The 144,179-nt window shown below is 38.7% G+C and overlaps 1 protein-coding gene across 1 annotated transcript; it reads left to right on the plus strand.

The window, feature by feature from the left end:
* Nucleotides 1-238: 238 nt before the first annotated feature.
* LOC134512863 (protein kinase C epsilon type-like) lies at nt 239-106,434 on the plus strand. The gene is made up of 3 exons (XM_063328679.1): nt 239-586; nt 102,092-102,155; nt 106,430-106,434. Exons 1-3 carry the CDS (start codon nt 239-241, stop codon nt 106,432-106,434), a joined length of 417 nt encoding a protein of 138 aa, XP_063184749.1.
* The last annotated feature ends 37,745 nt before the right edge of the window (nt 106,435-144,179 follow it).

Raw genomic sequence — 144,179 nt, forward strand, 5'->3', positions numbered from 1 at the left:
TTTTCCGTTAGAAACACGGGCAAGAAAATAAATGTATTCACTGGGTGTCGCAAGAGCAAAGGCTAAATAATCAAAGGTAACAGCGGCAGCAGCAGCAAGGCGAAGAGACCCGCACGGTATCCTGCTCCCCCGCTCCCAGACCTGCCCTCCTATTTATTGGCGAGACCTTCCTCCCTCCCTCCCGGTGCGAGTGCGTTGTGCGAGTGTTTAATCCCGGGAAAAGTGCAGCCATCCAGCCATGGTGGTTTTTAATGGCTTGCTGAAAATCAAGATCTGCGAGGCGGTGAATCTGAAACCTACGGCGTGGTCTCTGAGGCATGCGGTGGGTCCCAGGCCACAGACCTTTTTGCTGGACCCGTACATAGCCCTCAATGTGGACGACTCCAGGATCGGGCAGACCTCAACCAAGCAAAAGACCAACAGTCCTGCTTGGAACGATGAATTTGTCACCGACGTTTGTAATGGCAGGAAGATAGAGATGGCTGTTTTCCATGATGCCCCCATCGGGTACGACGATTTTGTAGCTAACTGCACTATACAGTTTGAGGACTTGCTGCAGAACGGGAGCCGCCACTTCGAGGACTGGGTAAGTGTTCGCGCTGTAGATACATACACGTACATATGATTTTCAGTGGCATGGCTCTGCATGCAACATCTGTCTTGCAGAGCTAGGTTGCCAAGGGCATGTAATGGCTCTGGAGGCTTTTCATTATTTCTACGCTTTGTTATACTGAGATAGTCATGGTTACTGTATATCTAATGCATGTGGTCTACAGGCACGGGAGGAAAGAAAAATATGCTGAATCTAAGTAAGAGATGCATAATTACCACGTCAGTTTCTGAAATTACGTTACATAAATACAAGTCTGCTTATCTTATTGTGTTTGAAAAACCCTAACCAAATGCATCCAAACAGAACATTACCGCAAAACCCAGATCCAGCATTTAGACCGAGTTCATAATTTCAGTGTGAACGCTGTTGGTCAGCCTGGCAATGACAAGCCTTAAAAATGCAGACCTGACCTCTGATACGAGCCACTTCAGGGTCTTCGTATCACTTGAAAGCTCACTGCATCAACACTGATGCTCCTCCTTCCTTCCCCCAGATGATCTACACCTTTATGCATAGAGCTAATACAATTCTTCTTGAATACCTGAAACTGATAAAAGGGTCCTGGGATTTTGGCCCCAACTAGACAAATTCTATTGCCTATATGAACAATGTATCTAACAGCTACAACATCTTAAAAGACCCAGAGGCTAACATGCCTCAGTGGGAGTACAAAAAAAGCTGGAAAATCCTTGATCTGACATCCTCAGGTACTGTGATTTAACACGGAAATATCAAACAAACAAACAAACAAAAAAACCCACAGGAAACATGAATGTGCACATTTCACATTTCTGCAGGTAAACAGTTAAAAGTTATATATTTTAAATACGATATATAATAAAACGAAAGTAGCTGTCTTCTCATTTTAAATGTGCCCTGCTTGACCAGCCATCTGAAATGTGTATGCTCATATTTTTATGTATTTATTTGTTATGGTCAAGGATAGTAGTCAGGGCAGTATTTCTTTGGCAAAGAGACAAAGAACCCAGGACCAAAGTAAAAATAGCGAGAGTTAATAGCTCTGAGTTTCATGTATTCTTTGGGTCTTCTTTACTTAATGCAGTGGTATAAAGAGATGTCAGAATGATGGAAAGGCGTGAAAGAATTAGGCTGTATTTATGCTGAATAACTTTACTGTTAAACTTTTATGTTTACAACTTTAAAATATTTTTTACCTCTGATACATATGTTACATTGTGATAATTAGGATCTAGATTATTCTGATGCTCTAAAAAGCTACACATTAGTAAGCTCGGATGGTAAAACTGGGTGATAGGGAGAGGAAAAATAGCCAACTCATGAAAAGACAAATGCAGCACTATTGCAGATGTCTTTTACCTGGATTGAATGATAATCCAGTTGTGGTTCTCCTGAAATCAAGGGGGGTTTCATTTTTGAGACCAGTGGGATGAGAACGTCATCACAGGTTTTTAGTGAGAGAGTAATAATTTCATATGTTCTTTTTGTGTATGGTACACGTTGCGAGTTTGTCGCCAAATCTGGAAGGACCTTGCAGGTTGCAGATGCCAAGTTTGAATTTTGGTGGGGCTGGTGTGCTGGGGTATGTCCTGGCTCTGATTTTTAAGGTGAAGTCCAACATGCAAACACGTTCCCTAGATAAATAGTGGAATTTAACAGATTGAGGCCCATTGTAAACACGATCTGGGAGGAACTACATAGCTGAATCAGATAAATGCTGTGTTTTATTGCACCAGGATTCATTGCTGTCCAGCGTTCACTGGGTGGGAGGAGACGGAGGAGTGACTATGCTTGTTGTCTGTTGATGTGACAGGTTTGAGGACATGGCAGCGGATCATAACTGGTCAGCTCAATATAATGCAGCTTCTGAAGCATCGCTCACCTCGGTTTTGTGCAGTAAATCCTCACAGTGTGGATTGTGTTTGTGTGGTACATATAATACACAGTGTACACCACCCTCCCTGTATCAGAGTTAGAATTGGTGAGGAGGCAAGTGTTTACAGGATTGTGCTTTACCCTTTCCAAAATTTTCCCATTTACTGAATGTGTCACTATAATTGTGATGTGTTTATTGGATTGTTAATAGATAGGGACCTTCAGAGAACAAGCTCTTACAAAGTCACGCTGGTTTTTTGTCTGATTTCACTGAGTTAAAATAAGGCCTGTGGCCATGACATCTCTATAGAGTCCATAGTGAAGTAAATAGATTTATTGGTATCTTAATCAGTGTCTGGAGTCTATATTAAAATCTGAAAAAGAGAAGTCGCCTATGAAATGAATGGGTTTCACAGTACACAGAAGGTGCACGTGGCCTAAACCAACATTAGGCTAAGATCTGCTGGTATGATACAGTCAATTTCTTGTGTTTAATGAGAGGACTAATTCCTTCAATTCACTCTTGGCATTAAAGACAGATACTTTTGTAGTGCTCTTTCCCAACTTAAAATAAGCAAATGAAAAGCAGCAGTCACAGGAACCCATTCCTCCTTACTGCCTGCAATATCAAATAAATGCCACCTAAGAAACACTCTGTGAGACCATAAATCTTCTTATGCCATTCTGAGGGTTTCCCTTTAAGCAATCCTGAAAGTTTGAACTGGGTACCACACAGTTGTTCAGTGTGTTTGGTGTAATTGCACTGCTGCCCCTCTTTACCTTCAGAATGATGCAACAGTTCTTGCAGGACTGGACTGTCACTATTTAAATAGGTTTGAGAAAATGCTCGTGTGCTGAGAACAGCTCTTGTCAATATATTAATAGCTTTAATGCTTTCCATCTCATATAATACAGTATGTATTTTTATAAGGAAATTTCAATATTTGTTTTATAATATCTGCACTAGGGTCAAGGTTATGTTACTTATCCTGTAATATATTTCTAGGTTCTCGTCAGAAGTCCAAAATGCAAAAAAGACTTGCAAAGAAATAATGGTTTGTTTCTTTTCCCCAAAAAAGAAACTGTTTCTCTTTTTAGCCAGCTCACCTACTTTGATTGGGTTTTGCCGTTGTGCAAATCCTTGTATTTTTTCTAAGAGATGAGTTTTTTAGGAAAATACTGGGTATTTTTCTCACTGTTAAGCCTGTGCTATATACTGATGCCATGGTTACAGTGGAAACACTAATGATAAACAAGTACAAAGCTCGAAATCATGATAGCGTCTATTGTATTAGGACAAGTCAGATAAATATGCAAAATCCTGGTTCCTTTTATCTACAGAGTATCCAGCAGTTGCAAAAATTATTTTTAAGCTTATTATATGGATTGTCCCTGAATATATATATTTAAAAAAAAAAAAAAAATCAAAGTTGTGGCCTAAAATAGTGGTTCAGATTTTATTGTATGGAAGCTGTTAACAAAATAGATACTTTTTTTTTTGTTTTAAAGATCAACATTAAAGTATTTGTTTGGGTTTCTAAAAAAGGTATAGTGACAATTTAAAAGATGGCTGCTTTTCCAGTGGTGCATCAATACTGACGTAGCACTGTAAAAGTGTCAGTTTTGCAGATTCTTTTAGTCGTGGCTACACTGCAGTTTTAAAGAGAGCTTTGGATTTATGACATTACAGGCTTTTCTCTAAGCACATAAAATGTTATACAGAATGGCACGGAGTATTCAAGAGGATGTTGGTGAACTTACACTTTGAAAAATACGAAATACAGAACAATAAACAACCTGCAAGTTCTGACTGAAAAACAAACTATTAACATGAAAGCCGTGGTTATATTTTTTTGAGTTAGATAATTCAGGTAATAATGAAGTATGTTGTTAGCTTTCTTACATGTGGCACATGTAAACGTTGCGCTTCAGTTGGTAATGGGGCTACGTTTTAATCAGTAGAATTGAGATTGGGAAGGAAAATTCTGTTGATATTTAGCCTTGTGGTAACACTCCTGTGAATTAGCAGGATCAATGTTTGTGTGTTTGGATGATTGGTAGTATGGGTTCTGAGTTCAAGTCCACTTTCCAGAGTTGATGATAGATGAAATCAGTGTGATTGGACCTGTGCCAAAGACTCCATCTGAGGGTCTTAGTCATTAGGCCGGCTCTACATGAGAAAACTTACTGAGTCGTCCTAAGAAATCCTTTTGTGGGCTAAGTAGCAGAACTCACTAAATCAGTCAGGACATCACAACGTTTAGCAAGAAAAGCCTGTACTTCCACTGAAAATATTTTACAGCTAGATTTAGGTTAATGAAACAAGTTTAATATTCTGCTGTCTTAAAAAAATCCCTGACACTGTCAGGAAAAAAACCTCATGGATTTAAGTGAGCTTTTCTTTGCTAGTCCTAAATATCTTTCATATCTATTTTTTTTTTCTCTTCAGTGTTGCTTCTTAAGATCTAAATTTAAAACATCATACTTTTTTTAAAAGCATCCTTTCATATTTCTATTTTATGTATGTGAAGTTAGTCATGCAACTGGGCCACCACTGCATAAAGCAAGTTTGTTATGGATGAGTATAATATCTCAATAACAAGTTGATGATGAGTTATGGGAAATGGTGTGGAGAAGAGGTACACTGTTTTACATATTTGTTGAACTGTTGGTTTATGTATTTTTACATCATGCTTACAGTGTACTATTGAAGACGTTTTCCTATTGGAAAGGCTAGGTCTTTTAAGTTGCAGCTCATAAAGTTAGACACCTAGGTTAATGGCACTGTGAATGTCATGATGCCCACCTCTCATAAGAGAAATAACAGTAACAAGTATGTCATATGTTAGAAAATCAGAAAGCGCTTTAGAGAAAGGTCGATATTCCTTCTTCTCTTTGAGGAATTGAGAAGTAGGTGCCTACGTTCACCCAGGAAGGCAATAGCAGGGGAGGGATTAAAAGTCTTCCGAGTCCTTGGACCAGTGAACTGTCCATGGATGTGAGAAGTAGAACTGTCTCCTTCCCATGCCTGTGATCGGAATTAACTGGAAAGACTGCATAGGTGCTTGTCAGAGTTTTTCTGTTTGTTTGGGGTTTTTTTTGTTTTTTTTTTTTAAATGCCATTTCTGTTGCTGAAGTGGGAACTCCTTTCAGTCAGCAGGTGAACTGTTGTAGCTGGCAGTCAGAGTGGAACTGTGGTCATTTTAGTGCAGGTCACCCTGCAGGTTAACCTCTGCTTGTGCCATATGCTGCTGAAGAGTGGCATTGGGCTAGCAGAGTGTGGTTGTAGCATGTTTTCATTTTTATTTTCATCTACTGGCTAAACTTAGATATCTGTGCTGATGGTGTTGAAAGGCCTAGGATTTTGCTTGTAAAAGCTTTACATCTCATCTAAACTGTGGTTCATGGGCTGCTGAAAACCATTGTTGTCAGAAGAGTATTTGTTGAAATAAAAGGGAAATTGCTGTCCTGTTTGGTAGGCTTTTGCACGACAAGGCTGTCATTGAGCAAGGTCTGTCAGATTTGGGGGGTGAAGGTGAGTGAGCTGCCGGGGATCAGCAGAGTTTCACAGGGACTGGGCGTAATCGTGAGGGTAGGTACTTGTCAGGAGGAGATGGAAGATTTTGGAGAGCACTTTGTACAGGTAGGGGTCTTCCTTGCCTTCTCCCCCAGCCTGTCTCCCTCCTGTGCCTCCTCTTTTCCCTCTCTGCTGGGGATGTGGTACAGTCACCACGCAGCTCACCCACTATCTCAGTATCAATCCCTTTCTACAGCTGCATAAATCTACTCCTACTCCCTGCTAGAAATGTTCTCTCCTAACAGCTCCTGCTTACCTGAAGTGCTTCCCAGCCTGCTGAGAAGACACAGAGGGGGAAAAAGCTGCCTCTGCGGTTGCTACTGCAGGGAGAGGTAAAGGGCAAAGTGGGGAAAGAAGAGATGAGGCATGGAGAGAAACCTGGAGGAGGGTAATGAATAGTTGCTGCTGCCCCACATACTCCAGCTGCCTTTTTGGCAACAGCAGAAAGCTGCTCATGTAGGAGACAGGGATGATCTGGCATAGGCAAATTGACTAGCTGAAGGCCGTATGTTGCTCACTGACCTGATTTTTTGAGGGTTTTTTGGCCTGCTTTGTTCAGTGTATAGCTTTTGAAGTCTCACTTCAGATGTGAAAAAATTGCTCAGGGCATGAAAAGTGTGTAGTAAAGCATGCATTTCACTTAGCACTGAATTATGATACGTGTAGGTCAGGAGTTGATCCCACGACTGATCAGAATCTCATCCTACTGTTGCTAATACCAATACCTATACTGCTGTGAAGTTCCAAGTAGTGAAATCAATTCTACTGAACTCTGCAGAAAGGATTTTTTATAACAAAGTTACCGGTAACAGAGTCCAGTTCATAGTTACTAGTTCAAACCTGGAGTTAAGAAACATCCAAGTGGGGTGAAAAGGATTCCTACATGTCCTTCTTGCGTCAGTTTTTAGGCAGTGAGTATCATTATTCCAGCTCAGGCGGTTCCATAGACACTGTGCAGAACTTCATGGTTGTGAGTAAACCACTGATCTCACTGGGTTCGCTGGGTTCACTGCATTTCATGCAGGCATGTGTTTAAATTCTTTCCTCAACTGGGGCCTGTGTTCCAAATGAAAACTGAGAATAAATAACATTTAACAACATCCTTTACTTTCATTTTATTCTTACTGATTTATTATTCTTCTCCAAATCTTGCACATGGAAGCCTGGTTTCTGCTTTCCTCGGACATCAAAACTAAATCTCTGCCCTCCCTATCCAGAATTCTTTAAATACTGCCGAAATGAGGATTTGATTTAAGTTGTAATTGTAGGACTTGGCATCTAAGTGCGATTAGTTTCCACTCCCTAACTAAACTTCCCTTAAAATGAACTTTTGAGGCATTTTCAGATTTTGAAGGGAGGCTGTGAATACAATTTATAAAAAAAAATTAGAGGTGAGAGTCTTTCTGCCTGTAATTGGCTGGTTGGATTCAGTTTTGCTTTACCCAGTACGGGCTTAAGCCCCTTTCCCTCACCACAGTTATTAGACTATAAGAGGAAGACATCTACAGTTCATGGTAAGAGAGATTTTGGAAACGATGGGTTATGCAAGTAATGGGAAATCTGTGGTCAGAGAGGACTGAGAAGAGACTTTCCCTCCATCCATGTGGAAAGGTAGGGCTGGGACTATCTGGATGTGGAATAAAATCAGAAGTCCAAAGACAGCTTGGAAAGCTGCCAGTTGAGGGGGGACACACACTAAACAAACCCTTTTGTCTCTCGCAGAAGCTAGACAGAGCAAGATGTGAAGAATGGGGATATTTTGCATGCCCTTGTGAGTCATGCAAATTGTGGCAGTTACAGGAGTTTCTACCATTTGTGAGTAAAGCGGTCATTGCTGAAGGCTGACAAGAAGTTTTAACCTTGCATCTGTAAGCGACTGCTTTCCTATTTGGCAGGCAGTCACTAGAAGATTTGAAACATATATTCGGCAATATTAATATGAAACTTCAACTGTAAAGCTAATAAATAATTCTGGAGATTGGGTAACTTTAAGGGCAGTTATGTACTTTGCACTATATTTTAGTAAAGCAAAATGCAAATTAATATGATGTAAGAACATCTGCAGAATTATTATCTACTCTGATCATTATTCATAGTCAGTAGCTTGAATTGCTAGTAAAGTTGATTTCTGAGTGTCCTCTAACTTACATTGCTCTAAGAGTGAAAAAATCTTAAATTATCATTTCTGTGATTTAACAGAAGTTACAGAAGCCAAGATTTCTCATATTTCTGAATATCACAGCTAAAAAACCTAGTGATATTGGCACATTCCCATTAAATCTAATAGGAATTTTAACGTTTATTTTATTGGAAGCAGTGTTAGAGAAATGCTACACAGTTCTAAGAGTTTTTCCACTACTGAACTCTGTAGCACTTGAATTGTTGAAGAACAGAAGTGAAGAAAGACCATTGCTTTTAGAATTAAAAAAGGCAAAGCTTGATTCCATCGGAGGCTTGCAGGCAGCCATTTCTGCCTTATATTGGCTAACTTGAGCTGATTTAATTGTTCTAGACAATAGAATCATTTTGGTTGTTTCTGGTGTCCTGCTGGGCAATTTCATCACAGGCCGGAACAAAAAAGTGTGAATAATGGCTAGATGTTACCAAATAAATTTCACGTCTGCATTGTTTGAACAGTTAGCCCCCATTTTATATCTGTATCTAAAATGAAGAGTAGGCAAACTCAGTGTTTCCAACTTACTATCTTTCAGTACTTTACCATATAAATACATATCAAGCCTCTTAGCATGGGGGACCAGGGTTTCTTAGGCATTTTAGAGCTCTTAATTCTTTGGTACCTTGGCCTTTTTTAATGTCATTACAAAATATGTGGCTTTGTCAATGTTAATATTTGTAAGTATCTTTAGATAGTGACATGGTAGCCATGAAGCAGATGTAATGGTGATGAACACATGAAGGGAAGAGTGATACATAGTCTGCATAGGTGTTGAGGAAATGGTTGCAATTTGCTTTGTTTAACAGATTAGAAGTCAGCAAAATGGTAGTGTTTTCTCCTTCTTTGTTTTCTTTCAGTTTCCTCTTCATCATCTGTTCTGTCTTCATGCTGCCAATTCTCCATCTTTCTTTATCTGTTCTGGCTTCGAGATGGTCAAGGAATGATAGGGTGACCTTTACAGGATTACATAAGATTTCGATGTTGGCAATGCTGTCAGGCTACATGAATGAAATGTCCTGCTATAGATCTCTACAGAGGCCTATTGCAAGTACAGTTTTCTTGCTGGGACCATATCTACTCATTGAGTAAGTCTTTGCAGCATCTGTCAACTTCCCTTTATTTCAAGGTGAGATTGATCCACGGTCTTTGAAAACAAAGTCTAAGAATGTGTTGGAAAAGGAAAGGCTAAAGGTCACTCATGCTATGTCCACTTTGTTCTCATTCTTACATGGCTCTAGTTGGATTTGTTGAGGAATATTTTTTTTTTCTTTCCCTCTGAGTTTCCTTGCCTTTTCCTTCCTTATAACCGGATAGTGCCTTGACACCTCTTGAACATTTGACCTCGTGGCCCACTTCTTTTCTTCTTAATCCACTACTGTCACCCTGTCCTCAAGTCCTGGCTGTCTGTTTTAAGTTTTTGTTCATTTTTCTTGTTATTACTTCCCACGTATCCATATTGCTGTTATTCCCACCACTCCATCTCCTTCCCTCTTTTTGTTACTATTACTCTGGTGGACCAGTGAGCTGCTCATGTCAATAGGACTCAGAAGCATCTTCAGTACACGATGCTCTATGGGGTTTGCCCAGCTGCTCTCATCCAGAGCATGTCACTACTGTGCTTCTCAGCAAGTAGCAGGGAACTAAGTGATCAGACTAGTGGCCATCGGAGCAGTTATTGTTGATCAGAAGTGAAGCACTGAGTTTCCAGTTAGGTATACTACAGAAGTGGTTGAAGGAGGAAGCGTAATACGGTAGCTTTGAACTTCAAGCAAAATTGTCTGATTTTAACAGAGTCAGTGGGGTGTTGAAGGAACATGATCTGTCCCTGAAAACTAGATTCTTCCAAGCAATGGAAACACTGTTGTAAAATTTTACGTGGTGCTGACTGTTGTGATTTTCAGGGACTCCTAATCACAGAAAATACCTAGTATTGTTTGGGGAGGGGTGTGTGTGTCTGTGGTTTGTTTGGTTGTTTTTTTTTAATATAAAGCAAAATTATGGTTTCTGTCTTCAAAAAATTACAGTTCAAGCACAAGTCAAAACAGGCAGATTGGGGAAGCCAAAAGAAATAATAGGAAAATGCTTACCAGTGTGAAAGGCTCTAGCAGTGGCTTAGTAGCTGCCTATCAGTTCAGCTTTGCTTGGTGTCTCTGACTCAAATCTCAAGGGGAGAGGCAACAGTGCAAATTTTGCTGGAGATATTTGGTGATCCTGATACTTTGCATGATGTGGTGTTTCTCCTCAAGGAGTTGACAGGTTTAGAGGTACAGCCCTTATGATCTAGTCCATGGTTATTTCTAAGTATCCCATATAGCTTTAAGAATATCTGAGATCCCCCAGTTTTAGGGAACTATAGGATTTTTCTGTGTAATTCCATGAAAGCTGGTATTAACTATATTATTACATTTGAGCTTTTTTCTTTATCAGTAGCTGTGTTAGAGCACTACCAGTGCAATAATCAAATACAGACATGATATATAGGGTTAATCTTATCTACTAATGTCACTGTGCTGAGATAAGCTTTGTTAAGTTTTATTCCACACCTTTACTCTTTGTGCCAGCAAGTTCTCAGATCAGTGTCAAGGTTCTGAGAGGGGGAAAGAGGAAAGAAGAGTTTTATTAACCTCTCGCAATGATTTTGCAGAAACGTAAGCCATTGATTGCATCAGAAGCAAGTGACAGTACTTTTCACCTAAAGAGCAAAACCTTGTAGCTCTTTCTGGTGACCTTTGTGCAACACCTTCATTTATTTATATATATACACACATATAGTAAAGCCCATTACTTGAAAAAGAATATTGGTTTAGTGGTCATATTTAGCAGGTAGATTTGCATGTGCATTTTTTATAAGGCCATGTAAAAGGTTTTAAAATACAAATTCAGCTAAACTGATTTCTAACAATTCCATGGTGCATTAGCAGCCCAGACACCATGACGTAGACAAGTTCCTATGATCTCTTTAGGTACTCCATTCTTGCCAGTTCATGCTCATTCTTGGTGTTTGCTTTGCTGTTTGTTGCAGGATGCCTTGGGCAGGGGATATCATATTACCTTCTTGTATATATCATCTAGTATGGCTGTGGGGTCCTGTCCTGGTTTCAGCTGGGGTAGTTCACTTTCTTCCTATTAGCTGCTGTGTTTTGGATTTAGTGTGAGAATAACGTTGATAATACATACTGTTTTAGTTGTCGCTAGGTAATGCTTATATTAGGTCAAGGACTTCTTCAGCTTCCCATGGAGGCTGGGAGGGAGCATAGACAGGACAAGATGGCCAAAGGAATATTCCATACCATAGACGTCATGCTCAGTATATAAAGGGGGGTTGGTCGGGGGGCAGGAATCCACGATCGCTGCTCAGGATGGGCTGGGCAGTCCATCATTGTGTGGTGAGAGCAATTGTATTGCATCACTCATTTTGTGTATTCTTTTACCATTTTTCCCCTTCTGTTACAGTTCTATTAAACTGTCTTTATCTCAACACACAAGGCTTTTTTTTCCTCCTTTTTCTCCCTCTTCTCCCTACCGTACGCGGGGGGAGAGTGAGTGAACGGCTGTGTGGTCCTAGTTACTGTCCAGGGTTAAACCACAACAGGTCCTGATCCCTTTTTGAAAGGTGTTCACTGTACAGCAGTAGTATGATATAGAAAAATAGATCGGGTATGGTTGACCTCCGTATGTCATAGCCCAGTGCAGTGCAAAAAGCAAAAAATTTTCTGTGTTGGTTTTGTTGATAAGTAAGTGTGCGAGTAAGCAAAACCCAATATACCTTAAAGAAACACAAAAGAAGTTTAAGTCTGTAGCATTTGCCATACACTAATGACGGAGGGCATAAGTTGTCTTGCACACCTACTCAAAGCTGATGTTCCTATATTGATTTTAATGGGAATTTCTTTGAGGGGTTGAAACTGTTGCTGAAACTGTTGATAGTACATGTATCAGTTAGTTGCATACATAGTGATTCCTCTGTGCTACTGGCTGAGTTAGGGAGGCAGGTAGTTACATACCATCAATTGAATTCCTTCTGTGTTTAATATTGCGCTTCATGTATTTTTCAGAATATGTGGAAGTCACATGAAAAATTTAGGCTTCTGATTCAGCAGTCTTTTGAAAGTGTTACACAGCTGCCTTTTCATCAGTGGTTATTTCAGTGTCTTGTCTGTTTCTGAATGAGTTTGTGAATGCATTGTGAACTGCTTGTAAATGCGTTGGTCAGAACGGTTAGTTCTGACTACTGAGCCTTCTTTTTGGTTTGTTACATACGTGCTTTCTTACAAGTGGAATTGTTCAGAGCATTTTTAAAGTAAAAAAAAAAACCACAAACCCAAAACCTTAACTTTTTTTTTTTTCTGACTGATACTTCATTAATAAACCAACAGTAAATCATTGGATATTTGAACAAATAAAATGCAACTGATCTTTAGCCTTGTTTGAATGTACTCTGGACATCAAACTGACAGCCTCTAACATGTTCCAACTGTTCTATTTTGTTTAAAATGTGTGTTCTCTCCAGCCAAGCACTGTTTTGCTATATCAGTGTTATTAATACCATACAGCTTTCAAAATCCTTAGCGTAATCCAAAGTTTACAGTTTTTTTAAATCAGATTTAAAATCAGATGTGAAGTGTGAGAATGTCATTTTGTCTTTTTTGCCGTTTCTGGAAGATCGAGGTCAAAATAACATCCGACTGAAATGCAAGGAAGGCAGAGTGAGAAATGGGGGCAGGTCTGGTGAAGCGTCTTCTCCTAAAGCAGTCTCCCACTGGACTGTATGGGCTTCTTCAGTTTGGGACCTGGGCGTAATTGTGGCAGTGATCAGTAAGACAAATTACAGGCTGAATGTTTTGCAGAGCAGCCAAAAAGTTTGCAGCTCTTCCAGCAGCTGTGAATCAGCCCTGCACCCTGTTTGCAGGCTAGCAAGTGAAAGCTGCTTCCCAGCAGCCATGTGCCGGTCTGCAGAACCCCTGTATATAAGCTTTATGCACCATTAATCAACTTTACAATGCAAATAATGTGAAGTCTTGGAGACGTTTTATGCACCTATGAAAATGTACTTGATGCTAGTGATATCCTCAGTAAGACAGGAGTGAAGTGCTGAAACCTTCTCAGAACGTGGATGCATACATTCTGGCAGGGTGACAGTTTTGACTGTAGGAATTATTACTTTCTCTTTGACAATGCTCACTATGTGTTAGGTAGTGCGGAAACAAAAAATTCATAGTTTCTTCCTGGAGGAGCTTGTGCTGTAAAATTGTAAAACTTATTGCCTCAGTTTTGGATAATAAGGTCATAAACTGCACCATAAGATCTATGAATGTTTTGTACCTGTGTATCAAGATAGAATTGATATGCAAAAGCCATAGAACATGCATAACAGTATACAAATCTATACTTTTCAGAACAGAATTATGCAAAAGCAATAAATGTTGTGTTACTGCAAATTTAAAAAATTTAGTTAGTGGCCCTTGGGGAAGCAGTGGTTGTCTAACTGAGTAGTTAAGGGAGAGTGTTTTTATTCACATGAGTAAGCAGAGACAGAGGCCGAAGCTTAGGTTGTGTGCCAAACCAAGAAACATGTAATAAGATGAATGGTCAACAAAGTGAAGCCACTTTGTCATAGACCAGATTATACAAATAAGGAAGATCATATTTGCAGCAGGCTTTATTTAAATAAAAGTTTCAAAATGTCATAACAGGTCACAACATAAAAATGGCTGTCATCAGTATTGCTTGGTTTTCCTTAGTGTTTGTGGTAACAGGTGAAGTTGGTGAATTAATTTTCACAGTGCACAAAGTGTTCCTGATTCTGATTGCTTTATGGTCTGAAGTTTTCATGAGCCATGAGATAATGTGTAATAACTTCATCATAATCTTGCATGCTGTGAACTGGTCAGACAAGTTTTTACATACTTAGTTGTCCTGCATCTACTTGTGATATAACACGTTATCTCCTCTTTCCTCTGTATTTTTTGCCTTTATTTCCATTCACATAATTCCTTCAAACAAATGAGGATGGCAGTAATGGGAAATGAGGGGGTTGGCATTCACTCATAATTCAGGTGTAAAGTCTTCTCATAAAATGAATAACCCAGCTTTTTATATCAGTGGTTCCAGAAGAGGCCTTTGTCTGCTTTAGACTTACATGTAGTGATACATAGATCTTATCTGTCTCGGGTAGTAATGAAATTCATTAGCAAAATATCTGAGTCTGGAGAATCTTGAGCATAGTCATCGTCGCAACATTCCTAAAAGGAAGTGTCATGGATGGAGAAACTGTATCCCTCCATGTCACCCAGAAGTATGTCAGAAACGTTACGGTTTTAATCTCAAAATTTTGCAACGGGGGTATCGGTATCCTCATATTTATAGAGGGGAGACTGGGGCTGAGACCTAGGCTTTGTTTCTGTCTTGCAGCTTCTTCCTCATCTGTCAATCACTCTTTTTACTCTCCTTTTCTAAAATAAGGATTCTGACGATAACCATTTCTATTTCCTTCTTGTAGCATAGCTTTTGCAGGCTAGTGGATTTATGTTTGGGTTTTTTTTAAATTTATTTATTTATGCTGTTTTAATTCTGCAACATCTTTATTGTGGGGATGCAGCAAACAAACAGAAGTGCAGGGCCTCTGTCTTGCTGTGCTCTTGACATTGGAGCTTTCTCTGTAGAGCTATGGATCTATAAAACCAGGCTTCCAAACTGTCAAAGTAGAGTCAGGAGCGTGAAGGTGGGCTGCCTCTGTGGATGAGTAGTTGGGGGCAGCACCAGCTTTACTGTTACAGTGAAAAAGGTACCATCTAGAGGCATGTTGCATGCATGTACTTGGAGCGCCTCTGGTATTTAGCCTACCTGTATATGGATATACATAGGCTGTCAAAGGAGCCGAAGAGTTGGATGTGCAGATCCCTTTGAAATGTAGAACGATTAGTTTTGAGCACTTTTGAAAGCTGTCATCCTAACTCATAATTCTGTATATCATTTATAATCCCATACCTGTAGTTAATATGGTAGCAGGCGAGAGCAGGCAAAGTGTAAAAGTTGAAGTATTTGTTGTTAGATTGTTTATGCACTAAATTTAGAGGAAAGGGAACTTGTGTGATCATGTGGTGATGATTTGGATCACTCATTTGAAGAAACAGAATGTTTGATTTTCCATTTTTAGGGCCCTGTCTTTATTACCAGCAGTAGATGGGATAGTTTTTTATAGAAAGGCTTAAGATCCTACAGCTGGAGTTGTGTGAAGAGGGAGTAGTGCAGCTGGTGTGTGCTGTGGAACAGCTGTGCAGTGCAGCAGAGCCTGATAGTCCAACACCTGAGCATGTTTATAAAACAGATACAGTGAGATTATATTGGTGTTGGCTGCTTGGCAAACTACTAGCCGGTGTTTTACACAAGGCTGTCCCTGGTTTTTCAAAAGCCACAGAATCGCTATACCGGATACGCTAACATGGCTTGGGGTTAACATGTTATGCTTCAGGATTGATCCTGGGTGGGATAAATTTGGTGCAGGCAAACAGCAGCAACTGAGGCTTTATGAATTTGGGGAAGAGAGGTTCTGGAGAAACTAAAAGGAGGTGTCAGTTTAGCTACTCAGAGTTGCTTTGCCGAAATTATTCATTATTTATTGTATTTGGAGCTCAAATGAAGTGGAGGAAGGACACAACGTACCCGCTGCCACCCGTTCACAGTGAAGAAGCTGCATTCTGTTGGGTCTTTTGATATTATTTACATTTTTGAGCTTCCTGATGAGTGTAAATTTAACAGCTGGACTTGTAAGTGTAGTAAAGCTGTTCACTTACAGTTCTTTCATCCAAAAGGTATTGTGCAGACATGACAGGAAACATGTCAAAATGTGGATTGTTAAGTTCCGTCATACTAAAAGTAGTCAGTGACGGGAATATCAGTTTCATGATATTATGCCAAGCTGAAGGCATTGGAGTGGAAAAGTGATGAACTTACGGCTTCAGTTACTTCGAGTTTTCATCTGTTCATGAGAATTGACTTTAAACTCACAACTTACATATTTCTGTATGGCTATCCAAAATTTGATACTGACTTCGCAATACACTGATCAGTGATCTACAGCAAGTAACCAGCACCCTTAGAATATGGTCTTACGAATTTGCTTGATTTCAAATGCATGTGGCTCGTGAAATTCAATTAGAATAGCAGCTTAAGGGAGTATGTTAACAGCTTGATTTCTTACTGTAGGCTTATAATAGTGTGACAGTGACACCTTTGACTGCAGAGAAGCTAAAATTTTTTTTGCATTAGGCAAGTATCAGAAGACATGGTGCCCAGATGTCACCAATTCTCCTCTAATTCTCCTGGTGTCACAGGTTTACTTTCCTGGAAGAGTAACACTGAGTAAGGATGAGCTTTGTTAAGACAGAATGCTTTGAATGTGTACTAGAATTGAATGAATACTAGATGAATACAGATTTGCTTATTAATATTGTTGGCAGGTCCACTGTACAATGTGAGACCATATCAGTCATCATCACTTCAGCGTGAAGTTAACATTTATGTCCTCATTTCTTAAAATATGAATGTAGTATGTTAGATGTTCATCTCAAGGCTGACATATTTCAACAGCAAAAAAGAGAGTGTTTGGGAGGGGTACCCAGCAGTCCTGAAAGTATGTCTGCTCACAAACCAGGTTCCTGGTAAAGAGCCATAACCAAAGATGTTGGGTAGGTAACTCCGTTGTGCCTCAAAATGCCATCTGCCGCGAAGCTCAGATCCCACTTTCCAGGACTTAACATCTTCAAACCCATGGGCTCAATGCTACTTTCCTTCAACCCTGCTATCCTAAGGGATACAGCTTTTCCAGTACGATTTCCCTCTTGTACTTTACTCTCCCAGTGATACTTGTAATCAGTGTTTTATTGGTTGCTGTTTGCATATGAGGATTTGAGAAGTACCTTTCTTCTGCTCATGGCAGAATTTAAAAATTGTGGTGACAGGCTTTATTTATCAAAACTCTTATGAGGGATCCGGGTTCAGAAACAGAGTATATAGCCACAGAAGACCCATGCATGTGCTAGCCTGATTTTAAAAAAACAAAAAATTGGTTTTGGCTCAGAATAACTGGCATATTTGAGGGTGAGAAGGGTTGAAATAATTTATCTTTATTTATTTGAGTATGTATGTCCAACTCAGTCCCTATTTTCTTTCCTGTTAGGAATCTAGGAAAGGAGATGCCATTCTCCACCACCTCCGTGTTCTTTTCTTCCCTGGAGAAAGAGAGACTGGTAGCAGCTTTAGTTACAGTTAACATATTTAATCACTAGAAAGCTTAATTTGAAGCCCTACTTTGTTATGTTTCCCAGTGGCTCCATCCAAATGTGAGATAGGTAGAATGGATAAAACACATTAAGGTTGTAAATATGTATCAAAGTTATGTTGACTGGAAGGGGCGATGTAGGGCAGCCTCCCTTTTAGGGCTGTCTGAATGATAACTGCATGAAAGCAGATACAGAAGGAAAATGTGTTACTGAGAGAGAACAAAAGCAAGTTCAGTCAGGTATTTCAAGGCCAAGGCGACTCAGTTGAGTTATTACTGGCTCTTATTAGCATGCCCGAAAAACGTAATGTTCTTTGCTTCAGCTGGGTGGCCCTCGGAAAGGGGAGAGATTCTTTCCTGCCTTTTGACATCATCAAAGAATATGAGAGTAACCATTTCCAAAGTTATCTCTATGTCGGAAAGCCTTGCTGTTCAGGATAAGCCAGGGTAAACAAAGGACAAATAGGAAGTGACTTTTAAAAAGTATGGATTTGAACCTGCGAGGTGCTGAGTGTCTCCAGTGAAATGCTGAGCTTGCTTGATTTCCAGTAAGTTTATGGCTCTTGGTTCCTGACAGGACCAGGTCCTAATATCAGACCTGCTCTCTGAAGTAAAATCAGGTTACGGCTGTCAGCTTTTTTAACTGCCAGTATTACTTGCAGTGCACATCGTCAGTGCTCTGTATGTACGCAGACATGTACAGCACTTGAGTAAAGATAGAAGCTGATCTACAGGGACTGTATGACTTTCACATTTTCATTGTTTGTCTGTTGTACTGTTAAGAACTCTGATATGAAAATGAGACATCAAGCAAAAGGACTAGCTAAAGGAAAAATCCTTCTTTAGTTTTGCTCTCATGTTTAGGAGCATTTGTACGTGGTTTTCGCTTATCTAGAGTAAAATAATGCCAAATTTGTGTAGTACTTTTCATCATTAGATTGCTAAGCGGCTATCACTGTGATGAACGTACTGAATATGTAATCAGGCCTTTGGGTAGAGGAGCATGTAGTGGTGTTGTGTTTCACTTTCAGATGAATTGCAAAGCGCTTCACACTTAGCTTTGTTGACTTCAGTGGAGCCATTCATGGTATATGGGTATCTCAACTGGCCCGTACTGAGATTCAGAGCTTGCAAAGGATGTTTGAATTAGATTCCTCCTCTTCCACTAATATATACTTTACTGTTCTTGTGAGGTTAATTTGATTAATCTGAGTGCAGTCATTATTGGTGTTACTGGAACTAAGGGTGGGTATAATGAGAGTTCACTGTTATGCTGAAGGGGAAAACTGCCTGTTTCTTCACAGTAGTTTTTAGAAGTTACACAAGGAAATCTAGAGGCTCTAAGAGTGAACTGAAAAATGTACATACAATAGTCCGTCTGATTCAGTTCTCATAATTTATTGCTGTTATGATGAGCAAGTGGTTAAAATTTTTGTACCTGGTTATTGCAGCATGTTGAAATAAAAGTATCTGAAACGGTACTGAAGTTCTTAGTGACATGACAGAAATGAAGCATGGTTCCTTTTTTTTTTTTGGCTGAAATATTATATCTATGCTAATGTTATATAGAAGGCTTAGACTATCTTGAGTCAAAGGGATTTTGATTATATTATACCTTTCCCAGGGTTTGTGTGTTGCTCTGTTCTCCGTGGCTTGTGCATTCATTGACCCTTCTAATATATGGATTGTAAACAAATTGGAGGCAAAGGGGAGGAAGAATTAGACAGACCTTGAAAAGAAACAGTGCTTAATTCTACCAAAGCTGCTGCCTCGGGCTTCAGTGCTCAGCATTTCATCAAACAGGTTCTTCTACCTCTGTTTCCTCATTCCTCCTAAGGAGAGTCAAGCTGACCATGCTCAATTAATTATGAGGCTTCAGAGCCTTCCTTGTGCTCCAGAGAAGGAGACGTGTGCCTCCATGCCCATGGACCAGCAGCACCCAGGAAATATCTAAAGTACAGATCCTGAGCTATAATAATTTGGAGCGAACGATTGCTTTCAAGGGCAGCTTTTTTTCCACTAGGTGCATGGTGGCACCTTCTAGGAGGCCACAGGGAGACTAAACCAAATTTAGCAAGGAAGAGAGGAAGTTGCTCCTTTGGGGGTGGGGGGGAGGCAGTCTCCTGTCAAACCTGAGGAACCTTGTTTCCCATCACACAGTGATGCAAATCACTGAGAAAATAATGCAAAAGACAAGCCTGGGAAATATGGCATATTCCTTATTATACAGTAATCTTGAGCAGACAATATTGCATAATCATATGACATCATTGTGTGGGAGAAGTCAGTATTTCAAAGTCAATGTTTCTCACCTTACCTAAAGGATGATCTTAATAGTGAAAAGCATGATAGTAGAAAGGGAAGCTGTTCTGGTGGTTGCATTTCTAACCTCCTTTAGGGTACAGACTTCCCATTACACCTTCTTGATACAAGTGTTTGGTACAGGACTTCCCTGAAAAATACAGGTAAGGATAACTTCCTCAGAAGCTTTTGCAGACCATTCTTTGAATCTCTGTGTTCTCAGTGTGACAATGTATGGGCTTCAGACACTGCCTACTCTGAGAAAGGAATGAGGCAAAACCCTACTTTTCACTGTACCAACAGGGTCAAAATTAGTTCAATATTAGTGATTAGTTTTGAAATGGAAGGTATTACTACCTCTCGTTGCAGCCGAGCCTGCAGTGATCAAGAGTTGGGAAAGAACTGTTCCCTGTTTGTTTACCAATACAACGAATAAGTAACTGTGTGATATTTTTGGCTTGCAGACTGTTGGCTTCAAAAAGGGGGTCCAGAAAGCTACAGAGCTTTATAAATACCTTGTGCTGGTTTTGAACGTTAGGGCTAAACATTCCTGTTGTTTCCCTGAGTGTCAAGGAACTAAAAGAGCCACATTTGTACACTCCTTTTCCATAATATCTGGGGAATAAAGGATGGATGAAGAGGTACGGTCCCTGCAACTCTTACTTCTCTTTTGTGCCCATGAAGATGATCGGTAAATAGTGACCCCTCAGTTTGGATTGGGTCACTCTATGGGCTATGGAGCCCCTCTCTTTGAGACAGGGCGGTTGGGAGCCTTGAGGAAGTTCTCACATGGAACGGAATCTCCTACAAGGTAACATGGAGCACAGGGCTTAGCATGAATGAACTGTTGTTTAGAGAGTTTTTGAAATCGATGTGCTCATCCAGAGATCTGACTGGGAACTGAGTGCTTGCCCTTTTAAATGAAAAGGGTAACTTGGTCCTCCCTCTTCCCTTATGCACTTGTTTTCTACTGGAGAGCATGAATCAAAGCTGGCAGGGTTGTCAGTCCCGCTAGGTAGCATTGCCTGAGTGGGGAGAAGAGGGAAGAAGAAAACTGGGATCGTAATCACAACTTAAAAAAAAAAAAAAAATAACGCCTGAAGTACTTCAGCTTTATCCCAGAGAAATGCATGTCCCTGATAAGTGAGCCTTGATACTGTTTTTAAAGTGCTTATGAGAAGCTTAGCATCACAGGCCATATACAGCCCTCTGTCGTCTTAACACATCCATCTGTACAGAGTGTGATCCTGTAACCTGGCTAAAACAATAGCCAAATGGTTATTGCATTGTACCTGAATTATTCCATACTGGATGATTTATACAACTTGTTTATATATGCGGAACTCTTTGCTCCTGTATATCTTTAACACCAATGCCTTAGTACGTTAACTACAAAATTGTGTGCGCTCTTCTGATAGCTACAGTCCCAATCAGTACCTCGTCCTCAGGTGATCATGTGTCCGAATATGGGCCGAACAGAGACTGAGGGGGATTAGGCCACTGTCCTTGCTGATCTGGTTATTCAGTAATCGCCCACTAGGAGGTTTCTTGCACCTTTGCTAAGTGTGTTTTGTGGGGGTTACTGAAAGATTTCTTCATTCTGCAGACCTCTGACAAAAGCCTAGTGGTTCCTGTTTTCCATCTGAGGCTGCCAGAGATAGCAGTTATAAGTACAGTATCAATAGAAGACTATTTTTTTCGTAGCTGGTGTGTTTGATCTTCGACTGCTTTGATTAACCAGTTCTGGAGCTTAAAGCGAGAGATTGTTTTTTCCATTCTTTGTAGTGTTTTTGGCAAGGGGTGGAGAAAATATAGTCATTGCTCCCTTTTCTCTCTGAGTTCATTTTGTTTTCTGCTCTTTGTGCTCAAGCACAAAATGAAATGGTTTGCAAATAAACTAAATATTAAAACTAAAAAGTACTTTATATTCCCTTCTCACAGAGCTTGCGTGAAGATAAATAGGAACAGATCACGTTGGGCAAGTATTTCTTTCCCCTCACTCCTGAAAATAAAGCAATCCCTCGGTTATTGAAATTTTCTGCAAGTAAACCACAAGCAGGCAGGCTGAGTGCAGCCAGCTACAGGATGATAGCCTTGTTTTTGTTGATGTTGGGCTTTGGGGGTTTTTAACTGCAGATTTAGCCATTACAAATGGAACCGCTAAAAACACATCAGTGTTATTTTGAAAATTCAGAGCAGATTCAGCTCAGACCAGGAAGTGAGGTGTTGTCCTTTTAAAGCCTGATATACAGAAAAGGGTATTTCTGACGCATGACCTTCAGTGAACAGGAATTCCTCTACTCAAAATCTCATCCTTACCGTGAACTTCACTGCCGCAATTCATCCTCTCACAGCTGTGTGAAAAGTGACATGTTGTGGAAGGAAAAAAAACAAATCACCAACTCTGAGAGATTTTGATTATATTTTCTTAAATAACAAGGGCTCGCAAACTATAGAGCGTGAGTTTTTGCTGAAATATTTTGTGTGTAAATAAATGCAATTTTAAGTTACAAGAGAGGTTTTTTTTTAGTGGAGTTCATTAGCTGTTAAGTAAATAATTTATCAGATTGTTAAAATCTGTTTAACTATCTAATTGTAAGTATCACAATAGAAACTGCTGGGGCTTAGGGTTTTTGAAAATCTGGTTTGAATTTTGAGTGGCGAGTATTTGAAACTCCACGCTGAAAAAATCTGGCTCTGCATGCGATTTTTCTGTATATGTTTGCTTTAACTTTTTTTTTTTTTTTCTTTTGCTCTGTTTCTCTCTCTCTGCCTTCGGTTTGAAGGCAGTGAAAGAACACCTAATAACTGGCAGGTTTGAGAACTACGCAAAAACGTTTTTGTGACCATAGCAGGTAACATGCCGTGCTTAGTCTGTGGTGGAGTGAATTAGCAGTAATAATTTTGTGCAGATACTGAGTATGACTGCTGTTAAATGCATGCAAAAATACAGCCTTTTTGCCAGAGATAGAGACTCTGGAAGGCATTGAATTGAAGCCTCTTTGGAGTGGGAGAGGGAAATATCTGGCAGGCGTCTTTTTTAGGACTCTGCACTTCTAGAATGTGCCAGTTCCTGCTGTTTAACAGCCCAGATTTGCTAACCTCCGGGACTTACGGCAAGGCCTACTTTTTTTCTTCTGGTTCTGTGTGGAAATGGGTGTTGGCTAGAGCTAGATAACGATGAAGAGGGGATATGTTGCTGAGATTGCTCCGTTTTTGCTTTTGCTTTTGTTTTGTTTGCGGCATTATTTTATTTAACCTGGGGCAATTTATTGCTAGTGTTTAATTTTAAAAGCTTGCCAGTGACAGAGAGATCACTGAGCGGCATTCCATTGTTTGAGGAAGAAAATGAATAAATAATAGTTTTGTAATTCAAATTCCCATAAAAGTAGTGCAGCTGCTAATTATGTAGAGCCCGTATTGTTTTTATCTATGGGATGTGGTAAACATATAAGAATTTTTTCCTGGAATTCTCAAAACACAAGTGAATGCAGTGGATCCAAATAAATGTAAGAGAGAAGCCCTAATGAAGTGAAACTAAAGCTCCTGTAGGACTTCCAGGTGCATTAGGAGAAAGCAGTATGGCATATGCCCCATAGTAGATGCTGACACTTCCACGCAGTAGCAGTGCAGAGTGCAGATCAATCAATAGAAATCTTTGATCATAGGCCAGTTTTTACATGAATTCATAGACTGGGGATGAAGGAGAAATCAAAGGGCTTGTACGATCATATGCCTGGAGAGACAGTACTATGGCCTGTGTGAAAGAGATGTAAGCATAGTGTCAGATAGTACTCACTTTTAGATGCTCAAAGAAGTTGCTCATATTTAAGTTCAATGTTATGTCATTGTATTTAATGAACTTCTGACAGCTAGTTTTGTCAAAACTGTTTTTAAAAGGAATTAAAAATTAATTAGTCTTGTTAAGGAACAGGGCTGAATCATATTTTAAAATGTTGGAAAATAAAGTTTATGATGTCTCAAGACCAAAATTTATGAACAGATATAAGCCCCACTTTAAAAAGTCTACATAATATGACTTTGCAGAAAATGTTCTAGCTTAATTATAGTAATGTGCCTCGAATTTTCCAGTGGGGTCATTTATTTTGAGTATATGTCTCGTCTCTTATTACTGTAACTACGAATAAGCCTGTTGTTGGGTATGTGTTGTCTAAACGTTGCGCGTAACTTTCCTGGAATTTGTAAAGCTATTCTGTTTGACATTAGTTGGCATACCTTGTTTGCAACCCTTGTAATCCAAAAATAAAATATTTATGTGTCTCTAGTAGCAAAGTACAAAGTACCATATTAAGAACAACCATATACGGGCCTAGCTCTGCAAGATGCTGACTGTTGTCGATTCCCCCTAGCTCAGCAATTGGTTTCACATCGCTCTCTTAAAACCTGCTGGAACTACTTGGAAGTTACAACTTTGAAACCAGAATCATCATCTGGTTTAGCTGTATGAGGCAGACTAAACTCCCTCAGTTTAGGGTGCCATCCCAGTTGAGGCGCTGCTGTGGGAAGCGGACGTGGACAGGGATGTTGGCTGGTGTGGTTTGGCTACTGGGAAGGGTAGCTGTCCTTTATCTCCACTCCACACACCACAAAGTAGCTCGCTTTATCACCAAAATAAGTGAAGCTATTGGAAGGAAGCAGAAGCTTTTAGAGAAATGTACACAAGGGAAAAGTGTTCCTTTTCTCAGAAGGGGGACTGCCTCCTGGCCATCCGCCGGGGCTCGGAGGAATTGCCTGGCAGGCTGGAGGAGAGGCACTCACTGGTCTGGCACCCAGAGATTTACTCACAGCAGGAACTGTGTGATCCTCCAGGTTTTTGCCAGTGGGAGAGTTGTGTTGATTGATAGGCACCGATCTACAAATAGTGCACTTTTTCTGTGTTTTATTTGCTTTATTTGGATGTCCAATTAAATATTTGTTTTGTTTTTATCCCTGGCTGAGGATATTTTTCCTATGTGCTTTTTTTGTGTGAGAAGGAAGGGAAGGAGGCATAAGGAAGGCTGGGTTGGCTTTCAGCCTATCTAAGGCTTTAGAGGTATGCTGAGGATTTTCTTCAAGAATAATACTGTGCCAGTCATATGGCCTGCTAAATAGTATTTTACTCTTTACTGCAGTGAGATGTGTTTACATGTATCTTTCCCCATCCTGTCTCCTTCCTCTAAATAATTTCATTGTGGGGTAACAGTAATAACAAATTCTCTAAAAATTATGCCAATTTCATGCCTCAGGGTTAGAAAATCAGGTGTACAGAGGTAGCAGGGGAATCTAAAACACCTCTCAGTGTTGCTTATCCATAGCCAGAGGTTTAGGAAGAATAAAGCATAGCTGGATTTGAGTTACAAGTTACGCCCTTTGACTTTCATCTTGCATTATAATTTTAGCATGGAAAGGCTGAATGTAGATGCAAAAGGACTAAAATGCACGCTGCTTGTATTGTTTATGTGTCATGTTGAATTCACCACCTGATATTCTATCACAGCATAAAATATGTAAATTTCTTACTGAACATCGAGCTATACTGTGACGTGCTACTTTGCTTACAGACAGGGAACCATTTATCTTATGGGTTGTTTTTAGTATCTTTACATGGGAGTTAGTTGCCAGTTGGTGGAAAATAAGGAATCATATTAACCCTATATGAAAATGGGGTTAATAGTTACAGTAACTGAAAACAAAGTTTGTTTAGGCTGGGAAGGTGCAACCACAATGCTGCCAAACAGACTCTTCCTCTGACTGCACCAGGATTTCTGCCTTTATAAGGGTTTGCAGGAACTCCGAGTGGAAGTCTTGCTGTGGTAGGGGCTGCTGAGTCCGTCCCATAGGAAACCAGTGAGAGGAAACACAGGGGTGGCTGCAGTCAGGAGTACGCTTGCTGCAAATCGTAAGTGGGAACAAATGCAGTAGGGAAGCGGCCGGCATCTTTCATGGTCACTGGGAAGACATAATGAAATTTTCCGACACTGGGGCATGATAGTGAACCTGAATCATGAAAAGCCTTGATTCCTTTGTGATTGTGGGGAACAAAGCAGTGAGGGGCGATAGGAAAGGGGAGAGGCCATTTCAGAACATACAGCCTGCAGAATTGCCTGAACTTTTTATGGTAACGAACATTCTAGTATTACACTCCAACTCATTGCTAGTTGTTGAATAAGGCCTATACAGCCTCCCCTCCCTCCTTCTTGAATGATTGTCCCTATGAGAGCATCTATTTGTGGGGATGTGTGATTTTTTTAAAGATTAACCTTTTCCCATTTAGCTTTCTGAATTTGCTTTTGGTGAAGACGTATGAGTTTTAAATATCATTTGCACTTTTGTTCAAAGCACTCCTGGAACAACTCTTTGCAATGGCCACTTGGATTATTTTATACCTTGTGAAGACATTTGAAAACTAAGCATTATAAAATTGTATCCATTGGTTCTTTGGCAAATAAGAGCATGTTTTTTCATGTAAAACTACAGATAGAATTTGAGCAGCATATTAGCAAATATGCTTATTTAAATTTTTCATTATAAAAATTACTTCGTCAGTGTTAACCAGACTTTCAAAAAGTCTTAGGCACCTAGGAGAAGAGTACTGAACAGTATACTGACTTTCTAAAAATTAAATGTTTAATCTGTAAATGAGCAAAAAATATGTATCTTCTGTATAGCAAATTTCAAAGCCAAATAGCACACTGTATAGAATTTTATGTATTTGGTGGCTTTGACTGATTCATATGAATACTGATGCTCTGCTTCTTTCCACTGTTTCATTTCTGCCAAGAACTGTTTTAGCATTTCAAACCTTCCAGCAGTATAAAACTGGAAGGAGATTCTTTGTTTTGCAAGGCCGAAATAGCAGAGTACTGATGTATTTTATGCTTTTCTTAAAACATGTATGCATATATTATTAATACAGGTTTGTTTGTGCTGAGAAATATTAGTAGTGTAGCATTAATACTGTCTGGAAGGGTAACAATTTTAGTTCATTCCTGTCTTTCTTCCTTTTAATGCAGCCATTCTGAAATTGTGCCTAGAAAACCTTATGCCACATTGCAGCATAGTATTATCAATGTAGCCACTGTCTGGTGAACCTGACCAATGTGATGTAGGGGTGTTTCAAGCTACATGATGAAACTATATGGGTCCAGTTGTCTAGAAAATATGAAATTATGTAGGGTGTTTGTTATTTTAATTAAAATATATAGGTGGTATCTAACCAAATTGAGTATTTCTTTGTGCGATTCTATAATTCTCTTACACTTTTTCTTTAGCTTAGAGAGTAGGTAGACACAAAGCTTTTCTCGGTTAGGTGCTTCAGCGGCTGTGGTTAGACACTAGTGTGTAGAAGACCTCTGTTGTCAGTAGCCTAGAGAGACACAGGAATCCTTGTCAGTTGTTACTGACACACTTTGAGTCACGTATAAAATGCCATACACGTCTCATCGTGTATAGCTGGTCAAACACTTGTGGGTGTTGCTGCGTGTGCCAAAGATGAATTTTGCCTGGATGATAGCTTGATAAATCATTAGTGTAGTTTCCATTGTCCATGGAACGAAGCTATAAATTCCTTGGCAGTCAGGGTTACCTGGAGACTAATATAAAGGTTGCTAGTATAAAGGTAGCTTGCTTTGTTATTTCAGATGCACGAGCGTGCCAAAAAGCAAGGCTAATGGTCTGCATTCCCAAGTTCAGGAGAAAGCCAGATCAGCAAACTGGAGACCTCTAGCCCATCCTATTTGTTCCAGCTGGTCAGGGCTCTCTTGTTAATCCAATCCTTATTTTGGAAATACTGATCTGTTGCAGTTTTTTCAGTAGAGCATAGCTGTTTTCACGTTAATTTACACAGGAGAAATATTTATGAGGTCCTGGGTGGATTTACCACTCCCGGCCAGCAGCTCGTGATGGGAGCGGTTTGATGGCATGCAGGAGAGCGCTTTCAAGGCCATGCTGCTTTGTCGACCGTGGGTTTCTGTGTCACGTGTGAGCAGCCTAACCATGTTACTGTTCGGGAGTAAATCTCTCTTCCTCTCCCCTCATTTCACATCAGGGCCTCCAAAGATAATTGGCTTCATTTTAATACACTGTAGAATAAGTTTGAAATTTTAATGGGATGGGGGAGGGAAGCCATTTTCTGACCAGCTCTGTGCAGTAGTTAGTACCCTGCGTATACCCTAATGCTGCGTGCAAATACTTTGCCTGTCTTTAAATCTCACCAATAGTGATCTTTACACTAGGTAGGTGTGAGAATTAGAAATTCCCTGATGTGGGTTGTCCTTGACAACTTTATCTTTATCTAAGCAGAAAAGAAATCCTGTGCTGCAGCATATTGTCAGCCAGCGTTCGTTCACTGCTGGCTTTCTTTACATTGTGAATCTTGTTGTTAGCTAATTTAAACCTCTCCGAAACTGAGGGTGCAACCAGTCCCTTTATCTGTGATGGTAGTAAGGATTATGCTTCTTTATTCAACCAGGAAGCTAAAACAATAGCAGCCTCCACCCTGCTATGGATTCTGGGGATTGCCGAATAGCTGGTTGAAAAGGTAATCTAAACTGGTAGGAAGCAGCCAGGTTGATTTCCAGCAGTAATGGGATTCATCAGGGCTAGTTCTCAGATGCTTGGGAAAATCTGTGTTAGCTCAATAACTGCTTAGTTTATAACACAAAGTTTGGTGGAAAATTCAAAAAAATGCAAGACCAGTTGGCTATGTAAATTTCTAAAGGGAGGCTGGATTACTTTCATTTATTTATGGGTAACAGTAAGATGTTTTCTGAATAGAAATAAGCAAACAAATGACAGTACAACCTTCAGTGTGACAGAAGCTGAGTCTCCCTTCGTCTTTGCAGCCTGCTGCCTAATATATTTTTTTTTGTTAAATTTTATTGGTAATACTAGCATTCTTAATAAATAAGAAATTATATACCTGATTTGATACACTTTTTCCCAGCAGCCTTTGGTTCACAAATCACATTTCAGCATACTAATTAAATGGGGAAGTTAGGAAGTTGTTGCTAGTTAGTATAGTTAGCATTAGTCACACAGCTCCACAAGAGCTTTTTGAGAGGGTATCGTTCTAAATAGAGATGTGAATCGCATATTATTTTTATTTTTAATTGTAGTTCCTGAGGCTCTAATTTTGGTTAGGCTGTAAGCAAAAACATAACTCTTGTTTTAATAGGCATTTCACAAAAAGAAAGTTGTTGCCTCAGAGTGAATGACGTGTTGCCTGTTTTTTTCTGGTAGGTGATTTAACTTGAAAGGGAGTAGAGAGAGGGATTAATTTATAATACTTGAGTAGTACCCACATCTTGCATGTGCTTGATCACTCTTATCTGTTCCAAGCATATATTAGCAAAGAAAAAGATCTATTGCATCACATCAGATGATGTTCGTGCATTCTTGGTTTTCTCTATGATAAAAGTTCAGCTTCTCTGGGGCATGCAGAAGACAAGAGGTGGAGAATGAAACCATGGAGGGAGATGGAGTGACTATAAAGAAGAGGGAAGATGGGTTGTTTCCCTTCAGAACAAAGTCTCATCAAAGTATCAAAAATTCTCTTCAGGTTGTGGAAATCACTGATGTGGTGCTTTTGGCCATATGAACTGGAACGTCTAGTTGGCTCCTATCTGCAGTTTACTTATCCCTAGAGATTTAAGGAAGGGAGACACTACTTGAATTTCAAGATGTCTAGTATTGCAATTTTTACTGTTATTTGTATGTGTTATGTTACTATCTGGGGGCCAAAGATCTATTATCTTAGTGTTATACAAACTAACAAATTATGATTCTTGTCTAAATGATTCCGCTGTCTGTCATAGACACAGCAGATGTCTAGGACAGCAGGTTCAGCTGAGTTTTGAGATGGTTTTAGGTTTTTGCACAGAAGTCAGATGTCTACATAACCTCCTTTCCCAGCCAGAGGTTAGCCATACAGCAGACGTCCAAATATTACTGTCATTGGCAAGTTTCTCACCGGGTGCTGGAGGCAAACCTGTGTTCTCCTGGAGTTTGTATTGATACGAGCATTTGTACTATTTGGTACTGCCTGTTCTTTACGGTAGCCAATAACATGATAGAAAGAACACTGATAATGTTCTGTGGCTGGTGAGTCTTCAGGCCCTACGTACACCCATACAATGCAAGTTTCGATTAATGTTTACACAGTTCCTTTAATTTGGTGTATTTGAATTTAACCATTGCAAGTGTGTGGCCATGATGACTGAGCATAATCTTACACAGTATAACATATATAGTCTTTGATTTTAAGCACTTGAGACTCTGGGTGTGCTCTTGGAAGGACTCATTTCCAAGTCCTGCACAGCTTTTACGGATTGATTGTAAAATATGCATGGGAGAGGGAAGAGGATTCACTTCTTGGATGCATATAGCTGGAGCTGGGTTTCTTGTGCAGCAGTTCAGTGCTTCCTTGGGTAGATAGACTAAAACCAAACTGGGGAGAGTCTTAAGAAATTTCCAAGAGCACAGTCAGATATTAAGAGAACCTTTCTTTTTCTTATGAATATCATAACATTACATTTGTAACCTAATAAGGGCAGTTTCTTAGAGGTTCTAGTTGAGGCTTTGGCTTTTGGATATTCTTAAAATAAAAGAAGTTTCTATAGAAAAATAACAGTGGTCGTAGGCGTAATGCCTGCAGAAAAGGGATGCCTTATAAATAATCCTTTGTGTTTATGTTCCAGTAATCTAATCAAATCTTCCTTTAAAATAGTACAGACAGCAGAGATGAGTCCCTATAAAGAAATGCAGGAAAAAGCTATTTGTTCTCTGATTTAAGCTTCTATATGTAACTCTTTACCTAATCTTGAATTTAACCTAAAAGTAATTATTTTTACATTACAGGGTCTTTTAATTTTGATGGAGTCCTCTACTTGTGTGTTAAAAGTAGATACTTTTAAAAAATAGTGACCTCTTTAGTAGTTCATTGAATGCTTAAATTATTTTAAGTTCTGGATAATTTTGAGGCTGCCAGTGTAGTACCCTTTATAATACTGACTCAACTTTTTGTTTCTCTTTTGGAAGTCAATTAGCGTCTTCTAAGATAGTGATGTTCATACTAGACCTTGGGTTAATTTCTTCTTCAATTTGCATCTTTTCGCAATTAAGGGAATCTCCTACACTGTCTCTGACACGTGAAAGGATAACACCATCTCTTGACCTTGAGAACCTGAATTGTATTTCCTGATGTCCAGCCTGTGATTGTGACTTTTTTCCTAGTTTCTTGTAAAATCCTAGGTGATGACTCTGATGTCCATGTGTAGTATGGATTTTGTTATTAAGCAGCAGTGCGTAATGATAATAACAAGCATAAATGCAGGATAATAACTTTCAGAAGGTATACTGATTCAATAAATTTTATTGATATTAATGAGTAATATGCCTAAGCTTCCTTGCTGTACGTGTGTAGGAGATTATGAGCTCAATTGAATCTCATAATCTTGTCCATGGAAGTCAGCTGCTAAGAACACAGCAACCAGATACCATAGTATTCCTTTAAAGGGTATTTATTTATTTGTTAGGAACACTGCGTAAATCATGTGTTATTTCATGTGCTTCTGGTCCAGTGTTCACGTTTGTCTCCTGTCTTGCTCCCTTCTATGCTCAGGTCAAGAGTGCTGCTTGTAAGCTGTTTCTGTTTCTTTCGGTTTCTATTCACCTCTTCATCCCTGTTTCACCATGTTCCAGCAAAACCTCTATCACTGTGTTCACAAACCATCCCAAAATATTTTTTCTCTCTTCAAGGTCTTTTGTGAAGTTAGCCTGTGAGAAACAGAGCTTATGAAAATGTGTATGCTGCAAGAGATAGTCCATGGAACATGTGATATGGGATGCATGCCTACAGAATTATGTTAAATCTTTAGGATGATAAAGCCGTAACTGCAAGTCCTAAATTCCTGGTGAGGTAGGAATTGAAAAATGCTATTGTCATGTCCTAAACTATTTTGCTAGAAGCTTCCTATAAAAACACAGCTTCACAGACACCCCATTAATTTGAATTTTACTTTTTAAAAAGAACATTATTGAGTGAAATTCTCTTTTCAATGAAGTGAGTGACAAAGTTTCAAGAGGTTCTTTTGATTAGTGGGAGCTTTGCCTGAACTCCAGTGGAACGAGAATTTCACTCTTGATTTTTACCGCTTTTCATATTGAAGGATTCCACAATGATTTGTTGTTACTGGGTATGCTGAGATATTGGTGAGATACATTTTTATTTTTTGTGCTAGAAGGTAAAAGCTAGTAGCTTGTATAAATATATGGAATAATTTTTAAAATACTCTTCATTTCCTGTCTTGAAACTTATGTGAGATTCTTTAAGCGGAGTTCTTCAGCTGTTTGCCCTTTATATCAAAGAACAGCATCCAAGTCCTGCCAACACAAACAAATGAGAACTTTAATTATGGTGAATATCAGACTTTTTATTCTTCTGAAGAGTAACATCTGCAGTAGCAGAGTACTCAATGCATTCGATGTGTAATTTCCAAGGAATTGTTAGGAATTGCAGGTTTTCATAGAAGAAGGTACAAGAGGTATAAACATGAAATAATGGATCCTGAAGCTGGAAACAAAAATGCTCTTACTCTTGTTACAAGTTGCTTCAGCTGTCTGCATGCTTTTACTGTGCAGAACAGAAACAAAAAGATTTTGGGGGTTGTGCTTCTGTTGAGGTGTTCCCTAAGTTCCTATTATCAGTCTGAACTAGTGGTTCTTTGGGAAGCGAACACAGCAGCCGAAAGCTGCTATTACAGCAGTCCTTTGGGTTGCTCCTTCAGGGATGGTTCTGTTGACTTTTTCTACTCTATGCCCAAGTTCAGGTTTGGCTGGGGTGGCTTAGCACTCTCACTGTCATTTCACATACCAGTTTTTCTTATTAAAAATGTAGCCGTGTCTAGATGCTCTTGATTTAGTGTTAGGAAAGCTTCACAGCTGCGGGGTTGGTGTGCACGTCTATGGCTGAAAATGGTCTAATTTGCAGAAATTGGTGGTGGTGGGAACTGCGCACTCAGCATCACTGAGCTAATAAATCAGATTCATAGGTTCTTTCTTTTGAGCAGATAGCTTGTTGTTTCCATCCCAGATCTCCTTCTCAAAGCAGAAGGGCCGTGTCAATAACTCATTAAATAAATCCTTGTGAATAAGTTCAATTGATGTAATATTTTCCATGGTGAATTACATTGAGTGGCAATATTCCTACTGGTTTCAGTGGAGATACAGGGCACACACTTCAAGAAAGTAAGCATGACAGTTAAAAGTAATAATGAGGTTTGCTTAATTTCACTTATATGAAAAAAAAAACAAAAACCCAAAGCTGTACTGCATGTCTTAAGAGAAGGGTGTCAACTGTAGCGAGGAGGAATCAGAGTAGGAGTGCACAGCTCACTGCCAAAGCATAGCAGAGTGTTTACACTGACTTGCTTGCGGTGGAGACCTTGGGTTTGTACCAACACAGCAGATTACAATCAGTTCCAGTTGTAACCTCACTAAAATAGTCCTCTAAATTGAAAGTTTTAATGAATTTGTTTCCCTGACATATTTTCTGCACGTACAGCCTTGCCTTTACTAACTGTGGGAGGTTAAAACCGCCAACTGTCTCATGGCGTGGTAAGAACAACGTGAGACCGAAGGTGTTCGGTTTTCTGCTGACAGTGAAAAGAGAGCAAGGCCAACTACAGTTTGTTCACTTGTAATCCTGTAGCAACTGCAGAGTTGTTTCAGAAGGTACGCAATTTGCACCTCCTTTACTATTACAAGTTTGAGTATTGCAGCTCCCTTGTCTAAAATTATGCTTACCCCAATAGCAACTGCACGTTTTTTGAACTGTTTTAAACAAGTATATCAAGCAAGGTAACGTGTACGAATTCCTTTTTGAATCTGCGAGATAGGTAGGTAGCAAATGAAGTATCTCAGTGTAATAATTTTTACATCTGTTTTCTGGCACTTTGGGGCACTTTTGGTGTTCTGTGGGAAACTTTAAGTAGATAAGAAAATAGATTCATAGAATGAAAAGTGTTACCATTTCTTTTGTTTCTTCTTTTTAATGCCTTTTTAGAATAAAATGATGCAAAACCCAGGGATTTGCATAAACAAAAATGTTAATAAATATTGGTTAGCTGTATAGAATTGCTGGATTCTTTTGGAGTCCAGATATGTAGTTCATGTAATTTGGCTTAATAAATTCTAACAGTTACGTAACAGTCACTCTCCAAAAAGAAACTCTAGTGTGGAATTTACAATACGGTTCCTGGAAACAGGAAACTCTTTTCTGGGTTAATCTCAGTGTAATAGATACAATCTTTAACTTGATTAAATTATTCATTATCTTTGAAAATTTTCAAGCCCTTCTATCCAAAGTATGTACATGCAGTAGTATGTCAAACACGCATTTGTTACCACTGGCTTGTAGTTTAAGAGAAAATATTGGTTGATATCTTTATTTTCTGAGGAATGCTTATATATAGCTTATAATACTGGTTCATTTGGAGCCTGTCTGTTTTTGCGTTGCTTGCTGACTTACGATGACTTGTTGAATTAAGGTATGAGAATAATATATGTAATACAGTGCAAATGTGTGGGATTCAATTGCTGTCCTATTGCAATAGCATCTAACTGTAATAGTACATTAACACAATGGGGGAGACGTACTTAGAGTAGAAATTACATGTTTGTTGGTGTGTTATATTGTCACATTTGTACCTTATTATGCAATTATTATATTGTACATGTTTGTGTGCAAAATCAAATGTTACTAAATCCAGTAACAAAATTCTCTTTGGCTTCGGTGGTACAGGTTCAGTGCAGTGGTGCAGAATTCAAAAGCTAATATGGACTAGAATGAAAGAAGAGGTAATATTATGCGAGTAGTGGTAATACAGTAACTCTCTCATGGCAAATTTTGCTAATGTGAAATTATTTCACTAGAAGGTTAGGTTTTAATAGAAGACTCATAAAAATAAGTGGGTTTGGAAGGTTTTACAACAATATGTAGGATGCTTCTTTGCCATATAAAAGTAGTTAGTTGCAGCTTATGACATTCTCAATAACAGCTCAATGAATACTGTACATGCCATCTTTTAAAGAGTTTTTCATAATGACAGTGTCTCTCATAATGACAATTACGAGACAACTGTACTACTCAAAAAGAGTGTTTCTGAGAGATCTTCAGTATGGGAAGCCAAGCTGAATATTATATTTTAAACAAATTGATGATGCCCACCTCCTTCTAGGAGGGCGACTCTGCACGCTTTAAAGAATTTGAGGTGGGCACAACATATCTTAACACATTAAAGAAAGGGCTTTCAACCTCTTGTCACATTTGGTACCAATTAGCTAGACAATGAGCTGTTTTTTGGATATTTTCCATCTCACACACATCTGTGTGCATGAAACTCCAAACCATGTCTTCTAGCTGGAAGGAAAATATTCAAGCCTCTTGGTCTGAGCAGCAGAAGTGATTTATTGATTAAAGAGAGCATGGAGTAAAGACAATTTGAAGCTAGAATAATTATTATTCTGTCTTGATCAGAACATAAGACCCAAACCTTTTTGTATATTTATGTATTTTAATATACATAACCTTGAAAATTAAAAAAAAGTATTTTTTTCTTGAAATAAAAATTCAGCTTTTAATTTTAGATCAGAGCATTATTTTAACACAAGCTATTTAAATTCTTAATGGAGAAAACTTTCATAAATGATTTTACACTTTGGAAAATAAAGCTTCAACCAAAACAATATGAATATGATCCATGTTCATAAATAGAGTCTGATACTATGAGTCTGTACGTTTGATGATTAAACTGCCTGTTTGAAACTTTTTATAGGATTCTTCTATTGAAAAACTTAACAGTCCTGAAGGAGTTGCCTTTGGCTTCCACTTCGTAAGACGTTTGCTAATCAAGTTTCTTCAAATGAAGAAAACTAAATGACTCTCTTGAACTGTAGTTTTTGAATGTCAGGCATCTGTCAAATGAAATTCTTCCTCAAGTCTTGATGAATAGAGTACTTAACTAGCTGAAATTACTGTAAGCATTAAAATACAATAAGAAGTTCTTTATCTATAACTAATCATATAAGATGGTATTAAACTTCATTGGAAGAAATTCAAGGCCTTGAATAGAACTTCATCTCAAGTTATGCTGGAACAAACATAGAAATGTTTGCAAATTTAGATCCTCGTCATTGTCATCTGAAGGGTTTCAGGGGAGAGGCAAAATTATATCACTTGAATAAATATGGGATTTTGAATACACAAGAAGTAGTTAAGTGGCAAATTCACAAGTAAAACCCTGGCCAAAGTTGGAAGTTTTCTGCAGTAAAAAGAGCAGAACTTCAGCCTTATCTGTCTTTATGGTTCCAAAAAGTATATTCTTGCAAATTCAGAGTAATGATTTCAAGCTCTTCATGAATCTGCACCAAAGCCCACTGCCAGTCAAACCAGTTCTGTACTGGCTGCTGGAAACTAAAAGTGGTGCTGACATGGGGTTAATACAACACTGTCTTGGATTACTGTGTTCACAATGTATTAAATAATGCTAGTCCTTAAGCCACCTTGCTTATCAAGGAAAAAGTATAATGTTAGCACATGCAAGTTTTATAGTAGTTTTATAGTAGTCATGTGTAAAATTAATACTGGAAGTTAAAAGCTTCCAGCCACTTAAGAAGTTCAAGACATGATAGTGGTGGTAGGATAGAAAGGTTGTTTTGGGGATGGAGCATGACAATTTTGTCCATTATTATAAGATAGGAAAATTCCTGGAGATTGAAAAGTGAATTTATGATAGAAATTCATATTAGAATTAATATGAATAGAATATAGAAAGAAAATATGGTAGAAATATAGGATGTGTTGGTATCTCTCAGTGGAATCAAAAGAGTGTATGCTGCTGTTTGCTTCTGCCTTGCCTAATTACGTGAATCTCAAATTATCGGGCTTCTGGTGGTCACCTCTGAAAGCTGGAAAAAAATCTTTTATCTTTGAAACGTATTTTTGCTTCTGATTTCTTTTTTCTTTTTCTCCTAAGATTTGACAAATGCCACAGTTGGAAACACAGTGTACCCAGACTGTGGTCGCACTGTTTAAGTCATTCATACCATTTAGGTGTACCATATGTGTATGCTAGCTGTTAAACTGATTGATGTTTCTGGGCTTGGGGAGTGGTTTTAGCCCTGATTGTACTGGCACAAATATGATCTGGGACAGGACCATCCAGGATGGAAGAGGTTGGGTTTTTTTAAAGCTGTCTAGCCCGTCACAGATGCTTAGGCCCCTCCATCTCTCCGATATCTGTCTTTGGTACTTTAGAGGTGTTGGTTTTACAAAATTTCAGTCTCTCTTTTTCTTTTTTTATCACCTTTCTGAAAATACTTCATCCTAGAAATTTCTAATAAATGAAAGAGTGGTTGTTCAAACAAGTAGGCAAAGGAGTACCATGTGTTTTATCTGAAGATGATCAGAGTGATCCCAATTTGAGGTGTACTGTCTCATCTCTGCTGTTACCCAGGTGTCGGTACGTCTCTGCTTAGTTCTTGAATTCGGCTAGACTAGACTGGAGAGGGAACTGCGGCGATCATGCCCTTCACTGGAAGGCACTCCAAAGTCCTTTCTTTTGCATTTTCATCTAATTTTGGGAGAATTGTGACATGGTTTTCAAATTTGCTCCACGTGTGCAACTCTCATGGATGGGCATTAGTTTAAGTTATGCATATTGTGGTGTAGCCCGTTAGCAGAAGTACCCACTCCTTCTCCCAGACATGATTAACCAGCCAGCCAGCAACCCGTGCTGTGAGATGATGGTCCCAGAGGTGGTGGGTATGGAAGGGCTCCTCTTGAGAGGAGGCTTCAGTAGGCGGTGCTGAAGTGAGGGATGCAGCTGTAAGATATGGTAGTGGGGAGATAATGGTGAGGTACAGCCTGGTCTAGTAGGAAGGTGGTATGCAATAGGAAAAAAATTGTTGTCTGCTTACCAGGATGTCTCTAGACCAAGACCCCGGAGGGCACGGACTGTGGAGAGGGAGAACCAGACGTGCGCTGGTGGGCAGAAGGGCTTTTCTGCCAGACTTGGCTGTGGTGGGTGATGAAGTATTTCCCTTTGACACATGAAAATGTATGATTATACAAACCTGATGGAAATAGAGTATATAATTTGTGTTAACGGTAACTTAAATGTTAAGTGCTCAAAGCATTAGTTGATGGAATAGCTGTTGATAAGTGGATTTTGAATTATGGATGCATAGATACAAAACAGAAGTTCTGTTGTAAAAGTAAGTAAAAAAAATGAAAAATGTCTTTATATTGTTATGAACATTTAGTTACAGGTGGATTTTTCTGGGTTTTGTTTTTAATCTGAGGCACATATTGCATGAAATTCAGTTGGTGCTTTAGTCAGTCTTTTGTGTGTGTGGAGATATGAGTGGGTATGAAGTTTGGTTCAAAACTGCCTGAGACTGTAGCCAAAAAATTGTGTTTCATCCACAGAATGCCATTTAAAAGGAGTGATTTCAGAGGATGCCACACAGATGCTGTTGTTGCGTGTATCTGACAAGACCTATGAATTTCATGCAAGAGACATGTTTTTCTTCTGTTCACTGTTAAAGTTCCTACATGAAGCAAGTCCTTAATATTTAACAGATTTTACTACTTTTTTTTTTTTTTCAGTGTGCTACAGAATTCAGACATTGCTGTGCCATGATCCTTGTTTCCCATCAGAACTTCCCTTAGCTTCCTCAGCCAGGCTGTACTGTGAACCACCATGTGCATTTGCATTTAGTATGCCTCACCTCTGGAATTTCAGATTGCTGCTGCCTCTAGCTTGGATTGGTTAACATAATGCAGAGGCCATGGTCGTCTTTGCATTTTACTTTGCTAAGAATTTCCCATATTCCTAAGTTGAAAATTTGTCTTGAAAAGCAGTCCCTCGTAAGTGTGTGTGCTTTTTCCACGTACCGTGTTTGTTAACAGATTACAAGAAGCAACGCCAGATGTCAAAGGTCTTATAAAATGCACTTTTGAATTTCTTGGAGCTAGGCTTTGGTGTACATTCAGAGCTCTGTCAGCTATCTTTTCCTGTAATAGCTAGTGAGCTCTTTATCTCTGTCTTTACATCTTGTCTCTCCTTTGTGCCCGCTTGCAGACCGAAAGGGACAGAGACTGGTCTTTTGTATTTTATAATCTTTTCATTATAGCTGCAGCAACACAGTCTAATTGGCAGCCAGGGACCCCACAAAGTTAGTCTGTTTGGCACCTTTCACTCATTTTTGAAAATTTTTCTGTCTTTTTAAAGAAGTGCAGTTGAGCTTCTCTAACAACAGTGCTTCCACGTAAATGAGAAGGAGAGAGGGCCTTTGTGCAATATGTATGGTCTCCACAGCGTTGTCATGTATAACTTCTTGGCATCAGTGTCCTGGAGACCAGATTCAGCTGACTTCAAAGTAGGCACCACGCCATCTGAACATGCCAGATGGGCGTTAATGTAAGCATTGGATATAGATGTTACAGACATGATTCCCAGACCCAAACGTTACAAAATGTTGTCTGTCCTGAACTTCTACCTCTGGGTGTAAAGGATTTGTTGTAAATCCAACTCAGTGAAGAGTTAGCTTTACAATATTAGAAATTTAAATCTTGGATCAACTGTGTCATTGGCAATAAGGGTGCATTGGGTAAGGGTGTGAAGTTGCTCAGAGGAACTTGCTTGTATTTTTGGAGGAGTTCCCATGAGCAACAGATGAAAAAAGCATCTGTGGTGTTTACCATTTTCATATGAATAAGTTATATTGTGAAGCCACTGTGAAGCCAATGTGGAAGAAAAGAATGGTTTTATTTTTTTCTGCACCCGCAAGTAGGGATGGCAATTCATTGTGAATCTGATGAACTTCGTTCAGCTCGCCAGACTTGTCTGTTCCCTTGTGTAAAGTGATGGTTATTTAGGGTGAAAGGTTCTTTTCTCTGCTTGCCCTTTTTGTCCTGTATTTTTCTTGTATGCCTGTATGGTAGAGATGATAGATGCTTTCCTAGTCCTTGCTGACAACAAGGTGGGTTTTCCTTTTCGTGGTCTAAGCAGTTTCTTGATTCCTCCAAGGCTGCTTCTGTGTCCCACCAAACTGAATTTCATCTCTCCTGCCAGAGTTTTTATAAGCCCTACTGTGTTCTGAAAGGTTTTTCAGGAGCTACCTGCTTCTTCCACTCTGCATCCTAACTTGGGGTGTAACAAGATGTATCACTGAACGATTAGTTGCCCAGTGGTTAGCGTTGATCTGAGTTCTGAAATGAAAAAGCATCTGTGGGAGAACAAATGTTGGCATCACCAGTCTTACACTGACTCAGGGAAAAGTGTGGAGGGGTGAGGTTTCTGTGGACCCATTTACAGTCGTGGGGAGAGAGGCCGTGTTGGAAGTCAGGTGCGGGGCCTATCTCTCGGTGTTCTCTGCAGTGTGGAGGAAATGACCTAAATCCTCTTCGTTTTCTCTTTTTATAACACAAAGAGATTAGAATATGTATTTACACTGGAAGTCAGCTCCTTTTCCACATGATCAGATTATTTATCTTTTACATCCTGCCAAAAGTGAACAGAATGCCATTTGTTTGTTTATTTGGCATTTCTAAACTATCTTTTAAAATAATTTCTTTGGGGAAGAAACATCCCCCAAATTGTTAGTTTTCTTACAGCATGTCTAGTCCAGATAATTTCAACAAAAAGTTGATGTTAGCGGGATCATCCACTGAGGTCTTGGCTCTCATTCAGTCTGTACAGATGTTCTTTTAGACTCTTATCCTGTCTAGATATAATAGGAAGCATGCCTAGTAAGCAACTGTGGAGCATGTTAGCATAATTCACGTAATTCACAGTGCCTCAGCATTCAGCCTGGGGCTGTGGACTCTAAAAATAGAACAACAGATTCTGCACAGCTTAATCCTACCTGCTTGTTAGTCATTATCTTCTTAATAAGCAACTAGCAGCTACCTTTTGTTTGTAGAGAATCTTTCATTCAAATGGGTTTACTTTTCATTTGGGAGCGAGACTGGGGCTTTGTCCATCTTCTTTAGTAAAGTGTTGTCAATGTGTTAGCTGATACTAAAAAAACATAGTTAGATGCAGTTTTTAGTATTTCTTTTTTAGTTTATGTAAACTCGGAACAAAGAGGAACAGATGTTGCTTAGTAAGAGAGGAATAAATTAAGTAGGTGCGATGCTGTGATTTTTTTTTTATTTTTTTTTTTTTTATTTTCAATTCAGTTTTTCCTTGGGCAAGTATATTCAATAAGTGTGGGATTATCTTCTCTCTTTAAGGATATGTGGGTTGTAGGGGAAGATGCTGAGTTTGCCCTCCTGGCAGACATCCTTTCACCCATACTGTAGCTCTTTGGAGGCAGTATACCATCTCATTATTATGCTGCAGGCTTTTGCCAAGACAAAAGAGATTTACGCCTGTTAAAGTGAAAATAGTACGTGAGAAAGGCAATCAAAAATATTTATGGTGATAGGTTGGGAAACCAGCAACTCGAGTTTAATTTCTGAGACTTCCAGAGATAACTTTTATAATTCTGGCGAGTAGCTTAAGCCCATATTCTCAAATGCACCTTGCCTGTTTAATTTTATAATTTTTTGGTCCTAGTTTCTTTATGCCTCAGTGTTTAACACAGAGAGGATATGGCTTCCTTTGTCTCTAAGCTCTGTACAAACATATAAATGGCCTAATAAAGCTGTCAAGCTTGGTTTGAGCCTCTAGGTTAAGCAGTAATACAAATAGCCCACTAATGAAAAAATAAGAAATGGGGGGACGGTGGAATTACTTAGCATTTATGGAAACAGCAACAAGGCTGAGAGGACAACAAAAACTTTTTGGAATAATTGTGGGTAAGATCTGCAAGAGCAGCTGATCATCTAGGGATGCATATGTCCTGTTCGCTCCAGTTGTTTCTTTTTGAAAATAGGATTTAGACATCTAAATCACTTAAACATTAAGTTTAGGGGGTTTCTGAAGTTTATGTGACTTAAATTCTAGATTTGGGAAATTTTATGGTTCAATTTGAGAGATAAACAAAAACTGCACTGAAAAGTATCAGTTGTTGGTGTTGCTTCCAGATTGTGATTCCCAGTGTGGCTGTCATTAGTTCATTTGTTTTTAAAAATTCACACAGAAATCTTGCTAGGGACTTTTGAGTCCTCTGAAACCACTGAGGGGGTAAAAAAAGAAAAATATGTTGTCTGGAGTTGAACACCCTTCTGGATATGCATATGTAAAACACGTGATTTAAAAGGCTGAGATTACCTAACCACTCTGTTGCTGAGCTGCAGCAGTTTGTGACTGGAAGACTGAATTTTGACTGGAAAATTGGGACATCTTTCAGCACATCGTAAGTATTCGTATTCTGAAAATCAAGCCCATTCCAGTTCTTCCTGTAGGCTCCCAATATATGAGCCATCCAAAACCATTAGTTGCTTTCGAAAAGCCTTCCCTACTTGCCGGAGGATAATTTGGTTTTAAATGGCACATAAAGCTCCGGACTTGCTGTTACTTGCTTCTAATACACTGAGTTACAAGTTAGAATTTGACCATTAGGTCCTTGTTCTGTTTTTCTCAGTTGGTACATACTGCTGTCCGTGCCAGAGCAGCATAGCTTTGACCTGCCTCCAGTTGAAGGTTAGGAAATATCTGGTTATTTATAACCAGCAAGCACAAATCTTGTCTTTTCATGTAGCAGTAGCTACACGCAAACATACTTTGATGTAATTTTGTTGGTTTTGAATGTAGCTATCTGGTCGTCGCATCAGTCAGCAAAATTGGAGATGACATGTCTAGTCTTAAGCAGTTCATCAGCAAAGACTTGGTATTTTAAGGCAAAACTTCTGTGAGATTGATGGATTGCGTTTACTTTCATAGAACTATTACATATAAGTGAAGTTTGGTTAAAATTTGTACAAGGACGTATGGTTCAATGATAACCACTCAAATGTCAAAAGGATTTAATGCACAGACAAGTTATATTTAATACATATTTTATGATGCATTTAGTTCCTAAATATGTGAAAATGATCACCTGATAAACTTTATACACTGGCGTCTTCTTGTACTTGTCACATTTTTGTCTTGAAGCCTGGCTCACGTTCCCATGAAAATTGGAGTTTCTTTTATTCCACTGTTTTGCTTCATGGGAGGTCACCAGCTCCTGGAATCCTTTATTCCTTAAAGTTCTTACTCAAATTATGTTCTAAAGCTTCTAAATCTTGAGCATACCCAAAGTTCCTAATGAGATATCCTGATGAGATTTCCTAATGAGAAAGTATTGCTGCCGCTATTCAAAGTTGGGAAAAGAATAACACCCTTGGAAGGTTGGTTTTTAATATTGCACTGTTTTTTGTTGTCTGGATGCATGTGGTTCAAACTGTTTATAAATGAGAAGTTGTCACCGAGCAGCACAAGTCAAGAGAACTGCATTCTCCTACGTATTTGTTGAGTCCCCAGGTGAAAAAACCAAATAATTAAGTATCCAAATTGTACAGTATCCATGGCGCACAGACCAGCGTGGAAGAGCAGCCTCTGGAGCTGAGGCTGCCTCCGCTGCAGGTACTCACCAGGCACAGTGGAGCTGCTTGGCTGCCCTGAAGAATGCGAGCCTGATGACAGGCAGCAGGATGTTTCTGTCAGAAACAGCAGAGCATGTGGGAAAAGAGCTGTGAGGGTTCTGGATTCTGGGACATTTAAGGCTTATCTTCTTGTGGATTTGTCTCAAGGGGTGTCTGCCCTGCGCTAGCGAGCAGCGTGGCGAAACTGCATCTGAACGAGGTCGACTGCCGTCTCTGCACTGCTGCTCAGTGGCTTTAATGCCATGGGTGAAGTTACTGAAAAGGTAGTAGGCTATTTTAATTTGACGGTCATTTTGCTCCCTTCTTGGCTGTGATGGGGTTGTTGGCTGGTCCGTGGGACTGTGCCTTGGAGCAGCCAGTTTCTGTGCTTCATTGAGGGAACTCGGGACTTGGCAGGCATGGACATGCTGTGCTATGCAAAATACAGCATTTGTGTTTTCTGGATGCTCTGAATGGTTTGAATACCTGAAGCTATAGCATTAATAACAATTACGAAGTAACCTGAAGGGTAAATTTTTTTTCTTTGGAAAGCTTATCATAGCACAGTTGTCTTGTAAATGCATTAACTTGGGCTCTGTGAAAATGTGGCAGGATCAGTTTTGCTATGCTCTGCTGGAAGGCAAGGGTTACAGCAGAGCAGGTAGAGGATAAGGCAGGCGGTCGCCTTGTTCAAGGGCTGCAGAAGGCCTATTTCTGTATTGGTAGAAGGGGACATCTTGGAAGTGCTCTGACCTTTGAGAACCTTCAAAAATCAGGTTGCGAATACCAGTTAGCAGTGTGCTCCAGGAAATGAAAACTATTTAAGGAATTCCGTTGTCTTCACTCAACCTGCATTCCCAGTAGAGTCATTAGTGAGTCTGAGCTGAAGAAAATCCTCTGGGATTTGATCCATCAAATACTTAGTCATTGTAGTGTTTTTAAAGTATTTATCATGCCACATACTAATTTGAAAGAATCCGAAAAGTTAAGTGATCCTGGAACAAAAACTTCTTTGTCCGCCTTTCTGGAATAATCTACTCCTTCATAAAAGTAGTGGTATTGTTATTACGGGGGACTGTGCTTTTTGGTTCTGTTGTCCAACACTGGAGCCTGGAACAGTCACCTCCACTCAATAACAGATTTCCCAAGAGATGGTGGGCAGCCGGGGCCAATCGGTAGTAACAGGTCTCCAGTGACATGATAGTTCTCAAATCCTGATCTAGACTGTAGTGAGTGGTTCTGCCTGATGGCTGTCTCGTCTTAGGCATGAATTGAGCAAGTGGTCTGGTGTCAAAAAGAGAAAATTTCTTGCAATGGGTTATAACTGGTAATCTTTTAATTTTCTTGACAGCAAGCGGTTGAATTGTGCTGAGAGCGACAGCACGCTGTGACTGTATAAACTACAGGTTCTGTAGAAGTAGTGAAACTGGAGTTTTGAACTACTTTTCTTTGCCTGTAAGGGAACCTGGTTGGCCAGAGCGGAGGCGTATTGGTGAAGGAACACACACATCTCAGCTGTCCTTTGTGCGAGTTGAAAACGTGAGCCTACTTTGCACGAGCACAAAACTCACATCGGTAGCGTTTTAAAGCAGCAACTGCAGTGGAGCTGCCGTGTCTGACTGGCAGCCCAGCCCTGCGCCCTGTTCTAACTGGATGCACAAATTCTAGTACTCGGCTCCTCTTTTATCCGCTTGCAACAAAATCTTTGTTGCTACTTGAGCTTTTCTCTCTGTGCTAATATTTTTGGTGCGTCTTCAGTCCTATAATTGTTCCGCTAAGAAAGTTGACATATAGGTCATTAAGTGAATTTATTTATTTTTTTTACATATCTGTAAGTTCTGCTGCCAAAAGCCAGCGAATCCCTTTTTTTATCTTAGTACGCAAATTGTTTCTAATATGCAACACATTTTAATTTAGCCCTCGCATCCGCATTATTACTATTTAAATGCCATAGCATATCTGTGGCACCATTTGATGTATCCTGGATAGGGAGGGAGTTCTGCTCCAGCAGTATCAGATGTAACTCCATATGGCATTGTTGTGTGAGGCTAAGATGCTTGCCAGTTCCAATTTGGAACATGACATTCAATGCAAATATATCATGATACAACTGCAATGCAAGGATTTGAGCTGATTGCTGTGCTCTGCTGGTTATACGCATCTATGGTTACAGTGTTGTGGTTATGGAGTATTCAATGCTTAATGAGATAAAGGTGTTCTATATACTCAACTGTAACTTTTTTATTTCTCTGTTTCATGAGTGTGCAATGCACCAACCGTTGTATGAGTAGGCGAAGGGGGGTTTTGTTTGCAGGGTACAATCACAAGAGAACATTTTGGTATGTGCTCTAATGACGTGATGTTGTACATACCTCCTCTGGGGCAAAGAAAAAGAAAAAATATGTATTGTTTCTGACTTACCTGAGTCCCCGCTACCAGAGTTAGGTCCTAAAGGTCCAAACAAAGACAGAGGTAGTTCTGAAAGGGTGGGTGAGAGTAAGGGGACAATCTGTCTGTATGTTTAAGGGTTTGAAATTAAGGCTCTCTTACAAATATTGGCACCAGATGCTTCAGAGGGGACAGGTGGTTGGTGGGTTGTTGTCTTCCTCTTCCTCCCCTTGGATACTAGCTAGTGGGCCACAGTGACGCAGGGGAGATCATGCTGTACTTTTAAAAGGCTAGCCATGCCTATGGTGATGTGCAGTGCGGTACCTTTTCCTGCCCCTTCCATGATGCAGGCTCCGGTCTGCTGTCGTCTTCTGTACATTTGCAGTGATAGTTGCTTCCAGCGGACCCTTGTAAATACTGTGTAAGATTTGCCTTTTGTGCATCTGTTGGCATACCATCATCTATGTTCTCTCATAGTGTTTTTCTGAGTTTGTTCCTCCTACATCTTGCATGTCAGCAACTTCATGGCTTCTTGGAAACATTGTCTGTCTAGCTTCAGCTTGTGCAGTTCATCCCGGAAATAAAATCCATATCAAAGATTATCTTAAGCTTTATGGAAAGAAAAATAAATCCCACAAATTTCAAGTAATGTGCCGTTAATTTTGACCCAGTATACAGCTGAGATAGAGATGTGAATATGTCCATAATTGCTTGTAACAGGATGGAAAAACCACATTTAGTGGTATGCAGCAGCACTTCTCCTAAAACTGAATGGGTGAAAATAAAGTCTCAGAAGTAAAACAAGCGCGTTGTTGTTTGTAGTGGTAAGTGAAGTGTATCACTAATTTAGAAGTCACTGAAGCAATTTTAGAATATCGTTTCTGAAAAAATGTTACATTTTTGCCTGTTACATTATAACTTCTTAACATTATTTTACATGTGAAAAAAAATCACAGTAAAAAGAAATAAATGTCATGGCAGCACATGGGCATAGCAAGAACAGATGCTGATTAGGTCATCTTGTTAGTGACTTAAAAACGTCACTGCAGATGGGTACAGAACTGACAGCCTATGCTGAGGCATGTATCACTGGTAAGTTACGCAAGCTGCTAGGGAACAAGAAGTGTGGAGATTGAGAGATAAATCTGGGATCCTGGAAACTCTTATAGCAGGCTGAAAACCTGTTCTGTTGTCAATAACAGTCCAGAATGCCTGAAATAAAATCCATTTTTCATAGCTTGTTGGCAAGAGATTTTGAAAGAAATGTCTGACATGTTTTCAAGCTGCATGCAAATCAAAAGGACTATTACTCTGAAATCCACATGATAAAATGTTCAATTTATGTGATAGAATATTTTAAATCCTTCTTAAGGGGACTAAACTTGTTAGCAGATGCTGCCTGACACAGTTACGATTGCAGAAACAGAGGTACAAACTTAGTGGTTTGTGTGCTGACAGCTGCATAGCTAAGTTGGGAGTAAACCAATATTGGACGTGGCTTGCAATATATTTAAGTTCCTAATCATTTGCCACCTACAGGCTATGAGATGGCTCGGTTCTTTTGTGTGTGGTGCTATTTACAGAGATCCTGAGCTGGTATGCAAAACATCGTGTGAGAGACGTTTTGTTAGAGGGTAGCAATGACGCTGGATCTGAATGATTCAAAAAAGTTTTCCATACAAAGGAGGGTAGAGGTACCAGAGGTTCATGCAGCTCGGAGCTTTCAGTAATTTGCAGTGACTATTCTTTTCCCTCATGGCTTCTTTGGCTAATTTTATTTACTCCAGCCGCCCATTTGCTCAGGTGATATGTAAAGAATGAGGTGTATCTGTTGAAGGCCGTGTGTATGCTTGCTGGTTGAATGACACTCAGTTTTGCTTGCGCTGTTTTGCATTGTGCTAATTACTGCTAATATTACTACTAGCGTTAATGTTATTTCTAGTCTCTGCTCTCAAATTTTAAGTCAAGACCGCAAAGAACATGCGATGAGCCTTGAAGGTTGTGTTTTAAATAATTGTGAGGGTTTTTATCTGTCTTCTAGTTTTTAAGACTTCTGGTTTTTGTATTTTCAAGCTTTGGTCTTCCTGGCAGGGGCTTGAAGGGTAGAAACTTAAAAAAAGAATATACAAGCTGAAATTTCCATGTAACTGTCTAGAGCCCAAGCATTTTAAAAATCCCACAAATGATGCAATGCTGAATTGATCTTCAAACTTTCTCCTGAGTAACTACGTTTGATTTGTCTGTATGGTGCTTTTTGTGCTTGCGTTATAGCTGTGTCACTTAAAAGGCAGCTGTTTGAGGAATTGCGTGGTGCTTGCTTTGTGAGTCCTATAACATGCGCGTAAAGTTACCAGTAGGTCTGACCTCCAACAGTTCTGGAGAAAGAAATGATTCATTGAATACAATCCATGATGGTTCTGCAACCATAATTTTCTGAACACTTAGTATTCGTTTGTGTAGATGAATACGACTTGATCCCAGTTTATTTTATTTACATAGAGTTCCCTTTTTTTCTACTGCCTCTTTCTTTCTTTGTTTCAACTTCACCTGTGTGTGGACAAAGCTCTGCTTCACATTCCATTAACTGCTCATTCACAAAACTCACCTTTGGGAAGATTTGCGTCTAGCAGTCATTCTGACTAAAATTTCCTGTGCGAAACAAGGAATTTGCATTTCAGTTAAAGAGAACAGAATCTGTCTGTTTCGGTGTTTTCTGTTTTTCCCATCACCATGGTATCTTAGCACTTGGTAATTCTGCAGGCTGAAAAACAGCAAGCCGGGTTTATTAAAGAAATAGAGACAGATCAAGCATTTATTTGATGATACAGTACAGTTTAAGAATCCCCACATGGTAGACCTCTTGGTAAAATGTGTGTAAATGGATTAACTCTGAGCATGGAGCTAATGTAGGTGTAAGAGAGACTCACCTACAACATTCTTCTCCGAATGATGTTTTCCTGGCAGAGGTGGTGTATGGCATCCTGAACACCCAGCGAGCAGTGGAAAATCAGTGTCGCTTGGAGTTGTGCTGTTACACGATATCATCTTGAAAATAACTACATGTATAAGCCACGTGCAGGTATTCCCTTTTGAAACTCTCCTACATTTTCATCAAAGAGCAGCCCTGGGTTTGGCAAGAAGTAGGTATGCCATTGAAGTTGACGTTGTATGAGCTGAACCACTTGCATCAGGGTACCCTGACACCGGTACCCATCTCTCCCATCCCCATCTTTCCAGAAAGAGACAGTGGCTATGAAGAGCGGGTATTACAAAAAGATGACAAATGCTTTCTGATCTGTCAAGAGTATTTTGAGAATTATGCATGCTGAATGCAAGAGACAAGGAGTTGAGCTTCTTGGTTAAAAAGAAAATTGGCAGGTTGGAAAGGACATCCCTTAAACCCAAACCTCTGCATGACTGTTGGTCCACTCTTTCTTTTGCTCTTTTCTAAATAGGTGCAATTAGTCCTCTTATTGCACTGCCTCCATGGGTCATTCATAGAGACTTTTAGTATTTTTAAGTGTTACTTAGAAATAAAATCATGTAAGCAGCAAAATGCACAAAACTTAACAAAAATGTTCTGCTCTCAATTTGTCTATGACTAATTTTCTTCTTCCATTGCTTCCATTTCTTTTTTCCATCTTGCTTTGAATTGGGAAAGTCGTAGCATTGTGACAAGCAGATTAGCCAGTTGTATAACTTTACTGTAATGGTTTATGAAAAAGTGAGACAGGGTAGGAATGATAGAAAAGAAAAAAAAGAGATTGAAGAAGATGGATTGAAAAAGATGCATTTCTAGCAGTTAGTCTGATTTTTAAAGAATCAGGGAGGGGGAACAGGAATGAGTGATCATAAAATGAGGAAAAGTATCAGCTAACTTAAAGAGTTAAATTAAACTTTTAGCATCTAGATAAATTATTTGATGCAATGCTTGGAAACATACAGAAGTACAGATACATTGAATGGAAAAACCAAATCCTCATTGCTGCATTCACTAGCGGATCAATTTTGGGGCTTGTTGGCAGACTGCTTTCGTTAATTTATGCCTTTGTATTTCGGACTGATGAAAATCCTTGCTTCAGGACTTTCTGCAGTATTTGTAACCATCATCCTTCCACAGATTCCCAAATCTTTTAAGTAATGCAGATTGTTATGTAAACAGGGGCTGTCTTTGGAGGTGACTGTTTGATCTATTTTAGTGCTGATATGCTAGGACTATAGAAAATGTGTAGTTTTGACTGCCTTCATTATGGTAGGTAAATTTAGATGACACTGAAGAGTTCAGATGGAAAAAAAATCTTTAAAACAAATTCTGGAAAGTGGGTCTTAGTTTTGTCTGGGGACATTTGCAAATTTGTGTGACATCTGTAATACCGTTTATGCAAGTCTCATCCCTAGAGCAAAGAGGATTTGTGTTGTAGTTATGACTTGTTACGAGATTTGTAATATCAACAGTCTCAGTGAAACTGGATCAGATTGGATGGCTTACAGAGGACGCTCACTTTCTGCATGATGATTTCCTTCTGTGGTGAGTCTTTGGCTGTTCTGAGAAAAACTGGTGTTGGCAAGTGGAAAAATGGTGACTTTTCCTTCGGTATTATGTAGGCTTTGGCACTGCACTAGAAGGCAGAAGGGAAGGGAAGTTGGGACGCCGACGCTGTGTAGAGGGTGAAAGTAGAGAGGTAGGTGTGATCGCCCATCTAGCATGTACAGTGCTCCTAATGCCAGTCTTGTGCAGGAGTCCCACTTGATGAGAGATACCCAGACTGGCATGTGGGATGTCTGTAGCATCCTGCTACAAACTTCAGCATGAAAATGAGAACTTCATGAAGTGAGGTGAAACCTAAAAGTTGAGATGCAATGTGAGGTTGTATGACACTAAGCAAGTCTGCTTAGGGATTGCCGTAATACAGGTAGTAAAATAATTAACGTAGCTGAGCAAAATAGCTCATAGAAATAATCAGAATATGGCTTTAATTCAATGGCTTTCCTCGCTAACTCAAGCACGGGTTAGCTACGCCACAGGAAGCTGCACTATTTATATCTCTGATTTAATACAATGTTCAGGTACCATGATGGTGAACACACATAAAATCATACGTAGATTAACAAGGGACATTAAACTTCGTGAGAGGGAAACAGAAGAGGATTGTCTAAGCATTGAGCATTCTTTTAAAAATGTACAAGCTTTGTTCTGCATGACCTTTTTTTATTGCTAGCCTCAAATAAAAGAATGGAGCTTATACTTTATGCTTTGGGCTGATGGAGCTGAAGTGCAGATAACCAGAAAATATTCTATTATCCTATCAAAGGAACTTGGGCCTTGACTAAATGAAAAGATAAGGCCTCTCATGTGAGCCTTATCTGTAGATTCCTGTATCTTCTTCATCAGTTGCAATAGCTTTTGAATAAGATGAATGGAAAACATCTTTACTGACACTAGGCAAGTAATGCATCTCTTGGGTCTTACAGAAGTGGCAATATACTAGTTAAATGTGAATGACGAAAGGGGTTTTGTCAAGTGTGTTCACCATCTTCAGCCCAAGTCTCTCTTTGCTGCCAAGGAGAAAGATTTAAACTAAAATTTTAGGACTGCAGGAGGAGTTCTGTTCAGCAAGGTACTGTAATTCTAAGTATTATTTTCTTCCAGTTTCAGTTGTTAAAAAAAGGTTCAGTCCCTTATAAACTGCTCTGACTTCAAGAGGACCAGCTTCAGCGTAAGAGGTGGGAATGCAGGTATTCCCTGGCCTTGTTAAGCTGCTGACTGAAGGGGATGGCAGCGGTAATTGGGATGAAGAAGCTTCTTTCTTGGTAACGGCTGCTCTCTGCTTCTCTTTGTCTTCATGGTGGCTGAAGGCAAGCTGGGGAAAGGTGTGAAAGGGGCATCACCTGCACGCCAGGGGCACTTCTGTAATGCTAGACGTCAGAGCGTGCTGGGGATTGGTGATGGATGGAGGTGTTCCAAATCTCAGAAAAATTACTCTAGTGACCCTATTCCTTCTTAAAAGTCAGCTCGTAGTTATGCATTTGAGGCTTTTTGCACTAGGCTTCTGACAAAGAAGTTAGTCAAATAAAACAGGGTTACTAGCAAAGAGAAAAGGGGTAACCACAATTAGCAGTCTCTGCAGCAGCGGCGTGTCTACAGCACTTCTGCTTGCCACAGAACTGATTTCAGTGGGTGATTGGGGCACTCAACGTGTTGGCTGGTCTGTTAAAGTGAGGAGAAATGAACTGATGTGCACAGTATTGTTAATTTAGATAAAAATGTTGAAATTACCAGAGTGGATCTTCCTAAAACTTGAAAGGCTTGTGTTTCTGCTATGTATGTCTCGATAGTCAATTACTGGCTGTAAAGTAAATACAGCAGTTCTTTCAAACTGGAATGCCAGGCAAAAATCAATGCAAGGCAAAAATCAGCCAGGAAGGAGTGTTCAGACTTTCTTCATTATGGAGCTGAATTTAGGAGCTAAACTGGGAGAATAAGTTCCTGTGGAGCCAGTAAGTTAAAGGGTGCTTTTGCAGAACTCAGAACAGAAGTCTGTTATCTCTAAATTAGTTTCATAGAGAAAGTATGTGCAGAACATAGGCACCCAAATTTAGATGCTTAAAGACTGTGTGAATACTATCCTAGAGCGTATGTTGCCATAGTCACAAGAAAGACAGTCTACATACCGTGAAGTATTTCTGCCTCATAATGATTTCAATGAATAACTCTCGTGGTGTTTGGTGGTCTGTAAAAGCCAGATTATCAGTCCAGTCGGGGCATTATTTTTATACTTAAGAATATGGTTGGATTTTTCTGTAACAGAGCCAATGAGCCAATATACGTACTAAAACCTCTCTGTGCTTCCAGTGAACTGCTGTCTAATTTTATCCACCTTGATACTCAAAACTGGGATTCAAAGAGTACCAAAAAGAACACGTGTGCTTCTACTGTGCCTTTCTCATGAAATGTCTTTTACCCTGCCTTTGTTTTTACTGCAGTCAGGTTGCATTTCTTTTCCTGCACTGTGCCAGATGTTTGATGTTCGGCCTCTCTCTGCATATTTTTTCTTTAATGGGAAAGGGAAAACTTCCCTCTACGCCATTCCTCTGTACAGAACAAATGTGAAATAGGAATGCTAATTGATATAAATTCATTGCAAAGAGCCTAGCGTTAAGAGAAAATTAGCTCTCTTCCAGTAAGGTTATATTGTGGTTGCTCCTTACAAAGATGTCTTCTTTAGAAAAGCAGTTGTTACTAGCAACAGCTTGGGTACATTACGAAATAGACCACCGGTCTGCTTAATGTACGATGGTAAGTAACCGCTATGTGAATTTTACAGCCACATCTCTTGTATTACACTGAAGCAGTTTTTTATTGGAAATTTTGGGGCCGGTTCTTTATCAATACCTCTGTGTTGACTTCAATAGAATTAACTTTGGCACCCGGTTCACCCAGGGAGAGGCCAGTGTATCTTTGAACCCGCTGTCTGGTCAGATGGGGGTCACACCCCTTCTTTCAGAGCTCAGCATCGCTGCAGCCCTCGGCGTTTCCTGAACGCAGAGCACCCTTCCTAACGACTTCTTCAAGGCTGTAAATCTTTCTGTGTAAAACTATTGCAAGTGGTGTTTGGAGAATTAAATCAATGTAAAGTTCAGCTGGTGCTTAGCGAGGTCACTGACCAACCAGCTTGCAGTCTGTGATTACGTGGTACTTTCTAAAGGCTCATTAAAAGATGCGGTTTGTATTTCGTCTTCATTAAATGATTTTGAAACTCAGAATTAAAGCCAAGCTGGGAGGTCTCATCACAGCTCTATATATTGCATAACTCTCTAGAGTACAGGCTCCAGAGTTTATGCAGAAATCCTTGGGAAATAGGACATAAACGTCACTGACTGACAGTTGTGTTACAGTAACAATGCAACATAGCAGATCTGGCTAAATTCCTTGTCAGCAGGTTTTTTAGTTTCCAGTTAAGTCAATTACCAGTAAGATGGTTTAGACAGAGATGATACTAAAGTTTTTTTATAATGTACTGAGTGGTCCCTTGTGGCCCTGTTCAAATATGCATTGTGCTTGCTTGTGGCTAGATAACAGCTTTCACTCTCCAGAAAGGCTGCATACTTTGGTTTTCACAGTGTACAAATAGTGAGCAGGTGTGGGAGAAGAGGTGGCAGAGAAGCAGGTAACTGAGGATGCAGGTACAATTTATCTGTCCGACTTTTCTGAATTAGGGATTAGAAGAAGACTTATTAAATTCTTTCTCTGGTCCTGCTCCATACTGCCGAGTATGGGCAAGAAAACTTAGTATGAGCCTTTTTCCTCATACCTCAGACCAAGGGTACATTACAGCTGGGTTTGCTGGAGGCAGAATGCACAACACTCTGCTTTTGTAATTTAATTTTGTACGAATCTCACAGTATCAGCATTGTGTATAGAGCAGCCAGTTGCACAAGATAAATAAAGAAATGTTGCATTTTTGAAGTTTCACAAGCTTTCGAAGAAGATAATTTTAAAAATACAAGTAAGATGCAAGTCTTATAGCTTGACTGTTATTTCAGTTTAATGGCAGGTTTTTTTAAAGAACCTAAACTGTCATGTGGCTGCTACCAAGCATCCGTAATTTCATGCACAGCCCCCATGTGAAAACTCTTGTCGTTGGTTGTATTTTGCTTTTGACCACTAGAAACCTCAGCCACTGTTGTGTTTGCTGTGGCTACACGTGCAGTAACCACAGAAAGTTGTTTCAAACCACTGATCAAAGTTCTGTCTCTGCTGGTCATAGCTTTAACGTTATTTTTGTTTGTTCTCTCATGTTCGCTTTGGCTTTCAGAATACAACAGGATAAAAGTTAAGTTATATTTTTAAGGAAAGATTTTTTTTTCATTTTCAAACACTAATAAGAATGGCTTAGTGACTGTCTCCTTAGCTCTGAGTTTGGACATTGGGGCTAGAGCAACAGGTATTGTTAATAATTGTAGTGTTTGATATTCTGTACGACTCCAGTTACTGCAGTAGCCTGAAAATGTGAATAATTTGGCTCGTAGTTCATAGTGAAAACTGGGAAAGCCTCCAAACTGAAATTTGCAATGGAAGATATTAACACAATAAAAGTGACTAAAGAAAATTTCATTTGAAGGCCAAGGATTACCCTCTGTTAAGCCAGATACGTCTCAGCCTGTCTGTATGTACCTGGAAATCTTGCTTTGCTTTAACAGTAGGACTTTCTGTTGTACTTCTGTTGTACTAATGTTGGGAAGTGGCAGGGGTTTACCTAACGTGTGTCTTCTCTGCTACCATCTTGAGTCTCTCTCCTTTTCCCCTATCAAATTTTTAAAGAACCTGTCAGATAATGAATTCTCTTGAAAACCAACTATTACCAAATAAAAGATTATACTGCAAGGTGGAGCAGACCAATAAACATGAAGGCGCTTCATAATGATCTCTCTCGTTGTGTTATGAGGCTGAGACTTGTGTCTCGCTCAGCATAATGAACAAACACCCTTGCAGCCTGAGTCATGACTATGGTAATCTCTGCCTGTTTTTGCCTGAACCATGACTGCCCTGAGACGCTGCACTCGTAAATCTGCCCTCTCTCAAAAACGCTTCCTTGTGTACGGGTCTTCTTCATGGGGGATGTGAATCAGCACTGGAAAAGGTGGCATCCACTGCCGAGAGATAATGCAGAATTGGACTTCAGCAATTTTTGGGGCGTTTTCCTAACCTTTTGGGGTCCAGAGGAAATATCTCTTAAATTACTGTTGTCTTCTCTTCACTGTATTTTTGCTTTCTTAACCTTGAACTGTTTTATAGTCTCTCTGATGGGAAACATGCAGGGTTTATTTGCCATAGCAGGAATCCCAGGCCAGAAACTTCAAGTATAATCTCCCTAGGTTTAAAAAGAGGTTTTTTGTTCACTGTTAGAAGATGATAACGGTAAAAAATCACCGCTGTTTTTTAATACCCGTGAGCTCTGGTTGTCTGAATCCTGAATATAAAGTTACCTGTCTTCAGTGACTAAATATTTGGTAGCTGTTAACACCTGCCAGCTAACGAGGTGGTTAATACTGTATTGTGTCAGACCAGCATTATACCCTGACTCCATACAATGGGAAGCTTGCTCCTCATCCACTCCAGGGACAGCCCTGCCAGGCCACTGACAGCTTCTTCTGGGATCTCTCAACCATGCTCGCTGTGCCTCACCCATGGAGCAGGTGCAAAGCAGTCACCTGTGGGTGTGGGATATTCCTGAAGCAAATCCTTGATTCGCCTTGGTCCCAGAGCATGGGCACAATCCATCCTGGCTCTGGGACCAAGTTGAATCAAGCAACAAGCTTGGCCAAAAAGTCTGAGCAACATAGGTGCAATTTGACCACTGGATGGCAAGTTTAGGACATATCCTCATAAAGTTCTTAGGATTTTGAGAATGTGGTGGGCCTCCAAGTCGGAAGAGGGCTGGGGAATTCGCAGGGAGGTTTTTTTTTTTTCTTACGAGTGGGCACTTGGTTTGGAAACGAAAATGCTTGACTATGGAGTTGTTTGGCAGGGGGAGCAGCAGAAACAAGGGCTCCTTTTTGCTTTAAGAGGAGGCGTGCAAGATGGAGGTGTTGACAGAGACATGCACTCTTAGTTTATTTATTATTAAATGGACACAATCCTTCTCCTTTCCTTCTTTGTTTGTAGTAGAGAAGCAGTGAGCCAATGGGGACTGTTTCACATAGACCCAAAATGAGGCAAACTAGGCCCAAATGCTGGGCCAGCAAGCGAGGACAGCTGATAGCCACAATCCCATTTTCCTCCACAACTGAACGGCAGATGCCTTAGCCCCTTCTCTCCTAAAGGTGCTTTCTGATTTTTTTCCTGTTTCTCACTTCTGTGTACTTTCCTTTCCTTCCTAACTCCTTCTCCAGATTAAAGAAAAATAGCCTCCATTTATTTTAATGGTCCATATTTCTGTCTGTGAACGTTACATCTGTTTTTGTACAAACTGTTCCAGTTCAAAGGGGAACAGTTCTGAAAGTGGTTGGTCTCCACTTCTGGATGCTCGTGTTTTGTCTGCTGAAAAATTGACTTTTCTGGTCACTGGTAAAATGCATTTGGAAAGATACGGAGCATCTGTTCATAACTTGTCAAACAGATGGAGCCAACTAAGTGAAAAAGCGTTTTTGTGCCCGTAGCCCCTTTAAAGCATTGCCTTCCAGCTGCTTCTTTCTTTAAGAAGGGTATCTTGCAGAAGACATACTGTGTATCCGGAGTTTTTAACGGTAAGTCCAAATGCCTGCACTCAGATGCTGAATTAATTACAATACTAAGTCAGTCTTGATGGAGTCATCTGAATAATTTTCTATAATGCCTAAGCAGACATAACTATAAGCCAAATCACAGTGTTTCATGCAGAGGAAAACTGAACTCTCCAGTTTAATGAAATTCTTTGGATATGCCCCTAAAATAGTGAGTGAACAGGATGATACAGTTTAGACATTTAGAAAATTTTTGTCAGTTCCTCACAAAAAGCTTTCAAGTTGTAGCATGAGTACTTACAGGGCAAAAGGCAGTGTTGCATCATTATTCGGAAATTGGCCGAAAGATGCAAGTAGGAATTTCTGTAGTAAATTTTCATAATAGTTCAAGTGTTGCAGCATATCTGTCCCTGAAGATTTGTTTGAACTCTTTGCCTATGTTGCTGAAATGAAGGTTAACTCTAACCATAAAGGTAAAAGCCATGGATGTTATTGTCAGTGAATATGATTGTTTATGTAGAGGAGTGCTAAATTAGTTACTTAGAATATAGAAATATTTCTTCTGCTGAAGTTGGAGATAGCCAGCTAGACTGAACGGCAATACATTTTGAACAATAAATAACAAATAGCCCTCTACATAAAATTTAACTACCTGCAATTAGCAGAGCCCATAAAAGAAGACGAAGTTTCAGTATAAAGGCACACTCGCCTTTACTTACTTTGGTAAAGGGGCTCCTTTAAGTCTGTTAAGCTGTTGCCAGTGGTGATGCTGCAGCCTCCAGAGCAGACCTGCCTGCTGCTCTGTGAGTGCCCTGCAAGGGATGGAGTGGAAGCTGATGTGGTCTGACAGCTACTCTACCTTCAGTGACAGGTTCTCCTCTCTGCAGATATCTTCCCAGGTGTTCCTCTTCTGCAGCTGGGCAGCGTATCTTACAGCACTGCTAGCCTGGAGGAGGATCAAAGATAAAGAGTTTTAAATGGAAGATTTGATAAAGATTTTTGTGGCTGGATCAATTCTATGTTAATACTCACTTGCCTGGTTTGGGGAGAGAATACACCCAAGTGCAGTCTGTTTAAAAGCAGAGGTGCTGCCCAAACGAAGCTGGGAGAAACATTGTTGTCACTTCATATTCTTGTAATAAACTGAACCTGTGTACTCTCCTTTTCTTTCTTATTTTTTCTACCACTGCTGCATACAGCAAACAGTCTTTCAGCCTTGCTAAATTTGTGGTTGCACACTTCCTCCCTCTGCCCCCCCGCCCCCCACCAGCAACCTCAGCCTTACACCCAGTCTCCAGAGTCTGCATGTATGAAGGAGAATTTTGGTTTTCATCCTGTAAAGACCTAACTCTCTTCTCTATTTACCTACCTTTGAAAATAAAAGTAATGTATATAAAATGATTGTGGATGGGCAGCCAGCTAGTCTTCTGAACCAGGAAAACAAGGGAATTGAAAGCCTCTTATGTACGATTTGGGCTATGTCTCAAAAATTTCTTCGTCTACTGTTCTTCTTTTTCTTCCGAAGTTCTCAGCTTTGCCATCTGTACTCTCACTAGGGGCTGGGATTTGGCTATGTGTGAAGTAGGGTAAGACGGATGAAAAATTATTCGAGGAAAAATTGCGGCTAAAGGTGTTCTGCATTCGATTGGTAAATGCTGAAAAGGAAGCACTTCCCTGCTTCCATTAGTGACTTTATCATGGTTGCTGCTGCTATTTCCCTGTGCTTTAAGTTTACTTTCACATAGATTCTGTTAGTATTAGAGAAATATTTCCACTTCTGAGACTTACATTTATAAATCAAACATCTTTCCTTTTCACAAGTTCAGAAACTCCTTAATAAACACTGCTGAGTAAACTGGTTTCGTTTTAAACATTCTCTGTCCTGCCTTTTTAGCCTGGGTTTGAAGAACTTTTTCTTCCCCATGAGGACCGTGTGAGCCAAACCATTCTATAGCCCAATTCCTCTCTCTCTCCCTTTTGGCAACTGCACAGAATGGCTTACGGTATGTGGAGTTTGGTGCGATTCCATTGGAGTTCGCTGGAGTTGCACTGATTTATACCTGGTGTGAATCTCTTCTTTCCAAACTGTTATTTATGCAACAGAAATGTGGAGCTGAAAAGTCTTATCTAAGAAGCAATAGTGGTCTTTCTTTTGTTTTGCAGTAAGTTAATGGCTCATTGTTATCACTGAATCATTGTTATCACTAACTTCAGTATTGTTTATCATCTGGAAAAAACTGAATGCTTTCAAGAGTATCAAAATAAAAACACCAATTAAAAAATGCCTTATTCGGTAGTTTCTGGTAGAGTGGTATCCCTGAAACCTTGCTATGACTACTTCAGAAGCCGCCAGAGCAGCTATCTCAAATTGATAGGCTGCAAACGTAAACTTTCCTGTTGTTGAAACAGATGTTAGTGTTCCTGGGGGCAGCACTTCCCTGTGTCACTTTTAAGTGGCAGTTTCTCAGCAGTGGCTTAGGAGGGATAGTAGCTGCAAAAACTCTCTTGCGATTGGAACATAAATGGGAAGGGCTTCAGTTATAATAGTGACACCTGTGTCTTTTTTGTAGGCATGGCATCCAGGCCTTGTTTTATGTGAGAGAAACATAAATTTTATGTTGTTTTTAGAGTATGAATCTCCCCATTTTGAGATGGTGCATCTCTTTTTTCGTGCAAACATCTAGGCAGTCCATAACGTTGAACTCGAAGGACGGTCATGCCGAAGAAGGAAGTTGGTCACCGAGTAACAAACTTTTCATTTCAGTTGTATGTGATGTGATTCACTTCCTGCTTCAAACCTTAGTTCTGTGTTCTTAGGCAGCTGAAGTTTCACGCCCAAAGTCTGTTTTTCTACAGCAGTTGAACTGGTTCCTCTACGTGTAAAGCCCTGCAGTCAAAGGACTGCAACAGAGAATGCACCGTGTGTGGGTAGGTAACGTTTGCAATTGCCTACAGAGTGAACGTCACGACATCATTATAAGGGTGCTGTTTGCCTTTACGAGTCCCCCTGCCTCATAAGCAGCCTGTATTTTTTCCTATGTGATGGGGAGAGGAAGCAAAGTGAGGGACTGTGAAGGTAGTGGGGGAGTCTGTTAGAGACATCTGTAAAAGAGCAAATACCCTCTGTGGTTACATCTTCAGGTCCTGAAGGCTAATGGAATACCTTCCTTGGAGTTTTACAACTAGTCTATGTGCTAGGTAGTTTGCAAAGCAAGGATCTGCTTTAATACCATACGACTCTTTTATTATCAGCAGCTAAATAAATTAGATCTAACTGTGTGGCTTCTAGGATTCTGTGTGTTGTGAGTTAAATTTGTTGCTCCAGCCAGTGTAGTTCATTGTAAGTTCAGTATGTTACTGAATATTTATGAATGAATATTTTTTGCGTTTTACAATGACATTTAGCAATACTTTACAGCTAGAGCCAAATAAAATAAAACCTTCTTACAGAAAGAGCAGACTTGGGGGAAAATATCTCATCAGATTCTTGCTTTTCCTTGACAGATAGTTTGGGGACCTGTTCTGGAATTTTATAAATGACTTGTTTGTGAATCTGGCATAAAACCCTGGCCTTGCTGAAGTTAATGAGCGTTTCACCGCTGAGTCCTGCAGCGGTAACACCGGAGTTCTTACTTCTAACCTTCTGTCCGCTTCTCCATTTCCGAAGTGTGGTGAGGTGCATGGATGCAGACAGGTCTTCTCCTTTGAGCTCAAGAAGTGACTGCATGGAAGGATCTTTGGAGCTGGGCTGTCTGTAGAGAATAAACGTACTTCCCTACCCTCTGCTCTCCCCCCTGCTTCCCTAACTCTTCCTCCCACACACTCTGTCTCTCTGTCTCTGGGATTTTCTGTAGAGAGCAAGGAAGGAAAAACTTGGAGGAAAGATTGCTGGCTATTAGCTGAAGCAAGTTCTGCCTTAAATGTTTACTTTTGCTGAAGGAAGGAAGGAAGACTGTTTGGATTTGCCTGATCTTTTAAGGGTCTGGACAATATTTGCATTTACTTTTCTGTATCAATACAATAAAGCCCAGCACAGAGGTGTTTTAAACCTGACCCTCATGTGCAGCGTTCCATCCCAGCGCTGGCCGATCTGTCTTAGCTCTGTATGATAAGATTGTTTTCTTTTCAACCAAGTTGATCCAAGTGACTTACTCACCTACATTCCTTCTGATGTGCTTGGAAGCTCTTTTCTTGTTTTGGGCCTGAAATACTTTTGATAATTTTTTTTCTGATGAATTCTCTGAAGTGAAGCTTACTGACTGTCTTTGACCTCACAGGTTCTGTCCTGCCCCTCTCTGTTGGTGCAATAAATTGTTTTAATTTGCTGCAAAATGTTTTTACTGAGATTTTGATATTTATAATGGCTGTGTCCAGGGTAAGGTACAAATGAATAGCATATGGCTATTGTGAGAATAAAATGTTAATTTTGGCAAATTCAGTCAATTCACAGTGGGTGTTCTAGCCTTTAAAACAAAATTATCACATATTTGGCACAACTGTCAAGTGCCTGGGTTTTGACTCCAAGCCTTAATCACCAAACGAAGAGAGCAATGTATTATTAACATATTACGAAGACACGGTAGCTATGACTGTGTGAGCCGAGGGTGGGTGTTCTACATGGCTGCCACACGGTAGGAAAGAGGACAGGTTGCAAAGCTAGGCCAGTATGCAATAATTAATATACTCGAAATGGAGTGGTCTGAGTGATGTGTTTGGATCAGGCATGTCAGAACAATGAGTTTGGATTCAAAACCTAAAAATTCTGCAAGCGTCTGGCTGTGTCTGGTGTTCGATATCATCTAGAATATTCAAGCATGTCTTGCTTTGTCGTTACCATCAAGTCTCAAGGAAGAAGAGAATAGATTTATGTATTTAAAAGCAGCAGAAGAGTATCGATTGGTTAATTGGAGATCCCCTGATTATAACTACCTGCATAGCGCAGCATCTGATGGGCAATGCTGTGTGAGCAACTGCAGCATAAGCAGTATCACTTACGACTTCATTGTACAGTGCTGACAGCTCCTGCAGAATCCTCTCCTTGGGAAATGAGGGAAGTCAGTATTACATAGGAGGGTATTTGAGCTTTTTTTATCTGCGTGGATACATTTAAGTCACCTTCATTCATTTCTGAATACCTCACCCCTTGTCCGACTGCAGCCCAGAATGACATTCACGTTTCAGATTACATATTGTGGCCCAGTGGTGTTATTGATGATGATTCTCATTTTCACGAGCATTAAAAAAGCATGGTTTCATAAAGTATGTCATTGCTTTTGTGCTTCACTGGAGCATGCTCTTGTGTACCACCACCAGCTGATGGAAAACACAGGGCTGGGCACAAGGCCATTTTCCTATTGTTGTTGCCTATAATATGGTCTTTAAGTGATGTCTGTTGCAGGATACTACACGTCCTTATAAAAGGACTGATGTTTCTATTGAAGGAGATCCCAAAACTGGGACAGATCTGTATGACTCTGGCACTGTTAGGGAGCTGGCTGGTGCTGTCAGTTATGGATTCATGAACTGTCTTTGGCATTAGTATTTAAAAAACTGTGGAGCCAACCTTGTAGGATTTGGGGATCTTTTGAGGACAAGAGGGAATTTGGGAGGGAGCAGTAAATGAAGGCTTCCGAAGATACAAACATCTTTCATTCACGTAAAACCTAGTTTCAAGGAAAATTTTAATACTTTCTAAGAATACTTGGGAATATGCTGACAGACGGATAATATTCTTAAATTTTATTTTAAACACAGTAAAATACAGGTGTGTCCGTGCATCTAAGTTTGTGTGGACAGACATAGGATCAGAGGCAGATTGCCCAAAGGCAGAGTAAGTTTCAGTTACCCTGCATGTAATTTCTGCTCCCTGTCTGGATCGCTGCTTGGAAGTAATGTGACAGTATTACTGGCTCCTAGAGGAGAACATTTTTTCTGTGTATCTCATATGCCACGCAAATATAAACCAGAGGAGAGAAGAGGAGAGGAAAAAGGATAGGAAGGCAAGGGGAGAAGTCAACTTATTAAACAAGATTTTGATGATAGATTGCTTTTTCTGGAAGCCAGCTTACCACCACCACAACATATGGTAAGCTGTAACTCGAAGATATTTTGACAATATGCAAAATGCCTTCCAAAACCTTTAAGGAAGCAGTTATGAGATCGAACCAGTTAACCGCTACTAAACATCTCGCATTGTTTTCCAGCATTGTTTAAAGGATCCATGAGGTTTTCACTTTTTTCAAGGCCTTGTTCAAGACTGGAAATACCGGGAAGTAGCTGGGAAGCACATGTATAATATTTGATATTGGAGGAATGGTTTTGTATTGTGCTTCATTCAATTGTGTCAGAGTTGTTTAATGAGATTACTAGCAAAGCAGAATAATAAATTGTAAACACAATTTAAAAGACTGTCTGTCTCGTGTTCTAAAATAGCTTGAGTTCAGGAGTCAGGACTGATCTGAGATTGCAAGCTGGTGTTTTTATTTGTAACAAGAGTGTAAGCTTTCTGCAAGTGATTAAACTGTATAGTGTGTCAGCATCAGAGCATACCAGAAATGAGTCTCTTGACCAAAATGCTGTATAACTGGGATTTTGGTATGTCCCCTGTTGTAGTGTCTGATCACCTTGCAGTGCATTTATCTTCCAAACTTAGTCCCCATTCTTCCTTGGCTTCCAGTTTTTAAGTAAGGGCCATTGATCAGTGCAGGAATTCACGTCAATGTAACCTTGAACTTGATTCTTCCAAGTCCTGAGTTCATAATCCCTGGACGTCATCCTTCATCCGGTGGGCTGTGTGTGTCTGGATCACTGGGCCTGTCTGTCATCCTTTGCACACTTCTGTCTTGCTCTGGACGTGTCTATACCCTGATCCTTCAGTGAATTTTAGAGGACAAAGTTAAACATAGGAATCAATACAATGACTGGCATCTGGCTATTTCTTTTTAACTATTCACGGGGGAAAATTAATTTTCTTTTTTAAGCTGTAAGATTTTTTGAATGAACTTGGGTGGGTTTTTTTGTTTGAGTGATGATTTCAATGGGTTTCTATGTTAACTCTATTCTTACTTGAATATTTTTAAGGCTACCATAAAAACTTGCTAAAATGTTGTTTGTAGAATGACGTGAAGAATTTAGAAACGTGTGTTAATGCATTTTGTTTCATACGTATGCATACAGATGTTTGGTTTCTGAAAAAATGGAAGGATTTACTTTTTTTTTTACTTTTTTTTTTTTTTTAAGTAATCAGGATACTCTTTCTAGGCCTACTGTCATAGTGACCCTTCCTCTGGCCGTGAGAGGTAGAATTGGAGCCCTCTTTAATTTGGAGCTTCTTTAATACTGCTCTAAGCTCCTGCTTAATGTCACAGGAGGTTGGTTGAGAGTAAATTGAGATGTTCTCTCCCACAGGATTTAAATGTGCCATTTCCATTGCCACATCCTGCTGATACAGTGGTAAAGGATTAAGTTGAAGATCTAATTTGATGTCAGCCTAATTATAAGCCTAGCAGCCTTAGAAGCGTATGTTGCATTTATTATTCATTTAGTGTATTTTTGAAGTACTCTAGTCTCTATTTATGGTTTAATGCCTGTGTTGGCTAACTTACATGTATTATACGCTCTTTTTTCCCCCGCTCCCGTGATCAGTAAAGCCTGGCTTGGATTTATATTTTTTTTAAACACAAAATGCAACTTTTGGAAAACATGAAAAATACTGCAGTTTCCATTCGATGACAGCATATTCTGCACTTGCAAAAAAACCAATATTGCCATCTAGTGGGAGTGAAGATTTTGACCTGTCATGCTCCTCCCTCTAGATTATTGTTATCTAGCTGTTCTCTTGGAGTCTAACATATGTTTCTGTTGAATGTACAGTTCTTCACTTTCCCAAACTATGGGGAAAATCTCACCATTTTAATGCTGAAGTTATTCATGCATGCATTGCTGGATAATCAGAAATATTTTGCAGGTGTAGAGAGCTCAGTGTGGCTCTTCACAAGCCGCTTTCTGAAGTACACTGTCAAAGAACAGGGTAATGTTTCTGTGCTACAGTCTGTTTGGGTAATGTTAACTGTGTCGGTGCTTCTGCAATGTGCGGCCAAATTGAAAAAGCTTTTGAACATGCTGATTTCCGGATGCCTGCAAAGAATATTAGAAAAATGAATCTTCTTCAAGCCTTTGTGCAAAAATATATTGAAAGTGTTCTAGGATATATGTGCAAAAATATATTGAACATGTTTAATGAAACAGAGCACAAGGTAGGATTTGGCTGAAGCTTTGGATTAAAGTGATTTCCAGAACATTTTCCCTGACATTTTTTCCCCTCTTTGTTTCAGATCAGGGTCCACTTGGGGGTTCATAGAAATGGAGACAGGATGACAACTGATTAAATGAAATTTTTTGTGGCCTCGTAACACTTTATTCAACTTTTGTTGCCTTGTTACACTTTTTACTTCTGAAAATGCAGCTGGCTAGAATCAGCTCAGTAGCAATTTTTTTCTTGGATTTAATCATAGCATTTAATTAATCTCCCCGCTTTAGTCATCAGTCTGCAGATTAGCAATGCAAGGTCCTAAGAACCTAAGCATTACTTCTAAATACATTAGTAATGGTTCTAGTTAATTCTCATGCCCAGTCATTGTGGTTTTGAATCGAAGTGCTAAAAGAGACATCGCTAACGCACAGTCTACCTCACTCTGCTTTTAAAGCACAGAAGAACAGCAGAGTGATATTTATGACAGTGTTGCTATTATCGCTCTTCCTTCTCTTTCCTTTTTTACCCAATCCTCCAGCAAGGAACTGAATTCGGTCTAGAGTGCTTTACATATCTCTTGGCGAACAAATTGCTACCTGTCTTTCTGAAAACCTAGATGATCCATAAAAGAGACAAATCTATGTGTTTTCATCACATTCAATACTCCGTTGACCCTTAATCATCTCTCTTTGCTTAAGGTTGTTTATCTGTTTTTCCTCAATTGCAATTGGTACTGCTAAGCTTTTTTTTTTTTTGCACTCATTGCTGCATCTCTGCTGATGTCTTGTCTTACTGTTCGTATTCGGGTGAGGTATGTACGGCGCATTTTGGGAGGGTCAGGGTTGTGGCTGGAGAAAGTTTTTAAGTTCAAAATAATGAGTTGGCTTGGGATGAATATTTGGGATCTGACGTCCTCATGAGAAGCACTGCGTGATATTTGCTTCCTTTATTTGGAGCATGACTTCAAAGCAATCAGAAGATATTTATTATAGGTCTATATTTGTTGTAGTGGTGGTACTGCTCCCATTTAAGTTGTAGCAAGCAAAAGATAAAGGTAAGAGAAAAATTTGGACTAGGACCTGGTACCCATAATAGCTGCAAGAGAGGCAGAATAAGGGGAAGGCCGGCATACAAGTGCTGAAGCTGAAGCATACAGAGGATGTAAATGACTGTGTCAGTATTGGATACTGGTGGAGACTAACTGTGTACTTACCACCTTCAGCCTAATCTGTTTAGGTGGCATTCAGGGTTCAGGTGTCTGCCATTTTCCGTTTGTTTTCCTAGCCCCGCAGAATCAAAATTTAAATTTGCTGTCCTCTAGTTGGGAATGAAACTCCTGGTTCATCCAGGCTCTCCCCTACTCCACATAAAATCACTCTTGCACCTTCAAAATCTCTGGTGAAACTCTAACCTCAAGCCTTCTCATAGGCTGTGTGTCCCTTTTCATAATAAGCCTAGAACCTTCACATTATTTCTTTAGGGAACTTTCCCAGTGTTTCCTGTCATTTTATTTATTGCAGACAGTAACTTCTGCTGGACAAAAAGTGTGAAGGCTGTATCTTGTTTACAAGATTAGCAATCAGTTGTCGTCCCGGCTTGATTGATGAGGAAGTGCTCTAGTTTGGGTGCTCACAGCAGTTTATATTTCAGAAGTAATACCACTGCTCCTGTTTTAACTAATCAGGACTTTTGGAGGCGGTTATACAGCATGTTCAGTACTTCTCGATGGTATTTATCATTACCTTCTTGAGTTTCAGTTGCCAGGGGGTATTTTAGTTTTTTGAGAGAAAAGTATATCCCCTCTGTGGCCAAGTAGCGTTTGAAAAAAGATAACAATACACCTGTAAATGTGATGGATCAAAACTGCACTGAAGCACTAGAGCTTGTGCTGTTTGTCAAGTTAGAAAATATGTTTATGCATCTGGTCCATATTTGATCTGGTTTTTGTGGGTCTTCAGGTATTAGTCATTCAGGTGTGACAAGGAGTTTTCTAAGCAAAAATTGACATTAAAATTCCTACTCTAGAAAGATTTGTCAAAATGGATTTTTCTTCTCAGAACAATATTTCGGAAATACCATCATGGATTATAACCCATCTTCACTTCATCTTTCTGTGTCTCTCCTTGTACATATTTTTTGCATGCTAAAATAGTGTATTTAATAGTAATTTGCTGCCAGTATATGCAACCAAGACAAAAAGGACAAAGCTGATAAGGAGTGTGAAAATAAATTCCCCAGCAGCTGATGTTCTTTGTTAAAATAAATAATTTTTTTAAGGAGATAAAAGGTAATTAGAATTAATCAGCAAGTGCTGTTACATTATTATGATGGAGAACTGACAGAAATACTTGCAGTTTTCAAATTTTACATAATTTGGAAAAAAAGAATCAAAGTGTTTTGAATTTTTCAAAGTTTCTTTTATTAATATTATCTGATTTGTCTCTGCTATTATATGTGAAAAATATTTTGTGTGAAGAATAATATATGATTGCATTTCCCTAAGTGTTTTTATTTGCTTTGCCATATTTTTCTTTGTTAGCATCTTTTTAAAATTAAAATCTTCTTTAATATTAGAACCGTATGAAAGAGAAGAACTGGCTTGATAAAAAGAGGAGTGGTTCTTCAGTACCTATTTCAAATCCCTCCGGATTTCTAAGGAGTAATTCCCCAAAAACGTGGCAAACATTTATATATATGTTGCAGCAAGAACAATTTCTATCTGCTTTCTTTGCTCTTCTTTCTCAAAGAGGACATGAGTATCCTGAAGTTACTGCCTTGCTTATTCTGTAGCCTGGAAAAAGCATTATTTAGAGAGAACAATGTTTAGCTGAGGCCAGCTGCCCAACTTTTCCTTCTAATTTTCCTGCAGGTTTTCCAGTCCATCCTACACCCTGTGCTTTTGGAGCTACATTGCCAACCTTACTTGAGCTTTATTTTTTTAGAGAGAGTTTGCGTATGCAAAGAAATATGGTTGAAGTTATTCTGAGGGATATATAATATCTCTTATTATTACTATTCTTAATAAGCCTGAGAATAGCAGGTAGCAGTGTAGCAGGGTACTTTTCCTATTCATATGAGATGCCTGTTGTGTCATCAAGAATGTGCTAACATCTACAACTCAAAGAGCTCTTTTCCTCTTATCTGCTACTAAATGAGGGACGTTTTTTTCTGTTTGTTAAGTCGTACCCCAAAGTACCGTTTTTTGATTCTGGGGGGAAATATGATTGTGTATGTAATCTTAATTACCTTATCTTATGGCCTGAGAAAACAAGACCTTGATTTTTTGAGCATGTATGTTCCAGGTGTACTAGCTATTCAAAGACCTTCCCTCCCTCCTTCTTTCTTTTTGAAATTTGCCTTCCCTATTCATTGCTCCATAGCTCATTACTATTCATACAGAGTTATTCTCTTGCTGCTTGTTGTATGTCTGCAAGGACACACATTAGGTAGTTAAGACAGCAACTGAATGATCTGAATAATAATGTGTAATACAAGATCTAGAAATAAACCATATAAACAGGAAAAACTACCGCAGCTTTGGAATGGCTAATTATGTTGCACTTCATGTATTTTATCATACATCCTATTTGATATCTAATTATCAGTACATTTCCTATGCAATCTTTTTAATTTCTCAAGACCTTATTCTGTCACCCGTACTCTCACTCAGCGGTTCCTTTAAATTTCACCTATACACCATTGTCTGGTGCAGAAGACAGCACTAATCAATTGTGTTGGAGATTATCAACTATCTTAGATAATTTGGCCTTGATGATATGCACAGCCTTTAAAAAAATCTATGACCTTTCTTGATTTTGTGTACTAATGCTGGTACGTTCAATTTCAGAAGGAAATACAGAAAGCCCTGAATTAATTTTCACTGAACTCCTCTGGCTTTCACTGTAGCATCTATACAAGTTCAGTAAGACATTGGTACTCCTATTTCTGCATGTGTTACATTGACCATGTATTTTCTTTTTACAAGGTCCATCTTGAATGCTTAAAGCTATCACTGGGGCAGCCTTCCACTTGTCATGTAAGTGGATTTTCACTGATAGACCTGAAAATGAGAGATAAAAATCTAAATTAAAACATGTCCTGGTCTGTTGTGATCACCTCTGTAATGGAGCTAGCGAGAGCTACAACAGAGAATGTTTCTCTTTGACTCCAGAAGAGGAACTTTTCAGCAGGGCTGAATTTTATGCCTTGGAGATAATTAGACAACCACAGAGGAGGCTGTTCTTAGATTCCTGCCTGGAGATGCAGTTGCAGTACGGCTATGAAGAAAATCTGCAATATTGGCTTTTGATCCAGCCAGTTTTGTAGGCTGGAGGTTTGGTGTTGATACGGGGAGACCAGAATGAAAAATTATCTCAGGTCAATGCTGAGTTGATTTGAAAAAACCAGGAAGCGCATTACTTGTTTTTATATCTGTTACCTTATTTACTGTGCATTTGTGGATTTCCATTTTTGTGCTGTTTAGTAGAATATGATGTATTTGAAGCTGTATCCATATTTCTTCAAATGTATATTGCCAAGTTAGCCCACTGTCTACAAAATTTTTGTTCCACTGAAATACAGTGAACAGAAATTGGCTAACCAGAAACATTCGGTATATTAAGGGTTTTGCTGTGAGCAGATTCCACTATGACATTAAATTCTGCAAATACACAGATCTGTATGCTATAGCTAAGCATACTATATATAAATACACTACTAAGAATTATTTTCAGACCGGATATATTTTATGTATCTTTTGTACATCATTGTCTTATGAAATAATAGTGGTAATCCCTTTCCTCTTCCATTTCCTTTTCGTGAAAATTCACAAGCTCCCACTCCTCTTTTCATTTGCGAGCTATACCAAGAGGCAAAAGGGCCTCTTTGCTCCCCCCCCGCCCCCCCCCAGTTTTCTCTGTTAAGCACTGTTCACTTTTACTTTGTAATTTCCAGAAACTTTCAGTCTTTGTCTTGTTGCTTAAATTTAATTCACTCCGAGCAAAAAACTGTCTCCCTCACTTCATATGTGTTCCGTAATCAGTTAAAATTTCTACTCCAGTCTCAGCAGGTTCCCTCTGTGGGAAGTCAGGGAATGTATTTTCTAAGATATGAGAATAACAATTACCGAGATACGCTAATTGAAGAAAGGGTGCGTGTCCATCAGAGGAGAGAACTTCCAAAAGCCAGAGGTAACAGGAACCTCAAGACCAAAGTGCTGGGATCAGGGGAGTTTGGGGAGAGTCGGCCTGAAGCTTTTCTCACTTCTGTTAAGTCTGAAGTCTCTGCCGATCCCAGGGTCTTAAGGAGTACGTGTCGTTCACGATATGTAGTATTGTGAATGGCATTCATTTTCATAGGTGCTTTGAAGTGTTGTTTGCGAGCCAGGACTATCTTTCTTAATATTGTTTGTGTGTGTGTGTTTATTGGCTTCCTTGTTATTTTGGACCAGGCTTCAGAAGTTTGTTGTATCGCCACATCTGTCAGTAAGTATTCTGAAACAATCTGCCTTTAGGTAGTTAAATTGAATTAATTTTAATTCAGCTGCAAAAAAAGGAGAGCGGTGGTCTTTTTCCCCCTTGTTCTGGGTTTTATGTTGTGTTTTGAAAGTTACAAAGTTTCTCTAGAGCTTCAGAGGTGGTCCTGAAGTATAACAGCATCATCAAAGCCAACTTAAGTTTATCCATTTTCAAGGTTTCATGCTAGGTGAGTTAACAGGCTGTCCTTTTCATCTTGATCTCTTCTGTTATTTGCAGTTGAATTAAAACACTTGAACTACAATACTAGTGGTAAACAACATTTTCTAAAATTTGCTGATTTTGTATTTTGGAGGTGGAATTTAAGTCTTGCTTATGAATGTTTGATAAAAAGGACCAAAACTCCTGAAATGTGTTTGGTTGCTATTTCTCACCGTGTGGAATTGCTGTCAATATAAAGCTAAAAAATGAAAACTAGTAAAACTTTATTTTTAAAAAAATTATTTTCCAAGTACTTTCAAGATTACTTTCAAGTTCACACAATAATTCTGCATCAATAATTACGTGCAGGTTTTAATGAAGCTTGTTCTTATTCTTGTGCTGAAAGTGCCGGTTGATAGAATGCTGCGTACTGGGGCATTTCGTCTCAGATGGGATGCGGTTCAGGATCAGACCCACAGAATCCCCACAGATCCCCACCAGGCTTTATATAGCGCTGCCTATGGTTGTTTTGGGTAAAATCCTCCAAATGCTCCCTATCTGAGTTGGTTCTTCTCTTCCTCATTGAAAAAGCTGAAAATGCCTGCCAGCTGTTTTCCACCCACTCTGACACATTGTGAAGGTTGTTTTTGCAACTATTTCAGGGATTTTGTACACATGACTTTCTATTAGATGGGATCAATAATTCCTACAGCAATAGCTGAATCCTTTTACCATCTCAGATGATTCTGGGAAATAGTTACATTATCAAAAAGTCTGATACTGCAGAATTTGCAAATGTAATTTTCCTTGGGATTATTGGTATGTTTATCATGGTGTCATGTATATAGCACATCCACAGAGTCTTACTGACAGAAAACATTTATAATGTTTTTGGTTGCAGGGAGCATAATATAGTTTGTAAATGTATCTAGATAAAATGAAAAATAGGTAGAAACTCAGGGAAGTCTCAACCCCGGTGAATTACTCGTTTCGGTGACGTTTTCAAATATTCCAAATTTAGAGCGAGACCTGAATTTAACAAAAAGAAAGTGTTAGGATCCCGTAGGTTATAAGCTTGCAAACTGCCTTTTCAAGAGTTTTTGCCGGGAAACTTCAGATGCGTGGTACAGGTAGACTTTGGCCACTGAGTGGACAAAATTGAGCCATCAGCTGTGTATTGTCTTCTCTGCTGCTGCCCGCCCCACTCACCGCCCCCCACGTCCCACCGCTGCCTTCTCTGCGTGTGGTGCCAACCTGCTCCAGCACCCGTCTGCAAACCCACCCGGACGGTGCAGCTCCTGCAGCTCCGCTGTGGCAAATGTGATTACCTTGGTGTAGAACGCCTTTCAGGGAGCGGTGTTATTGATTTCGGAATAATGGCCCTTTTATCTTTCACTTATTTTTTCAGCTTTCAGCGATTGGCTTTTTCTTATTATGGCTCCCATGGACCTATTTCAAAACCAGCACAATATTTGTAGTTCAGCAGAAATAAATGGCAAGCAGCGTCCTCTGTCTCTTCTATGAATAATGAAGCAGCAAGGGAAGGATTTGGTCTTTAAAATCAGTAAATGTATTGATGGGAGAGACAGGAAGGCATTAAACACTTGTAACTCTATGTAAGCCATCTTAATTCTAGCAAAGAAACAGTTAGATTTTTAAAAATATTTGAAGGCAGATTTTTGAGTACCCATTGGAAAAAAAGTGTTGAGATTGTAAATTAAGCATTGCTTCACTTTTCGGGAATTAACTTACAAAAAAACTTACATACATCTACTTGTCTTTTCATGGCTTTCCTACACCTCCCAGAACTACTCTGGTAGAGCTGTCCCTGCTACTGGCCCCAGAAGTTCTTGTGGCCAGAAGCTCTGAGCACAACCCCAGAAGCTCTGTACTTTCGGGTGTATGGTCCCCTCCCACTGTGGACTAACTTAAGTACTTTGCCCTAACTAGATCACAGAATCACAGAATGGTTCAGGTTGGAAGGGACCTTAAAGATGACCTAGTTCCAACCCCCCTGCCCTGGGCAGGGACACCTCCCACTAGATGAACTTCTCCCTTCCCACAAGGAAGCAGCTTTATTGCTCATCTCACCAGCCCTAATTTGTATCCTTCCTCAACTGGTTGTAGACTGAATGTCCTTGAACTTTTCTATCACAAAACAACCTTCTGACCTGAAGACCTTCTACTCTCTTCTTATTCTCGGTAGTCTGCCTTTCACTGGTATTGTTTAGAATAGTGCTGTTAGGTTTAGTGAAGCTACGCTGTACGGACCCAAATAACCTTAAAGTTTATCTTCACAATCCGTATTACCTTATCCTTTCTGTGAGATTTCCAGTAGGAGTGACAGGTAGTCTGTTGTAAGGATGACTTATGTGATACGGGCTTCTTTCTGAGTAGGATCTGAACTAGGACTGCCAGTATTCCCCATGGGTACTCACCACCAGGGTAGTGAGAACCATGTTTTCTTAACAGTGGATATGTTTGATGGTTTTGAGTGGAATTCTGTCCCCCCTGCCAAACATCTGTCAGCTGTAAACTTGAGTTGGGCGTACTGTGAAAGAAACCTAGCAGAGTAAGGAACATAATGTAAGGTGCCACTCTTCTGTATAAAAGTACTAGTCTGAATAGTTTTTCCCTTCCAGCGACAGAAGAGCACAGCACTGGCAATTAGAGGGACAGTGCTGGGGGTGGCGGATGGAAAAGGAATATCTGTTCTATGCTAGTGCTAAAAGTAGAGATAAGAACCTCGTGAAAGCTGGTTATTAAGGTGGAGTTAACCCTGCCTGATAGCCCGCCTGGCGGTTTGCGAAATTCACATTCTGTTTCTGATAGACCTGGAGAACAGTCTGTGAACCACATTGGGGTAGGTGCTGCTGCAAAACTTCTCGTGAGCTTTTGTTTATATTCAACAGCAGCTGAAATCACATGGATATCACTGACATTTTGTGGGGTTAAAGTTAGGTCAGAATTTAACCTCATAAACTAAATACTATTAGTGCTTTCTCCACATTAGATCATTAATACATATGTATTTAATGGAGATACGAGATGGACTTGAACGGGGTGGATGGGATTAGGAATGATTTCTCTTCTGATCCCATTAAGCAGTCCTGTCACCCTGGGGCTGCCCAACTGGGACATATTTTCCTTTTGGTGAACTGCAAGAAATGGTGTCTCATCGTGTGATTTCTAGGAATGGCAATTATTGCTTGGGAAAGGTAATACGTTGGATTTGTTTTAATTTGGCCTTCCTGTGCTGTGTGGCTGGATCACGGTGGAGTGCTGCAGCTCTGGAGATGGTAAGGAGGTGTGGCAAGAATCTTCTGTTAAAGACTTAGGGGTGCTTACAGCACGAAAGTAGGAAGTATTCAGGGATTTTATTATCACAGGATACTTTGATCATTTATAACAATTGTCCAAAGAATAACATACTTCTATGGAATTCTGTGTGTCATAGCAATCCATCCTGGTTTTAAATAATGTAAATTTCATTAAATAATGTAATTTTCATGTCCTCGAAGAAGTATTTATTGACATGAACTAGAAAAGCTTTCTAAACTTGGAGGTTTAAAGTTCTTCTGCAGAGTCAAAATTCTTAAGAAACTTCTATCTGATTCTTATATAATGGGAGCAGCAGTTTAAAAACGGCAGTAAAGATTTTTTTTTTTATCAAAAATGAAATGACTGCAATTTCAAGTCCTGAACAAAATGCAAAGCAGTTGAAAAGCGCGTGATAATTCTGAGGCGGCTACTTCCCACTGCAGCAGGTTTTATTTATATTTTCGTATTGGTATTTCTGTGTTTTTTATTAAATTTAATTCAGCTAATCTGAGAGTTTTCCATTTAGTCTTAGTCCAATACTGAAAATTCAGTTTGGTATCACAAGCACAAAAGCATCCTGTCTTCTTTCCTGTCCTTTGGGAAGTTCCCTGAGCGAGTCAGTTATTCATATAAAAATAAAAGTGCATAGTAAAGAAGGGACTGAAGAATAACTTGGTTCCATGGGTAAAAAAACCCAAGGGTATCTTCATTCCTGAGCTGAATTAGCACTACAGTAAATAAAGGTGAGATAACTCACCGATGCACACGCTGCTGTTAACAGACACATGGGTATGATGTCCGCTTCTTCTGTACTTTGGATTGGGTTCAGTGATACATTTTGAGGGGTTTATGTGAACTCAGACGAGTTTTAGCGGAGTAGGAATCAGTGGGCATTGTTGAAATAGCCAGGCTTGTAGGAGTTAAGATGCAGTTTTAAGAGCTGTTTGTCCTTCTCGAGGCAGATCTTCAGTGAAATGAAAATCGGCTTGAAAAATGTTACTGCTACATAATAAGCCAGAGAATGTTTTATTGGAACAGCAAAACTTAGAAATATTGCAGTGGCTGTAAAGCATCAAATATATAGAAATACGTCAGTCGCTGCGGATGAAAGAAAGTACAGATATTTGTGTTTCTCATGATTGATTTACCTCATGAAATTTTGAGATAATGCAGAAAAGAGTACAGAGCATCAGATAATATTATCCAAGTGTTAGCCAGTTTTAATTAGGAAGCATTCTTTATCTGTTCCAGCCCTGCTTGTGTGGCTGCTCAGGCTTTCAAGAATATTTTCCAGGCTTTTTTATGGGGATTCTAATTTTGGGAGTTTTGTTCAAGTTTCCTGCGTTACCATTTGTTACTGGTGGTAGAGTGGGTTGGCCCCATAGAGTGCCTAGGAGGCGAGGAGTTAAGTCCCATCCCCAACTGCCAGACACCCCACAGCTGCTGCCAGCCATCCAACAATAGGGCTTAATAGAGCAGCGGGAGCTTCTTGGAGGGGTGGGGGGGTGTTAACAAGGCTAATTGGCAACATGCACTTCATTCCCCGTGGCTGGAGGTCGTAAACCGTGAGCAGGCAGAGGCTTGGTGTGGAGCATAGGCAGAGAGGGTTACACAAACTATGTTGAAGTAGAGTCCAGTTTGCGGCGCTATCTCTATGCAGTGCGGCAATGATCTTTGTTGGCCAAAGAAAAATTTTTGAAGGAAGAAGCATTAACTGTGCACTGCAGGTCCCTGCCTGCCAGCTGCCTCACCTGCCTGAAGGGTAGGCTGTCCCAAAATGAATGCTTGTGGGAGCTGACATGGGCTCCTGGGCACTTGATGGGATCCATCAGTGAAATACCGTGCTTTGGTCCTTCATGGTGTAAGAGCAGCTCCTTGGTTTCCCATGTAGCCGTTGACCTAGCTCCTTGTAGCAGTCTTAGTTAGGACGTGCAATGCTGCATTTGCCCCTTGTAGCCACAGCTCCCTGGACAGCAGTGGGCTTCCAGCCTCACACGAAGCACCAGCCGTGGTTGCACTGAGTTGCTGCCGGGACTACTGCTTGGTAGGTGAATGGATGGGATGATGGTTTTGGTGGTGGGGAAGGAGATGTGCCGGTGTTTCCCACTACCACATGGGGCTCACACCTCAATGGCAAGTGCTGAATGTCACAGCGCTCCCACGCCTTGGCTGGGTTTCTGTGGTAAGGCAGTGCAGCTACCCAAAGCCACCCACTGCCGCTGCTGCAAAAGCTGGAGGCCGTTACCATCAGCGCTTGCCTTGCAAAACTGCAAAGTAGCCCCCGCAGATGCTGTGGGAAGCCAAAGCCTCAAGACCCAGGGCACAACATGAGTCCCAAAGAGCTTCCTCTCCTGAGGCAGAAGGTGAGAAAGCAAAGCTGTTGGGCAACATAATGTAGAGGAAAAGTGTTCACAGATGACTTCAACAACTTCTCGTGTGCCTTCTGTGTCTGAAGTTTTCTGTCCTTCATCAGCCTACTAAAAACCACAGTACTGTGCATCATTTAGGTATGCTGGGCATTTCAAGGTCTAATTCGCTAGGATAAGAATAAATTGTTTGTTGTTTTTCCAGTGGCATGTGAAAGTAGTTGTGTATTCAGACCAGTAGTTTTATAGCTTTCGATTCTGTGCATTTTGTTCTTAAATCTGATTTCTGCTGTAGATGTTCGTAATGGGAAGAATTAAACAAAATAATGGAAGAAAATTAAGGATTTTAAGATAAAACTCACTTTATTAAAGAATTTAAGCAGTCAGTAATCCATTTATAAATTGTATACTATTTTCTGCATGTAGAGTTGTTCATATAAGCCTGTAATTTTTGTTGTCATTTTTCTATTTGCTTTGTGCGGGACAAAGTGCATGACACTAAAACTAAGGCTCCTTTCAGTGGGTATTTTGTTTCTGAGAAGGGTAGGTCTTCTTGGACCTGTTAGTCTCATGTTCACCTTTGACAGGGCCAACGGGTTTTTGGATGGGAGATGTAGCTGAAAGTTGTTCTGTTTAGGCTAATAGCACGAACGTTTAATGAATTGTTTCCAAGCTGCTGTGGTAGCATACTTGAATTTCTTTTCAAACATACATCTACTGTAAATTCTGACTTTTAAATCAGATATTGAGTCATGTTGAGTTATTGAAAAGTTATCACTTTATAAGCTTTTAGAAAACAACAGGCATGCAACTATAAACTTGACCAGAAGTGTAGTAAATAATTAATTTTCATAGCGAGTGTCAGTAGATAGAAATTTGAACTCTCATACTTACCAAGGTGATTTAGGAGCACAAGTTACTGGTGTTCAGGTCCCAATGAGCTGCTTACATTTTTTAGAACTATCTGCTGACTTCTGTTCCATTTTGTCTTTCTGTAACTTTGCTTGTTTGTCAGGGAAGAAAGGAAATTAAATTGTAACTCTTTTACGTTGAAAACAAACAGCTGCAAAAAAATATGACTTCTGCTTGGAGAAAACAACCCTGTGTGTATAGAGGGACTATTCATTACAAATGAGATAATTTTTGACAACAAAATTACAAATATTCTTTAAAGTGGCTAAACTGCCTTCTTTTCCCTTAGCGTCGTTTGTATTTATTTATTGAAAATTTGGGGAGAGAATTTTCTTCTTAATCCTCAGAACTGGTTTGTTAAGGATATTTAAGGAAACAAGATACATACAGACATGTAAATCATAAAGAGTTTTCCTTCTCTTTCAAGAGTACTGGTGTTAATGGAATAGCAAGTGCTTGCATGAAAGGCAAGATAATTATCAGTGGCCATCAATAACCCTCCCAGAAAATGCACTACCCTAGAAAGAGGGCAGTTAGACTAGGGGTAACGATCATGGCACCAGTCCAAAGAGCTATGGTTTTTGTTTCATGCTTGTACTCCTTTATCCAAAGAAATCATATTGTATTAATGACTGCTTTTTTACTGCCAGGGTGTTTTGGTAGGTTTTTGGTGGTTATTTTCTTTGGTTTTAGATCTTGTGTGATTTTGAAAACTAACTAAGTGATTGCGAGTCTGTCTGTATTCCCGACCTTAACAATGCAGAAAGCCTTCCCACTAAGTTTAATGGCAGGGAAGGTCCACGCCTTTCCACCTTGGACCTGAAAATCCTTTCCTTCTCTCTTAATTGCCTTACAAAATGGCCTACTCCTGCTAAACTGCTTCCTCGCTGCGTAGGATGAATGGCCATACAAATTCTGCCCAGAAGAGAAGTACAGACAGTCGTGTTTGGAAAAAACTTTGGATGGAAGCTTCAGAAACACCAAGTTGACTTAAAAACGTATGTTTCTCTGAGTAGCGCGAGGATGTGAGTGCCCGTGCGGCTTTGGGAGGGTGTTGGAGAGCACCAGCCTTCCAGATTGTGCTTGCTTTTGGAGGGGGTCGCGCTTCCAGATCCACTGGGTGTTTCTGAATGTCTCATTGTATAAATTAAGAAAATAGATGGGGAAAGCAGGTGGAAATCTCTCTGGGGGATTTTGTTTTTAACTTGCTATAATGGTTTAATAGTTAGCAGTTAGAGCTAAGCAGGTGTTTTAAGAGCTCTTATTTAACAATTATCACTCATTTCCGGGCTTCCTGTTTGTTCAGACTGCTGGAGAACATCATGAAATCAGCCAACTGCTCTCAAAACCTCTTTTAACCCTTTGTCATCCAGAGAAGCAGGGAAAACCCTCCATCAGAGATCCATGTGTCTGAAAGGATGAAGGACACAGTGCAAAGACGTTGTGCAGCGAAGATTGGCAAATGAAAACAAGGCTCTTGAAAATCACATTGGGCGTAGGAGCATCGCATCGTTGGGAAAAGATTGTATCATCGTTTCATCTCTTTGATTAGTATTTTGGATCAACTATAGGGAGGGAACTTAGGGAAGCTTATGGGGCTCGTACAGGTTGGAGGTGTTTTGTTTTGTTTTTCTCCTCCCTTAGTACTTTCTATTAATTATTGGCCTGGGATGTGACAGACACATGAGAATATATAATCATGATGAAGTTCTAATTCAATGTAATTTAACCATCCTTCAAAAGCTAATATATGCTCCAAATATTCTTTGTCTTAAATCATCATGATAGATGAGGATTTATATATTAGAGAACCGGGAAAGATTTCCTTTTGTCTTTAGAAATGACTGTCCTGTTGATAATATGCAAATGAGGTTTTGATCTACTCATAACTGTTGTTCCATAGATTAGTACTAAACTATAGTGAGAGTGTAATTTTAATCAAGTATTTAAAATTAAACAGGCGACAGTGCTCTGGAGTTTGATATTTGGACAGAGCAGACTGTAAGACCGTGAGGCTTTTTTTGATTAGTAGGCTTATTGTCAAGTGGCTCACGTTAATGTTTAATCATAAAATTAAATAAATGTAGTCAGTTATTTTGTGGGGCACATGTATAGTGTGTGTGTGTCTGTTTTTTCAAGCAGGGAGTCTTTAAGAAGCTGTCTTGGTAGGTTCAGAAATACTCCTGTACTTACTTGAGAGATAAAAATGGAAAAAAATGCATTCTATTTCTGCTACAAGTTGGAGTGTCTCTGGAGGTTGTAGAGATGGATAAGAAAGGACAGCCTGCTTACTAGTAATGGGCCTTGAGCGATGGTCCTGGTGAGAGTAGGAGACCTGGGATATATGGTTGTTCCTACATTCGCGTGCTGTTAAGCGTATTCATGCCAACTTCAGCTCCGTTCATACTGGTTTAAATGCGTACTTTTTCTAGTTTGCCTGAAATTGCAGCTCTGTCGTCCCAGTGTAACAGAGAGGCCAGATGTAGCTCTGCTCTTGGTGAAGAAACTGTTCCTGCCATCAGAAAAGCAATTGTTCTGAATGGGAGAGTGGTGGGGAGAGACCCTCGGCGTGCTGTGTGTGTGTGCGCATGTGTGTACGTGTGTGCACACGCGCAGCACAGATGGTGTGCAGGGCCTGTGAAGTTACAGGGAAATGCTTTCTGTACGTACTCTCTCATGCGCGTATGTCTATTCTCAGTGTTTCTGCTGTCATCTGCAGGTATTGGGTATCATTCCGTTCAGGAACTTCTGATAGCGAGTTTAAAAGTGTTACTGAATATATAACACTATGAGCTTTCTTCAACTGAAATGACAGAGCATTTTAGTTTTACAGTTTTAACAGGCTTGGGCTAGTCTGCATGATGATGAAGCAGTACCAATGGATAAAACCAATTTACATTAAGCATGTAAGTAGTAAAATCGATTTGCAGTTTAATACGCTACAAATTTGGTTTTCAAAAGAGAACAGGGGAAAAAAAACCCTGTATTTTGTACGCTGGTTCAGGTACCTTTCAGTTTCCTGGTTAACAGTGTATCATAATTTCTCCTGTTTCCTTTTAAGATAAAGTACGTATTCTACAGATTTTTTCTCCCTCACAGATTTCCTGTTTGTTTTCTCATACTGTGTCTAAAATCAAATTCCACTAATCCATTAGTGAGAATTAATAAATCCTTATGCTGAAAACCTAAGGAAACAAAGAAACAGAAACCTGTGAATGGTGTCCAAGGAAAGGAACAAAAGTGTTTACTTGAAATGCCAAACTGGATTGTTATTCCTTGAAGTTCCCCAGAATAGGAGGTGGGTGTTTTATCCTGGAGCTGCTACATGAGCTAAAAGTTCTCACAGGCACCCTTCAACATTACCGCTGCAGAAATAATAATTCATTAGTCTTGTTGGGAGCCTACATTGTCTTGTAATGTTTTGCCAGAGCCATTCTGCTGAGCTGCAGTTACTGTTGGCAGAAGAGTTGGACTTGATACCGCAAGAATCTGATTCAGTTTAGGACGAGGTCAATATTCCTGGCCTCGGTGCTATTTTGGGTTGACTTTTTTTTTTTTAAGGTGTGTTGAGGATTTGGAGGCACAATGCAGGAGACTTTGAGCACCTGAATCCTCAAGGTACGTTTTGAAAACCTAGCCTCAGTTAATTTCAAGTGGAAGTTGTTCAAATGTAGATAAATCAGCTGGCAGGTAGATGCTTATGAACGACAATGTTTTTATTTTTCTTTGTCCAAGCATGCTAGTAGTTGAAGGGTTGCATGAGTAGCGTGTAAGATGTTGTCTTCTGGTATTGTGGTCTTAGGTGAATTTTGGGTCTTTTCTGGTGGGTGACAGATCATGTGTGTCTTGCAGCTTTTGGCACTTGGAACAATCTTCCTCAAATTTTCTACCTCACTGACTCTTTGGCTAGTGTCAAATCTCACATGAGGATCTGTGTTTTAGGGGGAGAGGTGGTAGGAGGAGAGAGGTTTTTGTTCCTTACTTGAATTGTGTAACGTATGGGGTTTTTTTGTCCTACTTTGCTTTTGTTTTTACTGTAAACAACATAAATTTCTTTGAAGAATTTGAGATTTTTTAGGATGACTATATTGTATAGGTAGTAAAGACACATAATTTACTATTGAGTACTCTGGGCAAAAAATCACGCTTCACTCGCATGTTTACTTTTTCAATAACATTGAGAGGGGTTAGTGAGTGAGTCTGTGATAAAGGAGCATGTCAAATGTTTAATTGCCTAGATAACTCAAGTTGATTTCTTTATAAAGAAATATTTTCTTTATAAAGTCTACCTCTTGTGCATTCTGTTTTTTTCCTTTTTTAAATTATTGCTCAACCTCGGACCGTAACGCTGAAACACGGAATTAGTCTGTTGGTGTGGAAACAGCAGGAACTAAATCAGCAATTGAATTTGCACTCAAGTTCAGATTAATTAATATGTGATGTAAGACCATATGAGATCACTGTATTCCCAAATTAGCGTTTTTTCTTTCGTATGTATCACTTTCCGATTATTTTTATTCCCCATGATAGTTTCAGAAGTAATTTTGTTCTTTCTTTCTGTAGACAGCTTATAACAATATCAAAGACAAAGCATGATTATAAAATTTGGGAGATTTCCTTTTCTTTTTTCTTCTGAACACATGCTCTGAGCAGAGAAGAAGTTTCAAAACTTTTCATGTACATGGCAACTAGAAATAGATACGTGTGTGATTCTGAGAGATGGAACAATAACAGATGTTCTCCAAAGCAACAGGTAATTCCTTCGCAATTCATCAAGAAAGAACATGCAACCTAGGGGAAACCAGGCTTCTTGTAAAGGGAGCATTCTCAACTCCAGGTGTGTAAATCAAAGACTTCGTGTATACCAGGCTCTATTTTGGTGGGCCAGGAAATGTAACCGGTTTTGTCTAGAAAGGATCAAATCATGTAATTCCTATAAAAGTCTGCAGAGTGTTCTTTTCATGTAATAGGAGACTCCTCGACAGCTTTCTCCTGAGGGAAGGCAGACGTTTCTTCATATTATTTATTTCAGTTCTTTTTCAGGTTCCTTATTCTTATGTCTCTTCAATAATAATGTCAAAAAAAAATCTTGAAATCTTCCTTGTATCTTCTGGCTTGTAAAGCAGCACTGCAAAATTCTTCACCTATCTGAACCTCGAGAAACAAAGGAATGCAGTAGGCACAAAGGCTGCAGTGCCAACTTATTAGTACAACTTCTGCCAAATGAGGATCAAGCAGATTTGCATCTTAATTCTTTTCTAATATATTTTTAGTAACTACATAAAGACTGAACTCTTTTAAGAGAGGCTTAATGGATGTAATGTTTGCACTTGCTTAGAGTCCAAAATTTAGAATGACTTTTACAATGGTACTTAGAGATTGCAACAGCTTGTAAATATCGGGTAGATTGCATAGAAATTATGTGACTGCAAAACAGCAAAAATGTGGCACAGCTGAAGTTGCAATGAAGAAAATAAGAAAATCTTCATAGGCCTCTCAGATTCAGCAATTTTGCGTGTTAGGAATGGGAACTTGGCTTGTGCATGGTGTTCCATATTCCTCTGTCCTTTGAACGTGTAGGGATTTGTATTGTTTTCCGTCTGTGTTACTTATTTTCATTTGCTATCCTTCGTCCTGCATGAATTTGCACTTGCGTTACGAGAATAATACAACTTCATGAGAAGTCCTTTCTGTCCTGCATGTAGGCTGCAAAGACATCAGATAACAACACCGAATGCCCGTTTATTCAGCGGGAGCGGCAGCACTGGATGCTTCCAGAGGTCTCTGAATGTCTTGGGGCACGCTCAGGGTCCAATACTGATTTAGTAACACTCTGCTACAGTTCACGTGATTCAGCGTGCAAAGCTGTTTCTTGTGCATATAAAAGTTAAGGATTAATTTTTTTTGCCCTGTGCACAAGCATTCCCAAGAAGAATGAAGGGAGCAAACCTGAAAATAACAGGGAAGGGGATTAATACTGCTCCCATTCTTTTGAATGGTTGCTTTCTCCTTTTTCAGTCCTTAGACTCCCGTAGAGTAGTAGTGTTTTCCACAGTGGATGTGATTTCTGAAGATTATTCCATGTGGGAGTTTTATTTATATTTGTCTAACTCCTCAGAGTTAAGGGAAAAAAAAAAAGATGTTTGTGTACACTGTTTTTAAAGTATGAAATATAAGCTAAATCTGGATTAATCTCCATAAGATAAAAATGGATTAATTTTTCACATAGAGATTTGTGGACCAGAGGAGTTTTGTTATACAGTTCGTTGAAACCACAGCTTATATCTCTGCTCAGTCTCTTGCTACTCTATTTCTTTGAGTAGCAAGTATGAATTCCCACTTTTAGTCTGGTCTATAAAATTTGTCTTAGTATGTAATTTCTTTTTTAGTTTCAAGGTTATTGTTAGCATTTGTATGATGCATACAGCTATAGAATGAGTAAGAGAATTAATTAAACCTTAGGTTTGGAATGCCACGCTCAAATACAGGTCCGCTGAGACCTTCCTTTTTTGAGTTTGATAAAATCAATGAAATTTAAAAGGAAAAGGCTCCCCCCCCACCCCCCGACAGCTCGGAGCCTAGCAGCATTGGGATGGTATTAAAGATTCTGTGGTAGGGCTTAAAATAGGACTTCGTTCAGCATTCTTGTTGAAGTTCACCTCTTTTGAAACCTACTCTGTGTTCTTCTGGCGCTGCTTTACAGAGATGGCTACATGTGGTTTGTAACACACTTGAGGGATAAAAGTATCTCTGACTATCATCGCATGGGTATTTTTTATTTTTGTGTCATCCATTTAGTGACATGTAGTAAAATCAATGCGCCACAAATAATGTAGTAAGACAGAATAAAAGCGTGGACACACTCATAACCATTACTGCAGTACCAGATATTTTCAAGGAGAGTAACTTTGAGATGGATAACTAAATGGTTTTGCTGTTATGTCTGTCTGATTTCTCAGATGCCAAATGTCCTTCTCTGGAGTAGGTTGGTCCCTTACTCTGTTTTCACTGGCTGCATCTGTTTTTGTGAAGCTGTTCTCTAGGAGTAGAGGTGGTCAGGAGAAGGAGGTGGTTTAGGGGAGAGAAACAAAATATTGTGCCAGTAACTTCTTTCTGTCTCTCCCCAAATATGTTTCCAGTAAGCATGGAGCCTTGAGGTCTGGCGGTTTGTGTTTGTTTTTTTCTTGTTTAAAACCTTTGGATGACCAAGCCCAAACACTGTTGGGATGCCCTTTGAACATTGGTTTGCTGGAGCCATCTGTGCAAAAGACCCAGAGTCACTAACACCAGTGTAATACAAAGGACAGTCAGTAGGAGGTTTGGCAGTTAGGTAGGTTTGGGGCAGCTCGTTATCTTTGGGATATCTTTGGAGTTCAGCCGTTTTTATTTCTAAAGATTGGTTCAGTCTTCAGTTCCAGGCTGCAGCCAACTAAGCCCACTGCTGATGCCACGTTCTCCAAAAGCTTCTTACAGTTCTGCCCTCAAATAGTGTCTCAAAGCTCTTGGAAGGACCTGCTGCCTGCAGAGGGAATGTTTCAGTAGCTTTCAGTTTGTCTTCATTGATGGTGGTTCACAGCCTTCTAAATTTGGTGTGGAGGGCAAAGCTGCCGTAAGTTAGCAGTGTTTCAATGCATGTTCCTTCACTACAGCTCTTCCGCTGCCATTAAACTCGATTCTTTGTAGAAATTTTTGCAGTGTGAACTCAGTAATTATCCTGATTTATGTACGGAGTAAGGGGAGGTAAAAGGAAGATAAGTAATTGAGAGTAAAACTTACAGTTTGCTTTGATGTGTGCTCTGCTTGCTTAGCCATATGAGAAGGAAGCCATTTTTTAATATACACTGTATTACCATTTTTAATGACTTTATAAACAAAATACTACTAAATATTGACATGGCGCAGAAATAACAGTTATTTACAGCCCTCAGACAGCTTGATATTCAGTAATTTTACAGAAAATGACAAATGCGTATTAATAATTAAATGCAAGTAATATATTTTATCCTTTAGCTACTGAAATCTATTCATGTAAAAATACCTTTTCAAAATACCACTTAATTTCATAGAAAAAACTAAAATAAAATAGGAATTCGAGGTATTTGAAGTAGTTGTTGCTCTAATATGCTAATTGGACTGTGGCTCCCCAAATGAGCTGCTGTTTCTTGAACACTCAGAATTAACTACAATTTCCAGCACGTAACAGATATCTCTTTATGTTTTAAAAATGTGCCTTTGTGGTTATAAATGGTTCATGGTTATAAAATCAAAGCCACGTGTTACGAAAATAATTCTGAATGAAATATTGATTCATCAATTGTTAGTTAATTTTGTACCTGAAAAAAGTCCTTGAGAAGCATTGGTTGTGCAGATAAAATGTCAGGCCTCAAAATGATGCGAACGTGGCTTTTGTGTGTATGGTCTTTTATTCCAGTACTGCTTTCTCGTGCCAAAATGTCTGTTAGAGCTTGTGAGATCTGTGCAACGGGCCTATGCAGTAGGAGAGCTAATATCTCGCCATTGTTTTTAATGTTAGTGTGTTTGCTGCTGCTTGTATTTCTCACGTGTATTTTTTATAACTGAAGTTGAAGGGAGGGTGGAAACCTCATCTCATTTAAATGATAATAAAATAAATTCAAGTAAACTAGTCAGGTCTTAAGCTCGTACTTTGCTGAGTCAGAGAGATCCAGTTCCTTCCTTTGATATTGTTCAAGGGCTGAGAGCAGAGAAGTAAAAAGTCCCCTTACCTTGTGGTAAATCTGTGGTAGCAATCAGAAAAGCTGTCATTATCTGCATTAAATAAAAGGCTTCAATTTGTAGAGGAGTGAAGGGTGCAGGGGGTGAGGAGGTTCAGGAGAGCCCAGTGTGGCTGCCAGGTTGTACCTTCTATTCGTCAGGGTGTACCTATTTTATAGATGTTACTTGGATGCCTGTAAGACCCCGTCTGTCCCGGGGTAACAGCCTTCCTCATTGCTGTATTATGTGGAGAGTGTTCAGCTTTGTCATGAAGTGGACAAAACTTACAGAATCACAGAATGGTTTGGGTTGGAAGGGACCTTAAAGATCACATAGTTCCAACCCCCCTGCCCTGGGCAGGGACACCTCCCACTAGACCAGGCTGCCCAAAGCCCCATCCAGCCTGGCCTTGGACACTGAGAGATGAACTTCATTAAAGTACTTCTAAAATAATTGGTAATGTTTCAGTTTAATGGTGTTAAAACCAGTTGTTTTTCTTTTAAAATGATCCAAGATGAAAACAGAACATATTGCAGGCCAGTGTTCAGACTTTATTAGGTTGGGGGGTAGAAGGTAGGTTAACCAATGATATTAAAGAAATTTTAACAGTAAAACAGCAATTGCATGCTTTTTTCAGCATTTCCTCGGGTATATGGAAGATGCTGATAAATTTCATTACTTCAGCTCTGAACACACAATTCCAAAGTTGCATGATATCTTTTTTTTGTTTGTTTTGAGGACAATATAAGAAAAATGACTAAATTACCCAGAATTAGTCACATCTCCGTGGCTTCATACAACTACTATTTGAGACAGGTCCCGAGAATGCTAATGTTTTTATCCTTTTATCTTTACTGGATCTCACTGCATCTTTATCTTCAATAGTTAGCAACTTTAGTAGCATGCACACATGTATGTATATACGTTGAATTTTTAGAGCGGGAACCTTTTTCCTTGATGGGGGGTGTGTGTGTGTAGAGATTTTGTAATGGGATAAATTGAAAGCACTTTTAAAGGCAGCTGCTTTGTGGAGGATGAAATGTCAAACAATCCAAAAGAGAAACTGTGTAGACTCCTGGGAAAAGCTAAAAAGCAACATATTTGAGTGAGCCACAAGCAGCAGATTGGATACGGTCAGAGAATCAGAAATGGAAACAGTCCAAAACTCTCACTCTGCAATATTACACAGGCATCATGGAGATCTATAGGATTCCCCAGAGAGTCTTACTTAAAGGGGGGTTGCCTGGATGGTTAACAAGGTCATTCTTATGCATGAATCATTTTCTTCTTTATTACTAATAAGGAAAAAACACTGCGTTTACCAAAAAAAAAAAAAATCACAAACAAACAAAACCACCCCAAACCCACACGCTCAAAAACTTTCTTCCCCAATACAAAGGTAACTCTCCTTCCACTTCTGTCCTTGAAGCCTCTGGAGTAAAGGGGCTATTGCTGTTCCTCTGGTAAGGCACACCATTGGGAACTGTTTCTACAATTCTAGTGAAAAATTTAAATATATAGTTCCCATTTCAGATCACCTTTTAAGATAAGTTTTTTTTCATGTAAGACTGGAGAGAGAGTTTTAAAACAAACTTTGATAGGACGAAGTTTTGATTATAGAGCTGTCTCCAAGTCAGAGATTTCTGCAAGCCGTGTGGGATAGCGCTTGTGGAAATTGTAGGCCAACCAGAGATGGAGGAATGAGGAAGAAGGGTATCCAAAACTTAGATCTAGCTATCCCGCCTGCCTCCACGCTCCTTACAGATGGCAGATTTTTCATGACACTTCCCCCAGGTGTGAAATTATTCCTCCTTCTTCCGTAGGCTGCACATGGGAGGATTATGGCTGGTCAGCATTTTAAAAACTGTTCGGAAATTGAGACAAAAAGTTTACTGAAGGCCAGACAGACTTGCTGCAAGACACATCTCTGCCTTCTCTGGGTGGAATTAGAATCACAAGGCCTCATGCTGTAAATCCCAAATGGAGATTTTTTTTCTGTAAATCAAGTGGTGATGTTCCTTGCTTTTGGGGAGTGATAGGTGTACCAGAGCAGAAGTATGTGCAGGTTTATCAATAGGCTACCATAATGACTGACTACTAGTCAATTTAGTGGTTCAAATAAAACTATTAATGGAGCAGCATGCCTCGAACTCACAAACTCCAATGTAAATAGTGTGAAAGAGACCAAGGTCTAACTGCATGAATGTGTTGCGGAGTGCCTGAACTCTTTAGAATTTGAACTCTAAACTAGACTAGTTATAGGAGGTGAAATAAGCACATGGAGGGTGAATTAAGTTTATTGCCCAGGGTAACGCAGCAGGTCAATAGCAGAGCTCACAGTAGGATTTCTGAAAGCATTCAAATTTTGGAGAAAATTCTTTATAGGGAGAAACTCTGAGCTCACTGGTTTGCTTTAAATAAAAGGAACAATGGGAGGTTACTTAATTTGGGTATGTAAAGTACCATTTAAAAAATAGAGTACCATTTAAAATATAAAGGGCTTTTTAATCTGAGAAGGGTAAAACAAGAACTGAGGGCTAGCCAGATAGATTAAAATGAGCAACAAAGCACGTATTTCTTTTCACATTAAAAGCTATGAACTAATGAAACTGGATAGCAAGGAATGTAGCAGATCCTTCATCCCTAGCCGTTTTCAGAAAAGACTGAAAGCATTTTGTGGAAGACAGGCGTTAGCTTTGCTCTACTTACTTGGCTCGATAGAAGAGTAAGTAGGCAGCATGCTGTGCCCTCCATTACCAGAACTGGATGGTTCTTATACGTTCAGAACTGAATTTTAAGATCTAAATGAACAAAAACTCTTCATTTATCCTGAGTCCAATTCCAGGCGCCCTGACTATCTGGCTGTATAAAATCTAACCTAAGCTCTTACAAAGAAATTACTTAAACCTGAATACTCTTGTATTAAAAAAAATTTAAAAAAAAAAATTTTCAATTATCATCAGGTTTTTCAAAGAACAAAATCCGAATGCACTTGTAAATGACTCTGCACTTTCTGTTTCATCGTGGGTAAAAGAGGACCAATCAAGTCACTACAATACAAGGCAGGCTAAGTGCCGGGGGGAATTTTTGTTGAATTTTCTTTTTTTCCCCTTAAATCCAGGAAATACCGGAAAGCTTGCATGGATGTCTAAAAGAATAAGGTTTTAAAAAGGTTTACCTAACATCTTTCATGTCAAACTCATATCTAACGTGAGAACTCCACAGGGGATTCAGTTTAAAACACTGCAGTAAATGAAAATAAATGCGAAAGAAATATGTCAGTCAGTGCAGCGTGCACTAGAATGTGTTTGTTTGTAGGGAGTTTTGAGGATGTATCTATTCCTGGTGTGCCACTTCGGGCTGGTGGACTCTGCCGTCTAACTTTTCAGGAACAATAGTAATAATAGTGGCTATTTTTGCCATTTCCTTTTCTGTAATTGCTGTATTCAAGATGTTATGTTCTGGTCTATCCGTTTCATGGACTATAGGTTGCCTGGCAGCATGTGTCAAGCTACTAAATTTTATTTTGCTTGGTTTTCCTTTTCGCATTTAAACATGCATAGCGTGGACTAAGCAGTTTTCTGTTTTGTTTTCCTTTTAGCAAAGTCTTTTGTAGGAGTCTTGGAGTTGCTCTGGGTTTGTTATGGCTAAAGCTGCAGAGGAAGTCCAAGTGAATCACAGATAATTGTAGTCCTCAGGATAGCCATTTTGTTAAAAGAATTAGCTTCATTAATCTTTCTAATCTGATAATTAAACAGAGGATAAAACATCATCAGAGCAAGACAAAAAATTTGTTTAAAAAAAAAACCCTACGCTATTAAATGGTATCTAAAGATCTTATTTTAGTACTTTCTAAGGGAAAAAAAAATAGAACCAAAGAGAGACTGTTCCAATGATGTTTTCTTCTGGAAATAAAAATGCTGGTTTCTCTGGCAATTTTTTAGAAAGGCACATAAGATAACATTGGGGGCTACATTTCCTGTCAAATTTTTGAGGTATTTTTTGCCAATTCTGGATATTTGTTCAAGAAACTAAGAAGAAAAAGTTAAATGTTTTGGTGCTATTTTTAAATTAATGTTTTTCAGGGATTGAACAATTGAACATATCTAATATGAATAATTTTATGTGATTGAAACTGCCACATTTACTGGCAAAATGATTACCTAATACAAGAATTCCAAAATGACCTTTTTCCTTTAGGAGACAATGACGATATTGCTATTTAGATATCGGACCTGAGGCTTGGAAGGTGCTTCCAGTTCCCAGTCTGTTACAGACATCCTTACTTAAAACCCCAGTGTGGAAAGGGGGATGGACAGGGAAGTCAAGGGGCTCAGATGCGGATGCGGCATCATTCTGCGTGTGTGCTCAGTATGGAAAAGGACTAACGTTTACGCATGGCAGTTACTTTCTGCAAATACTGCTTGCAGTTGTGGGTGTCACATAGTGTGAAGGCAGAATGAAGCCTTTCATTCTTAAATAAACAAATGTTTAAAAAGATTTTTTTTTTTAAAAAAAGAGCAAAGACACTGTTGCAAGTAACTTGTATTTTATTTTCTTGATTCTGTTTTCTTCTTTCTTCCTTCAAATTTCTTTAAAACTTAACTTTTAGTATAACTTGAACAAAGTCGCTGAACTGATGCGATTCTTGGCAGGCTGCAAGTAGGAGTGCTATTTCCAGGAAGGATACTTTTGTTTAAATACTTGATGCCAATTCTGTTTTACAATACGAATGTGTGATTTGTATATCATGCAATGCTTGTTTATTGTAATGTCAGTGTTTTTTGTAAAGCAGCTCAGGTTACAGATATATATGTGAAAGGACATAGACAATATTTGTGTAGAACATATTTTTCCTTCCATCTTCATAACCCAGGAGAAGAATGTTTATTTGTAATTCTTGAAGCTTGTGTATTCATGCTTTCATCTTGGCACTTGCTGAAGATTTGTTTGTTCATTTGAACTAGGAAATAAAGATTTTTGTCTTATTTTTGCAATCTCTTCCCCTTTCTATAACCAACTTTAGATACTTCTATAAGGTGACTGTTCCTTTTTTGCTTGTATTTCCAGTTTCTTTCCTCAAAAATGGAGGAGTATCTGTGGTGAACCTGAACAGAAAAGAAGGAGGCACATTTTTAAAAATGGGATTAAAGTTATTAAAAGTGATCAATTACAAGGATATTTCAGCAGAGACATCTTATTTAAAAAAATTACAAGCTTGCAATTTCTGGCAATAATCAAGCCTCTTAAATTATCATGGTTTTGGCATCTTGATTTAAAAACTGCTTTGAACTCCATTACTTTTAAAAAGCTTAGCCCTTATGTTAGGGAAAGAACCCCCCTGTCTTTTGACATAGCAGGACAGCTGGAATAGTAATGAGAAGCATTCTAAGATTTAAGAATGAGGTTAAAAGAAGTAGAGTATGGCTCTGTTTCCAAAATAAAATCTAGCATTTTTAGAGTAATTTTAGCATAGCTTTGTTCTTGAAATATTATTTTACTTCCTTTTGTTTGCTTGTGACAACTTCATGCCTCTTCTGAGCTGTATATGTAATTTTTGTCTCTGTATGTTTCCACGATTGTCTTTCTTCCCTAGGTCCTTTTGTTCTTCTCATTCACTTGTGGTTTTTAGTTGAAGGTATTTCTGTCCCTGTGTTATATTATTTAATCAGCTTTCTTAAGTTCTGGCTACCTGAAGTAGTGTTGTTTCTTGCCTGCTGGTAGTCCGTAGAGCTTCTTCTCTTTGGCACTGCCTCAGAGCAGCTTGGCATCTGGGTAGTTCGAGTTCAGCCCTGGGATGTTCTTCTGTGGCCTTGGGTGCCAAGGTGAGACTTGAAACAAAAACTCAAGTCAGTCACTGTAGATGGTGACTTGGTGTTCAGCAGTGCTAGCAGGTTGATTATTAGCCAAAATTTCACAAAGGGTACCCTAAGGTAAACTGCCAAGTGAAACAGGGATTTTGCCATGTTAGAGGACCAGTTTTGCACAGAAGGAGGACCAACTTGGATGCTGAAGAATTTTCAGGTATGTCTCGATAGCTTCTAGACGTGTCTCCTAAGATATTGTTCCTTTTCTAGAAATGTGGGAAAAAGAGGTTAGTAATTCATAGCCAGTTGCTTAGATCAAAGACACTTATTAGGCACACCTCCAGGGCTATCTTAATTCCATATTCTGTAGTTTCAGCCACTTTAGTTGGGGGGTGCAGGAGGAGGGAATCTCTAAATCAAATTGGCAAAATAGAAGAGTAAGAATTTACCAACTGGAGTTTTTCTTCCCTCTGCTGATGAGCTCTGGCTTGCAGCTGATGTTGGTGTCAAACATCAACAAGCTACTTATAAGTTCCAGCGAGTGTCATCGAAGTACAGTTTGTCCATTTGCAGCATATTGAACCAAGCTGTTTCCCTCCTAATGGAGGATTAATTTCTATCATGGATACAAATGGAGAAAACATTTAATGTGGCTGCCTTTCAGATAAGAAAAGCCTTTCGCCTTTCTTCCCAGGGAGCTGAACTGAACTCAAGCTCATAAACGGTAGTTGTTGTTTTAATTTTTTTTTTTAATTGGAACAAAACCTAGGCTAGATTAGAGTTTTGTTGGTAACTGGAACAAAGCCAGCACAGCTTTACTTACAACTGAACCAAAGTGGATTCTGTTCCCTGCTGCTTTCTTCTAAGTGGCTTATTGATGATTGTAGTAGGCCCTCTTTTGAAAGATACTGAAAGGTGTTGCACAGTAGTGTTTGAAAGACTGAAAATGTGAACCTCTTGCAGGAGGGGCCTGAGGTCAATGCTGAAGTCTCTGCCCGTTCTGCGTGAGGTATATTTATTTTCTAATAGTTGCTCTGGGAAGATCTTCCCTCTGAGGAAGTTGAGAGCTTTACTCAAACGAGGGTGTCATCGATGTTTCTAACTTTTGTTTTAAAATACAGCTCATTAATAGACAAGTTCCAGAATCTTTCTTTTTTACAGAGGACTAGAATAGGATTAACAGATGAGAAACTGAAGGGCAACTTCACATCATCTAAATATCACCATTTGCTAGCACTTATTTACATCCTGCCTTTGGAGATTATTTTACCTCATTTAGGAAGGATTTGACTTTATGCCGCCTCAGTCTTAGATCTTCCAGCTGTTAATCTCCCTGATTTTTGAGGTCTAAAAATCAGCACAGCTACTTCCATTATTCTTGGTACAGTGATGCTATGTGGGTATTTCCTACTGTACGCTGTCTTGAGTTTCCCAGAGTATACCTGGCAGGAGAAGAATGCAAGAAAGGAGCATTTTGACCATAAAGAGAAGAAAAATACCATATGCTTTACAGAAAACAGTGTTGCTTTGATATCTTAATCTGTAAGACTTCACACAGTAAATCTTACTTAAGGGAAACAAGGAAATATGGAAATTATTTAAGGAAATAAGGAAAAATGTATGCAGAGCACCAAGACTCTTGTATATGGCCAGGAAAAGTACCAGTCAACGCTAAGGTCCTCTACTTATCCATGTACTTACTTTTATGCAGATACCTATTTCATGATGATTGTCCAAAGTGTTGCAAAGGTGTCTGCTCAGGAAATATTATTGCAATTTAGGAGAGACTCCAAACATCTCTGTGGTTAAATTGTAACATTTGGATGATTTCTGAGACTGAACAAACATGCCAACTATGAGTTTGGCTTATGCGTATCAGCAAGTGGTCATCTGAAATTGTACTGCAGTAAAATAATTTTACAGCATTGATCAGTTTTTAACACGTATGAACTGGCTGACCCTGATGTGGTTGCAGTCCTGATTCTCTGTTCAAGGTGTGGGTGTGTAGGTAACCCCCTCCCTTCTGGCTGCAGTTCTGTAGCACGACATCAAAAAATGTCCATAAGCCAAGACACTAAATGTGTTTTAAATATTTTGTTGCAGCTAATTTTTCCCTATGGTTTGGAGAGTGCCACTGGTCTAGTGCATTAAAGAATAGATTTTGAAAAGCTTTGCGATGAAATTACAGGTCCGATCTTACCACATGATGCAATTCCTTTATTCTTAAATCAAATAACCATCTGCTTGGGAAAGTGATTGTGCTCTGAAGAGTTTCTTTTCTTTCTTGAAATACATTTAGCAGATGTTTCAAGTGAATGGCCTTATGCAGACTTCTGTTTTGTAGGTGGTTTTACTGTCCTTTCACTCAAAAAGTCATTGAGTGTTGTGCAGCCAAACCCAGCTCTTATGCATTGTACTTCATGTTATCTCTGGGCTTGTATAGGTTCTTTGTACTTTATCTTCGTTACTATTACTAAAATAATGCAACCTCCATTTCTAGTGTGGGTATACTTATAGTACAGTGAAAATGTACTGTGTAACTTTGGCTTATTCCCCTGCCTTCAGAAGATTTAGTAGTAGAAGACATCTACATCATCAGAATAATAGTACTGGGTTAAATAAACCAACAAAACAGCACAAATATGTGTCTGAGACACTCATAGTGATACAAGTCTCCGCTGACCTGCTCAAGTGCAGAATGCCCTGACTGGTTAGTCTAGGCAGCCTTCTCTCAAGGTTATTGATTTCTTTTTCCGCTAATGAAGAAATTTCCCTCTCACTGATTTATTTCCCTCTCTCATGAATTCTGATTGTAGGTATTTAGAAACCATAACCAGTTTGGGCATATAACTGTTAAACATCTTAGGGATAGTTAATACCATACATACTCTCACCACCTGAAGCTTTCAAGAAAGTGAAGATAATCTCTTCTTGCCTTCAGATCAGGGAGTCAGAAGCTCAGTTTCATGCTCTGACCCTTCTGTGGTCATGCTGCTTGATGCCTTGGCAGCCATTTGTACTGCTCTGCATGTAAATATAGCCATCTGTCCAAGTTCACATTTTGGACTCTACCAGAAAATGAACCATGAACACCCGAGTCCCAGTACAGTGGTCCATAAAAATTGTTCTTCCTTGTAAAGCACAAAACGAGTGCGTGACTTCTGAGTGTGCAGATGTGCATGCTTGTGCACAAACACACGTGCATTTGTGTGTCACCATGCATTCAAAAATGTTCCTCCATTGGTGCCTGGGATGCCTTAGCTACACCAGAGATCGTGGACTATCAAAGTCGTATCATGTGTCATTCAGGACACTGCAGTTGAATATCGGTATATACTGTATTAAGTAATGGAAGGATTCTTGTTTTAGAATTGACTTCTGAATACTGTGGTTAGTTCAGCTGAACCTTGTTTTTCCCTGCTGCTTCTGTTCTGTATTATGTCTGTGCATGTGTCTGGCACTGGAAAGTGTTTGATCTTTTCTGTAGGTCATGCAAGATGTTTGATGTCTTTTTGTTGACTTTTGAGTATGAGTAAATAAATGATAGAATCCCCCGTGGCCAAAATTTCTTAACTTTTATGTATATCATTGTGGTCAATTACAATGCGGCAAGCTGTGTTACGTTTCCCTGTAATTATAGTAATCAAATATGTAACATTCATAATGAAAGGCAGATTTGTGAACTTTGTGGCAGTGCACTGGCTCTGAAAGGGACCTGCCTTCTTTGGCCAGAAGAGCAAGAGGCTGGGGGCTGGGGAGGAATCACGGAGGCAAACAGATTCTAGGGAAGTTTTCTCAACATGTTTTCTGGGTAATTTCTTTAAAAGTCAAGTTTACCTTCTGTAATTAACGGTGTGACACGTGAAATCTGTTAATTTTCAGATAATGTTGTTAAATAAAACTTTCTCAGCTATTTTGCTGACTGTGTGGAGCCAATTGGAAAGTTATCCATTTTAGGTGAGCTCGCTACTTGCCTAGGGATTCAGGTGTAAATGCTGGGGGAAGTTTGCAAATTTAATCTTACCTCTAGTTTTTGTTTTGGTCAAGTGTTTGCTTCTATTCCAATAATGATGGTGGTTTTGAAAGTTTTTAAAATACTTGGGATGCAGTCAATTTGACTATATTGAAAAGTGTCACTATTAATGTTTTATTTTCTATTTAATAAGTTAAAATGGGTACTCTATTAGCTATTTGAATTGAAGCAGAAAAATCTTTTGGTTAAAGAACAAAAGACCAGCACAGACTCTGTCTCCAGTCATTCTCTATTAGATTACAAGTGTTCTGATTTTCTTATGCATTTTCATGGAAATAATATTTTATCAAAATTGGAGAAGTAAATGCCACTCAAAACAGCAGACGTAACTTTGCAGGTATCAGTTCTTCAAACACAAAATCCCTTCCCTCCTCCTCTCAGAAAGGTTGTGTGTTCAGAGAAACTCTGTTATGCTGTGCTCCATAAGGGTTAACACATACTGACTTCTGAAGTCCTACATGACTCAAATAACCATCTGCAGTGACAGATCATGTGCTTGGAGGTTTATGCTTTAAGCTGTCCAAATATCAGATAATCCTAAAACATCACAACAAGAGGTGCAAAGCAGGTTTTATGTTTTATTTCTTTCTGTTTCTGCTGCTTATACAGTCCGTTTAGGTTTATACCGTTGCCAAAATCCTAAGCAGCTTCGTGGTCAAAGGGGTTTTGCTGTATTTCACATACTGTCTCGCTAAGGAATATCAGAGTAAAACTTATTCAACCTTTCTGTGGTTAGGAAGTTCAGTTATGGAAAATGCATTTGTCTAGTCATTGCTTATTTCAAATCTGAGATTGATGTCAATGACTATCCTTAAATTTCTCTCAAGAGGCAAGCTGGCATTTAAATGAGTACGGTGCACCTAATCTTAGGTGACATTCTTGTGTTGCAACAGAGGTGGCTGATGGACTCTGCTATCATCAAATGAAAACCTATGGTAATGGGGCACTGAGCCACTGAAGATAGTGGTTTATCACTTGCTTACAACAGATCTCAGTTTGCTCTGTAGGGCATGCAAAATCTCTGTGCTGGTGCTATCAGCTAGAATGAAAAAAGCACCCCCAAATGTTGATGGAGTGATTCAGGCTGTACAGTGGTCAACAATGTAAAATCTTCATATTCAAATATGAACCATCAATGCAACCCAAATAATTGCACAGCATATTCTAATCTTCCTCTATAAGATTAGACAGAGTGTGTAGTTTCCTTAGTTTCATAGTCCAAGAGAATTCTGTCCACGTTTTATATTTTTGAGGTTGGGAATTACGTCTTGCACCTGAGAGGAAGAAAATGGTGAGCTTCTAGATAAGCTTAGGGCTCAGTATTTCAGAAGAACGCTTAGGAGTTAAAAGCTTGCAGAAAGCAAACCTTGAGGAAAAGCTGAGCTATTTTCACAGTCTTCTGCATAGTTTGATTAAATTTTGCATTACCCCAGAATTGCCGAAGAATTGTCATGCTTTGGAAATGCTGCAGAGAAATATTTAAGGAATTTTTTGTTTTATATTGTTTTTACTGACGACTCTTAACTGAATGGAAAGGAAAGGAAATTGCCTCCTAGATACGTACCCATTAAAGTTGTTTTTTGTTTTTTGTTTTTTTTTTTTAAAACAAAGTACTTGTATGTCTCTGATATTGCAGGAAGACAGGATGTGTATAGCTTGACAAAGTGAAGCTTAACTGAGGAACAGGAGAAATGGTCCAGTGGGCAGCCTGGGCCTCCAGAGACCAGAGTTCAGTTCTTGTTTAACCGTGCTTCTTATATGACTTTCTGGCAAGTCATTTAGTCTAGCTTGGGCCTTTGGGAGTATCTCATTTTACAGGTGGGGAACTGTCTCAGAAGGGTGTTGAAAATAAAATCCATTAATGACTGTGAAACTATATAAATGCCGTCAATATGCTGAAACTTGGCCATGGTTTTAACACGGGTTTTTTCCTCTGAAAGTATGTCTGGTTTTATGGATGGTTGCCTTTTGTTCCCTGAAACGGGCGACTAATATGCCTTATTCATGCCTGGAGTTTTTCAAGATCTGTGCTGCTTTCCAGCAATCATCGTACTTGTCTCAATATGCTGCCACATAAGGATTATTTTAGCAATATAGAAGTTGTTTAAAGTGCCTTTACAATTAGTCTTACTTGCACCTACTAAAACTCTGTATTTTAACAAAAGTCACAGCAATAGCGTGCGCCAGTAACAGGATAAAATGCATTTTGCTGAATGATCAGTGTTACATCTCTTGCTGCATGTGAAGAATGTGGCATGTATGTGTGCGAGGCATATATTTTGCAATGTGTCTTGCTTACAGCAAAGCTGCTCTTCTGTCAGCTCTTCTGCACCATCCCTGGTTTGCATCTTGCCTTATTCCTTGTTGCCCTTTTGAACAGTCGTGTCTTTTTAGATATCTTCTCATAGTGTCTTTCTGCATGTATAAATGCTTGGCTGCATTCGGAGAGAAGTATTTTTAGTCAAAGAGGAGGGTCAGAATCGGAACTGCTGTGATCAGACTATTTCCGTTGTATTCAAGGATGTCTGTTATATTCAGCAGAATTTGGCCAGTCATTCTGTTTCTGGTAACACAAGTCTGAGGGCATTTCACATGTGGTAACTTCCAGGGCATTTGGTGAAAAATTCATGGAAACTTTAGGTTGCGCTGTATGCTTCTTTTGCTGCTTATTTATAAAATGACATTGCCTAGTTTCCACCTTCTTCTAGGTGTAGTTTAATGTGCAGATTGAAAAAAAAAAAAAAGGCATGTAGTTTACATTCTATAATCTGACTGTTTTGGGGGTATTTATACCATTATATTTCTAGGCATTAAATTAGAAATATCTTATGCAAAATTAGAATTGAGTCAGTCCTTTTTGTTCCATACTTGCTTTGATACATGGAAGACCTGAGATCAAAAGAGGGATTCCTATCAGTTTAGGGGATTCTGCTTTTTGGGGGGGTGTTCTTTTTATATGTAAGGTCAGCTGAGGCAGCTGACCTGCCGCCTTCTGGCAAAAGTACTCATTCATGTCACTGATGGGACTGTCAGCGTAGTACTTGCTGAAATGAAATGTGGGTATTCTATAAATCTAAAAATAAGACTATGTCCATTTCATTCTCATTGGTATTAGAACATTCTATGACTGAAACATACTTTCTTTGTAAAAGAGACTCCCTTTTATAAATACTTCATTCTGCTTAGAGCATCAGCAAATATTCTGAATCAAAATCAGTGAGCGTCATTTCTAATAAATTGTATTTGAAAACAGCCCACTTAATGGGTAATGGAAACTTAGGTTGAGTGCTCCAGTCTTTTTCCTGAGTTGCTTCCAATACTGTTTGTACTTAAATGGACAGAACAGAGATTTTGTGACAGTGGTCACCAACTCCTCCGGATGCCTGACTCTTCTGCAGGGATGGTGTTGGGGTTTTGTATCTCTGTGTCCACGGTGGGATTTGAACTGCATAAAGTATTTTACTGAAAGTTTAACCAAATGGAATACGGTGCTGATACAAGCAGAGCATTAGATATGCCTGTCTTTAATACAGCCATCTGTTGAGTGCTATAGCAGTTTTTCAAAAGCCTCCCTCAGCATAGACATCAAAGTCTATTCATGCACCTGTGCCTCTGATCTTCTAATATTTTTTTAATTTAAAAACTGCAAAGGGAGAGGAGCAATATTTCAAGACCGGTATCTTTATTTAAAAACAAAACAAAAAAAAAACCAAACCAAAACAAAAAAAACCAAACCAAAAAAAAAAAAACCCAAAAAATCCCCCACAAAACTCATGCTGCCAGTTCAGAAATTGTTGAAAATGTCTTTACTTAATATTCAACACTTTATTTATGGAAAAACACTCAACCACGCTTTCATTTTCCTCTCCTCTGAGTAACCCCTGGCCTTGCTAACACCTATTTCCTGCCTCGTCTATTTACAATACAGCTGCTGAGATCATTTTCTTGATCTGTTGCTCCGATGACATCAGCTGGACCTGTGAACTCGTCTACTGGCTTGCTCTTGAATGGCACAGAAGCGTTTTTGTGAGAAGCCGGTTCGTGGAGGGAGGAGCTTGTGTCACCCTGATGCATTCAGCAGCTGTGGCCCAAAAGAGGGAAACAGCAGAGGTGCCCCTCTTGTAAAGGTCCTCTCAGGTGATGAGAGAAGCCTGGAGACAGAAGAGGTGGCCCCATGGAGCTGCCCGCTGAATGCAGACAGGCAAAGCCTGGCATAGCCCAGACCTTTTGGTGTCTCCTTCCTTTCCTCAATTAGTTGCTAACTTGCAAAGACCAACAGATTGGTCTCCCAAGTTATTAGTGTGAAATGGTGATCTCCTGATTTTCATCTTCATGGCCTAGTACCATCCCCTGTTTGCTGACAATGGCGAAGCAAGGTCCACCTTCCCGTGTTGGGGCAGAGCAGCCTGGCACGGAGGAGGGCCATGGTGGGGTGGGAGGGGAGGTGGCCTGTTTCCAGCCACAAGCCCCGTGTGTGGTTGCCTCAGCTTAGCAGAGGTGTCGGGAAAGTTCTGGGGTTGCTGCCCTTGGAGGGCTGGGCTTGGCTGGACTCTGGGGATGAGGCAGGCTCCCTTCTCACCCCGTGTCTGGTCAGTCTGGCACCAGGAAGGGCCCATAGTCCAGCTGCTTTTTGGGGCACATCTCCTTTTTTCCATTTTCTCGCCTGCCCCCATGTAGCCTCGTTTGGTACACAGTAGGCCTGATTGCATAAGTCCTCTGTGGGTGTCATGGCCCAGGGGGCACCAACAGGCCCCACTGTCCCTGACTGGCCCCCGGGGCTCCCTGACCTTGCCCACAGCCCAGGACCCCATGTCAGCCCCTGAGGCTGTCAGACCCTGCCCCACCAAGGTCGCAGCAGGGACAGTCTCCAGCTCCCCATGTCCCTGCCTGCTGAGCCAGGCCCACACGCAGGCCCACAGCCTGGCCCTGGCCTGCCCCCATCCCCGGGGAGGTGCCCAAGGCTGTGGCTGCCCCGGTGCCTCCCCGGCTGCCCGCTCCTGGCTGGGGTGGTGGGACACAGGACAGGCCTCGGCAGACAAGGCCGCTTGAGGCACCCTGGCAATGGGCATGCAATTTTATCTGTGTGCTTTACGTACTAAAATAGAATGAAGATATAGTATTAATGTACACCACATCACTCAGTCTCTGAAATGGTGTGACAAGTAAGAGCTATTGATTACATAGTGTTCTAGTTACAGTTTGATTTTTGAGAGCTATGTGGCTGCAAAAATTGTCTGTAATGTGTGGGGCGCCATTAAGATACTCAAATTCAGTAGTATTTATACTGATTAAATGTGTGGTAAAATATAGGACGATTTGTTCATTGCAGTGCCTAAACATACAGGAGCTTGATACTGAGGACCTGTATTTTATGCTGAGTAAATGTGATCTCCACAAGAGTAAAGACTCCTTAAAATCTACCAGAATGGTGCAGAAATAAACAAATTCTGTGTTTCAGAAAAAGAGGATAAAGCATGTATTTCTTTCTCCCAGTGGGGATACAAAGGGCATATTATAAACACGTGTTAACTGTCCGTACAAGCTGTGTGTGTTCATTTCCCCCATTCTGTGACCAGAGCTGATCTGTCTCACTGGGATCTCAATAGGTCATAGTGTTGTTTTTCTCATTTGCATAGCTGGACTCAGTATAAATTAAAGAAAGTTACTCGATACTACCACTTTTTAACTTCCTTTCTGGTCTCCTTGGAAATAGCGCTACAAATGTATGGCAAAACAGTGCTTTAAGTATTTGGTTTGTAAAATTCACTGGGTTCAAGCTTTCCAAGTGCTTAGGGCACATGGATCTTTTTTACTTCAGTGAAGGTGCAAGGTCCTCAACATCTCTTTGCAAAAGGAGGCTCGGTTGGTAGTGAACTGTAGACCTGCTAATGTGTCCTGCCTACACTTTGGCTTCATAAGTTTTGGAAACTTTTTGTTTCCTGTATGTGCAGTCGCTTGCTTTGGGAGCCATTTTAAGTTTTCTTCTAATTCTCTTCTTGATTGCAGATTGACTTGGAGCCGGAAGGCAGAGTGTATGTCATCATAGACCTTTCAGGATCATCAGGTGAAGGTAGGGACTTTCAATATTTTATCTTATTCTTTCATTAATGGAATCTTCCAAGGGCCTCTGGAATGGACGTGTTAGAGGAGGTGCTGTACCAATATCCTCTTAAATCTGTACGAGCTCAAGTTAAACCGAACACATTTTGATGTATCTGCCTGTGAGTCAATGAGCAGTTGCAGTTCATCTTACCCTGTTAATCACTGATAGTAAAAATATCGGCTAAAAGGAGAGCAATGAAATTAGAATAGTTTAGTAGTATTCATTTCCAGAAGAAACTTCCAAATTCTTATTTTTGGAAGAAGGCGAATGATTAGGTAGAAATCATAATATGTCAAAGGTGGGGGGGGAAAGTTTATTTTCTTTTTAAATTATTCTAATATTAGGTATATTTTCCACTAAATGTTTTATTTTTCAAGTAAAGTAATGACCAAAATATTATAATGGTAAGAGGTGTTTTCATTTTTATGACACAGCAGTTACATCTTGGGGGGGGAAAAAAAACCAAAGACAGAAGAGAAATATTTATTCAATTCTGAAGATATTTTTCTGCTATTAAGTGGGAACAGGATCAGGTGGTATATGGCAGGAATAAGAGAATTTATGAAGAAGCAAAGGCATGTAACTTAGTCATGCTGTCGATGACAGCCTTACCTGCTGAAATGGCCTAGATGGCTGGTTCGGGTTTGATTATTTTAAGTGATGTACACTGATCAGCTTTCCCCAGTAGTTCATAGAGCTCAGCTAAACGAGGTTATCTTTGGTTCACAGTACATAAAAAAGATTCACATAAACCCTGACAGGAGCTGAAACAGAAAATGCTATGAAATGAAATTATTTTTCCTGGCACAGTTGAGAAACAGCAGAAGAATATGTTTATATTTCTGTTCCTCATAATGAATTGCTGTGCTCTGACCAATTACTAACAGTAACTTGCAAAAACACATATTGCTCTAAATCCTGAATTTTAAAAACAAAGCAAACTATTATTTAAACTTCATCTTATAGCCACATTTTGTACCCATGAAAGATATGCTCTGCCTTTTTTTTTTTTTCTGCCTGCCTATTGAAGAAAATATCAGTTTAGTAGTAGTTTCCATATATCTGGCTAATTGGCATGCTAATGATGGAGGCATTAGAGGCATTGGTGTCATTCTGTCATAGGGCAGGTAGATGTTCTTCCAACCTTTCACTGTTAGTTAATTGATACCCAGATGAGCGTAGTGTTATTGTTCCATCACAAGATGCATTCAGGTGTGTTGGACTGACAAAGAGCGGGAAGAATGGTGTTAGGTGGTTCTTCAAAAGTTCTTTAAAACCCTATAGCCTTTTATACAGGAAAAGAAAAAAAGGCTATGGTAATGTCTCATATATAAAATGGTGCATTACCCTGTGACACTTGAAAGGTGCTTGGGAAGAAATTTGCAGAGCTAGAATCTGTGTCACTACCTTAGCATTGAAGAGGAGCTCTCAAACGGAAACAGGCCACTGAGGGAAAACACTTTATGAAATACTGTCTTATGGGAAGCCCTTGGGAAGACCAAGAGGCTTTAGTTAGGGTGAATTTGGTAGAACCCTGGAGAAGCCGGTGTGCTTACAAAATGCAATTCAACTTGTATAGTTTTAGAGCTTTCCCATACGATTAAATAACTGTGGAAAAGTGCTGTGTAGAAGTATTCCAAAATTCTCTAGGAAAGTTACGGTTTTCCTCACAAGGGAGATTGCACCATGTTTGTACAACAGTTCATAAACAGTTTTTGTAGTGTTTTGTTAGTGATGTTATGAAAACTTATTTTTAGACGGCTGTATTAGGGCTGAGGCCTAGCTAATTTTGGGTGAGTCTCCTCTCACTTCAGCTATCTTAAGTGAAGCCCCTAGTTTAACCTAACAACGGTATGTATCCTTCTGTAGTGAACAAACGCTTAACCTACATGGAAACTAACTTAGGCATTTTTGAAACATGTAGACTATTTCATTTGATCTATGTGTATATAAACATATATAATTATGTATGTAAATACAATACATCTGATTTGTATTTTATGCATTTCAGTGGGGCAGTTCACTGTAGCTGATCTGTATTCGTTGACTATGAAAGGAACATATAAGGTTAGACTAAATGCATGGATTTTGAGTGGCTAGGGTTGGTTGAGGCGATTGCTACTCCTGACCTAATTTGTTAACGATGATCTTGTTTTTGAGCTCCAGTCTTTGTTGTGAATAGCAAGAGACTACATAGCATCCTTCTCATGCTGCACAAATGGGTATCAGTATGTCAGCTAGGGTTCTGGAGGGGAAAATATTGGCAATTTATGAAAATAAAAATAACAGGAGCAACAATTTTGAGTGGAGGAAGTATTCATGTTACATGTTTCTCTGTTAGCAGTATTTAAAAAAAGATGGGCAATAAAAAATTTTTCAGCTATTGAGGTGTAGTATTGTCTGACAAGCAGTATTGTCTTATAATTCTGTGTACTGAAAATTGGTCTTGTTTATTCTATGTATTATATGCAGGTTTCTAATTATCAGCAATTATTTGGCACTTCTGAAAGCTATGGTTTTTTTAAGACGGATATCCAAATTTTATTTTGGTATAATTGACCTAAGATTAGTTGAATTAATTAATATGGGCAGAGAGCTTTGTCCTCCATTAAATTACCTCTAAGATGCAAAAGTCTAAATTTGCAAATGAGCCCTTATGTGAATAAATTGCTCTATAAATTGAAAGTTTACATATAAAACCCTAAACGGTGGATAAAGAAGAAACATTCTCATTAGTAGTACATTCTCAATGCTTTTAGTAAGCTTTTATGTAATATTGACTTAAGATGTTGTTACCATATACGTCTTAAAATTCAATTGTCCCTTAGTCCCTGCTGTCAGATTGCTTATCCCTCTGCACTGTTTGCACTTGCATGGCAAAACAATGAAAACAGTTCTTTGTTATAAGCTGACTTCCTCAACAAAAGTACACAATTTCTCTTCCTCCTTCCCCCTACTCTAAACTGAATCATTCAGGGACTTTCATCGCTTGTGTGGCTTTGGTGTATAGAACAGATGTGGATATGGCAGATTACAAAGGGAGGTAAAGAGTACTTCAGCCTCTCCCTGTCCCATTGAGACAGACTTGTTGAGAGCCACCCTTAGATATCAATATCAGCATCTGGCATGCATTTTTATGTGGAACTGTAGAAAGAAGGTCTGAGTTGCTGGCTTTGCTATTTGCAATTTTTTTCCCATTCTAAAGACAAGCTACAAATCCACAGGAGGTTACACAGCTGTGCCAGCTTCTCTGCCACTTCCTATATTGCGAAATTTCCTTCAGAAGCTGCCTGAAGGAGAAGCTCTACTTCTCCAGCAGAAACAGTGCACTTGTGAGGGGCCAGCCTGGAAAGCCCAAGACTTTTGACTGCTGTCCATTGGCTGTCTTCTGGCACTGCCAGCACTAACCTTGAGATTTGTACAATCCACTGTATTTGGATTTGTTTTGAAAACGTCGTTTTCTGGAATTTGCTCCTATTCAATTCTAGTCTTTGAAACAGAAAAAGGTTGAAAAACACAAACGCTGAAGTCTGAGAAGTGGGAAGCAAACTACATAAAAAGCCCTTACAAGTACAACAAACCTAACAGGAACGTTTTTATCATCACCTTTTTTACACTAATCCTGTTTTGGAGCCTGCTTATAGCTTCTGAATGTTTATTCTGCACTGAGAGGGAGGGTGAGTAACTATTTATTTTAGCAATCTTTTGTAAATTCTGTAGTAGGAACTGTCTGGCCCACATACTGAAAAGAAAACGTTAAATGAAGTGTTTATCACACAGAAGGCAATGTCCTCAAAAGTTAGGATTTAAATTTTTTTCTGCTAAAATTTGAACATTCCCATATTGTGCTTTCAAAACCCGTTCTGGAAGATACCTTAGCCTGCATAGCTGATGTGGACAAAGAAGAGGGAGAGAAAATACATTTTTAAAATTCTCCATTTTAAACTATGTAACCAGTATTTCCGTAACACCTGTGATTAAGGTCTTTATGCTGAAATTGATCTGCAGGGTTATTTACTTTCTGGAGATTTACTTTATTTAAAATGGGCCTGTGTGTTCAGCGTAAATATGTATTTGTGTTTCCCATGAATGGAAACAGCTGTGTCAGTGGAAAATTCCCAAATATAGATACACACTAAGGTATCCATTCATGGGTAAAATAACTGCAACAGTTAATCATAAAGTTCGATTTGTAAAAATATTTGTTTATAATGTTAATACTTTTATTGGATTTTTTTAAGGTTGACAAATAATAATTGCTCATTGAGAACTCTAAGGGATATTTTAAAAACAAATCCCTTTGGTCAAACAAACAAATGGAGCTTCTGTGGACCTGACACAGAATCCAGTAGTAATAGTTGGAATTTTTTTGCTTAACTTCATTGAGCCATGTACTGTGCCATATGTAAGCACATAGGATCTTTACGAATAAGCATTTCTGATAACTTGCTTTTGGGAGACCAGATCAAAATATCTGTGGTTGTTGTTGTTGTTACTCTGCCAGAATACTTTTGTCAGACTTGCAAAGCATGTAATCAGTCAATTCTGCTGTTAACCAAACATCTGGCGACTCCACTTTATATATGCAGATATAAGAAAAACAAAGTTGATAGCAGACCAGTGTTTGTAAGAAGTAATTAGCTTGGGAAAGATCTATCATATTTATTCTCTGTTCCTTTGCAAACTGGATCTAATGATTGCACAGGATTTTAGTATTCAACTTCTGCCAGGGCTATGGAGAAGGATCTGTCTGTTTATCAGTCTTTCAATGAACAGGGGACTTGATAAGACGTGCTGTCTTATTCATTTCTTCAGTGCTGCTTGTTGTCTGAGGTCATATTGATTTTCTACATTAATTCAGTGTTGCTGTAGCATATGCATTATTTCTAGGCTGAAGTGCACTCATTGACTGCTTTATTGACATGCTTTGGCAGTGTTTTTTCATCTATTTTAGTGCTTATAGTTTTGTGCATGAAGTTTTTCGAATTATTTCACAAACACTTAAGAGCTCTGGTGTAGCTGATCAAGATCCAAATGCAGGTGGAAAGTTTAAAACATAACTAATATGATGACACAGTGATTCAATTTATAAACTGGAATAACAGATGGCCATCAAGTGGGTAAGAGGTAAATTGCCTGAGGAATGATTAAAAACATTTTCAACAAAGTCAGTTTTATATAGACTGAAAGACAGATGCTGCTGTATTTAAAAGCTTGTGACCTCCCTACTGTATTTGTCATTGTAGATTTCTTCTTTCTATGGAATTATTGGTTTATGTGTGACACAAATGTATACAGTTACTTATGGTAGCCTTCTACCAATTTAGAAATTCAGTTACAATTTGCAATATGTCATTATTGAATCAACTCTAGAATGACTTCAGAAATGACCTTGACACATTAGGTTTTTTCCTTAACTGTATTTATTATAGGTAGCATGTAATAAAAATTTAAGAACTACTGAAAACTATTTTTCTATGTACTATGTCTAATCAATTGTAATGATTATTTTTCATTGTTAGATGTCCCACTTTGCGTTATGCAATTTCCTTTCTTTACAATTACAGATTCCTCCTTCTAGAGCAGGCAGTTGAATTGCAGTAAAACACCACAGCTCATGCTGCAGAAAACAGCCTGTTGGAAGTTCTTGATTATGTCTATAAGTTATATAATTACAAAAGATTACATCTTCTAATACAGTCATCTGCAGATTCATCTACTCATAAGATACTTAAGTTCTCCCAGGATGAAGAACTAAGGTGATATTTAACAATAGAGCCTGTCAGCTGAAGTCATGGCAGTATTTTGGGAATGTAAACCATTTTGTTTAGGTTGATTATCTGACCTTTTGCACTGAAATATCCAACAAAGAAGTCCTTAGACTTCTGACTACATCAGGTTTTGTACTTAACGTTTAAGTCAAAATATATGAGTTTAGAAGAGATTTCCCAGTTCTTCCTAGGTCATTTACTTGAAAGCTCTCAGTTTTGCAAATACCATTATTGCCGATTGGCATGTGTTATGGTAGAAGTTCTGCAGAAAAAAGGAAAACAGTATCAGTAGAAGCAGAGTATGCTTCTTAATGCCATTTTTGTGTCTCATACTTGATAAATCTATAACATAGATACAGTTTGTTATTCAGAATATCCACAGGATTTTTTCTAGGCATCCAACTTTGGTAGAATCAATACAGCAAGAAAAACTGTATTTCTGTTCCATGTTGTAGCATCCTTTTGTAAATATCTGTTAGTAGAAAATTCCCCATGGGTTGAAAACTGTCTCTATAATTCCTAATATATCCATTTGTCAGAGCTTTTGTTCCTTAGTCCATTTTGTAGTTGTCGTTGCCATCATCATCATTAATTATACTTCTTATGCTGTAAGGGCTCAGAAAATGAGATCTGGCTGTGCTAGGCACTGTCTGAACAGCGAACAGCAGAAGATACTTACCCAGAAATCTCAAAGTCTAAAGGATGTGCATCCAGAAGCTAGTCGTCTTGCTTGGTTGTTTCAGGAATTTGTGTTAGTGAAGAGTGATGTCTTCTTTCACTGATGTCTTCTGTTGCAGATACAACTTTTAACAGGTTTGGGAGGGATGGCAGGAGGTTATCTCTTGATTGTTCCCATTTTGGGACATTCGTGGTGCTGTTGAAAGATTCATGAGGCAGGCCATGAAATAGTTTCTGGTAGCCATCAGCTGCTAATCTCGGGGTGTCGAACAGGCTGTGAGAGAATGCTTGTATTTGTTCAGGATTTCTAGTATAGGACTAGTTAGGTAAACCTCAGCTGCATATTCTTCCAGTAGGTGGAGAGCAGCTCACCTCTTCCTAGAAACACTTCTCAGTTTTTTAGAAGGTACAAATTGTTCTCTATTCCCACTGATACATTTCTTCCATCAGGATGTGTCTCCAGTCCACCTTATGCTACGGCCAGGAGGAATAGCACTCTCTCTAAAAGAAAGTTTCAAGTTGATCACCAATTTTTCATATCGAATAACTGCATTTTAAGATTTTAACACAGAAATCAACCTTCTTTATTGCATTAATTTTGTCTGTGCTGGTTTAACCACTTGTTTACAAAGGTTACCTCTTTTCTAGTATGTTTTGGGTTTTGTGGTTTTGGTTTTTTTCTTTTTTTTTAAATGAAGATGGAGAATCTATTGCATGATAACCCATGTGCTTATGGTAAACGCATGGAAAAGAAGAATCACACAGTCCCTTAACAGCTTTACTGCAGAGACCTTCTCTTCTCTTATTTTGCAACCCAAAATTTGATTGATTTGATTCAACACGCATGCATCCTTACCTTCCTCTGTATTTTAATGTATGAAAGGAAGCTGATATTTTGGAAGTGGCTCTAGGAAGAGCTGTATATTGTCTGGGCAGAGGCAAAGCTGTTTACCAAGACTCAGCAAGCCACATGAACATTATCTTTTTAGACTCAAGGCTTGGGCTTTTTCTGAGAATTAAAATAATCTGAAACTACCTGAACAGGTCAGTGCTAACTGGATGATTTCTGTCTTCAGTCACTTGGCTCAGGTAGGTTTATGAGTTACAGCTCTTTCACAAATGCAGCTCCCCCTGAAAGTTTCTCAAGAATATTGTGTGCTCAGGCAGATGGGGTTTGATGTGTCGGTATTGTGTAGCTCTTCTCCCTTCCCAGTGTAAAGCAAAATACCCAGTCAGAGAAACCGGGCACACATTTGTTGCTCTGCTCTGTTCACTCTCAGTAGGGAGGTCTCTGCTGCTTCTAAAGGCCTGTTCTCACCTTTTTGTTCAGAGCTTGGGTAAAGGTAGGATACTATGCTAGCTTTTCAGTTTTCCTTCTGTAGGTTTCCTTGCTTTAACGAACAACAGCAATCAGTAGTGTGTGAGACAACTTCAAATTTAAGCAGAATCTTTGTTTTCAAAACTCATCATGCAGGGTATCAACTGAAAACCTATTTCCTTTGAGGCTTTGGTTTTATGTAGGTAGGGTTTGGGGGATTATTTTTTCCCCATTCAGCTTTTCACTTCTTCAGTACCAAAAGATCAGCAGTCATTCAAACCACAAGTGAGGAAAAAGGGTAAAATCAAAGAAATAAAAGAAGCTTAAACTGATTTGCAAAGTTTTCTCCTTCTGCTATGCCTTCATTTTCTCGTCTTAGGAGGGATAATTCAAAACTATTACTAATATGGCTTTTCTCTTGGGTCTTATTTCATTTACTCTTAAAATATCTCTGTGCTGAAGTGTGGATGCTTATTACAAAAATGAAAATTTTTTTTCTAGTTTTCTTTCTTTCTTTCTCTTCTTGGAACTACTTATTTATTTTTTGACTGTGTTTATAACTGGAAGAAATCTTTGCTCATCCAGATCTTGAGTTTCTAGTTTGTTTATTTAAAAAAAAACAAAAAAAAAACCCCCAAAAAAACCAAAAAAAACCCAAACACACACATACACACACATCACCACCACCCCCCCAAAAAAAAAAAAAAAAAACAAACAAAAAAACCCCAAAAAATCAACAAGCATTGCATTTATACTAATATGGAAACTTGAAGGTTATGATGCTCAGCCAGACAACTTTAATATCTCAAATGAACAACTTCAAATAAATCACTTGTTTTCCAAGATCTGTTAGAATAAGTTAACATCAGTAGATATCTGTAATTCAGCTGACTCTGGTGCGTATTTACTTCTTGGTGTGGTAGGTGACGTGTTTCTCCTGAGACAAAATTTCACCTGTTGGTAGCATGGCATCTGAAAACAGATTTGTGTGTTGTTACCTGAATGATAATAAGTGGAAAGCCTAAAAGGAGGAGTGTGAAATAATAGTGTGGCAGTCCATATTAAGTTCTTTGCTCCTGCAAGTAAATACTTGCTTCAGCAATGGCACATGCCTTTGGTTGGGAAAATGAACCTTGCAGGCTAACTGTTCAAACCCCAAATTCTTTTTAAAGTTGTCAGGGCGAATGCAAGTCAGCACTTGGTGACAATTCTGTCTGTCGGTGCGTGATCCTTTTAAACTGCACTGCTCAGTGAAGAGGTTCTCCAAAGGGTGCTTATGTAATTTTGACTTTGTGTGGTAAATGCCTTCGTAACGAACATCTCTGTGTGGATTTATAGCCATCCCTTGGACTGTAGCCAGTAAGCTGATGGAACATCTGGTAAGCATTGTGTGTTTGTAATAAGCTCTTACTGTATAAAGCTGGCTCAAGCTTTTCAGACAAAGATCGATGACCTTTTCTTGGCAGTCTTCTAGCTGTTTGCCAAAACAAGTGCTTCGCAGGGAGCAAGACGCTGGTAGAAGATTTGGTTTAAAGGCGCCTTTGTATTGTACTGTAAGAGTTTGTACTTGTCTAAAGAAAATTGCATTAGTCTGAAATAGAAAAGTAATGAAACTCATATACATACTATGTTCCAAACTGCTGTCCCTCTCTTCTCCATTTATGTAGTAAAGGCTCTGATTTCCATATGTTGGGGTTTTTTTCATAACAAAATTGTGCAAGGCGTTTGGAATAGGCATTTTTAATTTTACCATTGCGTATGCCTAGTTTGTTTTTTTGAAGAAAACTGGAGAAAAATATCAAATTAAGAGCTGTAGTGGTGTTTTCATACACAAGTGAAACTAGTAATAAGATTTGAAATAGACATGCATTTTTGGAATTCTGTGTATGGCTAGCTATTCCATAATACAAGACACAACATAGATTAATCCAGTGCTCATCATATAGCATGATATGATGTGAAAAATACACCTTATTGTTTATATATATTTGTTGTGTTGTGCTTCATAAAATACATAACCTATACTCTGTTATGATTTGTTAGTGTTTTGCTCTACGCTTTTGTTGTTGCAGTAGTGTCCTCTGACTTGATCTGTTCACTTTTCACCCTCATGCTCCCCAACAACAGTAAAGTCTGTTTGTTAGTATCACTGAGGAAGAAAGTGTTGGTATAGTCTATTTTAATTCATTGATTAGGGGATGAATAGATGAGGTAATACATACGTTAAAGACAGGTCTAGCCATGTTCTTGGCCATTCAATGCATTGGTGCGGTTGTGAAAACGTTGGAAGCATTAATGTCTTTTCTAAACATCATTAACCAAATGTTTTCTGCCTTCAACGTGGCCTAAAAATCTACTTCTGTTTTTAAAATATAAGTTCTACATTAGTGTCAACACCTGGAGTCTCAAAAACTATATAATTTTGAGTATAATCTTGAAAGGTTAAAATAAATATTTGAGAACAGCTGGAAACAGAAGTCAATTTAACAAAGTTCGTTTTTAGTAGAGGCTCAAAATCTGCATACAGGTGCATATTTATTCCATGAATCCATTGAAAATAAGCATAAAAGTATTGTAATACATTAAGTTAGAGGTAAATATTTTTTCATGTTTTAAAAGCTATTTTAAAATCAATTATTTAACTGAAAAATACCATTGTTATTTCTTAGGTAAAAGCCTGAATTTCAAACTCTTAGACTTTTTAAAAATAATAAGCAGACATTCTGCTTATTATTTCAGTCCCATTACCTGTGCTCATTTGCCTCAGGATCTTAAATCATTCAGTGTTTTGCACTTCCGATTTAGGAAGAGTGAACAATATTAAAAACCTGTGGTGCATAATATGGAGTTTCAGTAAAGATAAAACAAAGCATTTGAGAAGAGTTAATAGATTATATGTTCTGTAAATCAGCAAAATTTATACTTGCTGTTACTTTCATTTTGAGGTAATGCTTATGCAGTACAGTGAGTATCCTAAAAAAGTAGAGTAATAAAGAACACTACTCATGGGAAGCCCTTGTCTGTAGTGAACGTGACCATCATTAAAAGGGACTCTTGAACTCTCTTTTACTATTGGACATTTGTTACTATTAAATACGTGTGTTTCTTTATGCCTCTCAGTAATAAGCCATTCTTTATACTATACTGTTGGAGAATAAAGCAAGCTATAATTTGAGTATTTCATAAGTGAGTATTATTAGCTGAAGTAAATACATAGGTAAAAATATTTTACCACAGAAGTATGTTAAAAGAGCTGCATACAAAAGGGCAGTAGTTCTGTCGGTCAGAAGCTTTGTTGGCAGGTTTTACAGGTTACACTTGCATAGTCATAAACTTTTTTCTTATTTTTATAACAGCAGCTGCTGTGCTTATAATTTGGTAGACCTTCAGTCTGTGATAGATCTTTAAGGCATATTGTTCACTAAATCTGTGGATTTTGCAAAGTAGAATGAATGCATTGGAACATCATTTTCCCAGACTATGATAACGCGGGTTTGTGTTGTTTGGCTTTTTTCTTTAAAGATTTTGCTAGTCATAACATGTTCTTGGAAATACCTCTGCGAAGTCATCTGCAGTGTCAATACTGTGTTAATTCTTGTGGTACTCTCAGAATGCAGTATGGTTTGTGAGAACGCTAACGTTGCTTCTCCTTCCACCAGCCCTCTCACCCCTGCCTCACCTTCACGTGGGTACAATTTGGCTGAAAGAAAAGAAGTATTCTGGTAAACTGTTGTTGTGTGTAGTAGGAGTTATCTCTAAAATAATGAGGTAGAGCAGTTCATTTTCCATAGGTACCTTTACCTGTTGTTCAGAATTTACTTTTTCCTTTTCTCCGCTAGAGCCTTTTTCATGGACACTTTGTACCTGTGGCAGGGGGGAAGTTGTTTTGCCACTGAAAAGGCAGTCTATGGACATAAAAATGACTGAGAAGAGCATGTGTGTATTACTTGCATGTTAGAGTTTTTAAAAGAAAACTTCAAAGAAAGGAAGATGCAAGTCCTAAAATGAAGATCAAGCCCTTTCATCATTTCTCTGGATTTTCAGAAGGTCTGTACTAAGGAAAGTATCACAAACTGAGATAGATACTCTGATTTAAACACTGCCTAGTCCTTTGTCTTTTTTTTTTTTTTTCATGCTATGACTTTTAGTTTGCTTACGTTATTTTTGACGTATTTCTTTAATGTATTCTTCAAAAAAAGTGAATTATATGTGACATCAGGAATAATGTAAACTATAGTTTTTAATCTGCACTAGCAGCTTTAACAAACTGCCTGATATGTTGGACTTTTCAGCTGTTGCACACGGCATAGATCCTTAATTTCTCTTACACTAAGGCTGGGGTATATTGCTCAGGAATTATATTTCTGTAACACACATTAAATTAGCCATTAAATAGTGAACCAATATCAGAATCTAGGGCAAAATACTCGCCCTGAATAAATCTGATGAGTTTTAATAACTCCAGTTTGCACCAGCGGGGCTCCTTCCTCCAAGACAGAACAGATAGAAAATCTTTTATATTACAGTATTGTAAAGTAACACTGAGAAATACGCCCTTTCTACTTACTTCTCTGTTTATAATTCCCAGATCGGTATCAGGAAACTGGATCTTTCCAGTTAATTCCTAAGCATGTGCTTTTCTTCTTTATTAGACTCTGCTTTCAAAAAATCTTTAATACAGCATTTTTTAACTTCATCCCATCGTCTTGGAAGTCTGCTCTGCTGTGAATGGTGCTATTTAAAGTAAATATCTTCCATTGCAATTCATGAATTTTCCATAGTAGATAAAAGTGACCCAGGGTATCAGTTCACCTCAGTCTAAAATACTGGAAGCAGCTGTACTTCTTTCTTTTCAGAGCAATGTAATTGTTTACATTTGCACAGCAATATCATAAGGCAAGAAGGAACTAGAAAGGAAGAAAGAACTTTTCACATTTAGACTTCAGAAAATTGAAACTGTATGAATATATAATCACTTTCATACTTTGGTCAGGGTGCTTGAAAATCTAGTCCGACCTTTACTGAAAGTACAATGCAGTATTTAACTATTGTACAACAAAGAGCTGAAGCCATCCTGTTTTCTTTTTTGAAAGAGTGCCCATTTAACAGTACAGTTCTCCCAGTAATCCTGTGCAAGGACTTTATTTGGGGCTTGGTAAAAGTTGGACAACTACTGTAGGATTGTCTTTGCATCTGAAGAAAGTTTCAGATGCAGAGGTCAGAATATTAAGATCTGGTTTGAGGCTTTTCCTCAGTGGACGAGTTCTTAGTTTTACAAAAACAGTCCTGTGCATTTCAGTTGATTAAGTAAACAAGCAACGCTCCCCCTCGTATTCAAATAACATTATATTTAATATTATGTTCAGAAGCAGAGTTCACAAATATTTCAGTGTTTTGTAAATGACAGTATAAGAATCACGTACAATACATACAGAACAGAGGAAAAAAGGAAGAAAAAGGTCTCATTAGGTGCAAACACAGTAAGTAAAATTTAAATAGCAGGGGGGTTGTGTCATTTTTTAAACTACAGCATTTGAGTTTCAGTGTCTGATTTCCTTTGGTCCTAGAACAGCTTTAGACTAAATAAGTTTTTATTTACTTTCAAATGCTTTAAAGTGTTTCTGAAGAAAAATAGAGTCAAAATTTATAAAGAATTCCAAGGTTTTTTTATAATTCATTTGTATGCATTCCATAAGTTCAGCAGATTTTGCTAATATCCGTGATGGCAGATGTTTATTTTAGAGCACACTGTTTTCATGTGTTTGGAGTTAATAGAAATATATAGTTATTATACTGAATACACGTCAAGACTGGTGCAAATTTAGTACTTCAGGGAATATAACATATAGCTCTCGATGTGTGCAATGGAAACACTGATGAACCCATTTTATAATAATATTTTTGAGTATAAGATTTTCTGGTTAAACTCCATATCTGGAGCATCTGCCATCTTGACTCTGAGCAAGATTCTTCTGTGTGTCAACAGACTTCTCTGGAAAAAAAGGAGTATGTCTGCCTATTGTGCTGCAAAACTTTAGGAAAACTTCCACTTTTTAATATGAGAGAAAGAACCTGATAAATGCTGGAAAAGGACTTGCGATTTAGATTTATATCTTGTTTTCAGTTAACTACGTACTCTTCATTGAAAGAGTAGGAAATACCCTCAGTGTGATATAAGGAACTTGCAGTTATTAAAATACAATTTATCCCTGTTTAAGAATCTTAAATGAACTTTTAGTTTGGGGAATTTTTTGCTGTTTTTTTAAGGATTCATTATTATTGAACTATTTTAGCTGGCTACAGTTACTAAATTGTAGTCAGGGGTCCCTTTTCAAAATCCTTTCTCAGGACATTTTACTGAACATGGTACTTTTGTGTACAAATGCAGGAGTTACTAGTTCTTAGTTACACTTTTAAATTGGAGAGTGGCATATTGACCATAATGAATAGATTTTTCTCACAATGTGTGGTGATGTAGTGGATTTCAGAATTGCTCTTAAACCAGCAAAACCAAACCAAAAGCTGAAGACTCTACTAATTTAAGGATTTGAAAATTAAACGTATTTAATTATAGTTTTGGTGGTTTGAGGTTTTTTTGGTTTTTTTTTTAGTTTTGGTGTTTTTTTTTTTTAAAAAGAAGGCTGTCAACCCTGATCTTTATTATTAGAGAGCATAAATTATGCGTGCTCAGGGAAGGTCAGACATCTAACATGTATAGGATATATTTTACTTCTTCATTCAGTCTTTGTGGGATATAATCAGTATCAAAAATGACATTTCTTGTTTCATTAAGATACTGCTTTGGAGGGTTTGATTTCAGAAGAATGTACACATTGCTAAAAGTATTTAACTTCTCTTAGGTAGATTAAGCATTTCTGTTATCTGTGCTTGAGTGTTTGATGGAGTTATGTAAGGAAATCATATCTTGTTTGTCAAGTATTTTTCCTAATTTTTTGAGTACAAGAAAGTGTGGGAGACTTCACATACTCAGTAGTATCTTGTTTGATGTCTTCTCTGAAGGACTGTGTGCTCACAGACTTTCCACCTAAGATGGCCAAGTCATTTGGCATATCAGGATTTGATCCAGCTTTTCATCTGTCTGTTTCTTTGCAACACCACAGTCCTCATTATTTACAGATTTCTAACTTTATATTGCTCCAGAAAGGCTGACTTGGGATCTGAGCTATCAAATAGCATGGGCTCGTGTTTCTGTATTCTTTTCAGGCTTATCACCCATTTCTTGGGCCTCAGCAGGAATCAGTGGAACTCTTGCCACCAACTGGATGAATTGTTTGGGTTGTTGGGCACGCTATTTCCATACAAACTCAGAATGGCGACTCAGTAAAAGATCTGGAGTAGGAAATACAAACATCTTTCTTCTATGCCAGCTTAGCTACACATAACAAACTATGGAAAGTATTGGAAAGTATTTAATTTCATTGCTGCTGCCTTTGGAGAAGAAAGCCTTTAAGAATCCTGAAGTCATTTGCAAATAAACTTGTGAAAAGCTGATGCAACTAATGCTGTCCAATACATTCTACATTGGTTTCTCTGCCACGTTAATACGTTTTTCTAGGGAACAAGACTCCCAATTCCTAATTTGATAGATAGTAAGAATAGTGGAAGCAGTTTCCCTTTACTGTGTGTATGGCAGACTTACAGGGCATAAAAAGTTGTATTTGAGAACTTGCATCTTTTTCATTTCTTTGCCCAAACTCTTAACCGTATAAAATATCAAAATGGAATTATTTTGTTACCAGATTCTTTTTTTCAGTTACAAATACCACATGCTGCTGAAGTTACAGCTATCATCTCTCTGACTTGTACTCACGTAATAGTTTGAGTGATTCCTCCTAGCAATACTGCTCACATTACCAGCATTGAAGGACTGCATAAAGGACTTTAAAAGTGGATTGGATTTGCGATAGCACAGGTGAAACTGAAACTGTTTTAGCATTTCTGGTCTGAGAAGCTTTGGATAACATGAGGCATGCAATATTTCTTCTGTGATTGTAATGAGGCCAACCCAGTTCCACTGGAACAATTTTACATCAATAAGAGATTTGGAAGACAACATGGAAAGAATCCAACCTTCCAGTTTCATACCTACACTAGAAAGACTAAGAAAAGAATCAGTCTTTAAGCATCTGGAATCTATTTCTTCAGTTTGCTGGTATTGATCTTGAGTTTTCTTTTTATTCATTCTTTTCCTCTCTGTTGCTGGGAGACATATGGTTGGGGTTTTCAATTAGTTAGAAAATGGGAGTTTCTGTTAAGGATTACTCAGAACAAAGTTAAATACTGGCGTTGTTAAATTCAGTAGGATCTAAATTCTATTACTAGTTTCCTATTTTTATAGCACCCAATTAAATCTCTTCCCTTTGCCTTCTAGTCCTTCTTTCTCAAATAACAGTTGAGGATTGACTTTGGCATTAATCACAGATGAGCTGAACGTGAAGTGTGCTATTAAAGATTAGGTAATTCCAGTTTACAATGATTCTCTTAGTGTTCTTAATATTGATATCCTTTTTGGAAATTTACTGCTACTTTTGTGTAGCTATGTAATCAATAGCATTTCAGAAGGTTGTTTTCTAAGAAACAGGCACAAAAACTCAGTATCTTTGAAAAAAGATATTTTTAATTTTTTTTTTTTTTTAAAGACATCATCTTTCTTTTTTCACTTGGTTAGTGCCTGTTCGTGGTGGCTCCTTCTAGAGACCCTGATGGAAAAGTTGCAGTAATTAGGCAAACAGTCTCTTGAGGCAAATATGTCTCCACAGGAGGCAATGTGGAACCAAGGCTTTTTCTCCTTTTGTTCCCCAATTTCCCTGGGATCTAGCCACCTATCCCATTTAGGTTCTTGTGAAAATTCCACTTGATGTCTGTCTCTATAGGCGCTAAAGCCTCAGTCCTGTGGTTCTTTGTATGGGGTTTGATTATATGCACAGCTCTCGGCACCAGTGCATGCGAGTAGTGTCTTCTCTTGCTCTGAATGCTAAACCAAACAAAGCTTGTTTTATGCCTTGTTACAATGGGAGGAAGAGAGCAGACGACCATTAATGGCATTGTTTGAATTTGGAGCTAAAAATCAAAGTCAAACTTCTTTTTCTCCTCATTACTGTGAGCTTGGATAGAATTCATTATCTTGCTGACTGGCCTGGAACTGCCTTCCCTCGCTTCCTGCTGAGCTGCTTATCCCGGCCTGGAGCATGTTGCTTCCCCTTCCACTTCCTGCCAGCTTCATCTCCAGAAGCGCAGGCAGGCCAAAGTCTGAAGTCCCTGCCCCGGCAAAACTGATTCTTACTTGGATATCTGTATTTGAAGCTGTAATTTCCTGTAAATCCTTCCTTGCCGAGAACTTTAAAGCTTGCTATAGTTAGGGTAAGTAAAAGCAGTCACAGAGATGACAGAATCAGCTGAACAGCAGAGTGGATTTTCCTCTTTGATTTGTCTTGGAAAGGCTACTGACATATGTAATTGCTGTGGGGAAAGTCGCTCTTTTGGTGTGGCAGAGAAACTGTGTCTGTCATTTATTTAGAGTTCATTCTTAGGAAAAAAACATTGCAAATTGTAGTATTTGTATTTTATTAAAAGTTTTAGGGATAAATTAGCCTGTCTTTATATGGCAATAATGAGGCATGGAGCTGCCAATCGAAAGCACCACTTCTTGTACATTTTGCATTTGAGAAGGTAAACAGAATCCTTAGGAAAAACAGAATAAATAGGAGATACTCTCCTGTTGTTAAAAGACCATTCAGATTACCAAAACAAAATTAATTTTACCATAAAAAGATAAAAAAAAATGAAAAAAACTTAGACTAAACTGGTTTCGTCAGTCAAAACCACACATATATTTGTGTATGTATATACATAAATACATATATATATGTAGTTTAGAGAAATAATTTATAACTGAAAAACATTTTGTGAGTGCCTGTAAAATGTTACCATGTTTGGTATCAGAAAAACAGAAAGTTTTTCTTCATGAGAAAAACAAGTAGTTCTGTCATGGTTTTATCAAATACATTAGTAATCAATAATGGTTGTAATAGTTTTGGTATATTTATTTATATTGATTTAGCATATATTCTTTTTATGTTCAAAAGATCAAGTTACTTAGTTTTAATTCTAGATTATTAGTGTGGCTGTCTGGAGTCTTCCTAGGGACAGTAAATTGTGTCACATAACCGGAAGATGCTAGAGTACACAAAATGGCCTTTTGCTTATTTGATTGACTTTAAGTTGTCTTGTCTCATCCGTGCTACCTGTTCCTGTCACACTCTGTTGTGGTCTCACATAAATAGCACTACCCATCTCATTCATTTTGCATCTAGTTGCCCCCACCACATTCATATTCAATTAAATGAAGAAAATGTAAACAACTTAATGTCTGTCGTGTTTCCATCACAGTTGGTGACAAACCTCCAAAATGAGCGCTTCCTTTATCTGATATTGTTAAGTTTGAGGCTGCTACATCCCAATATTTAAATCCCTTGCCGAAGATAAGCACTGTTTTGTAAGACTGGGTTATTTGCTTTTACTTCCTGTTTCTGCTTATGGCCTAGAGGTAATTTTTATATTGCTTGTGGTAAAAGCACAGAAATAGCTATTTGAAAACTAAATAAAAAGCCAAAAAGGGAAACCAGAATCTGGCTAAGAGTTTCTGCAAGTGAGGAGTATGAAAAGCTTGCTAAAACTTAAGCAGCAACTGACTATGCAGCAGAACGTAATGTAGGGCATTTTCAGTGTTTTATCAACAACTGTTATCCGAAGTTGCAGGACATTAGGTAATGTAGTTTAGAATTAAAATATTTTATAAACCATAATCTTGACACCCTAGTCTTACTCCTTCAGCTGGTATCGTTGATATCCATTATATGGAAAACAGCTGAGATTTCCTGTGCATGGTAATAATTGCATTTATATGGTATTTCTTATCATCATGAAAGACTTCACATGTTATGTAAGCTTTATAACATCTTTAGATGTGTTTTTATGTGGAGAAACTGAGGCAGAGATGCTGCCATTCCTCCATACTGGGAGGATTATGGGCTAGTGAGTTGGTCAGTGAATACAGGATTCAGGAAGCTGCCTCAGCAAAAAGGTATTCGTGACTTTGGACAAGTCGTCAATTTACCCCACAGCTCAATTCTCTTTGTGTGTGAACATAGTTTTTAAATAGGACTGCCCAGGATAAAATACACTGAAATTTGAATCAAGCAGATAGGGCTCCAAAGAGACCGGAGCATGTTGGAGCTGAGATCAGTTCTCATGATGCCTGTGCTACCTGAACTCAGACAGTCAGGCATTGTGAAGAAAAAGGCTATCTAAAACTAATGGATACTTCTGTGTTGGATGCAATGTGGTGGCAGCCTTTTAAATCCTTTCTGTTATCAAGAAAGTGCTTTTCTGATTCTGCAGGAAAATATCATTAGAAATGTTGAGCTTTCTGTTTTTCTTTCTTTTTTTCAATGCAGTACTATAGAGCCCTCCAGCTAGTAGCAAGTGCTGTATTTTTTTGCCTTAGGCCGTCTAACTGTGACAGATTTATGAGGCGGAGTTGCTTTCTGGGAGCTGGGCACTGGAGTTTGGGTTCAGCTCTCTAAAGGAGGGCTATCAGCTATGTGCTCCCTGTTACATTCTCCAAGCAAAACTACTCCATAATCTGTAACTAAAGTGCAATACCTTTTAAATATGAATTTCTGAATGCATACATAGATGAAGTAAATACATCAAATTGTTCTGTCAGTTTAGAGGAAAAGCAATTGGTGCAGCTTCTGGTTTGTTCTACTTCCTTTTCCTGTCAGCTGCTGACGAAGGCTGAGACAAAGATCTGGCACGCAGGTTTTTTCCCATAGGATCAGCGCTAGTCAGGCTTTTCGGTATTTGCATTAACACTTTGTCACTTCAGAGATGCATTAGAACCCACAGTATGCTTCACCTGTGACCTTCTTGAGAAGAAAATCAAGTTTGGGATATAAAGTCATGTAATAATATTACACGAAAGTAATTCATTTTCAAGCTATTGAATTATGACTGAATCTCTTTTCAGGATCCAGCACTGTGATCCTTATTCACGCAGGGCAGTAGGGATTGCAGATTTACAGGTTGCAAATCAGGTCCTTTATCCCATGTCTCACCTGTGTGAAACAAATAGGGGAAAAGCAGCAGCTTAATTAAAGGGTGCTAATTAGTTATTTTTAATAAAACGTTCCACAGTACAGATTTCATGTAGAGTATCAAACCAGCTCGCTCTTGCCGAGTCTTTTATCCTTATGCTAGTCACTGTAATGTAAGATATGGACAGTGCAATTTCCACACTGTGTTACGTGAAAACTCTTGGAAGAAGAGAGCAGTTGATTATGAAAACAGCTGAAAACATCCTTTCAAGCTGCAGAAGGTCAAGTTTGAAATAGGCAGCATGGATGCTTTTAAGGAGGCAGAAGGGTGATTCTGCAGGTCCTTACTTTACTACTGCTTAGCTCCTTTTGTGAGAGATCTTCAAATGATTAAGATTCATCCATGACGCTTTATTAGAATATGTTTATAAAAGAAAACAACAAGTTGCTTTAGATGGTGGAAGAATTACTTTTAAAAGGGAAAAACCCTTGGAGGAGTTTGTTTTGCTCTTGTTATTCAGAATTCATACACCATTAATGTTTAGTTCAAAGTATTTCAACACAATGCTTTTACCTAAACAAAGTTGCATTCATTAATAGTACAGAGAATGGATTTTGATTTGTAATTGATTAACTGTCTTAATGTGTTTGCATCAATTGAAAAATGCACTAGCACAAGCAAAAGTGCAATATCGCTCCAAGTAATTTTCCAGCCCTCTGTGTTTCAGTGGCTGGATGGCATTTAAGGTAACTATGCAATGTAATGGATGCTGGTTTCATCCTATATTGCTGTCATGATAATGACTAATAGTGCTGATAAAAGGCAGTTGAGTGTTTGCCTAGGGCATGGAAAACTGACTCTCCAGGGTGAACTGTACCATGATGTCAACGTTGTTTGCAGTGCATGGATTCCATCATGGCTCTGCCTTTGTCCCGTCTTTAAATAGTCCTTGCTTTTATGCAGAACTCCTCTGGTCTGATTTACAGTAAAACTCTTGTATCTGTGGTGGTGTTTTGCTGTGCTAAATTATAATCAGTGTTATAGAAAAAAGCAAAATCTTAAAATTTTGAAAAGGAGCCTCTTTCTGCTTTTGATATTGAGGGAATACTTGGGTGGCCAATGTGGAATCAGTTGGTGGTCTAGCTCGTGGATACATCAAAAACAAACAAACAAAAAACCCCTTCCTTATAAACAGCACCCTTGCTGATACATTCAGCATGGAACAAGAACTGAGCTGTGGAGGAGTGGAATCTTCTGTGACCTTTATATACAACTTCTCCTGGAACACTGTATTTGTAGAGAAAATTGCATACTGCTCACTGCATTATTTTGTTACTGGATTGCAGTTTCCTTAAATCAGCCTGCTGATATAGTTTAAGAAGGGAGCTCCATCCACTGTTTGCTCGTTTCTGAGCAAGTAGAGGAAGTTAGCTATAGAAAGTTGTATTTGGATACTAATTAAGCTAACAATTGGTAAATCTTATAGGACTTGTGATTCTGAGCATGAGCTTGTATTTTTGCAGTTCAGAGTGCTCTTCACTGTCAGTCAAAAGAAGAAAAAGGAGCGAGTTTCGCACTGAACTCCGCTCAGTAACACTCTCCTGTTGAGTGCAGCTGAGGAAATCCACATACTGGTTGATGGGAGCCAAATAAATAAAGTAGCTTCTTGGTGAGATACTTGAAAAACTCTCATACACAGCACCATTAGATTTTAGCCAGCTACATATAAATGTAAATGGAGAAGGTATATTACTTGTGGTTGTTTATTACTGATATCTGGAGTGACTGGCCTGTCACATCCTTCCAGTATGAAACATGGTCTTTAAGGAAAAATGACAATGTCATACGCGACTGTGATCACTTTTATTTTGCTTATATTTGTCTATAATGATTTTTTTTAATAAATTATGTAAGAAAAGTACATACTATATTTGCTCTAAATTAACTTGGATGTGAATAAGAATAGGACAGCATAGGATTTATAAACCTTGAGCCCCTAGATGCTATATGAAAGTTATTAATTCGCAAAGTACTCAGAAGGGATGTGTTAGATTTGCATCAATGTTGTTATAGCGGGTTATTTCATGATTTGTTAAATAAATTTAATTTCCATAGGAAGGTGTTAATAAAGTCTACAAATGGCTCTCTTACAAGAGTGTTTCTTAGAAGGATTCCTGGGGGATGAGGGTCCTTAGAAGTTATAACTCATTTTTCTAATTCCAAATGGTAATATTAATAATTTTAATAGCCTGTGGAATTTTAAAGTAGTTTCTGTTATTTGGCTTACATGTGAATCTCTGTCTAGGTAAGTTTATATTGAGCTTTTTTCAGTATGGTCCTGTTTAGTGGGAAATGGTATCGCATAAGTAAACACTATACTGAATAGTCTTGGTATGCTTTTCCAGAAAAAGCAGAAATGGTAGATAGTAGAATTGCTAGATTATATAAAATAGACTGAAGACAGAAAGGTAACAAAGTAAGTATGACTTTTGTGATATGAAATAGGCTGGTTCTTGTATGCATGAAGTTTCAGAAACTGCAGAATAACGCTAGTATTGTTTTGCACCTACATTCAGAGGCTCCGTTTATCTGTGGTCCCCATCTAAACCTGCTGTAGTGCCTAGGAATGCAGCAGATGGTCTGATTTCAGTGTGTACAACATTTCACATTACTGGTGTTGCTGCTTTCAGAGGCTTTAGAGCCTCTCTGGACAACTGTACACAAACACCTGTGCAGCGTTAGAGGAGAACAGAAAGTATTCACCCAAACCTTTGTATCGGTCATCATTATAAGAATGTTTCACAGTTCGTGTTTGTGGAAGATGAGCGTTCTCTGGACCGGAATACCCTCCCGGTGCTGTATGCCCCTCTCATTTGACTGAGCCGTTCTGTCTCATCCTTTCCTGTGCAATAGCACTGTAGTGCTCAGCTACTCGCTGAGCCTAATAACCCAATGGAGTTTCTTGTTGGAGGATGTTTTACTTTAAACAAACCATTCATGTTTCTGCTTCTGTTGTTTCCCAGTATTCTGCAAACCAGGAATCAGGAACGGGAGGTGCCCTAGCCGAGCAGTCATGCAGCCGAAAGGCTGCACGCTTCCTCTTCGCGCTCTCCAGCACCACTTTTATAAGCCCAGTGTGACAAGTTCTAATGTAGTTTGACTGACACCTTCCCCCATCCATCTTCAGCAAGGATCACTGAGGTGAAGCTTAATAAAATTAATTATCAGCATGTTGCAGTGTTTCCTGTGTTAGCCAAAGACATTCTTGGTGTTGGCTGAAGAAATTCTCAATGATAGTGAAATTTAACCCTGTTATGTTTCCACTTTTATCACTGTATTTCTATTGCATGCTTAACAGCAAATGCAGATCCTTTAAATGTTTATTCTAAGGTGGCTTTCTCATTTGTATCCCTGTTGTCATTTCAGTTTCAGAAATGTGTAATTTTGTTAGTCTTACCTTAGATTTCATACACAAGTTGTGGATAAAACAACAGTTTGTTGTCTTCAGTTATTTCCATGCAGAACATTATTCCTTGTGGAATAGCCTATAGAAAGGAATAGAAATGCTGAGAAAATTGGATCCAGTTGATGGAGTTCCTTCAAAGACGAGATTCAGGAGAGTCAGTGCTCTTTCTTATACGAGGCAAAGGCATATCTGCAGGTGCATCTAGAGGAAACACTTGGATCCTGTGTATTGGGCTCTGTTTTTACTGGGCTATTATTATTTGTCACTGAAAGGCAAGATGCCAGACCTAGACAGGAAATATTATTTTTTTCCTTTTCTGAGAGTTTTTTGACAAGACTGTATCTTGCATAGAAGCTTCTGAAAATAATGCAGTTTTGTCAAAAATCGTATTTCCCATCCTCTCACAGCTATTTTTCAAAAAGGGTTTCTGTGGATCAAAATAAAATAAATCAAAATAAAATAAATTAATCTGTGATCTTAACTAAACCTCCTTAAGAAGTGTGGGGCTTTTTAAACTTAATTTCTTGTAAATAGTGTTTCCACTCAGCTTTGCATTTTGAAAAAATAACTTTAGGGCAGAAACTTCTTGATTTTGTTTTAGGAGGTGCTGTTCTACATATAGGAACTCATAAAGGAGATCTGAAACACTCTATGCTCAGGTGCACGCTGTTCAAAAACACTATGGTGACAATTTGTTACAACTGGAAGGATGGATTGAAAAATAAATATTGTATGGAAAGTCCATGTTGTTCAGGCCTGTTGCCTCTCGTGATTTTTAGCATATTTTTCCTCCATGCCCCAGCATACACTCCACCTGGAAAGAGCTTCAAAGCTATTCCATCTTTCTGTGTTTGCATCCCATCCTTCCTAATGACGAAGATACTGTTCTTTCTGTGAACCTGTTGGCTTATTTCAAATGTGATAGAGCAGGAGAAGTGTCAAAGATAATTATGCTCCTACAAGCTTAGTGAAAAATAAATGGCATTGTGGAGAAGGGAGGACCTTCGTGAAGGGCTCAGAAGTGCTTAGAGAGACTTCATCTGAAACTGGTAGGAAAGTGGACTTTGGTAAATCCTGGGTTTATGGAAGCACTTTTCTCTGTCATGAGCATCTCCATTTATTTCACCTGTTGTTGTTCTAGCTTTTCTTTTTTTCCCTCTCTTTTTCTTTCAAGAGCTGTTCGAAAAATGCTCAGTTTGTCAAAGTTTGTCAAAACAAATGTAATTTAAATGCACGGGCTATTCATAACAGTCCCCTTCTGTGCACCGGGTAGCTGTCGATTCATCACTTTGCTGTCGGAGGTGGATCTGGTGGTTAGACACTTTGCCCTCTTGTCTGTGGCCTGAAGCTAAGCTTGTGCCCCTGTTGAGCACTATTGTGATGTGAGGGGCTTAATAGTCTGAGAGTTTGCCATGCTTCACTGAACTGAGAACACATACTTCAGTGTAATAGTCCAGTCTTTGACACTGAATGATGCACCACCTCCATCTTGAAGACCTCACATAAACTCTGTAATTTATCCTATCTCATAAGATACAAATATCTGGTCTGGGCTTGTGATTCCTAGCAGGTGGTGATTGAAAGCTTTAGGAAGCAGGTCTGTTGCTAGGGCCTTGGCCTAGCAACGTCTCATGTAAAAAAGTATCTGCAAGGAACAAAACCAATCTGTTCTTCTATATTCTTCTATGCAGCCATCCAGCAAGACCACCAAATCAGTTCTTTAAACCTTCAGCCTAGAGGGGTTTTTGGATTGTTCCCTACTGAAGTTTAGCTGATTTCTGATTCTTTTTTTTGTAACAGTATTTGTGACTTTGGTACATGCGTATTGTGATAACAAGAAAAGTAATCTTTGAAATAGGATGACGTTTCTATGGTACCCTTACAGATTAGGATTAATACGATTATCACAATATAAATTTAATCAATTGGTTGAATGTCTACTGAAAAGCATCCATGCAAAATTTATTTCTTCCGATCAGAATCATTCTGACGTTGTTACAGTTTTGCTGATTGCACAATCCAACTTCATCTGAATTTACGTGACTCATATTAATATATTTTGATTAGATTTTACTTCTTATGAACAACTTCTTTATTGAAAGAACTAAATGATCCCAATATCTAGAAGCTGTTGTACTGAAGGTAGCAGGATAAATTTATATTATGTCACACAGATATAAGTTCTATTTTTTTACTGTTATATTCAGACTGTAGATGGTACTTTGCAATAACAGTATCTGGTTTTAGCTGGATAAAACATCTTGGACGTGTAGGTAACTTCTCAAAGTCCATTGTTGCTATTGGAAAACTTTCCTTAGATCGTGTTTGGTTTTACGCTGACTCTCGGAGCTTGGTTTTGACCTTGGTTGCTCATTGCTCTGGTGCGTTTGTAGGCAGAGTTTTAGAACTGAACTTGTGTAACTTGATCTTACAGGTGCTCTACAAGGGACTAAATGCAGAACTAATGTTGCAGGCTGTTCAGGTTTTGTGAAACAGGGCTTCAATTTGTCATCGGTTGCCTTTGTTACTTACCTCTGACAAATGGCTTCCCAGAGGGTGGGGAAAAAATAAGAGTTACAGGTTAATCAGTGATTGCCTACTTGCTAAACAGAACTACCACAACAGCGGTCGTCATAGATAGGAGCAAACTGAAGTAACAGTTTTGACTCTAACTTGAAGTGTACTGTAATTTCTCTTGATTCCTGTTAATGCTATTCGTTGGGTGCGTATATGTCTTGGTTTTATTCTTCTGGTATTCATGGAGCACCTGAAAGAAGTGTGAGAGAGGCTGATAGCCTTCTATCAGGTGCAAAATCAAGTCAGGCAACTTCATTTGTATCGGTACCGTTTTTTGTAGCATGTAACATTGCAGCTTCCTAAACATTTGGAGCCTTTCTGCCCAAGGGTATGGTAGCGTCAGAAGCGGACACGCAGGGTAGGTTTATATTTAGAATTAAACATGGCAGCTATTTAGATTTTTAGCACACATTTATGACGTAAATCAAGTGCCTTGAATTCAAGTGTTAGAAATTATTGGTAGGAAGGATAATCAATAAATAGGCCTGCCTAACTACTCGGGGCGGGGGGGGAAATGAGTAATAATTAGGACTTAGAAAAAATAATGTAAGGAAATTAATTTTAAATAAATGAATAAACTGTACTTGCCTGTTAGTGTGTAGTGAAGTTTAATTTTTGAGGGTAAGGTCTGAGTCCTTTAAGAGTGAGTAGCACCTTACTCTCAGCTGAGCACAGCCTTCCAAGGCTGCCCTATTTAGGAGGCAGCACATAGCTATGCTAAGTAGTCATGGTCTGCTGTTTCCTCCCTTGGACTGGCTTCAAGACCAAGGTCCCACCCTCTCCCTGTCCATAGCTGCTAATTTGTTCAGTCCCCTGTGATCCCTGCTCCAGCACGTGCTGAAGACTTACCTACAAACCCACCACCTACTCTCAGCAGATTCTTTATAACTGTTTGTGATATCAGGGACTAAGCTGTGATAAGCCTATTGGAATTCAGTCATTTATATACATTAGTGTTCTTGTACGTAAGTATGAATGGTGACTATAATGTGATAAATAGCAGACACATTATTAGTTACATTTGGGAAATGAATTTCTGCTGTTCTGTAAATCAAAGTTGCCGGTTCATACACGTAAATGCTCTCACTTTAAACATGCATCTAAATACTAACTGAAGGCTTAGAGTTTTGAATTGATATCATTTGGGTTCATTAGGCTTGCTTCCTAATTAGTTCTACCTTTGAAATTTTTGCAATGTTAATTTTTTGCTGACAGAGTTGCTAATTGGCAGATATTGAATTTTTAATTTTGGTTCCCTGTCTGGAGAAAAACGCTGTCCTTTTAGATCATATTGCTCCAAAAATAGAAGTTTCTGAATGAACACAAAATTTGGGCTTTTACACCATGCCCAAATGTGAATAGCTTACCTATTAACTACTCTGATGAGGCAATCACTTTTTTGGAGCCATGTTTTAAGGTTATCCTGCAGCATAATGTAGATCTTGTTTTGATGTGAGGAATGAAAATAATACCGACTTTTATGGCAAACTATACTTTGGTTTGTATCATTTTGAGGTGCATTTCAGATAATTCATAGGCAACTAGGTGTAGTGCTACATAAAATAGGCCAGGTATAGCTCTAATGCTCCATCTTTCCTTGGGAAGTCTCAGATGTAGTAAAAGTCAAGCCTGAATAAGAGATGTCTACTGTATTTTCTGCTGTATTTTCCGTGTAAAGATGAGAATGCTACACGAGTCATGTTTTAAAGCAAGGAGATTTAGGTGTACTGTAGATGTACTTGCTAAGTGTGCTCAGGTAGAATAACCTGTTGCTTCTACTTTCTGACTATGGCTTACAATTTTTTTTCAGTCTTACCATTTAAATTGATTTCAGATTGATAAAAATGTTTCACCTTTTCAGGATACTTAAATTTTCAGTTACACATGTGTAGGGGAAATGGATCTCTAAATTATTTGAAATACATGAAGCTTATATTTGGGTTAGATTAATTTTCAGTAAAGAAGATTAAAGCAATATAATCAAAATCTGTTCTGCTTTAACACGCTTGTAGTGGACAAGTCCAAAACCAGTATGCACTTATTTTCTAAAAGTCTTTAACCGTATGTTCACATTAAAGAACAGAATAATGTGCTAATCTTCTGTGTAAGTATATATGTATGTATGTAAAATTCATAATATATTTATTTTGTGAGCCTTCAAATTATATTTCAACATCCAAATGTGATGAATGAAAATTTTTGAATGAAAACTTTACTTTTTGACAGAGAAACATTATTCCAGAGTGCAGAAGTGAACCAGCCTGACAATCACTGTAACTTTTACACATATAGTAACTGATACACAAAAAATTATTTGTGGGTGGGGGGCGAGTGGAGAGGGTGGGCATGACCCTGAAAAAATATGTGTACTAATTTTTTTTCATGCTGACTTAATCAGATGTAGTCATCAGAAAACATCCCAATAATAATTTTGTAGTTAACTACAATGGAACAACTGCAGTTGTACCAATAATATTTTACTAAATTATTCTTGAATCCAGATGGTAGGTTTTGAGTTAGAGATTTTTTTTTTTAAGAATCCAAGTGATGATATACTCACCCTCCTTCCAGGTCATTCATTCTTGTGCATTATTTCTTTAGTTTAACACTAATTTCTACTGTGGAATTTGTTGAACTTTTTGTTTTCACTCTTGCTATTTCTTAACGTGTGAAAAACAGAGAGATTTTTTCTTTTGTATTGTGTTTGTTTTTTAAAGTGAGTTCTTACTGAATATCATTCTTTCAGAAAAAAGTCAGATTTTGAGAACAGAAGATGAATTCACACTGTAGTTGTACTGCTTTGTTCTTATCTTTCCAAGCAAGAATGCTTGTCACTAGTAGTGTTGGACATACGAAGCAGTAAAAGATTTGCCATTAGAAATAGTTTGCAATATGTGTTTATTTTCTACCTTGGTGCTGATAAATGAAATAGATTTTGTTTGCAGAATCACCATGACAGTGAAAGATGTTATATAACTGCCATAATTTTGGTTAGCAGGAACTCAATATTATGTAAATATCAGAATAACCTATCTGGCTGCAGCGGGAGGTTATAGCGCAATCAGATTGATTTTCCGTAATGAATGTTAATAATGATCAGTTAATATTAACTACCTCTTTCTGCTGTGTGATAACAAGGGCTCCTGTTAAGTTGGGGGTAATGTGATAGAGCTTTTAGCGTTGCATGACATCTCATACAGGCGTGGAAAAAGTCCATCTTGTCAGAGTATCATCAGTTGAAGATGCCGTGATGGGTTTTGTTCTGCTCTGCTTGCTTCTGCGTCGGTACCAATGTCTCAAAACATTTTGAGCAGGCATCTAGATAAGTCACAAAAGTACAATTGCTTCAGAGGTCACGATGACTTTGCATAATGAGTCCATTAGATGTGGTAATCAATATCAAGCTCTTGGATCTTATGAATATTGATGAAGCAATTGTAGCAGGGAGGTAGATGGGGAATTGAGATGCATTCTGATATAATCAGAGAAACAGTTAATGGCCTAGGTAGAATATGGGTCCAGTAACCACCTTACAACGCTTTGGAACATCGTAATTTATCATTAATAATGGAAAAGACATTATGGCATTTGCAGGGGAAAAAAAATTGTACAAAGCTTGGGTTGCATTCTGCCCACATAAAGACACTGGTGTCACTGCGTTGTTTGAAATACTGTAAAATCAGTTGATCACAAGGTGAGGAATTATGTCACCTTTTCAATAGAAAGTAATATCAAATGTTGAACAAGAAAATGAGAACGTAGGTAAAAGGTCACTTCTCACCTACTGCAGCATCACTCCGGACATGAGTGGGATAGCTGGGGTAGCTGTCTGGCATCTTGCATACTCGGTGATTTTAACTGCTGAGCTCTGAATTGTTTTTCTGTTTTGGGGGGTTTTTTTTGTCCTTACAATTCCCTCTTCTCTGTAGATGAAAAAGAGTTGGGAAGGTTTTGTGAGGAGTGCTGAGCTGATTTCGTGCTTGTGCCCATAGTTGTGTGCCTCTTCAGGCTTGTGTTCAGTGCCATGGCTGCGTCCCTCTGAGCTCTGTAAGCAGCATAGAAACTTCTGAATATCTCTGCTGAGAGCTGAAATGTTAAGAGCTGGCCGAAATACTGGTATTTCACTGGTACATACACTGGTATTAGGGAGTTTACAAGCACAAGCGCTTGTAGTCGTATTATATAATCATCTAATCTCCGGCTCAGTTATCAGTCTGCAGAATGGGGTAAACAAAAATTTCATACCTTGCAGAGGTTGATCTGAACATATGTCAATAAATAACTGGCAAACATATGGAGACTGAGGTCAGTTCCGGCCTTGTCCTGAGCATGGGTCAAATCAGCCAGACAAACGGAGGGCAAGGGGAAAGGTGCAGAAAATGTGGAGAGAAAAAGTTGCTGCGTTATAAAGTAAGAGAAAGAATCCCTGACAGAAGCATGAAATTTTAAGTGTGAATTCAATAGAAAAGCTCTAGCCTGTGAAAAGAGAGTGCACAATTTTAATTTCATACTGTTTTGCCTGTGTAAGCAACAAACATGGTATTGAAGCCACAGCCTTTCTCATTCGGCAGTGGCAATGGAATGGCTCTGAATTGAAAGTCTAGGTCAAGGTTACTGTGCAGAGGGTTTGTAAGAAACTTAGTTCTACTTCAACAACCAGCTCATTCAAGTGATAGTCCAAAATCCCGAGGCTCGGTTCTTATTCCGGCATTTACTTAAGAAACCCAGTATGCAGAGCAATTATGTTTTCTTACATAAAACCTGAGGAAGGACGCCAGGATTGTATCTTTTACTTAGGAAAGTCTCACACAGCTTCCAGATGCAGAGGAGATGTATGTGATTAATACATACAGCGTGTGTACAAAGGGCAAAATACGGTTAGACAGAGTGACAGAAAATGTACATTGACAGAGGATATTTCAAAAAATAGATTTCCAGATAGTAATATGTACATTTAGCTGCAATTGTTCTCTAGTGACTAAAATAAATACCTAAAAATAAATGTTGCCTATAAATAAGTATTTGGCTTAGTGCCAAATTTCTCTGCTGTTTATGGAAAAGCAGAGAAAAAAAAAAGCAGTAGTTGTGACTAGTTTTCCAGTATATGACCTATTGTGACCCTTACTCTGGCACTGCTGAAATAAGACCAGCGTGGCTGAAAATTGTTGTCTGCAAGTCCCATACCAGCAGAGAACTGCGCTAGGGACATTCAGAGGAAATCAGGCATATCAGTTTTGAGATACAAGTTTGAAATTACAAAGGAATAATGTTATGTAACTGTTTCTTGTTAAATATTATCGCTAGAAGGTGTGACCTTGACTAGATTTGGTCAAGTCTTTAGTAAATACTCTTTTTGTTCTGTGTTTATTTTAGAGATATTAGACGTTCTTCTACTTGTTATTATGGCCCTTTTCTATTCTGGAAGAATTTTGGAGGGCCCTTCTGCTTCTTCCAAATAGTGCTGAGATGCTACAGTTGTCACCAAATATGCAAGCTTACAGCACTGATAACTTTCTCCATCTTGTAGTGTGTTCCGACTGAAGTTGGTGTCTGGCTGGACACTGACAGTGTCTCACGCTTGGCATGGGGTTATGGTCTGATAGTGGTCCAGCATTATTACTCACTGTTTCACTACCTGACTTCCTTGGAATTTTTTTTGCTTCTGCTTCGTATCAAACAGAAATCCCAATACTAAGTTTCAATATCACTTATGACGGTTTTATTAATGATGCCAAAATTTGAAGACATGGGACATTTGCCATTGTATTTAATTTTAAGGAATAATATACAGCTTTTTCTGTCTGGAATTACTCTGCTTCTCTGTAACACCATTGGGATATTTTGCTGTCTGGCATTGCCTTTATAATTTTGATTTATAAACATATTTGTATAGTTCAAGGCTAGACTTTGTAAGTTCACTCATGACTCGAATTTTCCTGTTTTGATTGCCAGGATTATGAGGATATAAAAATACAGACACTGGAATATTTTTTCACCCCTTTTTGCACAGTGGATGGACTACTAAATTGAGATCACTGCACTGTCACACTTAGTATCCCTGAGTTCTTACACGGATGTATATTTTTCAGCTTCTGCTTAATAATCAGGTAGAAATAGCTTTTATAGCTCGCATGTATGTATTTTATTTTGCTATGAATTTTTCTATGAATTCCTGCAACTAAATTTTAGAAAATCACTTCTCCGTCTTACAAACTGCTTCCATTCTGCCTTTGTTTTCATAAAGTATTTTTTCACACAAAGCCGGGAATGCAGACTGAGTTAAAAATGCCTTTATGAGCAAGTCGTCATGCCTTCTCACAATCTTACTATGGTTTTATTAAAAATTGTTTTAAATTGTACAGGATCTATTTTAATGTTGAATTACAACCTTCGTTAGTCCCAAATGGTGAACCATCAACCTATGGCTCTAAAGATATTAATTCCGCAGCTATTTTTTTCTGCTATTAGTACTAACTTGCTCCAGAGCATTACACTTTTCTCTGTTCTCCAACAAGCTGTGTAGTCACTGTCGGGCAAATAATTTCCATGCTGCATCTCTGATGGCTGTGCCTACATGTTAAATAGAAGTGAGAGACAGGAAAGTACTAAATTGGCTACTGTAGGCTCAACCCTCTTGATCTCAGGTGTGATTTGAATTGTTTCAGCTGAAAGCACTCCAGAGATTCTCTACCACTCCTCCCACAGCACCCTGCCTGGAGTTCAAGGAGCGCAACTTTGTCACGCAAAGTCTTTGAAATATGCCATCTTTCCTATATCGTGTCATCTTTCCTATAACGTGTTGTCAACGGATTGCTTTATCTCAGTTTATGACATTTAGACCTTTCATGTGGATTTCCAGCTTTACAGTCACCAAACCAGCTCTCTTCAGTTCATAGACTGGAATACAATTAATTGTATCCACTTGAATGCCACTTCTGAGTGTGCATGTGTGATTTCACTGCTTTGCTCTGACTTGTACTGGTTTTGGCTTTTACTATTTTTTTTTTTTTTTTTACCTTCTTCCATGGAAAGGCAGGGTTCCTTCTGCAGATGGGGGTCTGGGTTCTCAGAAGATAAATTCTAGACCCTTGTTGGGTCTAAAAAACAGCTATGAAGTTTTCCTTTGCACTGCTGGGGTGTCTTGGTTGTGTTGTGGTGGGTTTTTGTTCTTTGGGTTTTTTCCAGACTCCTTTTAAAAATAATTTTTAGGCATTCCCTAGAGAGACAGTGTGCCAGGTGACATAGTCAGTAATTAGACTTTTCATTTCACTGAAATGCCTACGGGTTGCGCACACTTAGCCTCTGACCTCTTTTGTTTAGCACCACGTGTATGGACACAGGTATTAAAAGCAGCCTTCAAAATCTGAGGAATTTTTATCTTTTCTCAAATAATCTTTGCAGCTACCAACGATCTTGTTAAGATCACTGTAATGGTCTGTTATTGTCCATCTTTCAATTTTGCTTTTTAAAACTTTTCATGCAAAATTTATAATCTTACTTTTTTGTTAATCTCAACGTGTTTTTTTTAACCTGAATGGAAAAAATATGGGAGCCCTCTGGTGGCTGCTAAAACGTCTGTAGCACCCTGTAAATAACAGCATAAAAGATGAAGTTGGTTACCAATCTGCTGCCAAAGTGACAAAACCCTCAAATGCGTGCTTATTCTCGCATGCAGTCGGTTTAAATGCTGTTAGTTGCACTTCTGGTAATAATTTCCATTACTTCTAGAATTAGTACCAGTTTTCTAAAATAAATGCAATTTAAATAAAAATTCTGAAACCCTTCCACCTGTATGCGTCACTTGTTAGCAACGTTATTTGCATGAATCACTGGTTTGTATGTGCATATGGCAAGGTTTTGGGGAAGAGGTACCCACTTGTGTGGGTTATGAACCCCTTCCACCTGAGGTCATTCCAGTGTATTAGGGGGAATGTAACCACAGCCCAAGCCCTGGCCTTTGCTGGCAGAGAGCAGTACATAATACAGCCCTCTGTAGTTTCATTTATTGTTTTGCTTTCCTATAAGGCCCCAGCCCATGCTCTGAGGGCAAGGAAAGAACACTTATATGTAACATAAAAATAAAGGGATTCAGCTTGATTTTTGTTTCAGATGCTTGGAAAGGCTAACAGTTTTGAGAAATTAGAAAATTATTTAAGATATAGACAGAAATATTATGCTCTCTTTCTCCCTTGGGTACTCTTGGACTCAAAATACACATACATGGTTTCACTAGCTGGAGAAAAAGAAATCAAATGCCTCTGGAACTGATTATATAAAAGCAAAACAGCCCTTCCCATCTTTAAATGTAAGGGGTGGGTTTGGAGAAAAAAATGAGCTTAATTTTTTTTACAAAGGTTTAAAAGAAATTAAATTCTTTCTTCTTTATCCTCTTTTATTCTGTCTACTTCAGTGGTAAATAGAGGCGGAGAAAAGGAAAGAGATAAAATGGCCATATAATCATTTAACAAAATAAACTGAAGTGTCAGTGTGCTTTTTAGATTGCAGAACAAAAATCAATTTACTTTTATACCATTTTTGAAAAAAGCTATCTTTATTTTTTACCTTGTTTATCTTTATTAAACAAAGCCAAAATAGGCCTTGTTTAGTATGAGCACTTAAATTCTTTTTCAACAGAGTTAGTTTCTTTTTTATTGTCTTCAAAAAAAGAAAATTTTGGTCATGTTTAAAATGGAAATCTTTTTGGCCTTCCTATGCAGTACCTTAAAACCTCATGATTTCCCCTCGTTAGATAGATTCCCTGTATAGATGGTGAACTACGTCACTACAGCCATGTTGTACGGCCTGTCTGAAATCAATGCTGGAAAAGTCTCCTGGATCAGAAGGCTGAATCCTCTTCTGGGCAAGTCCTGGTGCCCTCTCTTATCTACAACATTGTTCAACCTGATCAAATCCTGTAAATCGCTTAGGAGTTGTCTACTGTATGAAAGGAAGGGGAGCAGAGATTGAAACCCTATGAAATACTCTAGTGTACGTATTGAAAAACAGTGACTCTTTCACATTGACTCTTTATGAGGGTTGTATTACTCCACACAGCCGAAGCCTCGGGGTGCCTTGGCTTCTACTCTTTTTTAATGTGTAAAAAAAGTACTTTTTCTGAAATAAGAGCATCTGCTGTGGGAGCTGCTGTGGAACAGCCGTTCCAGCTTGCTTCTCCATGTAGACAAGTACTTACATTGTACTTGCCATCCTTTTTGGACCACTACAAAGCTCTCTTTCTTACAAACTTGGCAACTAAACATTTGGAAAAATTTAGACTAATTTTGCCAAGTCAAAATATTTCTGATGACTGTGCTATTCATAAAGTAAAGGGATGAGACTTTTTTTTTTAGTGCTGTAGTAAGGTAGAGTGCCTCACAAAATATAGGAATTTGATTGTATACCAATACAATAGAAATAGCCTTTCCGTTCCTTCTTAGTGTTGTCCCAGCTCCGACTAAATATAACAATAGAGTATTTCGACAAAAAAGATATTTGCAGTTGAATAATATGACTGTTATTCAAATTGCAAATGCAATGAGCAGACAAATCCAATCATACTGCTTATGACTTATGCATGGTGGCTGGCGTGTTATTACATTAGTCTAATAGAGCTGACTGCTGAAAAATGTCATGAATTTCTGGGAATGTAAAATGTGGACTTCCTATGCATGATCTAAATTGGCATCGTAACGATATATGCTTCCATGCAAAAAATATCAAATGATTCTTCAGATCATTTAAATGATATTTGATTGTACTGTGGTGGCAAATAATGTGTTAGGAAGGACCAAGAAGTGAGGAGCACAGGTCATAAGATGACTAGAAAGCCTCAGGATAAAACTAGAAACATGAAGTGAAATTCAGTTCTGTGGTTAGCAATAATAGAAGTTAGAGCAAAATTCCAGAAACTGAAGGGGCGGTGGGGGGAAGTAGGTGAAGGAAAATTATTGTAGTTGGAGTTGGTTTTTTTTTTTTTGTCTTTTGATTTATACAGAGGAAACGTAGAAGACACTTTTCTTTAGAATGGTCAGGAATTTGAGGTTCTTGAGTGAAAAAGAGCATTATGCAAGAATTTTGCAGAAATATAGTCTTTATTTGTATAATAATTAAGTTCTCAGAAGTCAAATGTGCAGAATACCTGAATGAGTAGATAGAGCACAATTCATGTTGACATTTGTTGCATAGGTTTTTGAGGCCTTTCAAATAGTTGCAAAGAAAACATTCCAAACATGAAAAGAGCTTCAGAAGTGTTGAAATTATTTCCTGAGTTTACAAGAGAGCCTGAAACAATAGCTATGAGGTGTGAATTGCTTCCTTCATTTCAGTTAAATGTAATTTGAATTAACTTGCTTGTATGTGCCTACTTTACTAAATCATAGTTCGGGTCACTAGGATTTAGGAAAGATGAGTTAGGTACCGTATCAGCTTAGTCATGCTTACAAATCCACAGGACTTTCATTTCCACCTTTAAAGTTCTATCTGACCTTCAGTTACTAAAACTTCATCATCCAATTTACTGGTAAGTGAAAGTTTTTTCATGGGGGGTACGTGTGAGGTTTGGATTTTCTCTCATTTTAGGAAGACTTTACATATTTTAAGCAAGATTAATGTTTTTACTAATCTTTCTACAGGAGATTAAGTGATTGGGGAAAGATCTTTCCCCACTTTTTCCTTAGTCATCTGCCATGTATCTGGGTGGGGAAAGTAGCAAAACAGTCTGCTGGTACTTGATAGCCAGAGCGGGGCTGTTGGTGTGGATTAGCACCCCAGGCTTTCACCCACGCAAGGTGGTTATCTGGTACTCCAAGACCATCTCCGTTGCAGCACGTAATGAGTGCATACAAAGTGATAGAAAGGATGGAGCAACAATGCTAGAATTATTAAAAATACTGTTAAACAAGTAAGTTCATAGTATGTTTTCTTTCTGCTGATATTTTTATTACTCTACCTGGCTGTTGCACATGCAGAATAGTCCTGAAAAATGATACCAAAGTCTTTGATGGACTTCTATACATTAGGAGATTATTGTTAGTTATCATAGTAAAATAATGATTGAAGAACATAGCAAGGGCATACGTAAAGACAGTTAGGAGGGAACATACTTCTGTAAACATTTCCTGAGAAAAGTTTGAGAGTGCTCCAGTGAAACCAAAGCAACCGCCTTTAAAACTGGTCACAGGAAATCATACCCAACGTGGCTGATACTTAGCAGAATATTTGGTCACAGGGAAAATGTTGTCACGTTCATAAATTGCATACAAATCTGCAGATTTTAATGTATAAAACGCATTGGAAGTTACTTCCAAGTTAATTGTCCTGTGTCCATAACCAGACAGTAGTTTTTGCCTGGACTGCTTTGCAGACTGGATGAGCATGTCTGTTACAGGAGCAGGTGCACCTGCAATTCCTTGTGTTTCCTGTAAAACATTATCCAAAGACAAATTAAAAAGTAAGACGGCTCCCATTGCTTCCAAAAGGCATCAGATTAGGCTCTTGACATACAGTTTGGTTTTTCAAAAGATCATTTTCAGATGTGCTGACATGCCGAGTGCTCTGGCTTTCAGGAGCACTTAATGACCTCAACCATTTTGAAAGTCCAAGCCTGAGGGCTTGGAGGAGTAATATAAAATGCATATGGGGCTCACCCTTAATGTGTTTGCTAGTACTTAATGCACCAGGAAAACACAAAGTAGATGCAAAAAGGATCAGGATCTTCTTCCATGCCTGTAGGAATTATTGTGTTCCTGCTGATTAGAATCCTCTAGGCACTGGATTTCCTCTCTTCAAAGTATCATTAAAGCTGTGATGGCTCTGAAGAGCTGGTAATTTCTGTTCAGTGGCAAATACATTTTGAGGAGACAGTCTAGGAAAGAGTGAATTACTTGTCTTAGTTAACAATACTACTTGTATTAAATTACATATTCAGCATTTATATTCACAGCTAATAGATCTTTTCAAATCTGTTTTACTACAGGCAAATTTTGGAGAAAATTTCTTCCATGCCCCGTTATTTGATTATTTATAATTTTTAAATGAGTACTGGGAGGAATGAGAATTGATTTGAGCTTCACTTGAACCCGTGATCAAAATTTTTATTGAAGATGAATGAAGTTCTTTTTATGTTTGTTACCGTTCTCAAAATCAGTCTAACTGTTTTTTTTTAAGTGGTTGCTCTGGAGCAAAAATTAAAAAGGTCTAATTTTTAACTTTGTGGGGTTTTAATTCCAGATTCGTTAAAATTATAGGAAACTGTATCTATGCGTACCAACTTGCACATGTATATTTTAGGTTAAATTCTCCAAAAGCATACTTTTTGCTTTTGTTGTAACCTCACCAAACCAGCATCAATTTGTGCACTGCTGTTAAGGAACACATAAGGGAGCAGGCTTGGCTTCAGAATCATCGAAGGGTATGATTTTATTTTTTTCTGCTCTCTCAGATATAGAGTCATAAATCTCTTCTGAGAATCAAACAACTCTGTGCTGGACAGAAGATCTGTTTGTTTAAACAAAGGTCTTATACTCTTTAAACTGGAGAAAACAGGTTAAAAAAAGTATATTAAAATTAAACAGTGCTTTTCAGACAGCGAGGTAGAGATATCCTTATTCTTGCGCTTCCTGCTGGTGAAATTTATGGAGTTGCAACTTACTTTATCAACATTCTCACTGGATTTGAATTAATTTTAACTATTGATATTTGGATTGCTGTTAAAAGTCTTATAAGTAATTCATTGCCTCTTAATGCTCTCCTGCATAGAGCTTTAATTTCATGCCATAAAATTTATTATCTAGCAGTACCTTTTCTATTGGCATTTAATATTTTCTAGCTTGCTGATGTGTAACTTTCAAGATGAATGCAGTATTAATATTACGTTTTCTACAGCTTCCTTGGTAGACTTAATCATCTTTAGTGTAGCAGCACAGGAAACTACTAGAAAGATGATTCTTAGCAAATGACATTAATATTGATGGCATATAATTAAGTCCAAAAATTGTGGAAAGGCAGTAGAAGCACTGAGTGTCTTTACTGCACTTATGAAAAGGCAGGTTAAGTTTAAGTATTAATACTTTCTATATTCAATAAAACTTTAAAATAGAACATCTGTCTTTCCCATCAGCAATTTCTGGGTCTTACCAAAGAAGAGAGGTAGAGAAAGTCAGTGCCACTCACAGTAAAACAGTTTATAAATAGTTAAAAGTAGTTTATTAATAAAGTTTATTTCTCTTTTCAGTGTTAATCATGGATGCTTCAGGCAAGTGGAAATTGTGGAATCTTCTGAGATGAAAGTTATTAGGAACAGAAAGTCAGGATATTATTCTCTAGAGATTTAGTTTTAGTTGCACAGTATAAGAGCACCAATGGTAATTTTATATGGAGAGAAAAAAAAAAAGAAAAAACAAAACCTTAAAAACTTAATGTGCTTTGGCCTTTTTATCCTTTTATTTTTATTTTGTGGTGTGTTTTTTTTTTTAATTAGTTTAGGTACTGCTTTTTCTGAAAGGTTCCAAAGAGCTAAAGTGACCTCAATTGAGTAGTGACACTGTTTCTTCTTATATTTGAAAACTCCATACAAAAATCAAAACTTCATCTTAATTATCTGTAATTATTTTAAGATCTTGAAAATTTATCAAGCTATTTGTAACTTTTTTTTCAATAAGGAAGCTATCTATTTTTTGAAATTCTGCAGGGGGAATGGTTAACGGTGCTGATATGTAAAGATTTTGGCTTTACTCAAGTTGCCAGCATTTTATCCAAGAATATGCGTGCTGATTCTATCTGTTACAGTGATCTGTAGATTAGAAGGTACTTGAAATCATTATAAAGTTGTCACTACTGGCCTTGAAACTTAAAGCAGTAAGAGAAAAGGAGGGGGGAATATGGTGGGGGTTTTTGTTGGTTGTTTTTTTTTGTTTGTTTGTTTGTTTTTTTTACACAAAGAGACGTGTTTTCTTTCTGTCTGAAGAGAGATGTGGGCCTCATCTAATCAACTGGAGAGTGTTATCTGTTTTACAAGGAGTAAAAGCTGGTTTTTTTGCAGTGGAAGTTTATGTTATTGAAGAATCAGTGAAGCCATCACATGCATATATGGTTCTCTACTGAGTAACAGCTACTCTTTCTCCTGTCTTCACTAGACTGAAGGAATAATTTGTTGTAAAATTAATAAGATGATATCAAAAGTAGTATGATTTTACTTCATAGCAATTTGTTTGTGTCTACATCCTCTTAGTTGACTCTAATGAAACCATGCTGACCTGGCCTTGTCAATGGGATAGGAGTTCTCTGCCTCGCTCCTGTCTTGCCCAGCTTGACTGGTCCAAGTAGCAATGACCTGCTCTGTTCTTATGCAGAAAGCTGTTATGACCACAGGCCACTCTTAGTTTTCTGATGTCTTGCTGATTAATATTTCTCCTTCTTATGTCTGTTGTCAGCCAGAGGATACCTTACTGTGTTTTCAGAAGGCTGAAATCTGCATTTGGGTTATTGAAGTTAGTAGCTAACCCTGCTCAGTATTTAGTACTTAAATGAAAGATTCATTTTTTGGAAAGTGCTCATAATCCACACTCACGTGATATGGGTGACTGGCAATATTTCCTAATAATATCAAATGTGATTTGAATTCAAGCGCAGGAAATCCACTGTCCTTCACGTGCTCTGACTAGGTGTCCTGGCCTCATCATGAAGTGAGTTATCCCCAGGGGATGGCTTTCAGTCTAAAAGAAAACCGCTTTTGGTCATCACAACAGGCTCAGAGCAGGGATTGTTTCTACATATTGTCTCTTGCAAATTATCAGGCCTTCACTGAAGGAACTGTATTTCAATTTATATGCCTACGAGTATGTTTTGTAGACCAGGCCTCCATTTTTATGAATGTTACTAGGGCAGTAGGATTATTTTGAATTAGCGTAAATATTTGATTAATGAGTCCTTTTGAAGTACAGGAGCAACACACGATAAGATGATGGAAACTTTACAGTGGAATTTAGTTCCTGCAAGAAAACCGTAACATAGCAGATTTTTAAGAAGTAAAGTACATATTTGAAATCTAGCCTATGTTCCTAAACTGATGGATCACAATGCTTTGAAGAACCATTTTTCAGCACAGTGTAGATGAAGCCTTTATTGCTACGACAATTCAATCTCCCGCAAAGAAAGATGTCTGGCATATGTTGCAATACATTTGTGCAGCACTACATCATCTGGTTTGAAGTGGGAATAACGTGGCAGAAGCATGAATAGTCTGCCCTTTTTGCCTTCTTGTTCATTCAAATCAGAGAAGAAAGCAGGTGCTGAAATTGGTTTGTCTCTGTATAGTAATGAGGAGGATTAATCTGCTTTGATATGTAACCTGGCCAGCAGAAGAGACTCTGCCTGGCACAGAAAAAGACTTGCATAATACAAACCAAAACATGGCTACTGCAGATAATTTTAGCCTTTTTGGCCTCGACAATGTCCTTTATTTCAGTTATTTTTATTTATATATTTATTTATTTATGCTTTTGTTAGGTCCTCAGGCCATGTGAGTTATGGCAGAATGCCTGGATTTCGGTCCTTGAATTTGGCTGGTTATGTGTCCCCTGCAGACAAATATTCTGAGTCCTGGTCTTTCCCCAGGATATCCATTTACTCCTCTACTGCATTCTGACTATTTATTATGGCTGCATAAAAGAGCATTATGAATGACAGATAAAAATCTTTTGGAAAGAGTTTGCCCACAAAAGATCTTACTATCTAGCTTAAGCTTCGGAGAGTTTTTTGTCTAGGTAACCAGCTTACATCCTTCAGATGTTGACATTTTGGTGTCTAGGCGTCTGAAATAAGCAGTCCATTGGGCTAAGACAGAGTCAAGTTTTGAAATTTTCCTTTTTTTGCCATCCTCATGTACTAGTGGCCTGTAGATAGGTATGTAATGCAGGATGTTGCTTGCTGTATGAAAAGTTACACATTATATGTACCAGAAACAAGTCAGTGGTTCTAAAGAATGGTGCTTTTTATTGAGATTTAGGCACTTCCATCATTCTTTCTCCATTCTTCTGAGTCAAAGGAATGCTGTACAGCTGCTT

The sequence above is a fragment of the Chroicocephalus ridibundus genome, chromosome 3 (genome assembly GCF_963924245.1).
Source record: "Chroicocephalus ridibundus chromosome 3, bChrRid1.1, whole genome shotgun sequence".
NCBI lineage: Eukaryota > Metazoa > Chordata > Aves > Charadriiformes > Laridae > Chroicocephalus > Chroicocephalus ridibundus.

What these genes read in the sequence shown, in the direction of transcription:
- LOC134512863 (XM_063328679.1), top strand. Translation starts at nt 239, where the DNA reads ATGGTGGTTTTTAATGGCTTGCTGAAAATCAAGATCTGCGAGGCGGTG. An exon ending in GCCGCCACTTCGAGGACTGG is followed by an intron (nt 587 to 102,091) that starts GTAAGTGTTCGC and finishes TCTTGATTGCAG; the next exon opens with ATTGACTTGGAGCCGGAAGG.